The following is a 144,179-nucleotide window of genomic DNA, read 5'->3' as shown; positions in this document are numbered from 1 at the left end:
GTGCATATATTGACAATGAGATTCACGATGTTGCCTTTGGTTGCCAGAGCCCCCCGCACCCCCACCCCATTCCTCTAGCTGTAAGTGGATATTAGGGTGGTCAGCCCTAGGTACGGCATCAGGTGCATCGGAAGATGAGCTGAGATGGTCCACCTTCACAGACATCTTTGGCCTAGGTCTCACCTGAAAGATGTCTCTGATGAGAGGGTTTTGAGCTTCTTGGTATCAGGGGCATCAATGGGGTCAAGTTGTGGCTTGATAGGTGAGGAATATAGGTTTTTGTTATAGCAGTTTCACCCTGAAATTTTTATTTCTTATACTTTTTTTTATTAAAAAAATGACAAACTCCAGTACAAAGCACTTTGGTAAGCTGAATTGTGTCTATAGTGTGCCTATAACCTGCCTGATAAGTTTCACCCCTACATGCTTCAATGCAACATCAAAAACAAATTGCAAAATTCAATCCATAAATAGCCATACTGGGACTATAGCGACTGGGGAATTTTTCTTTAACTTTGTAGTTTGTTTTTCAGTTCTCTACACTAAATTCTTTCATATAGGAAATAAACTATTGAGGTTTAATTATTAATCTGTGACATGTAGTGAATTGAAACATTCATTTTAAATTATAGACAAGCATAATTGATTTGATAAAGTAGTAAAGAATATTTGAGCCTACATTTTGCAAATTGGATTGTAATGCTTTACAATTTGGTGTTTAGTGAATAACATTGTGTATGCATACTCATCTATTTTGTATTTTGTTATTTATTAGGGAAGTTTAATTTATTTGCACAAAATGTTTCAGTTTCACACCAATTGCTATACATCTTCCCACCCCTTACCTACTGCTTCACCCTCATTTCCTACATAAAAAGCAAACTTATGGATTCTAAAAGTTTGCCCATTCATTCTTTGTCCAGACTCATACTTGCACATTGCCCCAACAAACAGTAAATTTAAATCTACTAATATGTGTCAAGACTAATTAACATTTTACTGGGGAGTTGAGACTAGCAACATTCTGCCAAAATTTATAAGGCAGTCGAAATTCTCGATACTGTGAGAAGAGTAGTAGAAACTGACCTCAAATGATAAATACATAAATAACGGCAAGTCATATTTGAAACTAGAAATAAAGGGGGGCGGGGCCCGACCGCCATGCTGACCGGTCGCGGGTTGGAGAGGCTCCTACCAGATTTGGTTTCAAAACCCAAGCAACACAGCAATACCAGCGACCGAAGGTTGTCACGAGTATCCAGGCGGTTGCCGGAGCCACTGCAGTCCCCGAGATCGGGAGTTTCGGAGCCCCTGTGGGCGACATGAGGCTTCGGGGTCTGCGGCCTATGAGGGTGAAGAGCGGGGCGGACAGCCGCCGTCCTGTTTGCAAGCCTGGCTGCTGTGCAACAGGCTTGTGATGTGCCTCGCGGGTCCCGCTCCCCCCCCCCCATGGATCAGCTTGTATAGGCCTTGTATAGGCCTCACTGATGGCCACAAGGAACCAGTGGCGGCATGGTACCGAGCACACACAGCACGGAGGGGCTTCTAATCACTGGTGAGCGGAATGAACGGACCACACAGCGTATCTGTCTGTGGGGACACCCCAGAGATATCAGGCTGCCAGACCAGATGACCCACCTTGCAGGGCACCAGTGGACTTTACCAGAAACCTCGGCTTACCTGGCTGACTGTATGTTGTATGTTATGTTGCAATCCATTTTTGCTTTAACCCTTTTCTGCCATGATAGGCATATGCATCTTCGATTCTTATGTGATGTTGTGCTAAAATCTAAACTCAGTAGATTGTGTTTATAGCATGAACAAACTTATTGTTACATGAATAGTCAGTCTTGGGAGTCTACCAGATTACTCTAATTTCATTTCCTCTAAAACTTGTGTACTACTCAACATGTCCCTCCTGTTTGCAAGCCTGGCTGCTGTGCAACAGGCTTGTGATGCGCCTCGCGGGTCCCGCTCCCCCCCCCCCATGGACCGGGGGGGTTATCCCGGTCCTCACCGGAGGAAAATATCGCCTTACACTGGCCCAACATCTAGCCTACCTGACACTGTGCATCTTGCGCCTGAGCATCAAAATGGTGGCAACGCGGCCAATACCGCGCAACACAACTTCGCCTGCCCGCAGACAGGAACTACAGCCTGCTGAGAATAACTCCTACCTACAACTCACAAGCCTGAACACAAGTGATGGCCCATCTTGGAAGTCTCTGTCTACCTACTCACGGAGGTGGCTTGGCTGCCGCGATTGCCTTCCTGCACCTAAAGATCAGCTTGTATAGGCCTCACTGATGGCCACAAGGAACCAGTGGCGGCATGGTACCGAGCACACACAGCACGGAGGGGCTTCTAATCACTGGTGAGCGGAATGAACGGACCACACAGCGTATCTGTCTGTGGGGACACCCCAGAGATATCAGGCTGCCAGACCAGATGACCCACCTTGCAGGGCACCAGTGGACTTTACCAGAAACCTCGGCTTACCTGGCTGACTGTATGTTGTATGTTATGTTGCAATCCATTTTTGCTTTAACCCTTTTCTGCCATGATAGGCATATGCATCTTCGATTCTTATGTGATGTTGTGCTAAAATCTAAACTCAGTAGATTGTGTTTATAGCATGAACAAACTTATTGTTACATGAATAGTCAGTCTTGGGAGTCTACCAGATTACTCTAATTTCATTTCCTCTAAAACTTGTGTACTACTCAACATGTCTGTCAGAACACACTACGTTCTACACCTTTTCTCCCAGATCAGACCTTTTCTTGCATTTTACAATATAAAAATGTGCTGTCTAACTGAATGCCATGACTATGATTCTTAACCCTGTTATTTACCTGCTTGGAAGTGCTGTCGTGGCCTACAAAGCTTTGTTGTTATCACTTGCACAATATAAATAAAGAATAAAAAAATAAAAAAAATAAAGTTAAAATAAAAAAATAAACCATAATTGCATACAGGAAAGAAATATAAACATTTAAAGACCTGGATGACCTAAAACAAAAAAGGAAAAAATGTATAAAACATGAAAAAAAAGGTTAAAAACAGGTTATCTAGGTTTAAAACGGCGTTGGGTATGGTGAGTTTTAGATGATATCCACCTTAGCGAGTTGTTGCTTGGCCTCTATAGGTGAGTCCTAAGTCCTAGGTGTACATTTTATGTTTATATGTTCCCCTCAGCTTTGTTAGATATTTTAGAATCTTTTATATCCTTATATATTCTTTTCAACTAGTATCTTGCATATCAGTGAAAACACTTGTCACTTGGCTGTAACCAAAAATTAATAGACTTTGAAGAAGGTTTGAGTGACCTTGGTATTTAAGTCACATTGTTTCCTGTAGGCTCAAACAATAGTGATCTTGCCTGCAAAGATTATGCGGAGATAACCTGTTGCGGTTACAATGTGGTAAGTGATGATTTTTCTCAGGCCCCAACCCATGCACCCTTTCAATAATGAGTGGGTTGTCGGTGTGAAAGAGCAAGTGAAGATCCATGGGACATAGAATAGACATAGAAACATAGAATGTGACAGTAGATAAGGACCATTCTAGTCTGCCCAATTTTCTAAATACCTGTATTAGTTTCTGGCCTTATCTTATAGCTAGGATAGCCATGTGCCTATCCCACTCATGCTTAAACTCCTTCACTGTGACATCTAGACGTGGTCGCCCCAGAAGTGCCCAACAGGGGATTTGAAACTGAGGCCTCAAGCCTGATTTCCTGCTTCTAAGCTCCTATTTCAGCTCATGTATCAGCCTGAAGTCTGATCTTGTCTTAACTGCAGCACTTCACCAGTGGCTCTCACCTGACTATCTAAGTCCACCTTCATCAGATCAGTATTAGTTGGGTATTTAAGCACTGCCTCGCCCTGGGAATTTTGTCAGTTCATTGACATGTTAAGACCATAGTTGGCTCAATTTAACTAATTCAGGTAGTCCATTATGGCAGAGGTTATTCCTCCAACTACAGTTCTTCAAATCATCAATATTCACTTGAAGAAGAAATATTTGTGCTGTCTGTCTGTGTTTGGAGTTGGAACTGGACTTCTGAAAAAAGTCTTCGTAAATGCTCTGCCTTTGCTCCAGCCCATTCAGACATTAAATAAATCAGAAATATTTTTGTATTTCTTCTATTTTTGAATTATAATTGTGCCACAATACTGTAATGCTTTCAATATTTAGATTTACTCACCCAGTTGAGAACACTGTATGAATGAGGGGCTATAGGGGGGACTAGTGGCAAACATTGTTCTTCCAGTGGTAGGAAGGAAGAGGTGTTCATGAGTTGGGTCATAACTGTTATTTTAAAAGTAGATTTGAAAGATTTAGATGTCCATGGTGGTTTTGGTTTGCTTGTTAATTTTTCCATGTTTCATAATGATGATAATGTTAAATAACAAAATGGACCAGACTTACCATGCACTCAAGAATTCAGGTCACCCATAGGTATAGTGCGCTATCCCATTAATTAAAAGAAAACACCGAGTCAGTAAAAATGTGTGTTAAATGATGTACAGCACCCCAAAATGTAAATGCCAATCAAACTTGCTTGAGGACAGGGAGGTCAGCAGAAGATGCGGCAGGGAAACATGATGCACAGTTTCTGTGGGAAGAACTGTTGGTTGATGGCCTGCAATGGTGGGTGGGCTAGGCCCATAGTAGAATCAAAGGGAAGGACTATGTCCATTTAAAATCAAACACGAGGACAGGTGCTCCATCAGATTGAGTTCTGTTAAATTTGGAGGCCCCTAATCCCCTACTATTTCCCATAACAACCCACTATTGCCCCTAGCCACCCATCACAGGTCATTACTGACCCTAATCTCCCACCGCAGGTGCTAACCCCCCCACTATGGGTCCTGACCTCTTACTACTGCCCCCGCTCCTACCACTTCCCCTTACCTCCTCCTAATGCCTCTGACCCCCACTGCAGGTCCTAACCTACCACTTTAGCCCCTAAGCCCTCACTTTAGCCCTTAACCCTCCACTACAGATTCTAACTCCTTATTTAATCCTCTTACTGCTCACTACACCCCTTAACTCCCCGCCGACCCTAACATTCACTACTGCCCTATCCATCACTACTGCCTCTAACATTCACTACTGCCCTATCCATCACTACAGTCCCTTACCCTGACTGATGCCTTTAAACCCTCACTACAGCACCTAAACTCCCCCAACCCCAAGCTATATTGGGCTGATGGGGAGCTAACTTGAATCTCTCTTCTCATATTGTACTAAATGGAAATTCAACAACGTCCTACATAAATTTACCACACATTGCCACACATAACACTCACTGCGGCCCAAATGTATCACTCGCAGCTTCTCACACGGCCACACATACCGCTCACAGCTACCCACACGCAGACACTGACAGCTATACAAACAATACAAAGCCCTATACATCACGCACATAAAGCCACAATATACACTTTACACATAGCTACAACACTTTCAGCTACCCTACACAACACACACACCCACACCGCACATCCACTAAAAATTATTAAAAATATTCACATTACATAACAATAAAATTAAAATAGGGGAAGAATTTCCTGGTTTACACCCTAATAAAATGGGCTGTGCATGCCTATGTGCACATGTGGTGGCTTTACTGGAGTCTGGGCAAATGAGCTGCCCAAGCAGACCCAGCAACGAACGTTAATACTGGCCAAATGGTCAGGCTTCTGTAGAAACCGTCCCTCAGGGATTGGGCATATGTGATGTCATGACATGAGCGGATCATATGAGTAGGACATTGTGATGTCACTACATGGGGGGCGGCAAATAATGTTTTTGCCTAGGGCGGTACAAATCCTTGCACTGGTCCTGAATGCACGGTCTGGGTAGTCCAGTGGTAATACGCAGACGTCAGGCAGTTCAGTATATAAAAATAACGGGCAAAATATTATAACTAGAAGATTATATAAACAAACCAAGTAATGTGATCACATACCATGAAAAGCCGCATCTTGATCACACATGTCTGTGATGAATATGTTCATGGTCAAAATAACATTGTAACATAGTAATCTAAGTGGAACAATTAATCAGGATTATCAAGTCTAACCATTAGTGATGTCGCAAACATAAAATTTTCGGTTTGCGAACGGCGAACGCGAACTTCGGCTAATGTTCGCGAACGGGCGAACTGGGCGAACCGCCATAGACTTCAATAGGCAGGCGAATTTTAAAACCCACAGGGACTCTTTCTGGCCACAATAGTGATGGAAAAGTTGTTTCAAGCGGACTAACACCTGGACTGTGGCATGCCGGAGGAGGATCCCTGGCAAAACTCCCCCTGAGCGGTGGGTGGGGGCCCTAAACAAAAATAATGGGGGGACCTAATGTATAATAAAGACAGGTTACTGGCTATGGGAGGATAATAAAGACAGGTTACTGGCTATGGGAGGATAATGTATAATAAACACAGGTTACTGGCTATGGGGGGGATAATGTATAATAAACACAGGTTACTGGCTATGGGAGGGATAATGTATAATAAACACAGGTTACTGGCTATGGGGGGATAATGTATAATAAACACAGGTTACTGGCTATGGGGGGATAATGTATAATAAACACAGGTTACTGGCTATGGGAGGGATAATGTATAATAAACACAGGTTACTGGCTATGGGGGGATAATGTATAATAAACACAGGTTACTGGCTATGGGGAGAATAATGTATAATAAACACAGGTTACTGGCTATGGGGGGATAATGTATAATAAACACAGGTTACTGGCTATGGGAGGATAATGTATAATAAACACAGGGTACTGGCTATTGGAGGATAATGTATAATAAACACAGGTTACTGGCTATGGGCGGAAAATGTATAATAAACACAGGTTACTGGCTATGGGGAGGATAATGTATAATAAACACAGGTTACTGGCTATGGGGGGATAATGTATAATAAACACAGGTTACCGGCTATGGGGGATAATCTATAATAAACACAGGTTACTGGCTATGGAGGATAATGTATAATAAACACAAACACAAAAAAATAAAAATGACGAATAGGGGGCGGACTGAACATCGCATCTGTTCGCCATCCGTGGCGAACGTGAACAAGCTATGTTCGCCAGGAACTATTCGCCAGCGAACCGTTCGGGACATCACTACTAACCATTCATAAATCTGTTTATGTGCTTGATCCAAAAGAAAGGGGAAAAACCCAATTTAATGTGATTTTCCAAAACAAATAGGAACTACTTTCTTTATTCCAATATGGCAATCAGATATCTCCTTTATCTAACAATACGCTTCTATACATATTAACTATTATATTTTTGTATATTCTTTTTAAAAAAATCTTTCAGGCAATATTAAAAAATCTCTAAAGAATCTGGGCAAACAATCTGTTTAGATAGAGAATCCTACATCTTTATCTTTCTTACAGTAAAGAGACATTTACTCTGCTGTAGGCATCTGTTTTCTTCAAGTATCAAAGAATTACCTATTGTCACGTGTATACTCCTATCACCATATTTTAGTTTTATACAGGCTGGTTTTGGAAGAAATAACAGGCGCACACATCACAACACCTCTGACTGCTCTCCTCCCCCACCCCAGATTTACTCTCATAAGAACACATTTCAGGAACAGAGACGTACACTGACAGACACACATAAAAAAAGATGCATTCTAGACATAGTAACAGTTACACATTTACAGATATAATCACTGTTACAAATCGCTATTTGTAACTGGCCCTTTAAATGGAAAATTGCCCTGCCTCCCTGGATTGTGGAGAAGCCTATTTGCCAGCCTCCTTCCTCATGACTATGGCCCCTGGAAGATTGTGCCCCTGAAAACTTATTAACTTTTATTGGGTGTGTATGGCCCTTTAAGAACCGTCTGGGGACATATTGTGACTTTGCTGAACAATACCCCTTTAAGACTATGTCCCCAGACCTGTAAAATAACTTGCCCCTGGCTCTCTTCCACTTGGTTCAGTAAATAGGGCTTACTGAACCAAGTACCACACAGGCGGACCACCCAGAAGTTAAAGTGTGCAGGCAATTTACCTCCCAGGCTGTGAGGTTACTGCAGGCTAATTGCACGTGGCGGCGGCCATCTTTGTTCATTCGAATGCGGTCAGCGGTGTATGCTAAAGATTCTGTGGAACTGAAATCGGCTACACATTTTACCGAACACCGCTGACCCTTACCTTCTTCTACACTTCGTTTTTCAGCTCCAGAGACTAAGTCCCGTTCGAAATGTGACTTAGTCGTTTTTCGGCATGAAATTGACCGGCCGCACAGCCCAAATCTATGGAACTGTTTTGGGCAGGAAATTGTGCTTGCGGTCGGTCATAAAGGGACCTCCAGCTAACTTTTGATCCGCTGGAGGGATTTGGCTGATTTTTGGAAGTGTTTATGTTTGATGTATGCTGAGTCTGAATATGTAATTTGGAGATTGAATGTATAGTTTTAAAGTTACAGTGTATGTGTGAAAACTGTATTTTTACTGTATGCTATAATTAGGTTATATGTTTATCTGAGGGGAGGAGACGTGGGGGTGGTACCATGTATGTGATTGGTTAATTTCAACCTCCCCCTGGGAGTGTCCTGTGTGTAACTTTTTGTAATAAAAAGCAGGCTGGGTGTCCCAGTCCTCAGTTCTTCTTGACCCTTCAAAACGTAGCCTTGTCTCGTTATTGGAGGGAATTGCTGTATCACACTGGGGATTGCTATGCTCTGCATATTCCCCTGACCTTAATCACTTAGCTCTTTTAAGAGCTTGTTCCTGTTACGCTCTCCTGGAGGAGAGGTCTTCCCCACACGGTCCTGGAGGACAGAAGCCGATCCAGGGTGGAAGGAAGACGGCGCGGTTCCAGTTAAGCTACGGCGGTTGTGGAGCCTGCGGTGGTTGTGGTGTCGTCTGCAGTGCTTGGAGTCCTCTGAGAGCGCTAGGAGCATCCGTCAACGGAGGGTACTCGGTCGGAGTACACGGAGCTCCGTTACAATCACACACACGTGCACACTGCCAGAACACACAAGCATACTATTAGCCATACACACTAATACCAATACACACTACCTGACACATTACCATATTTACATCATAGAAGACACACACAGAAATACACTGCAAGACGTAGACATAAAAATGTTGACATATACCTTGTTTTTTTGCCTCCTTTTTCTTTGCATACCGTATGGTGCAGGAAGGTGGTTCAGTGGGGGCCTGACTGTTATCTCAGGCTAAAAGCTACTTGTTCATTCTGTAGCGGAGCTCCCTGTACCACGGCTGGGTACCTCCATCAAGGAGGTTCCTAGCTGGAACCGGGAAAACCTCAGCGCTTCTGCCCTTGTCACTGAGGCCTGACTGGGGTCCTCCTGGAACCCCTCCACCCTGGAACAGAATAGGGGACTAGCTCTCTTCCCTCCCAGGGCCTGTACGACACACAGTCCTGGGACTTTCCCCGCTGAATCCTCCACGAGCTGGAACAAAGTGCTGAGCAATGATTAGCCCTTTCCCTTCCCAGAAACTAGACAACACATAGTTCTGGGAGTACAACTAATTTTCATGAGCCAAACTCTGCCTTTTATGCTAGGACCCCAGCATGGGGTCTCCATTGTATTCAACGCAAGCCCCTCACAGAAATCTCTGGGCCTGGGAGATAATTGAACTAATGACGTGTAAGCTAGTTATATCCAAGGAACAGAGTCCAACACAAAATATAAAAACATAAAAGTACACCAAAACATAATAAAAACATACAATAAACCCACAAATACATCCCTAAATAGCCCTGATCTGAGCAACCAAGTTCTCCAAAATAGCGCTCAGATCCATGCAGTGTAGAGGACCGTGTTGAAGTTCTGACCAGCCACACATGTGATCCTATGCCTAAAATAGTTCCAGGGTGTTTGGTGCTTTTGCTAGTCTACTTTTGGGAGCTCCTGCGTACGAAATACTGGGTGCTCCGTCTGGCTCTCAGGTAGCGTTTGTCACAAACACCGAAACCAAACATGCCGACAGAACACAGAAACAGGAAGTGCAGTACCGGTCCTTAGAGTAGCCGGGCTGTGCACAGTGGTGTATCCTGGTTTTGTGCTGCCCTAGGCAGAACAAAACTCAGGCGCCCCCCCCCCCCCCCGTGCACCACCCCCACCCAACCTTTACCCCGCCCCGCATTCTAAATACACACACACATTCACTGACAGATAAGCATACACTAGCTAACAGAAACACACACTCGCTAACAGAAACACACACACTAACAGACAAACTCACACTCAGTAACAGACAAACTCACACTCAGTAACAGACAAACTCACACTCAGTAACAGACAAACACACTAACAGACACACACTAACAGATACACACTAACAGACACACACTAACAGACACACACTCACTCACTAGCAGACACAAACTATCAGACACACACACTCACAGGCAAACACACACACACACACTAACAGACACACACAGTCAGACACACACTAACAGACACACAGTCAGACACACACTCACAGGCAAACACACTAACAGACACACACACTAACAGACACACACACTAACAGACACACACACTAACAGACACACACTAACAGACACACACTAACAGACACAGACATCCACACTAACAGACTCACTAACAGACACAGACACCCTCACTAACAGACACACACTCACTAACAGACACACACACACTCACACTCACTAACAGACACACACACACTCACTCACTAACAGACACACACACTCACACTCACTAACAGACACACACACACTCACACTCACTAACAGACACACACACACACACACACTCACTAACAGACACACACACACTCACTAACAGACACACACTCACTAACAGACACACACACTCATTAACAGACACACACTCACACTCACTAACAGACACTCACACTCACTCACATAAACATTTTTTTATTTACTTTAACCCCCCAGCCTCCTTACCTTTGGGAATGCTGGGGGGGTCATCTTTCTCCCTGGTGGTCCAGTGGCTTCTGGGCGGTCGGGCGGCGCTGCTTGGCGGGCGGCGAGGGAGCACTTCCTCAGCTCCCTCGCGCGCCGCATAGTGAGGCTGGGAGGCGGAGCCGGAATTTGACGTCATATTCCGGCTCCCAGCCTCACTCTGCGGCGTGCGAGGGAGCTGAGCAGACAGCTCAGAGGAAGTGCTCCCTCGCCCACCGCCCAGCAGCGCCGCTTGACCGCCCAGCAGCCCAGCATGTCTGTTAGCCGCAAGGCTTGGGCATTTGGGGGGCGGCTTTTTTTGCCGCCCCCTGGAAAATGCCGCCCAAGGCAAATGCTTTGTTTGCCTCACGGCTAATACGCCCCTGGCTGTGCACACAGAGAGAAGTCAGAATATAAGCCAAAGTCAGAAGGAACCAGAGAGAGACAAGCCCAGGTCAAGGGTCAGAGAAAGCAGAATAAACGGTGAGACAAGCCGAAATTCAGAAACCAGACAAACTGAGAGAGCATACGCGCTATTGGTCAGATCAGAAGACCACAACAGGGCAAGAACACATGGAAGAGGTAGGTTTAAATATGCTTAGGAGGCTTCTGATTGGCTAACTTTCGATTGGAATTGACACATGGAAGTTATTTGACACTTTGTCCTGTGACATCCACTTTGACCTGTAACATCATATTTGCGCTCCAAGTCATGTGACTGATTTGGGCGCCTATTTAAGCATGCTGCACACAAGCGTGTAGCGTCAGAAACATTGCCGGAGGAACTGGGGACAGCCGTGAGTGGTGGGCAAGTATCAGAAACCGCTGCTCGCGGTGGACGGCAAAGTGAAGTTGACGCGAGCGGCGCACGGTTACCAAAGTTGGTGAGGAGTCAGATGAGTCTGCCATGAGTGGCCAGCAGAAGCCACCGCCCGGGAGGAGGAGGCAGGTGCGTGGGGAGGGAGCCTGACATTCGCTCCAAAAAGCGCTCTCCTGGCAGGTTGCAAAGTGGTTCAAAACCCCGGACCAAGTATTCCGTGAACCCCACACAGTCACCTCATGCTTAAACAGTTCCATAACATTCGTGGTTAAGTCCTGCTGAGGTGACCGGGGACCCACGAACTCCTGATGCCGAAATGAGTTCCATAGCAGTCGCGGCTAAGTTCCGTTGAGGATCATTCATGGGTTTGGTTCATGCGAACAGCCCCCAGGGAGCTAGCGTTTGGTTCCATTAATGAGAAGGTAAAGTGCCGAACCAAAGGCACCCAGGGAATGCTGCTAAAGCTGGCTGTGCCGGATAACTCCCAAACTGTGTCTCAGACCTGGGCCATGGTCGGTGGGCAGGAGGCCAGCTTCCACACTTCTCTAGGAGTCCGTGGCAAAAGTTCGTTGGAAGGAGGGTTTGTCACACATTCTTTGCTGAAGACATATAGCTCTACAATTCAATGCAGCTTTTTTCATTATGGGATTGACGTGACTTTCTCTCAGGAGGATATAGGCAGTCTGTACCAGACTATTTTACAGAGCCCACTATATACAGATCCACTCTGCAGTTCATTTAGTGGAGATATGCATAGTGCATAGTGTTACAGAAGGGCATAAGGCTGGACAGTGACCAGAATACCAACTGTACCAATGTAATGGTGGCCTTAGCAGTTACATACATTATAATATTAATATAATAATAATATAATAGTGTAAGCCATAAGGTGACTACAAGTTGGAGTCTCAGTGTCACACATGATAAATTTGGGGAAACTCACTGTTTATACATGATCTGCTTTTCAAATGTGTTGGAATCATACGAGCCCCTTATACTTGTAAATGTATCTTTATTTCAAAATTAAAACACTTGTTTTTAGCCCTAAAGTACTTTAAATTGCTGAAAAGATTTATGTAGAAGAGTGTGTCCTCTTTTTTTCATTTTGCAAAAAGTGCGGATTTCAATAGAAATTGACAGTCAATAAATCTCACTTAATTGACAGTTTTATAAATTAAGCAGCATACCTTGTTGGCTTTCAAGCACACATGTCCTGTTACTTCCTGATTTGTTAAGATCAGTGTTCCTAATACTATATTTAGTTTCTTTAAAAATGTATTATAAGCGCTAAAACCACTACAACTCAATGAAGTGATTATGGTACAAGTCTCTAGGTGTCAGCCCCCTCCCCCTCCCATTTTTCATACAAAAGCACTCAATCCAGGGCCCTCAGCAATCGATCTGATAATGTGAACGATTGCATCTGCATTGTTTGTCCGAAATGATCCAAATGAACCCTGGATGTCTACGATCAGCAGAACACTGGGATAACTCATCCATAGCTGTTGCAGATACACAGTCTAAGCAAATTAAATCTGCAACATTGTAAATGGAAGTTTCATTTCTGAAAAACAGCGCTTATATGTATATATTTTTTAATTAGAATATTTTAAGCAATGCAAGTTGATTATCAACTCAACACATTTCACAGCTTATTGAATAGATCTCTGCTGTTGTGTTGTGTAATTGTGCTCTCATTTATAATAACACTAAACACATTTTGTGATTACGAAAAGTACTTAATAATGTAATGAAACAAATTAAGAAAATGTATTTTACAATTCCATTTAAAGAAACATTATTTTGACATTACTATAACAAATGATAGCAATCTACGATAAAGCCACATTTATATATCCATTGTACAGCGCTACGCAATCTGATGGCGCTATATAAATAATAAAATTATAAGTAGATGTAATTATGATAAATGGATCTTATGTACTTTATCTAAAGCTCCTTTAAAATTAATGCGGGCACTGAATTATGCAAAGTATGTATATTTAGTACAATGCCTTTTCAGGGAAACAGCATTAACTTTCTGGAGTTAAGCTGGAAAATGTGTTATGTTTAAGTAGAACTCAAAAACATATAGATCCGTTCAATCACTCTTAGCTAATTTAAGTTGGCAATCCTCTCCAACATTGAGTGAACTATTATACTTTTAGTGTGAATAGTCAATCAATGCCTGGTTTAGGATCACTAATACATTATAGAGTTTGAGTGTTTTTTCTCCCATGTTCTAGGAATATGTAGGGAGAAACATGCTTTTTTGCTAATTTTGTTTAGTATTGAGTGATTCTGCATTAGTTGTTAAGAAGGCTAGTAATATCAATTTTATGTCATTAGCAGCGCAGAATGCCGGCCATGCTTTCTCATAGATCAATGGGTGCTGTCATATTTCTCTTTAATGTGGAAGGAATGATGATCATTTTATCTGTGCAATAGAGAGGTGGAGAAATCAAAACGCGCTGTCAGTGCCTTCCCTTCAGTGGTTTAAAATTCCAAGATGTATTTAGATTCCAAGTGACTTACTTTTAAAGAAAAGCGATAACGCAATTATGTCCATAAAAATATACAGCATAGAGATATGTGTCGTGTGTGTTTTCCCTAGATTGACACCTTTTTATTAAGATTCAGAAAAGCATATGGAAATCATGACTCATGCCACACACAAACAAACTCTTACATTGACAGGACCGATTTTACAACTCTATTGCTTTAGATGGAGAATTCGCAATAGTCCCTACTAACCTGAATACCCGAAATCCAGATTAACATAGCTGAAAAGAGACTATCAAGTTGAGAACTATCCAGTTTAACCTTTTTCACATATATTTTTGCTGTTGATTCAAAAAAATAAAACAGTTTGAAGTGCTTTACAATTTTACAACACATTAGAAAAAAAAAAAACCTCCTTCACATGGCAGTCAGATCTCCCCACTGGGTAAATGCGAGCCTTCGTGGGGATTATAGAGGGATTCCCTGTTCTGCTACATTCGTCTATATTCTGGGAAATTTCTCAGAAAAGGCTGTTTACATAAAAAAGCCTGAAGGGACATGCCATAGAAACCAGAACCACTCCATTAAGCTGCAGAGGTTCTGGTGACTACAGTGACTCTTGAAGAATTGTATGTTTTTTTGTTTTTGTTAAAAATACAGCTGCTTTTGTTTAAAAAAAAAAAAAGACTCCTAGCTTTTTTTTAGCTTGCTCCAAGATTCAAAAAAAATCTCTTCTCTTAGTCTCTTCAGGACACAGCTTCAGAAGCTCGTCTTGCCCTTAAGGACACAAGCATTTTTTGCTGTTTGTGTTCAATTGCAATTTGCATCTCTCTCATTTATTGTACCAACACATATAACATACCATTTTTTTGAAAAATTTGATGTGATATATGTGATATATATATATATATAAATCTATACTAATTTATTACAAAAAAAGGGAAAACTAAAAACAAAACAAATGCATTTTTTTCCCAAGTTCTGGCAATATTAACGTGTGCATAATGTGTCCAGCATAGGAAGAGTAATTCAAAATCAATTAATTTATGTTTCTTGATTTACAGAGAACATCATAAGTGTAGGATTTCAGTTTATTTTGAAACTACATGTCACAAATACAATTTTAATGTGAAACAATTTTTGAAGTTGGTATGTTTGTCTTGGAAGTTTAATACCATCGAGTATATATTTATATAAAGTAGGCATCACAGGCCGTTTACCCAAGGTTATTTTGACACTTTTTATGTCGCCATTTCACCTCCAATCTCTGCTAAATATTCTAGTAAATTTGTGTTTTACTCCAAATGGATTACCTTCCATTTGAGAAAGCAGACACTCCAGGGTATCTTATTAGGCATATATTATACCTTAACCTGCCACCATTTTTTCGCCAATTTATTTCAAATTTTGTGGTGAGAAAATACTTTATTTACAAACATGTTGCATTTTTGCTGGGTATTTCGTACATTTGATAAGTGTCACTGTCATAAATTCTCCCTAAGTGTGCTCAGTTACCTCTTCTAAGTAAAACAATATGCACAATGTATGACCTAGACACTATTTTGTGAAGTTACAGTGCTGTAAAAGAGACCTGTCAATTTCAGATTTTTAAGTGTGACTTTTCATAGGTGGTTTTGATGGCTCTGTGTTTTATATTTTGAAATATTTTAGCAGGCTGCTTATTCCAACTGCCTTTTTGACACAGTGCGTTTGTATTGTGTATTTTGCAAACCTTATGTGTGCTATGGCTTTATAATACTTCATATGTTGTTCAGCTATGTTGTCCGAGTACAGCAATATCCCCATATGTATCTTTTCCAGGTATATGTGGATGTTGAAGAGGCACATTTGAGACACAGCCATTGCAGTTTTTTTTTTCAAACTTTGAATTTTTACACTGTGTTCAAGTCCCATTTTGGAGTACTTTAGCAGGCTACATATATCAACTTCCCCATAAAGGCATTCCATTTCCTAAAGAAGACATCCCAGGATAATTCAAAAGGCATATTTTGAACCTTTGCCTGAAATAATTTTATGCTAGCTTGTACCAATTGTAGTGGTAATAAGCATTATTTTCTGCTTTTTGATACCCCCATATTTACCTTTGCCAGATATGAGGTCGAAGAGACACTTTTGAGATACAGCCATTTAAGTTTTTTTTTAACTTTTAATTTTTACACTGGGTCTATACCCCACTTTGGAGTTTTTTTAGAAGGTTTATTTTTCCAACTACCCCACAAAGGCATACCATTTCTTAAAGAAGACACACTAGATTATTTCAAAAGGCATATTTTGAACCTTGGCGTGAAATAATTTTTCCACTAGCTTGTACCAAGTGTAGTGGTAATAAGCATTTTTTTCTGCTTTATGACACACACAATGAGTTTGTAATATGTATTTTGCAATCCTTATGTGTGCTACGGCATTATAATACTTCATATGTTGCTCAGCTATGTCATCTGAGTACAGCAATACCCACGTATATACCTTTACCAGGTTTATGACAACATTGAAGGGGCACATTTGAGACACAGCCATTTAAGTTTGATTTTTTACGCTGGGTCCATGACCCACTTTGGAATTTTCTTAGCAGGTTTTTTTCCCCAATTACTTCTCAAAGGCATACCATTTTCTAAAGAAGACACCCCTGGGTGTTTAACAAGACATATTTTGAATCTTAGAGTGGGATAATTTTTTTTGATAGTCTGTACCAAGTGTAGAGGTAATAAGCATTTATTCCCTTTTTTAAACATTTTTTTTTTTACTTTTTAAAAGTAATCCCTAACTATTCTACACATTTTTAAGTAACTAAATAAATTTATCCCCTCAGGGGTTAAAATAAAAAAATCAGATCACTGCAGACAGTGATCAAAGGGGTTAAATTTTGTTTGAAAGAGGTGAGGCGGTGTGGGATTTTATTACTAACACTTTTTTTCCCTGCACACTGAGAGACAGATCTGCACGATCTGTCTTCCTGCACTGTCTCCCTGCACTAACATCTCACACAGAGCTGCAGGGAGACAGATCGGGTTTCACTGCAGTCCGTGTGATTGCTCTGACTCCCGGTCACAGCGATCACATGGGCAGCATTAGTGAGATTGCCTACAGCAGTGTGCCTCGGACAAGGAGACACACTGCAAGAATATTAACCCCACGATTGCAGCGACGTTGGCAATCTGGGGTTAATTTTAGTATTGGACGGAAATTTTCTGTCCTGTGTCCTAAACCCCTTAAGGACCAAACTTCTGGAATAAAAGGGAATCATGACATGTCACACATGTCATGTGTCCTTAAGGGGTTAAGGGGAGGACTGCAATGACGGAAAATTTCCATCCAGCGTCTTAAAGGGGATAATAACAGAGTCCCCTATCACCACAACCTGTCTAGCTTTTCTTACAGTCTCAACACCAATTGTACTAAGGGCTGGTTCTCTCGGCTGTTAGAAGGAACAGCTTCCTGCGGTGCAGCCACCCCTTGAGCTGATTCTCCTAACATCTTCACAACTTAATCTGTAAGGTTGCACAAAATTAGGACTAGCCAAACCTTTCCTCATCCCCTCCCCTTGCTACCATATGATACTGTTACCCAGCTATGTACCTGTTCTTCAGCTGTCATCTCATCCCACTCCATTAGAGGCCCCCATTCAACTCTGCTCAGTGGGCAGTAGAACCCTTTCAATATTGTCAATCTGTCTCAATGTTTCCATGTGCTTGAGTTAAGATATTGAGAGAGTCAGAAGGAAATTTCTCACTAGCTGTTTTTCATAACTTATGTATTCCATCCACATATTCATTTTTCCTACTCGCATCTGCACTTTTTTCGGTTCTGGAATATCTTTAAACCTGGTGCCGAAAATTATACTGCATGTTTAGGGAAGGCTCTTACCATTGATATATAGTGATGTCGCGAACATAACATTTTCGGTTCGCGAACGGTGAACGCGAACTTCCGCAAACGGGCGAACCCGGCAAACCACCATAGACTTCAATAGGCAGGCGAATTTTAAAACCCACAGGGACTCTTTCTGGCCAATATAGTGATGGGAAAGTTGTTTCAAGGGGACTAACTGGACTGTGGCATGCCGGAGGGGGATCTATGGCAAAACTCCCATGGAAAATTACATAGTTGATGCAGAGTCTGGTTTTAATCCATAAAGGGCATAAATCACCTAACATTCCTAAATTGTTTGGAATAACGTGCTTTAAAACATCAGGTATGATGTTGTATCGATCAGGTAGTGTAAGGGTTACGCCCGCTTCACAGTGACAGACCAAACTCCCCGTTTAACGCACTGCAAACAACCGAAAACAGTCCATTTGCACAACCGCAAATTTGCACAAGGTTGGATACCAAGCTATAATAGAGGACAAAACATAGTGCAAATATTGCTAATAAAATATAGTGAAAGTTGCCAGTGATCAGAATGCACTCACATATTCCAAGATAATAAAGCGTATTATAGGTGCCTCCCCTGATGGAAATGGGGGGTATGTTCCTTTTAAAAATTCCCTCCTCAAGTGATAGCCGATAGGGTATCCAGGTCAGTACGAAGTCTCACAGACAGCAGCCAAAGGAATACTTTAAAGGCAATTTATTCACTTGAAAAAGGTTAAATTGAATAAAATATAGTAAAAACAAATAAGAGATGCTGGTCCAAACTATATTTTATTAGCAATATTTGCACTATGTTTTGTCCTCTATTATAGGTACACTAGCAATATCCCAAAATATCCCATCAACTATATATTCCTGCAATTCGGTTATCAGCTGGGAGATAACCCTGGGAGGCCGTGTACCTATCAGTTAAGTTAAAGTTTTTGTGTTTTATCACTTTTCCACGGGTGATCGTGTTGTTTGTTAATTGGATACCAAGCTAGCCATGTCCCGTTCCTTGTCCTCACTGATGTCATTGAAGGTCTCTTCCTCCACCCAGCCACGTACAACACCAAGGGTCCCCGAAAGGTAACAACAAGCCCCCTGTATTTTTTTTTTTAAATGTACACTACTGTTACACCAGATATGAGTTGCACTGGTGTGACACTGTGCCCTGGCAGGCCCTGAAACGCACACGTGTGAAGGAAACTGACTGCTATTATATTACAGTCAAAAAAGGTTTTTTAAATGCAAGCTATTGTGACACCAGATATGAGTGGTGGCACTGGGCAAGTGGGCACAGTATACGCCGTGAGCCTGACACACACGCTGGCAGGCAGGCATTGGCAAATTAGATTACACAGGAAAAAAAAAGCAGACCGACGTTCTAGCCCTAAAAAGGGCTTTTTGGAGTGATGTCCTTACAGGAGAGATCAGATGAGTCCTTCAGGACTGTAGTGGACACTGAATACACTAGCCTAGCTATCGATTTTCATATTAAACCAGCAGCAGCTACACTGTCCCTCCTCTCACTAAGAATGCAGCTTCCGGGGGGCGGGGCCTAGCTGTCATGGAGGAAAGACGCACGTCGTGTGAGCTCCCTCAATATCTCACTTTAAGCAGCTATCAACAAGTGAATTTCACCCCAGAAGGGGATGACCCAGCAATGTTGCTCCTACCTGACCGACCCGACATGCTTAAGGTAGATGGTAATCAGTCACACGGGCAAACAAGACAGGAAAGGGTTAAAGATAAATTCAGAGTCAAGAACAAAGCCATGGTCAATACCAAAATAAACAAAATAGATCAAGGAACGCACTAAAGGGTACTGACACAGAAACCACGATAGGACAAAGTGGATAGGGCTAGGGAAGTTTAAATATCCTTTCACATTTGATTGGCCCACGTCATGCCTACGCCCCCAAAACATTCGTGTGTGGGGGTGCTGGAATGAAGTGGGCCAATGGGAGCCTGAATCAACTTTTGGCTCCCACTGCCCCTTTAAGAGCGAGCTCGTGACTCGAGCCGTGCTCCTAGTGCAAGGCGGGCCACGTGACCGATCACTGCGGTCAGTGCACGCGGCTAAGTCAGAAGAGGAGATCAAGCCACATGCGGCTCGTGTGGAGGCAGGAGTGATCCAGCCACGTGCGGCTCAAGCTTAGGAGCCAGGTCGGTCCCAGGATAAGGTAAATACAGCCACAACCACTTATCCCAATCACACACCTTTCCTAACATCCTATCCCATTAAAAGCATATTACCGCGTATTTAATAAAACAGATAGACCCCCTACTTCATCCAGGTTACCGATCGATGGTTCGATATTCTGAGCCCTCTCTGATTTACTGTACACGACTATTCGATATTCCCACAAATTTTATATAGCATTTTATGTTTGTTTCAGACCACCTTAAAAATATTGGATATCGCTAAAAATCATGATCACTATATACTTTCTCTACAAACCTCTAAAACTAACCAAACTACTCATCCATCCGCTATACTATTTAGAACTAGAACTAGTGCCCAGTTAAAATACTTGACTCTTACTTACCCACACTCAGTCATGCCACACACATTTCACCACTACTCTCACTGAATCCCTCTGACTACAGCTAAATTCATCTTCTACATCAGAACACTACTCCTAAGATTGGGTTGTATCCATGTCTCGGGTCTTTCATTTAGAATAGGGGCAGCTTCGGTCTCCTTTAACACTGACACTCCAGTGCATATTATTAAAAGATTGGGCAGATGGAAATCCTCAGTCTACAACCGATATATTCCTCATCCCGAGAAAGAAATGAGGAAAGCTTTTAAAAGTTTGGCTTTGTAAATTTGATGCAATAAGTGTGTTTTTCTTTAATACCTTTTCACCCTCTTTGCATGAACCTGATTTACATATATTACTAATATGTTTCTGAACATATATATTATATTATTCACTCACTTACTCACTCACTCTCTGGGCTGGCCTCAGACATCATGCTGCCTATGTCCAACGATAAATAACTATGGGGGATAATGTATAATAAACACAGGTTACTGGCTATGGGGGGATAATGTATAATAAACACAGGTTACTGGCTATGGGACGGATAATGTATAATAAACACAGGTTACTGGCTATGGGGGGGATAATGTATAATAAACACAGGTTACTGGCTATGGGGGGATAATGTATAATAAACACAGGTTACTGGCTATGGGAGGGATAATGTATAATAAACACAGGTTACTGGCTATGGGGGGATAATGTATAATAAACACAGGTTACTGGCTATGGAGGGATAATGTATAATAAACACAGGTTACTGGCTATGGGGGATAATGTATAATAAACACAGGTTACTGGCTATGGGGGGGTAATGTATAATAAACACAGGTTACTGGCTATGGGAGTTATAATGTATAATAAACACATGTTACTGGCTATGGGAGGATAATGTATAAGAAACACAGGTTACTGGCTATGGGGGGGGGGGGTAATGTATAATAAACACATGTTACTGGCTATGGGAGGGATAATGTATAATAACCACAGGTTACTGGCTATGGGAGGGATAATGTATAATAAACACAGGTCACTGGCTATGGGAGGATAATGTATAATAAACACAGGTTACTGGCTATGGGGGGGTAATGTATAATAAACACAGGTTACTGGCTATGGGAGTTATAATGTATAATAAACACATGTTACTGGCTATGGGGGGATAATGTATAATAAACACAGATTACTGGCTATGGGGGGGATAATGTATAATAAACACAGGTTACTGGCTATGGGAGGGAAAATGTATAATAAACACAGGTTACTGGCTATGGATGGATAATGTATAATAAACACAGGTTACTGGCTATGGGGGGATAATGTATAATAAACACAGGTTACTGGCTATGGAGGGATAATGTATAATAAACACAGGTTACTGGCTATGGGAGGATAATGTATAATAAACACAGGTTACTGGCTATGGGGGATAATGTATAATAAACACAGGTTACTGGCTATGGGGGGATAATGTATAATAAACACAGGTTACTGGTTGTGGGGGATAATGTGTAATAAACACAGGTTACTGGCTATGGGAGGTAGAATGTATAATAAACACAGGTTACTGGCTATGGATGGATAATGTATAATAAACACAGGTTACTGGCTATGGGGGGATAATGTATAATAAACACAGGTTACTGGCTATGGAGGGATAATGTATAATAAACACAGGTTACTGGCTATGGATGGATAATGTATAATAAACACAGGTTACTGGCTATGGGGGGATAATGTATAATAAACACAGGTTACTGGCTATGGAGGGATAATGTATAATAAACACAGGTTACTGGCTATGGGAGGATAATGTATAATAAGCACAGGTTACTGGCTATGGGAGGATAATGTATAATAAACACGGGTTACTGGCTATTGGAGGATAATGTATAATACACACAGGTTACTGGCTATGGGAGGATAATGTATAATAAACACAGGTTACTGGCTATGGGGGATAATGTATAATAAACACAGGTTACTGGCTATGGGGGGGATAATGTATAATAAACACAGGTTACTGGCCATGGGGGGATAATGTATAATAAACACAGGTTACTGACTATGGGGGATAATGTATAATAAACACAGGTTGCTGGCTATGGGGGATAATGTATAATAAACACAGGTTACTGGCTATGGAGGATAATGTATAATAAACACTAACACAAAAAAAATAATAATACAAAAAAATAAAATAAAATGAATGCAGCTTCAGAATTAATCTAAATTGTATGCTGTCTAGGAGGTGGGAGGGTCTGTGAGGGAGGGTCTGCTGCTGATTGGCTGGAAGGTGTCTGCTGACTGTGAGGTACAGGGTCAAAGTTTACTCAATGATGATGAATAGGGGGCGGACCGAACATCGCATATGTTCGCCGTCCGTGGCGAACGCGAACAAGCGATGTTCGCCGGGAACTATTCGCCAGCGAACCGTTCGGGACATCACTATTGATATATAAAATTATATTTTATCATGCAAATTAATACCCCTTTTTTGTACATGACAGCACCTAACTAGCCCTTGCTAGCTAACTAGCCATTTTATACTGTTGCCTAGTCTGATATATGTAAGTGTTCTATTTCATTAAATGTTATCCATAACTTTAAACATGTTTAATGTGTAAATGGCTTGTGGGTTCCTTAGTTTTAAAATGCATGACTTTACATTTATCTGTATTGTATCCAATCTGCCGCTTGTCTGCCCAGTTCATCAATTGATCCAAATCCATCTATAGAGAAGTTATATCATGCTCAGACGATTATTTCAAAGCCTAGTATTGTGTCCTCTGCAAATGCTGACAAATGACTTCCAATGCCTTTTTCAAGATCATGCATAAACAGATTGAAGACAAGTGGACCCAGGGCAGAACCCTCTGGCTTATTTAACACTTATTTTGTCCAATATCAACATTTTCCATTAACAGCATAGTTCAAGCATGTCTAAAGATTGTGCTTGTTGGGGATTGTTCCCTGGTGTCCCTATAAGTAGACCTAAAAATTGGGACTGTGCCGCAAAAATCAGGACACTTTGGGGGGCTTTAAGCTGGGGCATATGAGGGGGAATATAGTTCCCATATGTAAATACTTGAATTCTAATCAGTCTGCATGTGTATATTTTAGAAAATAATAGAATAGTATTGTAGCAGCTATACAGTTGCAGTTTATTTTGCACTTTAAATATTTAGGGCTATTCATAAATATTTTTCTAATATATCAGGGGGAACTGTACTTCTTTCTGACACTCTGATTGGCTGCAGACTTCAAGGACACCCCTGATGACATCAGTGGGCCTGCCCTGGTCTTAAGCTCATCTCCCAAAATTACACTGTATGGGCACTGTCTTACCATTGATATATAAGAAGTAAAATTATATTTCCCAAGAACTCAACCACAAAGAGAGGGAAGAGCTGCACAATTAGTTTTATATTTATTACCCAATGGTTCCATGGGAAACATTAATTGGGAACCCCTGGACTAGAGTTAAAGGACTAGGTAGCCATTCCTAATTATTCCAGTGCTGCAATGCGAAGAGACAGCATTGTGCTAGAGCTGGTCGCCAGGTGTCATATTGTTGGGGAGGAGTCCTTACCACTCTGCCACATCTTGAAGGCCGAAATGATCGTCTATGGTTGCTGTATCTCACACACAGAGAGAACTTTATGACATTTCAGTTCTGCACTGCGTGGGATCAGTTTTCTTTGTAATTGTACAAGTGGGCAAAAACATTTTTGAGACCTAACCATAGGGCAAGCTACTGAGCTTCTTTAAGTTTTTGCCCTTTCTCCGATTCTCTTTTTTCATTGACAGGTATAATTTATTTAAGACACCCTTCAGCATTTTCTCATAACAAGTCATAGTGCCTGCTACTGGACCTACACCTATGGTGACACCAACTCACTTCTCCTTAATAGCTGTTGTATTGCCATATAATGTCATGTAGCTCCTTTTCCTGCGTTCTAAAAGCCATTTCTAGCAATCTTTAAATACTTTCCATCAGTGACACAGTGGACCCAGCAAGTTAATTGTCGAAACTGCCAGACAGCACTTTTGTCAAGAACTGTATCAGTAATGTGTCCAGCATAATATTGTGGATCTGGATGAACTGGAACTTGAAAAGTGGTCCCGCCAGCAAGTATACATAGTCTCTATTGGTACTGGACTAATAATGAGAATGTTGTCACAACTTTTAACTAGGGGGGATAAAGGCCATGAGAAGGAAAGATCACTCCAATACTTTACTAGAGAACATGAAGTCTTTGGCCAATGGTTTTGTAAGAAGCCCCAAAATTTCTGATGGCACCTTAACTCTTGTACAGAAAGATCATGTATGCACAAGAGTACAGAACTGATGCGAGTTATTGGTGCATATAACACCAGAACCTGAGAAAGATGAATTTTGAAAAATTAAATCCTATATTGCAAATTGACTTAGCCTTATTGCAAATGGGTAAAAAAAAAAAAAAAACACATAATGTGGCAACTATTTCTTAAGGCATTTTGTTAATTTACCATTTTAAATCTTTCCTCGCATACTTATTTTTTTTACTTACATATTATAGAGTTGCTATATAATATTTCTTGTGACATTGTGTTAGTCACTAGTTTTATAATGTCACACTATTGATCTTTTCCACCTGCTGATGGATGTAATTTTTGCTGAGAATTGATATTAGGCAGAAGTGGTCATGGTGATTGGAGCAACCCTTTAACTGCTAACATAATATCTAAAAACAAAAATAGAGACTTGCCATAGTCAAAAAAATACACATATTCCACATATTTTCAATAAAATACAAAAAAATAAATAAAAAATGGTAGAAGAAAAACAAGATGATTCTCTCTTTTTTTAATCTGAACAAAGATTTATTTTGGCATTATAAAATACAATAGTATCTACCAGTTGTATCTGCTTCAACAAGTCATTTAACTCAGAAGAGTTCCCACCAAAGCAGCATTAAAGCAAGAGTATATGAAAGGGGCATTATAAGAACCATAACAACTACAGTTCACTAGTGATGTTTTTCAGAATTCCTTGGTGCGGAGCCAAACTGTTTTAAAACATTTAGACACTTGTCTGGGTCCATTCAGGCACCTGTAGTTTGCCAGTAGTATAGATACAGCTAGAGATTACGTTCTGATCCAATTTAGCGACCCTTTCAAAGACATTATTGTCCGAAAGCATCAGCGAAATCTGTGATTTTATCAAAAAGACTAGAAAGTTTGTGGTAACCAGGGTGGACCAAGCAAAGTGTAAATTGTACACATATGGTTTGATTCCTTCACGTGGGTTGACACTAGGGAACTCATGGCACAGCAACTTCTACAGTGGGCTATAATGGCAATGGAACTTAGAGTGCCCCTTGAAGAAGGTTTTGTTTTTGTTTTTTTGTTTTTTAATGTCCCACTGATTGGAATTCCTGCCAAACTATACAGTGATCATTTTCTAAATAAAAATATCAGAAGCAGCTAGTCACAACATTATCTATAAAAACAAATCTGTTAGCACCATTAAAATTAAATTTACAACATAAAAAACAGGGCTCATATAACAGTATTGCTACGTTCATTAACACAATTGTCCTCAAGACCTCTAACTTTTGGTGTAGTGACACCATAACATGTAGACCAAGCTTTTCAGATATGAAATTATAATGACAATTATCCTCTTTATGCCATGAAATTGGGAATTTCATCCTCTTCTGAAGGAAGTGAGCATTGGCAAGGTAAAGAGCTCTTCTATTTAATTCTTTGTAACCTTTGGTCCTGAGAATATAGAAGCCTCTTTAAGTTCCGAACTCGTAAGACTTATTTTTGGTTGTCATGGCTTCATAGAAAGCCCCTTAGCAAAACTGAACTGGGGCCCGTTTTAAACTCAGTAGAAACAGGTTTTGTCCATCATGTGTGTCAATCTATTGGGACAACAGCATTTTTGATATTTTCATAAAGTTTCTATTGGCTTCTGGAGTCATGTGATCAAATATTGGTAAACCGTAGAAATATCTTAGAGCTGCACATCTAGTCTTTTCTTTACGGGCTCAAGCAAAACATGGTGACATTAAAGGTCATGAATGTGAATCATAAAAACTATTTGGTGAATGGCCATAGAATACTGGATTCACAATACTGGATACCAGGTGTACAAAAAAAAAAAAAATGGCAGTAGTAAAAAAAATTGAAGGAAAAAATAAATGTGACCCAAATAAAATTCAAAAGTAAGGGAAGACTGGGCGTTAGTCAACTTCTGTTAATCCACAAGGCCTTATAAATTCTTGCCCTCTTTCATGGAACCACTTGTTTGACACTGCAAAGTAAATGGAAACAGTTAAAGATCCAAATTTGTCTATTAAGTAAATGCAATGACTGAAAGAGAATACATACATGCACATTATAAATTTATAGTATATATGAAAAATAGTGTACAAATACAGGATTATTTGCAAATGGCAAACACTCAGCAGAGGTTAATCATGTGGCGGCTGGATAGCGCTTGCTAGGCAGCTGCCATATAAAAGTGTTAAAAAACAAGTCTATGAGGTGAATATGACGCTAATATAACTAGAAGACAGGTTTTAAACCTCCCCTTTGCATCCACACACATGCTGTGGGTGGGGGCATAGCCCTGTGAGAGCTCAGCACAGACTAAACTTTCAAGTCGGTAAAAGCCTGTATAATGGCTTTGTCACTCGGTAAAATCTCAGTACAGCATTCTGATTGGTTGGCTTGTAAACCAGTAAGAGGGTTCTGACAGGCATGTCTAATGTATTACTAGACTTGTCATGGGAATACTCTATATTCAAACTGAAAAACACTAACTTAAAAGAAAAAAAAAAGACCCTAAATGCATGCACCCGATTGTTACATTACCACCAGAATTTTATCACATGACAGGAGGCTTCATATTTTGCATAACTCTTTACTATAAAATCCAGCAGCACAGATCAAACAGAAACAACCAATCAGAAACAAGTTTCCAACTCTATAAAGGAACTTGTCAGCCTGATCACTCCCCTCTTTCTTTGCTGCTCCTGACTGCACAGGTTAGAGTATTTTACCTAGTGTTTCTACTGTATATTTATGTATCTGTTATACCATCTTATTTTGTTTATTTATTTATATGGTATGTGAAGGTATATTGCTTCTTGTTTCTCCCTTTCCTTTCTCCTCACCCCTCTCACTTAGACTACTGATATTCTAACTGTATTCCCTATACTGTAGTCTGGCACTATCCCTCCGAGCTGTGTGCTTGCCTGTTTCCCTTAACACAGGCGCGCCGTGATCGAGCTTGCACTTCCGCGGTCTGCACCTGGTCTCTGTGGGAAATTGTAGGGTTTTGGGGACTCGAGCGTTGCATACTCACGGTCCGTGGCAGGACCGACCAGTGAGCGTGTGTGGCGGGCATCTTGGCTCTCACGAGTTTCACGGCAGCCATCTTGTTTTCATTCCAGATCGATATTATCGCGATCTGGACGATTGGAATACTTACCTGCTGTACTATCTGGCCTTGGAACCTCCTGCAAGTGCTTTACTTACCTTCCAGATACATGTTTATGAATGAGAACTGTCATTTATGCTGCAATGCTTCATACGTTTGTTCTGATTGCTGTGTAACTTACCAGTTACTGGGATACAATCTGATTACACTGCTACTGAACAAAAAGCGTTTTATACAACTGGCAGACGTCACATTAGTGAGCCCCCTCTCATGGTACCCATATAGCCCGATTCTGCAAACGCTCTCTGTGTATACATGGCTTGTTTACCACGGAGGTACAACTGACTTACAACTCAGAGTACATACATGTCACCTGGCAACTCTTGGAGGGTACAACCCTCAGTGGTACCACCTCCCACCCCGGGAGTTCAAGGGGGATACCATATATATATATATATATATATATATATATATTGTGTTATGTGAGAGATGCGGAAGTCTCATAAGGGAGACCCCCCTTCCGTTCATTAGAGGGTGAGCCCCTCTCATATTGGCACTGACACTTTGGATTTGTTTCCGAGTCACACTCAGCATTGACCAATTTCTGGGCGAACCCCGGTTCTACCAGGAGCCTGGCACCCTGTGGTATTGTATGTGTGGGGACCAATCCCTGAATGTCACTATTACCCAACAGGATTAATCGCCCAGGATGAGTGACACACCCCCACCGACGCAAGACCTCCAGACATTGATTAACACTGCAGTAGCGGCATCCGTGCAAAAGGCCCTAATGAGGCTGCTGCCACAGACCCCAGAGTCAGTGGCATTAGACACGGAAGCCCTCACTGGGCCGACGTCGTCAGGGAGATGGCAGGCCACAAATTCCACTGGAATAGGGGCGAGCCCCCCAACGACCAGAGTCAAAGGCAAAGCCCCAGTTAAGCGCTCCAAAATGAATCGAAAGACCAGAACCTCCTCCCCCGGTTCACTCCTGAGACGAGGACTCCTACCCATCACCAACAATGGCAGTGGTGGATGAATGGCACGCAGAGAGATCCGCCTCAGAAGAAGACAACTGTCAGGACCCCAGTCGGATTCCCACTATGTGAAGAAAACAGTGTTGGGTAATGGCTTTCGATGACTCACGGAGAAAGGTCTTCGTGGACGACCTGGTAGAACCCTTGTACGAGCCTCGTACCATCCAACACTCTAGGTCATCGGAGCTGTTCCTACCCGACCATCTGGCACAGTTCGTGTATTTTTTGGCTTCGCAAGCCACTGGAGAAAGACGTAAGGGCCAAACTAAGGGCCGAATGCCCTCGCCCGCTCCTCCCGGATAAAGTCACACTCATTCCCAGATTTGATACAACGGTGGTGGTGTTCATGTCCCGGGAACCTCGTAAAGGCATTGAGAAGGGCCTGAAATCGGCACAGGCTGGTCCTATTTGGCTCATTGGCGAAGATGTTATACTTCGCATATTTGGCGCTATCTCAGGGCACTCAGAACCCGACATGAGGGAGTGGGCCCAACATGCCATATGTATGTTAGGTAATGCCAACACAGTGCTCTGTTCAGAAAGACAAAAGTTGTCACTTCTGCGGATCGACTCCAAGCTCTTAGACCTGGGCTCCAAGGAACTGGGTCCCTTGGCGAATGGACTGCTTTTCAGGGAACCTTTCATTGCGGAGTTGAAGCATGTTAATTTATTCACCACCTTGAAAAAAGCACAAATTTCGTTCAAGCAGGTCTTTCGTTCCACGACCGCAAGAGGAGTTTTTGGAAGGGGTGGTCGGCAACGGGGCCGAACCATCAGATTTTTCTGGTCTACGGACCGCAGGTCCTATCCACAGTCTTCATTCTTCTCGACTTCCTCGGCAAGACCCTTGTTCCATAGAGGCTTGGACAGAGCAAGTGGCACCAGAGGACGAGGCTGGTGTCGCTTCACGACAGGTGAGACTTGCATGGTCTGCTCCTATCACCACTGTTACTGCAGGCAGGTTGTCTCTATTTTTTTTCAGAACTGGATGACCATCACTATGGATGCGTAGGTCCTAGAAACCGTTCAATGTTACACAATAGAATTTCATACGCGTCCCGTTTAGACTTCCCGACCACCTCCTCTACACTGGTCAAGAGAACACAGCTGCCTGGTGGACGAAGAAATACTCTCCCTCTTCGACAAACGGGTTGTCCAACTCGTTCCGGAAAGAGGCGGACTCTTCAGCAACATCTTCCTGGTAAAGAAAAAGAAAGTCATTAACCTTCGTCAACTCAACTCAAGGGCTATGTTATCTACCGACACTTCAAAATAGAGGGCATTCACCTACTTCTGGACCTTCTGCCGGCCAACAACTGGTACACCCGACTCTACCTCAAGGATGCGTACCTCTCAGTGCCGATCGTATGGGAGATTTCAACAATTTCTATTTTTTTTGTTTGGAGAGGACGGGACTGCAAGTTCACGCGTCTGCCGTTCAGCCACAGCTCGGCTCCTGAAGCCGGTCATAGCACACTTTCGAGCAAAGGACATCCGGTGCCTTATATACCTGGCCGAATTGCTGATCTTCTGCGACGCAGTGTCCAGACTACGCTCTAAGACGCACTTGGTCGTTCACTTTCTGGAGTCCTTGGGCTTTGTGGTGAACGGGAAAAAATCAGCACTCGCCCAGTCTTAAACTGTTCAGTTCCTCGGTTTCGAGAGACTCGGTGAAGTGCGTCCTTCGACTACCAACTTCAAAGATCACCTCAATTCAGAAGGAACTTTGCAAGGTGCTCCGCAAGACTTTCGCTCCCCTGCGCCTCCTCGCCTGCATTGTGGGATTTCTCTCCTCCTCAATTCAGGCAATCTTTTTGGGCTCCTACACTACTGGGCCATGCAACGATTGAAGGCAACTTATCAGTTAGGTAGGTAGGTCACTCTTACAATCATTGGATACCCCTATCGGAGGAGATGCAATCGGAACTCCGCTGGTGGTTACTACACATGCAAGGTGATATTTGGCCCCTCTCCGGACTTCGTGGTAGAATTGGATGCCAGGTATGGGGCTGGGGCGCTCACTGCTCAGACCACTCCATGGGCGAAGAAACAGGATTACACAAACTGCCTGGAATTGATTGCCAGTTCCTTCGCCATACGCAGTCTTGCCAAGGGTCTCTCCGACTGCTGCATACTGCTTCGCATGGACAATATCTCGACAGTGCAATACATCAATCGCCTCAGCGGAGCATATCCCGAGCCCTGACGGAGGCGACGAAGGACATATACAAGTTCTGTCTCGACCGCAACATCACACTTTGGGCGGAATACCTGTCAGGGACGTCAAATCTCACGGCGGATTGGTTCTCTCGCCACTGGCGGGACACCAGCGACGGGCAGTTAGACGGCTCAATTTTCCTCGACCTGCAAACCCTCAGAGGTCCGCTAGAGGTGGACTTGGTTTTGTTCTAAACTCTTTTATACTGTATCGTTACAAAGAAAGAGGAAGTGATCAGGCTGACAGGGTCCTTTATAGAGTTGGATACTTGTTTCTGATTGGTTGTTTCGTTTTGATCTGTGATGCTGGATTTTACAGTAAAGACAGTTATGCAAAATATTTGCCTCCTGTCATTACTAAAATTAAGATTATAGGTATACTACGTTAGCATAATCTACAATTTGTTTTGCTAAATGAGAATTGCCAATCCGGTCAGAATTTGGCCATTTTCACCAGTTTTTATCCATCAGGAGAAAATCTAATGCTTAGTGGATGACCGTCATAGTATTTACACCTGGAAAATATGGTTCTATCCAAATGCAGACTGTGAAGGAATCTATATTGTCAAGTAGTAGAATGCTTTTTGTTAAGTGCCTTGCATTGAAATTGACTTATCATTTAGTTACTCTGCACTTTAAGATGGAATAAAACTGAAACAGATGAGTACAATAAAACAAGAAATCGTATTTTTTTCCCCAATGTGAAATATTGCCAATAGGAACTGTCATTTCTTTATTAAAAGCTGGTCTTAACATGTTTTCCATGTGATGTGATTTCTTTTTAAATGTGTAAAATTTCTTAAATTAAATATGTAGCAATTTACATTGCGATATAGTTCAGTGCTACAACAGTCAGACACACAATGCATTGGGGTTGGAGAAACAAACACTAGGGTACAGTTATTAACTCCTTAAGGACAGAGTCAATTGTGCAAGTGCTGATAAAAAAAAAAAAAAAAAACCTGGAATTTGCGCTATATGTCTGTTCAACCATAATTTATTTCTTTCATATTACATATTTATATATGGAACATAATTTAAAATAAATACAATTTAAAAAAAAAAAACTTTGAGAAATTGAGAATTTGAGCATGGAATTTTAAATGTTAATCTCATAATACGGTTATTTTTTATTGCAATAAATTACAAATTACACATGCATAGTGGGTACACAAAAGTACACACAATGTACAGGTTTTATAGAGTTTTGGAGAGTTACAGGGTCAAATATAGGGCTTTTCATTTTTTGCACACTGAAATTTGCCAGATTGGTTTGCTGAGCCTATGCTACCTTTGAGACTGTATTGCAGTCCAGAAATAAGAATTCCTTCCTGGACTGCTATACATAAAAATATATATATAATACACACACACATATATATATATATATATATATATATACATTCTGTTAAGTGTATATGCCATTCAGATGATTCGATTAAATTATAATTTATTATAGATATATAAAAAATATATATATATACATAAAAAAAGTATATATATTATGGTACCACCATTGCCCAGAGGGGACGATAGAGTTTGTTTACTCCTACAGCGAGAAACCTTTTGGATACAGACTATAAACACCATAGCTCCATATGGTTTGAATGAGTACATTTCTTTTCTATCTTTTTTGCTCATACGTTAAGTCATTTTTATAAGTTGTTAGTCAGTCTTATGTTGCTACCAATTTGCAAACTCTGTCACTACAATTGCCGATTCGTTAAGTAATCTTTAAATATCACTTGGCCCACTAAGTTGCTATTATTTCACAACATGTTATTATAGTGCTACAATAGATTACTATCCTGATTTCATTGTAAGACTAGCTATGTTTGTCAATGAGACAGCCACTAGAGGCTGGATTAACCCTCAGTGAAACATAGCAGTTTCTCGGAAACTGCTATGTTTTCAGCTGCAGGGTTAAAACTAGAGGGACCTGGCACCCAGACCACTTCATTGAGCTGATGTGATCTGGGTGTCTGTAGTGGTCCTTTAAGTGTATGTGTATCTGCATGCACTAGCGTACATACCACGGTCGCAGCCCTGCGACTCCTGTGATCAGGTGCCCGCCGCCATGTGTTGCGGCCCCAGCCCGCGCAGAGTAAGCGCGCAGGTGAGGGGCCCACGGATCAGTTTTCGCACCGGGGCCCCGTGGGTTGTGTGTACGCCACTGTTGTTATGAATTTATGTTACTCGCACAGTCACTATTCAATCACACTCGTTCCATGAATACCAAAACATTTACGTCAGGGTATTAACAGTAGGCTTAGTTTGAGAGTCTATCCGCGGGGAATTACTACAGTGGAATCATGATGACTTTTGGGCCTTTCTACCATTTACAAATTAGCACATAACACGTCAACACTTTTCCCAATCATACAGCCTTTCTTTCCTCATATCCATTACATATTCAGGAGCCTATCCAATGTATTAGATACCAAACCATTCAATAGTAAAGATAACGCAGTTATTTAAGCAGCAATTTACATTGCCTTCCATGGTTTCTCGAGGCCCAAAGAAATCATAGTGGTACACCAATATGAAGTCAACTCCGACCTTGTCAAATACATCGCCACCTACATTCTCACACTTAAAGATTTCCAAACTAACCAGACCAACCATCCAACCACAATATCACTATTCCTGACAGACGGCAATTTAACCCCTGTTAATACTAGATACATGCATACCCACACGCAACTGCTTCCACCTAACTGTTGCAGTCACTTCAAGGGCATGCACTCATACAATCCACTTCATTAAATTAAATAGAAGGTAATACCTGTATTCAATACTTAGATTCCGCTTCCTGAATAAGAGCTCTGGGAATCTCTTTGTAAGCATGATAAAAGTGTGTTTTTCACAAATACCTTTCTGGCCCTCTTTATACAGGCCTGTATAACTCTGAAACTGCTATATTTACATCTGAAGGGTTTAAACCTGAGGGACATTGCACCCAGACCACTTCATTGAAGAAGACAGAAATAGCCCTGAGAAACAGGGACTAGAAAAGTGTGTCCTGAATATATCCAATAGAAGGGGATAACCCTATATCTAGACTTGAAAAAGAAAAGACAGAAGAATGGGATCCTGAGACACAATGTTGGATGGGTTGGATATATCAGAGTAAACTATTACTGATAAAAACCATACGTTTATTAAGACATCATAGACATAAACAAAAAAATAATAAATATAAATAAAAAACACACACCCAAATACCCAAAATGAGGAAAAAATAATAGCTCAAATTGCTAGGAAGGGAGAGCCAAAATGTATGGGAGAAGAGGAAAAAGAGAGGTAAGTTACTCCTAAATGGCAACTAAGGCACATAAAACAAAGCCTATAGTATCATCTAGATAAACCTCCCTAATCTATAGTCCATTCTAAAGCTATAAGGAATAATGTCATACACTGTAAATAGTATATATTATATTAAATATATATATATATATATATATCTCAACAAGATACGCATATGACATATTACATATTTTAAAAATCTTTATTTTATGTATATTTTTTTATATATGTATAATGTATTAAAAGTTAATTAAATCATCTGATTAGCATATTATACGTGTATAATACATATATAATTCAATTCTAAGTGTATTTTGGTATTAATATATATATATATATATTATAATATATGTAATATATTATTGTATGGTGTGATCATAACTTTATTTTATTTTTCAGGCAGTCCCCCTGCAGGCAGTACATTTCGTCTGAAGTTGACTAGTTTGAAAATTATCAGCATCACAGATCAGGAACGGATAAGCTGTATGTTAAAACACACACCCATTTATAACCACTTCTATTTGATTTTGAATTCACTTAAATCTCCTATTGCATTAGTTACCATAACCACATATTCATGGACTTAATGGACTTTCCAAAACCATGTTTGCTTTTTGTGTATGATTGTGACCAGTTTATCCTGTTCTTGAAAATACAATCACAGTGTCACCCTTTTCGTAGTAAAACCACACTAAAAAAAGGCCACACTTGTTAAACATGACTAACGTGGGATCCAGTACTGAATGTGGTATTATCGAACACGAACTCTGGAAAGTAATTTTGCATAAAAGTTATGAATAGCTACTTGTGGTTAGGCATTTTCTCAAAAAACTCAAAAAAGCAGAACGACAATCACAACACCTCAAATCAATTTCCCAGATGACCCAATCACATTTTTTTGCCATGAACAGAACTAGTTTCATATTCAAATGTATTAAATTCTGTAAAATTATTTTATTATACCAACATTGAGAGAAACATTTTAATGGTTACTCCAAAAAACCATGACGATTTCAGTGTGTTGAAGTCGTCATGGCACAAGGACCCTGTATGTGCAGCGGTCCAGTATGAAATGCTGCACATACTGAGATATTTAAAAGAACACTCTACTCACTATAACAACATTATCTAAATGAGGTTGTTCTATCTAGTGCTTACAGTTCCTCTCGTTAGTGGCCCCAAATGTTAATATTATATTAATTATTAGACTGTAATTAGAAGGCTTGGAAGAGCATCCAAGTCTTGGTATGTTACTTCCTGGTTTTGGTACCGTGACGTCACACACACACACATCAGACAAGGAGGAGACGCAGCGCTGGAGAGAAGGCAATTAAAAATAGTTTATTTTTTAGCACATGCAGGTAGGTCATTTAGACTGTACTGTTAGGAATACATACATGTATTCCTAACGCTAGTGTCCCTTTAATGTTGCTGCTAGAGTTATAACTCGACCTCTGGCAATCTTCAAAAGCCAGCTGGGAACAGGTCATCTACAGAGATTGTCATTCACTGTATATGAGCGCTCAGCTGATGCTCTCAGGCAATTAATTAATGGCAGGATTAGCATCCGGCTACTGCAGCACAGGAGTATTAGCAAATGATGGATTAAAAATGCACAGACAAACTTGCCACTTAGTAGCTCATTTCTGCAGATGGTGGCCCCTGTTTTGTAGCAGATTTGCTTACCCCACTTGCTGCCTACTAACACAGGACAAGCTGCGTGTCGTGTTCTGTAATCTCCTTCTCCACTTCTGAAAAGATTGTACCAAAACACAGCTGTGCCCTGCAACAAAAGCATGGAGTTATAAACATTACTCTTGGGCTATGTGATAGGGAACATAGAGTTACACTGTCAGGATTTTTTACTAAAGTAAGAATTGTCAGGAATTCAAAGCATAATTCAAATTTAAGGCCAAAATAGCCGATGTGGAAACATTGCTGAATTAGAGATTTTTTTTTTAGTTTAGCTATTTTAACCTTAAAATTTGACTTACTCAATTCTCACTTCAGTGAATAACCCTCTACATAGCATTTCAAAACAAGGAAAGTGGTAAATACAAGCATAAAACCTCTGACCAAATTTGTTGAACTATTTCTTTTTTTCATGTAATGTCTTTCTTGTCTACGATTCCTATTTAAGATGCTATACGCATATCAAATTTGTATTAATATAACATTGAGTAAGAGACGGGATACTATGCCTTGTAATTTGTATTATATAAGACTCAATATAATAGAGAAACAGAAAATTGTGTAGACCACACAAATTAATTGTACAATTGAAAGTCAGACTTTAAAAATGCTTTTAAGATAAAAATACATCCTGAACATTTCATAAACACAATCACAACTAAAGGGTCTAAAGGGTACATGGATCTCGCCTAAATGATTTTTGGTGTTAAATGTGTTAAGTTGACTAATTGGAGAATGCCAATATCGGCCAGATATTAATTCAAATTCAACCCTTACTGCTGATGTATCCCCTCATGTTTAATGTACTATGTACCTTTCAGATCCAATGCCAAAATAAAACATGTGTTCTCCTCAATACATGATGTGTCTTTTCCACGCAGTAGTGTCACATTTGTCGTTGGGGAATTTGCTGGTTTGTATGTACCACATGGCCGCAAATTGCTATTTATTATTCTATAGTGGCATCTTAAGAATGGATGCATAAGATATTATCGCTGATCCAGCTGTACTTCTGGTTTGCAAGACCGCGAAAGTCTGGGATTACCCTGCTGCAAATCTATATGAAAGCGGGCACTAGTGTCACAGGCATCCTTATTAAACGTTCTTAAATGACTTATAGAGTTGGAAACACGAAAACAAACAAAAATTGAATTCTTCAACAAGTGCAATACAGAAACACTAATCAAATACGGATACAAAGAAAGGCCATTTTGGGAGGATGCTGTCACGACAGAAGCAGGATGGGTGGAAATGTGCCTTCTAGTCCTTCCCCCTCCCATAAGCAACGACCCTGTTTCCTCTCTGCCAAGCTAGAAACTTTATGGGCCAACACATTACTACTAGCAAAATATTTAGCTCGATGGAGACTTCGAGGTTCAGGAAGTAAACATGTTAACACAGAATACAGAAAATAAGCCCACATTTATCGCTTTTGTGGTGGAAGGAAATTATATACCACAGAACCACATTAAATAAAGTGTTAACTTTCATATATTAAAAAGTAAAGGGTGAAATCTTAAACTTAAAGAAAAAAAACCAAGTAGATGAAGAATAGAAAAATGATATATTGCATGACTTGAGAGCCAATGAAAAAGCATTACTCAAAGTGATGGTATATCTGAGTGTATGACAGAGCTCCACATATAATAATAATAATTCTCACTGTAATGTATATTTAAACTACAATAAATGTGTTTGGAAATCAGTCTGAAAATAAGATACAATGTTCTTGTTATAAATTACATGTTGGTGTATAAATTGCTATTAGTACCTCATCTAAAATTCCACAGAAAAGACACTCACACTCCTAAAATTAAAGTATCCATCTTTGTCCATTTAGAATGTAGGGAGGTGTGTGAAAAGGACCAAAGGAAGTTCCAATAGCCACCTATTTATTTCTTTATTTATTATTGCTATTTATAAAGCGCACACAGATTCCGCAGCGCTGTACAATTAGTGGAGAAACGTACAATATACACATACAAATACAAGAGGTAAGAGAGCCCTGCCCGTGAGCTGATATCTAGCCATTGGAGCTCTTTTATACAAAGTGCTTGGCTAGATGGCCCCTAAATAGAGAGTGGCTACTTGGAAGAAAATGTGATAGGACGTCAGCCTAGTATCTGGAGACTAAGTAGGGTTACTTCCTTTGTTCATTCCTAGCATCCTGTTTTTACCCTTAATTTTGGTAGAAGCTGGAACTCTGGAACTTACCTGACCAATAATTAGGATAATTGTTTATCCCATTCACAGATATACTCACCATTTTGGTGGAAGTGAGTTCTCTCTCTAGTAGCTTATTTTAATTATATTAATAATAATTTATATAAAAAAAGTAATACATAAAGAAGAGAAAGGACTATTCCTGATTAATGTATACCAGTCAAGTGGACAAAACATGACAATAAACAGAGCTTTAAAAAAAGTTCTGTTTTATTCGCCAATCAAATTTACTCATGGTAAAAGCAACGCCGCAGAATGCAAATAGTAGGCATCATGGGCAGAAGAGAACAAAATAGATTAATCAGGAATTTGATATCCAGAACAAAGAATGAAGAAAAGAATAAATGTAAATTAAGGCAAGGCTAGTAAAATTATTAAGAACTCCTAACTATTCTTAATTTATTGCATAACTGTTTGAATTTAGTGCATAAATGTTTCTCAAATGCAGAATTTTTGACAGATTGAGTCAATTATTTATTTTTCTTCTCTTATTTCGAAGGTTCAGATGGCAGACTTTATGAGAATTTGGGAGAATGCACATTACTTTATCCTAAATGGTAAGCTTGCTTGAGTACGGCCTCCTTCCCTCTATTGTATCGGCCTATTTTATTTGCTTGAAAATTACTTGCTGTAATAATTGTTAAACACTTCAGAAAATGTTGTAAAAACAATACTATAGAAATAATAGTTGATCAAACAAACCTGAAAGCTTCCATTCAATTACATGTGTTTCTCCTATAATTAATATTTATTGTACCAGATGTCTGATAAGTATGCATGTACACCAGCCAGGAGTGAATTCTTAATACACATCAATTAAGCAAGTCATTGTTGGATAGGAACAGCAGGCCTAGCTTGCCACAAAGCCTATCTCAATTAGTTTGAGGATGCGTGCATTATTAGTGACACATAGTGATGCATTTTTGGCATTAACAATTATTGCATTTTTATAACCAGTTATTAAACACTTACCTTTCTGGGATATATTGCTGCACCAAAGTCTGGAAACACGGTTGCTCCACCAGACTGTACATCACTCATCTACGGGACACAAACGTATTACTTAAAACACAAAACATAACTAGAGGATGAATAACTCTGGAATAAAGAAACAGTCTTTAGTATTTAGTTAGGCTAAATGTTATCTACTGAGTGAGCTATGTCCACGTTCGTAGTAGTGCTCACCTATAAAAAAAAAAATCCTGACATATTCCTGTTTTAATGTAACTTCAGTGTCAACTCTAATTGAGGTACTCAGCAGAAACATTGTTGGAAAAATATGGTACTTCTCATATATGTTTCAATTTAATTGGAATCATTCCTGAGGCGGATTCAATCTGTCATTAAATGGACACTATAGTCACCAAAATAACTTTAGCTTAATGAAGCAGCCTTTGTGTATAGACTATGTATACTGCAGTCTTACTGCTTAATTCTGACATTTAGTAGTTAAATCACTTTGTATAGTACTCCTTGCAAGTAATGTGAACAGCCTACCTTAAAAACTTACTGTAAAGTGAGATGTAATAGTTACACTTAAATTATTGCAAATTCTGTTTAATTTAAAATGTCTTATCTCCTGCAGACCTGCTCTGTTAATAGCTTGCTAGACCTCTCAGGACATTCCTGTATGTAATTAAAGTTAAATGTACATAGCAGTAGATAAAAAAAGTTCTAAAGTTTACATATGATTGAAAATTAAACCATTTTTTTTTTCACGCAGGTTGTGTGACTCACAACCTGAGAAAAAGTTCAGTCCACGTTGTGTATGTAGCGTTTGGAGAACATTCATGTAGCCAGCTTAGGAAGAAAGTTTCTGGATAATGCTGAATTTAGAATTACACCTAGCAAAAACAGTAAAAGATCTCTGGTTGTGATAGAACATGCGGCACATGCTGGGTTATTGTGTCCTAACCACTTTAACAATCTGAAGTGGTTACGGTGCTCAGGGGGATCCTTTAACAAAGAATACGACAAATATTATCAGGGAAAATTGGTGTATCAGATAACCAAAGTCTACTCCTACCTTCCAACCTTGGTAGGTCGAATGAGCAAAACTTTACTCCCCATACTAGGAGAATTGGGCTTTCTTTCAGGGACCCCCCTCGCACTCCCCGCCAAAAAATAATAAAATAAAAAATCTCCCCAGGTAGATTAACCCCTTAAGGACCAAACTTCTGGAAAAAAAGGGAATCATGACATGGCACGTGTTCTTAAGGGGTTAAAGAAAATAAAGGCAAGTTAACCATTTGCTAGCTATATATATATATACATAACATTCAGGAACTTTCGTCAGGACATATATATATATATATATATATATATCAGTTCAATATCAATATCTGCATAAATCCCATTTTCTCCAGGATAATTGAAGCTCTACAGTAAGGAGTCTCACATGACCACTAGATCAATTAAGTAAGATATTAGAGCAAATAGCATCTCATGTGAACAATGTATCATGCATCCCACGCAGGCATTTGCATCCCAAAAAACATTATATTCTATATACTGTATACCAAATTCAGCCTGCAAAGCTTGAAAGAGCCCTCCAGACACTAACAGAAATGTGTTGCAAAATCTAGGTTAGGTTACAGTTAATTATGCTGTCTTTTGAGGTTTCTCTATCTTTGTAAATTAGTACTAATTAACATTAAATAGAACTATCTCTGTAAGTCACCCTTAATGCCCCACTCTTCCATTCCGATAAGCATCTTTTGTATGTTAAATTAACCTGGGTATAGAGGTATAAAGCATATGTACGTTTTGATATGCTACATTACAAGTGATGTTTGCATTCTTCATTAGCTAAATAATGTAGCGGACGTATCTGCTGTAACTTATCGCAAATTTGTTATTGAGAAGAAAGTTAACCTCAATCTCAACTCAGTGGTAATTAAAAGTTTACTAAGAACTTTAACAGATTTTAATGGCAATGAAAAGGAAATTGCATTGTCACTGTAAAGATAAAATAAGCATGCTTTACTGCTTGTGAAATACAAAAGCGTTTAAAAGGAAAAGCTGAGTAAAATACATTTTATTATTACAGGGTGGCCTAAATCTATATCCGCAGGAAGAAACTCAGATACACATTTCGATTTCTAATGTAAGAGTGTCTTACTGCAGTTTTAGATTTAGTCCCCGTCCCCCCCTTTTCATTTTCATATATTTCTGTAAGAGAAGTATGAAACTGATAGTGGGGATTGCCGCGCATGTACCATAGGACCCCAATGCTTTTCAAAGAGAACCGTTAGATTGGGCTAGGATAATACGTTTTGTTGATCTCACAGAGGTCATAAAGTATGATGCATAGGAGACAGTCTCAGCAATGGCAGCCATAGATTGGAGTTACATGCAATGGCTTTTTTTCCCCCTTTCTTAAAGAGAGATCATGGGTCTGAATCTAAAAAAGGAAGAAACACATTATTGTCTTAAAATAGTATTTATAATATACTTGTTGTGATGGGCTGTGAATAGCAGAGTTCAGATTGAGACAACGTATGGGAGTCTACCACACATGTTTATTTGTGTTGGTTACCAAAACCAATTTTACAAAATCTTTGTTGGTGTCTATGTAGTCAAAAGGGCACCTATTTTCATATTTGGTAGACCTGTCCTAAAATCATACCTTTTTGGAATTCTATTTCCACTGCATTAACGGAACCTGAAACGTTTGTTTTCCTTTTGTGTTTTGTGAGTTGTAGAGGTTATAGTGGACTGTTCTTTTGAAGGCTTACTCCAAGCACAATGATCACTTCAGGGATTTGAAGTGGTCATAGCGTCTTAAATACCCCAAGTTTCTATCTTCAAGTGGACCTGCTAGGTAGCAGTCTTTCATACTACAAATTAACTTTTTTATTTGATAGTTTAAAAGTTCTCTGTAATTAACGTTTATTTTATGGTGAGAGGACTTTGTAGTGGCAAAATATTCTCTTTCCCATGCTTCTTCAGATTTGCTGACTGGAGCAAAACCCTGATGGCCAACTAATGCATGTTTGAACTATCTCTTAGCAAAGAACTTCCATAGTTTTTTTGTCTATAACAACTCACTCACCACTTTTATTTGCATGAGTAGGATATTCTGGGCATTGTGAACATAATAAAAACAAGGGAATTTGAAAAAAAAAAAATGATGGTAGTGGGTTATACGCTAGCTAGACACTAGGGCGATGCTTTAAGCAAAAAAAAAAAAGGGAAAAAAAGTGGTGGACAGAAAATTTAAGAAAAGATAATTTAAACAATTTGTGACTGCAAATGTTTTAGGACATTGTTATTTTGCTTAATTAGAACCTTTCAAAACAAATTCTATATCAGTGGGTTTTAACCACTTTTTATAAAGTCCCAAACTACATAACGGCATTAGCTTGACAATAGAATCTTTTTTTTAATTTTAAATACACTTTAGAGAGCTAATATTTAACTTTTATCTTATAAATATATATGTGATATAATTTGTCTCTCCAAAGTATCAGAGTTAACTCTATGGCATCAATAAAAAGGGGCGGTGTGGGCACAGGCCCCCTACACACGGCTTGAAACCCCCATGTGTTTCTTCTGCAAAACCAGTATTTACTTTTTTCCAAAAAAAATTGATTTAATATATCGCAGATTCAGCTGTAATTTACTTTGAAACCAGCTTTGAAATATTTTAATTTCCTGCTGCTTTGTTTTCTCTAATGTTTCCACGGAGAACAGGTTGGAGTATTTATTTCTGACTCCCTCTGTACACAGATCATGCCAAATGTTTTGTTTTAACTGTGGTTTTAGTGGGATGTGAAGGGTGTTTGTAGCTTTTTAACTTTCTCTCCAGGTTTTTCAGGAGATGAACAATTAGGTACCTGAATTAATAATACAAAGTCACGTTCTCCAAAATCAAAAACTTTACAAACGACACAATCTCTCACCTTAAAGGCCTCTTCTGGAGAAGCCGGTGAGACACAGAGCACTTATATCAACTTGCATGTTGCGGTCAGATAGGTGTGTATATCCCCCAAAACGATTTAAAATTCCCTGAAAACTATCCAACTGGCCAATAAGCAATAGTGCAGCCAGACTGCCTTAAAACGCATAAGCAGTTAATTTGTGCTGCTTGCAAAGCCTGATTCCGCATTGCCCGTTTATGTCCTATGGATCCCTACTAATGCCAACCAATTTGCAATAAAAAAAAAAAAGAATAATAAAAAAAGAATACCGGCAAGCTAGAATGCGAGTCAAGAGAACACAACCTCCCAGAATGAAGCATGTGGCTATCTTCCACCGAAGAAATGCGAGACCGGCAAAAATTGGGTTTTTAAGGTATGGGAGGAAGCTGTTGCAGGGAGGGATGTAATATGTTAACTAAGTTCAGTCCTTTTCGTAGATTACCTGCCGATGGCACGGTGAAATACCTATTTATGTGTCGTTCTAAAAAACAGGAAACAAAACATCTTAGTGCTGTGAAAACTTTTAAAGTTGCTGGGTACAAAAGTGGTTCTTGATAATAGATGACTCTTCAAAAGGTTGGAACAGGTTTAACAAATTAAACAGGACCCAAGCAGTTGCCCACTATAAATGCTTACTGAAGCAGCCATACCTTCCCAAGTGCAATGGAGGCTGCTGTGACACTAAAGGTCTAGTGGAGTTATTTCGATAATTTATTTCGGCATCTATTATATTACAATTACAAAGCTAATTTTAAAATTGACGAACAGGTCTCCAAGCTAACGTAATGTTCATTGGGCCCCTGTCAAGAAAAGACAGTGCTTGCTTATCTCATCCTTACGGCAGACTGGTAAAATTATGCACAAAAAAAAAGGAATAACCTATCGGTGTTGGGGTGCCAAGTATAAGGATTAAATAAGCGGAGCATCAAACTCATGTACCAAATTTGTTTAGCAACTAAATACTGTCTAATCAAGAAAGTGAAAGAAGAAACTTGTCAGAATTGAATGCAATCATGAAATATGATCTGTATATTCTAGAGCAGTGTTCTCCAACCCAGTCCTCGTGGACCACTAACAATCCAGGATTTATTTATTTCCCTGGTTTATTCCAATGGAGATACTGACAAAACCTGGACTGTTGGTGGTCCATGTGGACTGGGTTGGGAAACACTGTTCTAGAGGATACTATGCATTAGCTAAAAGTTCCTAATCTTGTTAGATGGCACAAACACTCATGTACTCATGTATGCACCAGACTCCAAACATTTTAAAAATATTATATGTTAAAAGAATGATAAATAATTATTTATTTTATTTTTATACCGCGCTGGTGACTGGCCCAAATAATTTTTGCTCTCCCTCTCCATTTAGAATTGTGGCAAATAGGTGGTTTAAACCATTCTAAATCTAACTTGTTGTTTGGGTTGCAAATCTTCCTTATCAATATAAAAATATGATAAGTAAAAACATTACTGTGTAATTCTGGTTTCTACTGCCAGAACTACGCAAAAGGAAATTGCTATCTGCTCTAGCCACAGGGTTGTTCACAAAAATAAATAAGCTGCTGGAAAATATGACTTGAAGATCTTCAGCATACTTTATCTGCATAAATTCCTATCTGCAGTCATTCAACAGCCATCAAAATCTATACCTCAGTGCCCCCTTGCTATCAAGACATAGAAGTTCCTTTATATATAAATGGCCCCAGAGCGCTGGAGGATTCATACACCCAGTTGTAGTAAATATGCAGCTGCAAAAGGTCACTTTTATTCAATCAACTGAAATCCTACTATTTATAGACCTTTGGCATTTGAACATCAGGGATTTGACAAGCAAACCACACAATTTCTGTTTAAACAAAAGTTAAAACATTATCCAGTCAGTATAACTTGCCTTAGGGCAGCATAACATGTCGACACCAGGAGGGGGCTCGGCGGCTTGCTATGTATGCCGCTGGGTGTGTGTCCCCTCCACTCACTCTGCCCATGTGGAGTGCGCACCGTGCCTTCAGTCTGCAGCTCCACCAGCGGTGCAGAGCTTGCGACTGAAGTTAGTGTCTCGCGATCTAAGACAATCAGAGCGTTGTCGCGGGTTACCACGGCAATGCTCAGATGCTTCCAAGGCACGTGAGACACCTATCACAAGTATTGCAGCACTGCACCTGGCGGAGCTGCAGATCAGATAGTTATGCCATCGGACCACCAGGGAAGTTACTGCTGGGAAAAAAAAAAGGTACACTGCACCCTCCACAAAGCCCCCTCTCCACACACTGCCCTTCCACACTGCTCCCTCCCTACAAAGTCCCCTCTCCACACACTACCCACCACACTGCCCTCCCCACACTGACTCTCTACACCCTCTCTACACACTGCCCACCCCACACTGCACCCTCTCCACACACTTCCCCCAACATTGCACCCTCTTCACACAGCCCCCCTCTTTAAATACTGCCCCCTCTCCACACACTGCCCCCTCTCTTTACATTGCCCCAATAATGTCACCCCTCCACACACTGCCCCCAGAAAAATTTCTGCAGATTCCCATATATTGACAGGATAACATCTGAAGAGGCATAGTTTGACATCTGGATTGACTAGATTGTAAGCTTGTTTGAGCAACGCCTTTATCACCTCTCTTTTATTATTTTGGTTTTTTTACTTGTTGTTAGATATACCCTTTCTTTAAATTGTAAAGCGCTGTGGAATATGTTGGCGCTATATAAATGATAAATATAATAATACACCCTAGTGCATTAAGCAGGAAAACAAGCATATTCATTTTAAACATTAGTATATATTACACACGATTAAGATGGCATCCTTTCTTGTTTAGCTACACCTTCTATATGTGTCAATCAGGCAAGTTATTATATCTTTAAAACACAAACAAGTAACATTTGACTCAACCCATTGACTTACCACCTCTGGGAAAACAACACAAGAAAACAAGGTAGAAACTACTGTGAAACCGGATTGCTAGGCCTTCAACATGTGGAACATTACATTTTGCAAAGTAAACATAACACTTAAAACATTTTTACATAAATAAAATGCAGAGAAATGCAAACACTACAAACAAATGTCAAACTCAAAAAGTCATTTTTATCAGCAGCAATGAGCAGACAAATTGCAGGCCACCAAAACATCTTGCGGAGAGGTTGACGACTTGGGACTCACTTATCGGTGCTCATCCATTTCATAGCAGGGTTATTTATTAAAGTGAGAATTTAAGGTGAATTTCAAATTAAAGTTGCATATAGTTGGATTGGAACAATTCTCTACGTTAGCTATGCTTTCTATGCAGCTTCTGTGGCTTTAAATTTGAAACTCTCTAGTAAATAACCCTGTATGTTTCATTTTTGAGAAGCATTGCATCAGCTTTTTGTCTGTAGTATATCATGAATGTGTTTTAGAGAAAGTTAGCATAGCAGTGTTAAAAGGCCGCTCCACGAATAATAATAAAGATTTAACTATGCACATTGATAGGGTTATTCACTAAAGTAAGAATTCTGATTAAATGCAAAGTGAGGTCAGAGTATCCAAACTGCAAGTGACCTTAACCCCTTAAGGACACATGACATGTGTGACATGTCATGATTCCCTTTTATTCCAGAAGTTTGGTCCTTAAGGGGTTAAAGGAACACTATAGTGCAGGAATTACTGTTTATGTCACCGGCCTTTCTCTCTGTTGAGTTTAAAATCTATCTTTTCACCACGGATGGTCCCACCTCCATTGATTATCTCATATAGTCCAATGCTTTCCTATAGTAAAACATTGGGAGGCTATTGCGCATATGCAGGAAAATGCAGCACTCTGCCAATCACATCTCTTCAAAGCAATGCATTAATTCAATGCATCTCTATGTGGAAAGTTCAGCATTTCCACTCTCTGCATGGAGGCGCTGAATGCCACTGAGATAAAAAGCACCTCTAGTGGCCTTCTAAGTAACTGTCACTGGAGGTGTTACTAGGCAGTAATGTAAACACTGCCTTTTCTCTGAAAAGGTAGTGCTTACATTGCTAACACTGCAAGAACATACTTTAAACAACAGAATCACTACATTAAGCTGTAGTGGTTCTAGTGACTATAGTGTCCCTTTAAATTTGAAAATCTCTCTAAATTCACTTTTAATTCTTACTTTAGTGAATATCCCTGTTAGACGTAAATATTTTTTATTGCAACATGATCTCCACATTTGTGCTAAATAACTTTTTCTTCACTAAAATGTGTCCAATTCTGTTGCACTCAATTCCAGACACGTTTCATCACTGGGACTGCAATACTCACGTAGTTTAAAAAGGTTGCCACACGATTCCCAGTGCCTAAACGCTTGAAAGCATCAGGTTCCTCTTTCTATAAAATTAAACGTGAGAATAAACTGCAGATGTGGAGGGATTAGACAAATACAAAGGTACTTACATAGTTAAGAAATGTTGCAAGCCTATTTCCTTCCGATTTGAGATTTGAGTCAAAGGGACGCTGCAACAAATAATAACTTTAAACCAAATTCAAAGAAATATTAAATATAACTTTGTATTTAATACATAACTTCACTATATATTGGCACTTTGTGTGAAAGTTCTATCACCAGATCATAAGCAAAACAAATTTGTGAGATTACACCTCTTAAATAAGCGTTGAAACGCAAAGCCAAAGATCATGCATTGCATTAAATATAAAATTTGAAAAACATAAAATGTAGTGTAATTATACCAGGACTTGTTTGAATTTATACACACACACACACACACACACATATATATATATATATATATATTTTATATTGAACAATTTCAGTGCTACGTGTCTGATAGATTAGAAAAAGATGTGCTTTGCCTTTAAAATACAATATTCATTGTTTGTGACAATCACAATAAAAGGAGTATAGTGTTAAAGAGTGGCATATGCTTCTATTGGCGCTAAGAGGAATATCACAGTCTGTAGCACTTTTAGAATCTTATAATACAATAATACTTTATTTACAAGATTTGAAAATTTATACAATAAAGGGCTTTTTAACAAAAGTGCACTATGACTTTTTTCACAATAAATTGCTTTCCCCGTATACACTTTTGGATAAGGGAAGAGAGGCTGTTTTTTAAAATGATAATAAATATTTTTTGACCAGTGAATATCCACGTATACTAATTTTTTAAACCTTATCAGAAATGCACAAAAGCATAGAATGTCTTCCAAGAAGACCGATAGTATCCAAAATTGGTTAAATTTCAGTTAATCTTTCTAGTACAATCAGTGCCTTCATACTTGAAGGGTACTACGGATATTATTAGAGGTTTTAGGGATGTGTGTAGGGAAGATATATTATTTTGGTTACATGTGATGTATTCCCTCTATGCACATCGATTCTACATAGTCAAGGTCTAGAGAAGTCAAGAAAATTAACATTGGATCAGATAATAGTTTTGATTGAGCGTATCCAATGGTTTTTGAATAACAATTATTTCCTTAATTCCAAGTTTTATTTACAAAGTCTAGGTACGTCTATGGGGGGACAAGTTCGCCCCTAGTTATGTAAATGTATTTATGGCAGGTTAGGAAAATAGGTATGTCTATGACATTCCAGAGTGGGATGCAAATCTACTTTCCTACTGTAGATTCATTGACAATTTATTTTTTTATATGGGGAGAATCTATGGTTAATTTACATTTTTTTCTGCAGAAGCCTAAAGAAAATGATTGAGGTATTTGTTTAACTAGTCAATGTAGTACAAAGAATATATATTTTTGGGACCTTGAAATTTATGTTGAGAATTAAGAGTTGCAAACTTTATTTATTTTTTATTTTTTTTTATACCTGGTGCAAATAATTATGCACTGTACAATAGTGGCAATTATACACCATGGCTCCACAATATTCCCAAAATACAATTCCAAAGGATTAGGAGGAATTGCATGGAAGAGGAAACTTGTAAGGATAGAGCTAATGTTTAATAGAGAGATTTTTTTTTAACAAAAAAGTTCCCCAAACAGCTTGTTGTGAAAGCTTATTATGCAATATAATCAGAGGGATTTAATTACACAGGAAAACGGAAATAAATAAATTGTGAAAAATAATATAGTACCATTAATATTTGATTTTAATAATAACTTTAGTTATATGAAATCTATTATAAACATTGGAGACTTTTAAAAGAAGATAAAGAACGAACAAAAATAATCATAGATAGACCATTTGTTACTTTTAAAACTTTTTTAACGCAGAGTAATCCTAAGAGAAAAGTACCAAAGAACTTTTTAAATGATAAGGGAAAGGTTTAAAAGAGATCAATAAGTTTAAGACAAAGTATAAAGAGGAAGAGTTCTATATCAGGGATTGTATTACGTGTTTTACCAAAAAATGGACTTATCTTTTAATTTGTCAGTGCGTTCAGCAATATGTGGGCTGCACAATTCATCCCTTCATAAAATAAAACAATTAGTGCACATGTGAATAATAAATGAAAGTGTTATGAACAGCGCAGTGTTTTGGCACATTTTAATAAATGCCATAATACGGAAGTGATTAACAAACCCTGGCATGGAGGGAACCACATCTTCAAATTCTTGTAACCAATTTTTTTTTATATTTTTTCTCCCTTCTTAAGCAAGTTTAAACAATATGGTTTTTATATTGTTATGCAGTTTTTAATATAACCAACATGAATAAATTTGCATATTACTTTTTTTTTTATTAATACATTTGTAAAAATGTGTCTAATTATGTAAATTATGTGTCTAATGTATGAGACATTATCTATTATTTGTTCTGATGATTAGGTATTCAATTATTTCCCCCTTATGTCCAAGGTACCTAAAAGAGGGCTGCATTATCAGACTCTTTACAGTTTTATTTGCCCACTTGGTGGACTAAAAGGGGGGGGGGGGGATACGTAGAACTGAAAAAGCAGTGAATTGGCGAAACGAGTCATCACACACGTAGTACTTAAATACCTCGCCTTCAGAAAGTACTGACTGGCTGCTGGATTTGAGGGCCTGGGTATTGTTCACATTAGTAATGAACCACCTGTGTATAGGCAATCAGGAATTTAGCGTTCACTGCTTTTGTGCCAAATAAATTGCCTTACCTTCATTGCTGCCCATTGGCAGTCATCACCTGCTCAATGTTTGTGAGTGAAGCTGTCAACTATTATTTCCTTTGTATGAATATATAACAAGTTTACACTATATATTTTGATTTGTTTTTTTCTTTTTACATATCATCTGAACAGACACCCAAGTGCACAGCACAATTTAGTTTAGAAGCATTTTATTGTATATATTTTTGACATGCTGCAAATTTGTTGAAAAACACTATATAGTAAAAAAAAAAAAATCAATAAAAAAAAAAATCACAGGAAAAAAATCACAGTGCACCTGTGTTAAAAAGCACTTAATAGTATCAATGTCCATATCTTACAAGTATTATTGTATTGTAATGGTCACAAACACTGAATATTGTATGTTAAAGGCACGTCGCACCTTATTCTATGGTATCTGTTTTAAGAGTGTTTCGGAACTATGACACTTTAAAAGGTTGACGCTTATCAGAATTACTGTTTTATATTGGATGTAACAATATTTTAGCACCCTGTCTGGTTATCCTATATTAGACTGATTTGCACTTGATAATGCAGATGTCAAATATTTGCCTTATTAATGCAGCTCGCTATAGGTGACAATAGATCATCAATTTCTGAAATTGCACTGAAGCAATACGAAAAAAATAAACAATTTAACGGGGTTGGAGATGGTGCCTGTGGTGTCAAAGCATCATAACCAATACACTGAGCTGTAGTGTTTATGGTCTTACGGGTGTCTTTGTGAAATAAGATACAGCAAATATAAAATGTTTCTAGATGAATGAGATGGGTTTGAGATGGCTAGCCTTAGCATTACAGGTATTTGTGAATTACATCATCCATGTGTACAAACTGTGTTAGTTAAGCAACAGCTTTAGACATTGTGACGTTATTCCACTTAAATCCACAGTCTCTACAGTCTAGGATGGTAATTCTGCTGTCTCTATGGTGTATCTACATGGTGTTTTATTTCTAAAATGTTGGTCAGTTTGTCTCTTGAAGTTGGCATTGCCACACTGACTCTCCTTCTAAGATACACTTAAGGACTTAAAATGTGATTTGCACAACTGAGGATGGTGCAATATCAGAGTCCATTCCCTATATTTTATAAGACACTCCACTATTAGTTGCTTTCCGGTGTGTATCCTGGCCCTTGGCCAATTGTTCCTATCTGCTTACATTAGATGGTAACCAAATAGCTTTTCTTGAGTATACTACAACCGTGTATCAGATTCCAATCTAAGAGTTGTTGACTTTGCTGTCCCAGCCTTTGGTATGTTACCTCTTTCCTGTGCTACTTCAATCATCTTGTTTCTTAACAAATCCATCTACTTACACTGTTAGCGCCAAGTAAAATTTGTGTTACTTCCAGAATTTTTATGATCTTAGAATTTGTGCTGGAAATATTGTCAATATTAGCATCAAAGTCCCAGTACACCCTGTTAGTTTAATTGCTTATTTTTTGGCTAAAGTGCAGGAATCAAGAAGCAAAACGTGGCCTACAGCACCACCAAGAACTCCACATTCCCTGGACTATAGACTCTAATGTTAACTTAGTGCAAAAGGCCCCATTAACGACTCTATACTGCCCCCAAGCTGTCCTGTCAAGCATTGCAGATATCTGCCACATAAGCCCTGTCCTGCCCAGTGTGTCGTTAATATCAAGGCAGCGCATCAACCTATTGGGAGTTGTTCTTCACAAACCTCTACAATGCTAAGCTGTGCCATCAAAGCTCCTGGCTATGGTATATTGACAATTTTGTAAATTAATTTAAGTTGTAATTCTATTCAACATGATGTATATATGTAAAATATTCAGAGAAATCAGAGGTAATATGCTCACTGTTAATGTTGACAGATATACCAGACTTTTAAAAATGTAGATACATTTAAAAAAATTCAAGCAATAAGAAAAAAAAAAAACCACACAAAACAAGCACACAGACAGCATTAATATCACTTAATCTGTTTGCACAAACCTTGTTTGCTTCATGCCAATGTCATCATAAGATTAGGTTTGTGGTTTATCTAACTTGTGACAGTGGCAGTAAAGCGGTCTTGGATATACTCTCCGATAACATCTGATATTTATGTCAGATTATTTGCAATATGTAACTTCCTTAAAACATGAGACTGCACACATTATAAAGACAGATGGCAGTAGATATGATCTTAATTATAAATTGGGCAATGCAGTAGAGTTTTGCAGTTTCTAAAAATCATGTCCTATTTCTGACCTTTGTTATTCAGAAATGGCCCAGCTTCAAATTCCATAACAAGAGAAGCATCAGGAGAAAACAAACAGATAATTAAAGTTATACAATTTTGAAAAGTGTTGTAATTTAAAGGAACACTATAATGTCAGGAATAAAAACATGTATTCCTGACACTATAGTCCTGACGTGGCTGTTAAGGTGACTGCCCCCATGCACCTCCAATTACAGTATTTTACTTGCCTTTCTCACCTTTCCTCACCTCTGCCTCCCTGACAGAGCATGGAGATGCTGAAAGCACCTCTAGTGGCGTTTGAGTGAATGCCACTAGAGGTGTTACTAGGCACCAATGAAAACACTGTATTTTCTCTGAAAAGGCAGTGTTTACAGTGCTAACACTGCAGGGACAGACTATAGATGTACAAGCATCTAATTTCATATTATGCACAATGAGATCTATTCCAATCAGTTGTCTCTACTGACAGTGTTCTGCCCACAAATATTAGTGGTTACAGTAATAAGCGTCATTTCTTAGCTAGGCTCCCTACATCATCTAATGTACAGCTTTGAATTTCATTGGAATTTTAAAGAAATTTCCACCAAAGTCAACACCAGCCTTTCATAAATAATCTATCTTTAGGAAAAGCTCAAAAACGACATTGCCACTTTAAGAATGTATTTTGTAGCAAGGTATAGATTTAGAAATAAGTTTAGCATTACACCCTTCATGCCCTGCTTGCTATGCCTTTCAAAATCTTAAAAGTATAATTGCTTACATTGTGTTATATAAAGCTCTTTCACATAAGAGAAGCTTGCTTGGTAGCATTAGTTTTCTTATAAATTGTGACTCACTAAAGGAAAACTGAGAAGCAGGCTTGCATGGATTGCTACAATAAGACAGATCACCTTAATTCCTCAAAAGCTCCATCCATCACAGATTCTGTACAAAAGTTAATTATAAATTAGAAACAGTGATATTGTGTTATCACACTGAATATCTAAAAACACCGTCAGTGAAACATTTAGAAAGAAAACAAAAAACAGGCAAATGTTTCATGAAACAATGTCACATATTCGCAAAAACATCAACACTGCATTAATTTGACAATGATGTTCACACAGACTGGCAACAAAAAAAAGAAGGGTAATCTCAGAAATTATGGCAACATCCAGAGCAACAAAAAACACACATTTTGGTACTGATACAGAGTCCCTTTGATTTTTAATTTGTTTCCCTTTTTTACATAAAAATAAAGCTTATTGTTTTTCTAACAAAAAACATTTTTACATTTCAGAATTTCAGATAGAAACAGTTATTTCTATATCTGTGTACAATGAATTCCTAAAGATCTTACTAAAGTATTATACACACACCCTTCTCAGTGGTCACATTATTACATACAACTACCTGGCACCTTTTTTTGTCACCAAAAGGTCTGAAATCCTCAAGTATTCAAAAAGTTGTTCCTTAAAAGGATACTCAGGGAACCAACATAACTTAACCCCTTAAGGACACAACTTCTGGAATAAAAGGGAATCATGACGGAAATATTCCATCATGTATCCTTAAGGGGTTAAAAAGACACACTGAGCACCTAAACAACTTTGGCTTACTAAAGTTGTTTTGGAGTATAGATCATGTGCCTTCAGTTACACTGCTCAATACACATTTGGGAGTTAAATTGCTTTGTTTATGCAGCCCTAGCCACATCTTCCGACACATGTCCTTAAATAAACTCCTCTTATTGCACAGTGTGTTTAATTTGGAAGTTAGTATTTCCTGCCATGTTAACTGCCTGCTAGAACTCACATCAGTCGCATGTGTGCGATTAAAGTTCAATTAACAGATCAGGAGATAAGAATTTCTAAATTACACACACCGTCCTGTAAAATAAAACCTTTTTATTCATGGAGGCTTTGTGGATCACAGCTAGGAGAGATCTGGTTATGGATGCATACACAAAGGTGATTTAACTCCTAAATGGCAGATGATTGAGCAGTGAGACTGTTGAGGCATGACCTGGATACCAAAACCACTTTGTTAAGCTAAAGCGTTGTTTTGGTGCTATCCCTTTAAGTGCATTTGATAGGATTTGGCCTCAAAGTCTCACTGTATTTTCTCTCCATTCAAATATTTTCAGTTTAACGTAGAAACATAGGATGTAACGGCAGATAAGAACCATTCGGACCATCTAGTCTGCCCAATTTTCTAAATACTTTAATTAGTCCCCCCCCCCCCAAAAAAAAAACACACACACACAAAAACAAAAAAAAAACAATCATTGCAGCTTTATGAAGTGTACTTCCACCCCCTTTGGCCACTCCCCATCATTTTACAAAGTATCTTACTTATTAGGTATACTCTGAGTACATACTCAGATAAGTGTTATGACACAATTCTGATCCATGGCCAATCAATGTTCTCTTAATATTTGCCCCCTTTCCTCTTACCACGATTTTAATATACTCTGCAGAGGAGAAGAGGACAATGACTGACTGTAAGGCCAAGTCGAGTCAGTTCATTTGCTGAGCTACACTGTTCACCTTCCAATTAGGAACATAATTTGTGAAAAGGGAAGGGATGGCTAAGCAGGTATAGTTATTTTGCAGAAACCTGCAAACCATTTTTTTTTTATTTTTATTTTTTAAATAAAGCAAAACTAAAGAGCTTTGAACATGGAGAAAAACACAGCAAGAATATGAGGTCACAATCTATCCAAGGCACGTAGGTTGTTATAGTGCACATATTAATAAATAAAGGTGTTTTTGTCTAAAAGTAAAGAGTTGTTTAAGATAATGAAGTTGAATTCTCTGACTGAAGAGGGTATCTGATTCTGTAAATATTTTTAACCCCTTAAGGACCAAACTTCTGGAATAAAAGGGAATCATGACGTGTCAGACATGTCATGTGTCCTTAAGGGGTTAAATAAGGTCAGAATGCTTTTTATTTTGGGCGGAGGGGGAGAATATACAGAAATATAATTATTATAGGCAGGAACAGCTTGTTCATCCTTGGAGAATTCGGACTCCAATTATGGAGTCAAGAAGGATTTTATCCCTTTTTGTGGCAAAGTCGGACATGGCTTCAAGTTGGTCTTTTCTACTTAATTGGGATCAACAACAGAAACTAATATGTGAAAGGCTAAACTTGATGGATTTTAATCTTTTTTTTTTCCCCACCTACATTACTATGCAACTATGTAATTAATATTTAAACTATATATTTGAATTTGAGACAAGTGAGTGTGCGAAACAAGAAGTGTTTGTTTAGGTACAAGCTCCAATATCTATTTTGTAAGCAAGGTTCAGCTTTTCAGATACATATAACCCAGTAACACTGCATAAATTACTTAAAATTTTCATGCAGAAATAGAAAAATAGAAAAAAAGTGTGAAAACAGAAATACAAAAAAGCATTGTGGGTCAAGTGCGGTCCCACTGGACGGGAAGTAACTTGGTGGCAAACGACGGACAGGAAACCACAGAGACATTAGTATGGGAATCAATTTACTGCAGCTACACAATTCAGAACTGATAATGAATTGTCTCTATCTATACTTATTATTATACTAAAAATAGTACTAACTACTAATTACACTGTTCAGCATTAGCTTTTAATTCAATAAATTATTTTTAAATTATTGGGATCCCGATGTACCCCCACCCCGAGGCATTACCAAGACCTGTAGGCAATACAGCCACTTAATCTCATTGGATTGGGTGTAGTGCTTGGAGTCCCCTGGCACTATACCTCCATTCACTGTTAAATCTTTTTGAGAAGTGCATGTCTGTAAGGCAGAGATTACACTGTTGCTTCTAGCCACACCAAATCATGCCAAAAAGGGGTACTGTGATAGGATAAAAGCAATCAACCAACAATCGCAGCCAATCATTGCTGCCCGTTGCTACTCAGGCTAATGCTTCCTCATTAGTCTGAGCAGCATGGGTTTCTGAGGATTCTTGTTTAGCATTTCAAAAACTAAAAACATTTAAGCGCTGAACGAAAGGATGGCTCCAGGGGACTCCAGACAGTAAAACACTTCAATGAGATTAACTAATAACACCCCAGGCATTGTAACTTCTTCATCTTATCTAAGTTGTTATAGTGTCTGGAGAACCCTGTGCTGTCCTTCTGATCAGTGCTAAACCATTTGGTTGGCAGTGATTTGCCAAGAGTGTCGACTAGTGATGTCCCTAAAAGTTCGCCGGGAACCGTTCGCTGGCGAACATAGCGTGTTCGCGGTTCGGTCCGCCCCCTATTCGTCATGGAGGTGGGAGGGTCTGGGAGGGAGGGTCTGCTGCTGATTGGCTGGAATGTGTCTGCTGACTGAGGTACAGGGTCAAAGTTTACTCAATGATGACTAATAGGGGGCGGACCGAACACGCTATGTTCGCCGGCGAACGGTTCCCGGCGAACTGTTCGGGACATCACTAGTGTCAACTAATCTTTCAGCCCACCACAGCTGCCAATTGCATAATGTCTGCCTCAGTCAACTTCTAGTGGGAGCTGGGCCGTGGGCAGCTGTGCACTCTTATTCAGTGTTAAACTGTTCAACAATGGTTTAACACTGAATGGATGGCCCCCTCCAGGGGATTCAAGGCCCTATAATTAATCCAATGAGATAAAATTGTTATAGTGCCTACATGGTGCCATTAAGCAAGATTCTAGTGATTAGAAAGTGAAAATTTACTCAACGCAAGTATAAATTTAACAGAGCGTGGAGACGTTGGATGTTAGTGCTGCACATAGTGCAGGACCAAAATAGGAAGCATCTCTAGTGGACGTTTGAGTGACTGACACTAATGGTGTTCCTTTGCTGTAATTTAAACACTGCCTTTTCATTAAAAAGCCTGCAGGGACAGGCAGTAGACACTAGAACCACTACATTAAGCTGTAGTTGTTCTGATGACTATAGGGTCCCTTTCAGAAATTGGATCACAGAAATGTGTCTTTATCTTCAAAGGTACTGTCCCTAATTAAATTGCTTTTAAATGTTAAACTTAATTAACAAGCTATGCCATTTAATGCCAGCTTATATAATTTCGGCACCTGAATTAAGTGGTGGTGGGAAGGTGCTGCTCAAGGACCTCTTTATCAAGTACATGTAAAAGTAGACATTATTTACAAATGAAACAAAAAGTAATATTAGTCAATCTCATCCCAGTCTGCTTCAAGTTAACTCTGGTCAGTGGTAAAAATAGAACACCCTGCATCTTATAAAGAGCATGCTGTACTTTCATATCAATGGCAGATTCTTTTATTTTTATAACTAATCCTGTATCCCATATTACATCCAAAATGAAAACTATTATAAATGTAAAATACCATGTGGAAGAAAAATGGCACAGGAAAGGTTACACAGTTTTAAAGACAATTAAAGGGACACTAAAGTCAACAGAACCACTAAAGCTCATTGTATTTGTTCTGGTGAGTAGAATCAACCCCTTTAGGCTTTTTGCAATAAACAGAGTGTTTACATTAGAGCCTAGTGATAACTCCACTGGCCACTTCTCACATGGCTACTAGATGTGTTTCCTAGGGCAGTGCTGCACAGTGTGCAGCACTGACATTCAGTGTAATCACCCTCTGCATGGAGACACTGAACTTTCCTCATAGAGATGCATTGATTAAATGACGAGATGCTGTTTGGCCAGGACTGTGTTTGGCTTGTGCTGGCTCTGCCCATGATCTGCCTCCTTGACAGTCTCAGCTAATTCAATCCTTTTATATGGGAAAGCATTGTGATTGGCTGAGATCACAATGTCTGATGATGTCAACAGACTGAAATAAAGGTAAGATTTTATTATATTCAAGGGGCAAGGGGGAGACAGATCGTATTTTAACACTATAGGGTCAGGAATAAATGTTTGTGTTCCTGACCAAATAGTGTTCCTTTAAGCCTTACATTTTAGATGGTGCTATGATAATCTGAATATTTATAATACAAACATCTTAACATTATATATAATGTTTGGGTGGAATAAAAGAAGATAAGATGACAGATATCGTGATAAGATGTTAAACAAAAAAACACATAGTAATAATCCTAAAGTAAAGTATATTAAATAATTAAAATTACAATTGCAAGCAACTGATACAACTATTATATATTTTGTTAAAAATTAGAGTCAGATATATTGACCCCCTCTCTACTGATCAAATAGGTGAAACTGTTAAAAGCTCACTGTAGGATTAGAGTAAAATGGTATGGGGGTGGGGGCATAAGGCAGATCCCAAACAGTTGTAGAATTAAACTCCCATGGCGCTTTGCCAGTGTGTGTTTGTATCTGTATATATAAAAAAGTATGTATAGGCTGGAAGTAAGTTATCCATGTTTATGTTTGGGAATGAGTAGCTAGTTATACGTGCACAGGAGAGTATTTAATTAGTTCTATATGTGTGTGGATTAGAGTGGATGACATCAGAAGATTATGATTGCCGGTAATGAGGTATAGGGGAATCAGAGAAGGTTAAGGTGTGTGAGCATTTGGCAAACAGTGTGTATGTGTTTGTGCCTACATCTAATTTTGCATTGTGTCTGTTTTAGTGTTTCCACTTTATTAACCCCTTAAAGACACATGATGGAAATATTCCGTCATGATTCCCTTTTATTTCTGAAGTTGTGTTTTTAAGGGGTTAAATATAGTGTGAAAAAGCCAGCAAGTTTAAACGTTAGCGTTTACAGTAAAGCATAAATGAATGTGTTCCAAGACACAAGACATCTACGATATGCACCATTTTTCTGTTTCCCGGTACTTGTCAAACTCAATGACCTTTATACACACTTTCGATATGAGAAATTATGGTTTCTGAAATTAAAAATATTCCTCAAAATGTAGGGTTTTCTCAAAATCAGCTGATAAATCGGAAAAACAAATTAATAAAAAAACAAAAGTGAGTCATTTTGGCATCTGATAGTCGTTTTCCAAATGATACATCTGTCCAGATATTACAGCTTTTTGAAGAAAAAAAAAAAATGTTTATCTATACTTACCCTTGAAAAATCAAAATGTGGTTCATATTGACCGCCCATACCATAGTTTGCCACCTGAAAACAACACAGACGAGTATGTGTGAGAACTATGTCGTTGAGCAGTGTAGTCAGTTCTAATTTTTTAAACTAGTTATATACTGCTGTGTTTACGCTACATAACATGCGACCCAGACTGTTACGATATAAATCCTAGATATAGACAGAGCGAACCCGTTTTGACAGTTGAAGATAATCTGGACAAAATGCAGCTGACACTACATTCAGTTAAAGGAAACAACAAGATGAGTAAACATTAAAGATAAACTGTCGTTTCCCCACAATTTTTAATATTATACCTTCTATATTTAACAAATGTGTTTTTGTGAGGTGTAAAGCATGAAATTAAATGTAGAAATCCGCACCTGCCTTGTTTGCACTGGATTACGATGTCAATTGCTAAACCTTTAATATACAATTTTTAAGTTCTGTTTTTGATTTTAGACAGCATTTAATTCACAGATCCATCATAAGAAGGACATAGAACAAATAACAGAAAACAATAGCCAGAAACAATGTCCTACTTCAGAATATACGTAGAAACAAACAGTAACAATGCTATAAATAATGTCTGTTTGAGGAGTAGAGCAAGTATCCAAAAACTTAAGAGACAATAAAGTAGCTTCTTTCTTATAGAACAAGAAGGAAGTATATACCATGCTTGCATGCTGAGATGCTTATCGTCTAAAGCCAAATTAACAATGATCAAATGGTTGACCAAATCAGTAGGTAGGTTTAAGCTAAAAAGAGAGCAAATCTCCCCAAGCAAAATCAGGGAAACCGCATCTGCCCCGAGTGAGTATGATAGCATCCCATGCAAAAATGGTTAAAAAATTAAACACCTAGAACTTGTGTTATTCAGTGGTGCCAGTGAAGTGAAAGGTCCCCTTTAAAGAAACACTCAAAGCACCATAAGCACGAAAGGTTACTGTAGTGATCATGGTGCCAGGAGTGAGCCGCTGTCCATCCAGAGAAAGTAGTGACATCTTACCTGGGTGCACTGGGAGCCTGTCACAGCTTCACTTGCTGGCAGAAGCTCCGGACACGGAGCTAAGACCAGCTATGCAGAGACACTCGGGTAATGAGTGTAGAATTGCACAGTCGGGTTGCTCAAATATTAACTCAATCGAGATAACTGAAAGCTTTTTCCGCCAGCAACGGCCATCTAGCGGGACCTAAGTAAGTTGTAAAATCGTTTTTTTTTTGTTTTGTTTTTTTAAACACCAGGGCACTCCTGCTTGGAGTGTTCCTGGATATGGGACCTTTCACTTCTCTTGAGTTTACACCACTGAATAAAATATTAGAAATCGCCTAAAACTTGTGTTCACCTTTGTTTCAATAGATGCTCTGTTTGCTTCTTAATGTATATGACAGCTTTAGCCAATGACATAACAACCGGGCTCTGACTGGCGCCACTCCCCAACTTTACTACTTCAGACTGAGCGTCCATTAGCTCTCCTGATTGCTCTCAGTGAACGAACTAAGCCCTGCACCGCAACTTCGATCTTTCTGTCTGAAATAGTGGAGGCAGCTCCTGGCGAACTTCAATTAAGAAGTCAAACCATTTTGAAATGGTTTGACTACTTACAAAAGGGATGAGTGTTCCCTTAAGTGATCTTTAATCAGGAGCATGCACTTCTTTGGTGGCAATGAATTACATTGCGATGACACAAGCAGTCATCTCTGGATATAGTAATGTGATCTTTAGTTGGGCAAGTGTGTACTCCCAGCCAAGATTACTTAAAGGCAGCACTCAGGAAGAAAACTCTGGGGGATCTGGCAGTTCTCTTTTAAAGAGGTATCTTTATAAAAGTGTGGCCTTGATAAAGCAGATGAAGTCGGAGGCCCAGATTTGCAGATGTGGTGAGTTATACTTAACCGATGCTGTCCCCTGTGGATGCTGCCATCTGTTTTCTTCAGCTACTGCCACCAGGAACGCATGTCACTGCTGTACTTGTGCGCATTCACAAGAGCACAATACAAAAGTCTATTGAGAATACCTCAAGACCACAGGAGCCTCCATAGAGATTATCTTGTGAAGAGCGAGATAATGTCTTACAAGACTTGATGGGGGTAACTTCGCCTTTTGCCAAAGTGGATTGTAATCCCTACTTTGTCCTATGATCTCTTTTGACTGCTTCAATGACATTGCAATGCAGTCTTTATGAGTATTTCATATAGACTTTTTCTTTTATGGAACTCTCAAATGTTTCTTTTCTGTGACAGAGCCACTTTAAGCATTAAATATAGGCATAAATAGAAGTGAATTTTCATTACCACTTCAAAAAAAAGTAGCAAAATGCATAAAAGTTAAACTTAATTGTCATTTTTACTGCTCAAATAAAGTTACCTGAAGCAACTCTGCTGTGTTTACCGTTAGCCCTGTGATTGCTTGCATGCGTAGGTTTAACCTAGCAACCACTGGGTCATCATATTCTTCTAGCCAGGCGCTAGGGAAAATAAAGGAACAGAGGCACATTAATACTTCCAATGTTGTCTTCAAAGAGTAATACGTGAATACATTTGCACATATGGAATTAATATTTCATATCAAACAGGCTTCCTACTCTAAGAAACTCAACCACCAGCGAGTTGAAGATGAACAGAAGATCCAGGATGTGTTCCGAGTTCACACACCCTGATTACAGCACATGATACTAGCAACTAACTGGCCAATGAAGTGAACTAGGAAGAAACTACCTCTTCTTAATATAGGAAAAATACATCGTTCACGGTTAGGCAGATTATTTATGTGCAATGATAATATGGCCAAAATAAAACACTTACTTTTACACTTAGTTCAAGAGTCATACGATTAAAGGCAAAGGTTATAGTTTACAGGTTTTAAGACTAGTGTGAGATATTTCAGAAGGATTTATCAGATTGTCCACAAAATAACAGGGAGTCACATACAATCACTGCCTTAAAACAGGATGAAGCAGTAAACTTTGAAAAGAGAGTAGATGGTTAAACATAGTTATTGTAGGATATCTTTATAGGACACCTGCACTATTAGATTTACTGTATACTATAAATACATACAGAATATGCATACATGTTTTTTATTCTTATACATAATATTACCATTAAACCTAAAGGACATGGTCTGCTGTGAAACAGGATAGGAATGAACATTTTAGGCCCAAATACATCTCTAACAAGAAAATCAAACAGTAAATTAAGATGCATTGATTAGTCCACTTTTCTATCAAGAGAGACGTTTACCCTTGGACTAAATAAGGATCTATGTATTTAGCTCTAAATGATAAAACTGGTCACAGTCAAACTTATAAGTGTGCCCATAGCGCCATCTAGTGAAATGGAGAATCATCACAATAAATAAAATTAAAGAAATATTCCAAGCAACTCAACCACTAATGTGGAAGAGTTGGGGAATTTCATCAATGCCATGGGTAGCCCAACATTATACAAAACTGTTCTTGATGGGACTGTACCGTGAGACTCTAGAGCAGGGGTAGGCACAGGGCCAGACTGGCCCACCAGGATACCGGAAATTTCCTGGTGGGCCCCGGCACCTTGAGCTGAACAGACAGCCTTAATCATCAGGCTCCTGCAGTGGTTCCCAAACGTTTTAGGTTCAAGGCGCCCTTAATATTTCAAAATTTGTCCAAGGCGCCCCAAGTCAAAACTATTTTCTAAGTTGTAGATATGTACAGCACTGTGGCATATACTGGGCCCCCGTTCAGCACAAATGCTTGTCGTTCAGGTGCAGATCCAGAACCTAATCTTGGGAGGGGCACTGGTAGATTATTTAAAGAAACAATCCAGGAACAATAACCACTACATAATTTTGTAGTGGTTATGGTGCCAGTAGTGCCGTAGTGCCAGTTTGAAAACTTACCTGGGATTTGCCGGGATAGGGGCTGTAATGTGTGTGTGTGTGTGTGTGTGAGGGGTGCAATATGTGTGTGTGTGTGTGTGTGTGTGAGGGGTGCAGTGTGTGTACAGGGGTGCATTCTGTTTGTGAAGGATGTAGCGAGTGTGTGTGAGGGGCAGTTTGTGCGTGTGGAGAATACAGTGTGTTGGGGTACAGTGTGTGAGGGGGCAGTGTGTTTGTATAGGGGTAGTGTGTGTGTATGGGTGGGTAATTGTGTGTGTATGAGTGGGAATTGTGTGTGTGTATGGGGGTAATTGCGTGCATGGGGAAGCAGTGTGTGCGTATGGTGGGAGAGTTATTGTGGGTCTATGGGGTAGGAGGGCAAATTCATAAATATATATATATATATATATACACACATACATACACACACACACACATATATACATACATACATACAATACACACATGATCCAGTGACTTCACTTATCTACTAAACAGCAACTTCAATGTTAACAGATGTAATTAGTTTTTAAAAAACACCTCATATAGGCAAACATAATGGGGGTTTAGTAACATTATATGATCAGACATTGCATAAGTCTGCCATAAGTCTGCCACAACGTCATATGTACCCCATCTTTGGCAGGTCCCACTCTAGCAGCCTAATGTCTGCTCTTATGAGATTAACCCACTTATATGGTGAAAAAAAAATCCCTCTGGGGCTCTCTGCAGTACAAGGCTATATAGGGCCCTGGGATGAGGCACCTGTGACAGGGAGGGGTGCAAAACCATATATATTTATTTATTTATATCTCCAGGGGTTTGTACTCAGATGGATTTTTTCCCCCCAAGTGTGTTAATCTCATAAGAGTAGGCATTATGCTGTTAGAGAAGGACCTGCCAGATATGGGGTACATTGACGTTGTGGCAGGCTTATGCAATGTATGATCATATAATGTAACTAAACCTCTATTATTTTTGCCTAGATTCAGTGTTTTTAAATAAAACTATTACAATCTGTAAGATTTGAAATCATTGTTTAGTGAAAAAGCGAGTGCGTTGGATTGTATATTTTGTATGCATATTATTAAAATTCATACCCCCCTTTTCATACCCTTATAAGTGTGCCCATAGCGCCATCTAGTGAAATGGAGAATCATCACAATAAATAAAATTAAAGAAATATTCCAAGCAACTCAACCACTAATGTGGAAGAGTTGGGGAATTTCATCAATGCCATGGGTAGCCCAACATTATACAAAACTGTTCTTGATGGGACTGTACCGTGAGACTCTAGAGCAGGGGTAGGCACAGGGCCAGACTGGTCCACCAGGATACCGGAAATTTCCTGGTGGGCCCCGGCACCTTGAGCTGAACAGACAGCCCTAATAATCAGGCTCCTGCAGTGGTTCCCAAACGTTTTAGGTTCAAGGCGCCCTTAATATTTCAACATTTGTCCAAGGCGCCCCAAGTCAAAACTATTTTCTAAGTTGTAGATATGTACAGCACTGTGGCATATACTGGGCCCCTGTTCAGCACAAATGCTTGTCGTTCAGGTGCAGTTCCAGAATCTAATCTTGGGAGGGGCACTGGTAGATTATTTAAAGAAACAATCCAGGAACAATAACCACTACATCACTTTGTAGTGGTTATGGTGCCAGTAGTGCCATAGTGCCAGTTTGACAACTTACCTGGGATTTGCCGGGATAGGGGCTGTAATGTGTGTGTGTGTGTGTGTGTGAGGGGTGCAATATGTGTGTGTGTGAGTGTGTGTGAGGGGTGCAGTGTGTGTACAGGGGTGCATTCTGTTTGTGAAGGATGTAGCGTGTCTGTGTGAGGGGTGCAGTGTGTGTGAGGCGCAGTTTGTGCGTGTGGAGAATACAGTGTGTTGGGGGTACAGTGTGTGAGGGGGCAGTGTGTTTGTATAGGGGTAGTGTGTGTCTGTATGGGTGGGTAATTGTGTGTGTATGAGTGGGAATTGTGTGTGTGTATGGGGGTAATTGCGTGCATGGGGAAGCAGTGTGTGCGTATGGGGGGAGAGTTATTGTGGGTCTATGGGGTAGGAGGGCAAATTCATAAATATATATATATATATATATATATATATATATATATATATATATATATATATATATATATAAAAGTAGAAATCAGGAGCACTCGCTTGGATTTTTCAAACGTGAATAAACTTATTTAATCACAACTTCAACATCAACGTTTCGACCCTTCAGGGTCTTTATCAAGATAGTGATAATGTACAAAAAATGCAAATATATACATAATAATAATTGATTAACTTACCCCACCTGTGTGAAGTGATTCCGGAAGTAAAACTAACCGGACGGAGTGTGTGTGCAGAAATGAGAACGTCCGCATCATGACGTACGTACGTACGTGCGTGCGTGATGACGTGCGTGCGTGCGGCAAAACGTGCCCCCCACGTGATGACGTCATCACGAGTAATGTATACCGAAACCATGGTAACCACACGATCCCCGTGTAGCTAGCCATTCAAGGAGGAACAAATTCTTATAATCCTATAAACAATTAGTGAGAGAGATATATAAACATGCAAGAGCCACATTGTGAAGTGAAGCCAGGAGTTGTACCCAAGGCATGCCAACAGAAATAAGAGTGGACATGAAGTGAATGTGTACGATGTATTGATAATAAGCACAACATATGAAGAATAAATCCAGAGAAAATGAGCAATAAACTAAAGTAAAACCATACAATCCACAGAATAACAAGATCAAATGGGATATATGTAAAAATATGAGTGTCAGATGAATGCGAATAAGATGTATGTGTAAGTATGAGAGTGAAATCCGATGTATGTGAAAAAGAGTGAATGAGGTAAACACTAAATAGATCAAATGGGATATATGTATAAATGTGAGTGTCAGATGAATGTGAATAAGATATATGTGTAAGTGTGAGAATAAAATCCGATGTATGTAAAGCAGAGTGAATAAGGTAAACACTATATTGAAAGTGAAAAGATATGTACAGAGACAAAAAAAAACAAAAAGAGAAAAAGAACACAGAAAACAGAAAAAAAGAAAACAAGAGAAGAAAAAATGAAAATACACCAATACCCACAAAAAATCAGTGAATGCAGAATGACAACCTAGGACAACGTAAGAATATTAACATCCCCAGAATGAACAATCCGTAGCGATAGACACTTCATGTCCACTCTTATTTCTGTTGGCATGCCTTGGGTACAACTCCTGGCTTCACTTCACAATGTGGCTCTTGCATGTTTATATATCTCTCTCACTAATTGTTTATAGGATTATAATAATTTGTTCCTCCTTGAATGGCTAGCTACACGGGGATCGTGTGGTTACCATGGTTTCGGTATACATTACTCGTGATGACGTCATCACGTGGGGGGCACGTTTTGCCGCACGCACGTCATCACGCACGCACGTACGTACGTCATGATGCGGACGTTCTCATTTCTGCACACACACTCCGTCCGGTTAGTTTTACTTCCGGAATCACTTCACACAGGTGGGGTAAGTTAATCAATTATTATTATGTATATATTTGCATTTTTTGTACATTATCACTATCTTGATAAAGACCCTGAAGGGTCGAAACGTTGATGTTGAAGTTGTGATTAAATACCGTATATACTCGAGTATAAGCCGAGTTTTTCAGCCCATTTTTTGGGCTGAAAAACCCCAACTCGGCTTATACTCGAGTCAGAGTCTGTATTATGGCAATTTGCATTGCCATAATACAGACTGGGGGGAGAGGGGTGCTGGCAGAGCTGTAACTTACCTTTCCTGCAGCTCCTGTCAGCTCTCTCCTCCTCCGCGCCGTCCGTTCAGCACCTCGGTCAGCTCCCAGTGTAAGTCTCGCGAGAGACTTACAGTGGGAGCTGAAAGAGGGAGCTGCACAGACCGCGCGGAGGAGGAGAGAGCTGACAGGAGCTGCAGAACAGGTAAGTTACAGCTCTGCCAGCACCCCTCTCCCCCCACTGAACTGCCACTGGACCACCAGGGAAGGAGAGCCCCCCTCCCTGCCATATATCAAGCAGGGAGGGGGGACGAAAAATAAATAAAAATATAAATAAAATAAGAATAATAAGAAATAATAATAATAAAAAAAAAATTACAAAAAAAAGGGGGTATAAGGACCACTGTGGGAGGGGGGGGGGGGTATAAGGAGCACTATGGGAGGGAGGGGGTGGGATAAGGACCACTATGGGAGGGAGGGGGGGGGATAAGGACCACTATGGGAGGGAGGAGGGGGATAAGGACCACTATACCACTATGGAAGGGAGGGGGGGATAAGGACCACTATCGGAGGGAGGGGGGGAGAAAAGGAACACTATGGGAGGGAGGGGGGGATAAGGACCACTATGGGAGGGAGGGAGGGGGGGGATAAGGACCACTAGGGGAGGGAGGGGGATAAGGACCACTATGGGAGGGAGGGGGATAAGGACCACTATGGGAGGGAGGGGGGGATAAGGACCACTATGGGAGGGAGGGGGATAAGGACCACTATGGGAGGGAGGGGGGATAAGGACCACTATGGGAGGGAGGGGGGGATAAGGACCACTATGGGAGGGAGGGGGGGATAAGGACCACTAGGGGAGGGGAGGGGGAATTAAGGACCACTAGGGGAGGGGAGGGGGAAGTAAGGACCACTAGGGGAGGGGTGAGTCAGGACCACTGGGGGAGGGGGGTGAAGGAACACGGGGGTGGGGAGGTAAGGACCACTGAGGGAGGAGGAGGGGAGGTCAGGACATATGGGGGGGCAAATATCCTTGCACCGGCCCTGCACACACTGCATTCATACACTGCATTCATACACACACTGCATTCATACACACACTGCATTCATACACACACTGCATTCATACACACACTGCACTCATACACACAAAAAAACAAAAATAAAGTGCGCTGTGCCTTTAAGACCAATATTAGTGAATAATTCACACAAATATTAATTATCAATAATAATAATAACTCTTCAAATGTATTATAATGTGCACTGTGCTTAAATACTATAGATCAATTTAAGTGATATAAATATCACATACATATGTGATATTTTAAAAGTGCATTAGTGTCAGACCACATAAGTGCTAATTGAAAAATAAACTCACTTTTAAAAGTTGCTTCTGTTGACAATTCAGTGATATACTCAAAGAAAACAGAAAAAAACTCATAGGGCAATATGCATAAGATTTAAAATATAGAAATTATAAATCAAAACACTCACAAGAGTAGAGCAATTTAGTCTGCTCTGAACTGTATGGGCATCTCGGTATATAGAGGCTTGAGGCTGTGATGGCAGTAAAAAATCCTTTATTTAGACACTTCAATCATTTTTTTTTTTTACCAAAGGTACACAAGGACATTCACAACCCGCCAGGTAGGCCCATAGTCTCTGGCATAGACTCTATCTCTGCTAATTTGTCTAAATTTGTGGATATTTATTTACAAGAATTTGTTAATATTATGCCCTCTTACATCAAAGATACCACAGACATCATTAGGATACTAAGAAATACCAAATGGGATAATGACTGTATACTTGTAACTAGTGATGTATCATCATTATATACTTCAATACCACATAACCTAGGAAGTCAGGTTATAAGGAGATGTTTGGAAGATTCCAAAAAAATGTCATAACAAAGTATTGATTTTATTATAGAATGTATAACCTGGATTTTAAATAATAATTATTTTCTTTTTAATAATAAATATTACTTACAGTTACAAGGTACTGCGATGGGGGCCAAATTTGCCCCTAGCTACGCCAACCTATACATGGCAGGTTGGGAGAATGAATTTATATATGGTAATGCAGAATGGGGGGCAAATTTGGTCCTATACCGCAGATATATAGATGATTTAATTTTTATATGGAAGGGAAATAGTGAGGATTTAGATATATTTTTAAATAGTCTTAATAATAATGAGTGGGGCATAAAACTAACTAGCACTTACAGTACTGAGAATATAGAGTTTTTAGACTTAGCTATATATATTGAGAATATGGAGGTCAAAACCAAAAATTTTTTTTAAAAAGTTGATGCCAATAATTACGTACTATATAATAGTGGGCACTATACCCCATGGCTAAACAATATCCCTAAGGGCCAGTTTAGACGAATAAGAAGAAATTGCACTGATACAGAGATTTTTAAGCAACAGGCACATGTTTTAAAAAGGCGGTTTTTGGATAAAAATTACCCTGAGCAACTGGTATCTGATGCTTATGAAGATACAGTTCAACTTACACAGAATGAACTCATTGAAAGAAAAGAATCCCTGAACATTGAAAATAAAACTTTTAACAATGTACCACTAGTGCTTGATTTTAACGTAGCACATAAAAATATAAGAAAAATAGTTAACAAACATTGGTATCTATTAAAAGAGGATCCAGATTTAGTTAAAATTTTACCTTCAAAACCCTTTATAACTTTCAGGGGTGCACCCAATTTTAACCTTATTCTAACACATAAAAATCCAGAAAGAAATATACAAAAACATTTTATGAATGATAGAAAAGGTTTTTATTCCTGTGGTCAATGCACAGGATGTAAATACAGTAAAAATAGGACCATCAAAGGTGTAAACAAGTTCAAAAGTAGACATAACCATAATGAATTTGATATTAAAGATTTTATTACCTGTTTTACAAAGAATGTAATTTATTTGCTAATCTGCCCATGTGGACTACAATACGTGGGACGTACTATACGACCACTCCACAAAAGAATAGGAGAGCATGTAAATAATATCCTGAGGGGAGTTAGTCATCATAGTGTTTCGGCCCATTTTAAGGCAAAGCATAATATGGATCCGAAGGGTCTGATCTTTTTAGGAATTCAAGTAGTAAAGAAACCATACAGAGGTGGAGATTTTATTTCAAAAGTTGGAAGAGAAGAAATGATGTGGGTACACAAATTAAAAACGTTAGAACCAAGGGGCCTCAATATAGAATTTGACCTTTTTATTTTTTTATAATTTTTAAAAAAAAATTTTTTTTTTTTTTTTTTTTTTTTTTAATTTTTATAATCTCATATCTAAATTCTGGCAATTTTTTTAAAATAACTTTTTTATAATAACTACTTATATTTATATACATATTAGTCCAAGCATTAAGATTATTGCACTGTTTGCATGTTGCATGCCGCATATCTCACTTTAAGACATGTAATTCAGCACTTTAAATGTGATTCAGAATATGGTATTGTATAATAATGTAATTTTATTCCTCTCTTCCTCTATTAAAAAGTAGGTACTGTGGAAATAGATAGTATAATATAGAGTGTATATATATATATTGTTTTTGTAATCCATAAGGTATATATGTGAAAAAATGTTTTTAGACATTTAGTGAATAATCCCCTTGCTATACTGAGTATGTACGATAATGTTTGACTATTAGAAATGCTAATGAGTTGGTCAGAGTAACCAACCAAAGGACAGCATTTTCGGACTGTTTTGGGTAAACACGCCCTGTGTAAAAGCTTTAAAAGAGACTGTGATGGATTAGTGGGCAGATCTGATGAAGCCGAGCACGTCGGCGAAACGCGTCATCACGCCCTGACGTCATTACGTCCAACGGCCGTAAGCCCCGCCTCCCGGAACTAGTGTGAGAGACAGTAGCCCTGAGAGCCTGGAAAGGACCCACAAAATTGTTTTGGACTATATCACACCGGTGAGGAGAAGGACATACAGCCAGACAACTGCTTTTAAATGATTGAAGTGTCTAAATAAAGGATTTTTTACTGCCATCACAGCCTCAAGCCTCTATATACCGAGATGCCCATACAGTTCAGAGCAGACTAAATTGCTCTACTCTTGTGAGTGTTTTGATTTATAATTTCTATATTTTAAATCTTATGCATATTGCCCTATGAGTTTTTTTCTGTTTTCTTTGAGTATATCACTGAATTGTCAACAGAAGCAACTTTTAAAAGTGAGTTTATTTTTCAATTAGCACTTATGTGGTCTGACACTAATGCACTTTTAAGATATCACATATGTATGTGATATTTATATCACTTAAATTGATCTATAGTATTTAAGCACAGTGCACATTATAATACATTTGAAGAGTTATTATTATTATTGATAATTAATATTTGTGTGAATTATTCACTAATATTGGTCTTAAAGGCACAGCGCACTTTATTTTTGGTTTTTTGTATGTTATGTGAGAGGAGCTTTTTCACGATATATAGTGCTGCTTTTATCTTATATTGTACTGTACACATAAATTTTAGCGCCATTTTTACTTGTCTTTTGGTACCTTTGGATTTTTAACTCATACACACACACACTGCACTCATACACACACACTGCACTCACACACACTGCATTCATACACACACACTGCACTCATACACACGCTGTACTCATACACACGCTGTACTCATACACACGCTGCACTCATACACACGCTGCACTCATACACACGCTGCACTCATACACACGCTGCACTCATACACACACACGCTGCACTCATACACACACACGCTGCACTCATACACACGCTGCACTCATACACACGCTGCACTCATACACACACGCTGCACTCATACACACACGCTGCACTCATACACACACACGCTGCACTCATACGCACACACTGCATTCATTATACACACACTGTAAATAAATATTCAATTAATATATTTTTTTTAGGATCTAATTTTATTTAGAAATTTACCAGTAGCTGCTGCATTTCCCACCCTAGTCTTATACTCGAGTCAATAAGTTTTCCCAGTTTTTTGGGGAAAAATTAGGGGCCTCGGCTTATATTCGGGTCGGCTTATACTCGAGTATAAACGGTAAGTTTATTCACGTTTGAAAAATCCAAGCGAGTGCTCCTGATTTCTACTTTTTTATCTATTGGCCTGGAGGCCAATGGTAATATACATTTAATATACTTTTTTTCGTTGAGGTTGAGTGCCAGAGTCTGGTCTGATCATATAATGTAACTAAACCTCTATTATTTTTGCCTAGATTCAGTGTTTTTAAATAAAACTATTACAATCTGTAAGATTTGAAATCATTGTTTAGTGAAAAAGCGAGTGCGTTGGATTGTATATTTTGTATGCATATTATTAAAACAATAATTTTTCATACCCCCCTCCCTGCTTACCGTTGCCTGGGAGGGGGGACAGTATTAAACCCTGGTGGTCGGGTGTGGAAGCCCTGGTGGTCTATGTGGTGAGAGTGAACTCTAGCAGCTCCTCATGCTGGAGTTCACTCTCGCGAGATTCAGGGTGTTGCCATAGTAACTGCGGCAATACTCAGAGCTTGCGAGAGGAGAAGCTGGCAGAGCTGCAGGTTAGAGCTCCCTGGGTACTCTCTCCCTCCTTCCCCTGCCGACTGCCAGCATTACAGTGCTAGCGGGCCAAGGAGGGAGATCTCTGATCTTCCCTCCGGTCCTGCACAGCCGGCAGGGGAGAGGGAGGCACGGACGGTTCCCGGTGCTATGTTCATATCACCGGGGAAATATTTTGCACGCCCCTGTGTGCACGTTGCGGCAGCACACAGTTTGGGAACCGCTGGGCTACTGTGATTTAAGTATTTTCCCAATCGGACTGTGCCAGCCTATGTTAGTCTGATGGTAGTAAAGAGGAAGGAGCTGGGGGCTGGTGCAGCTGGTCAGTCTCCCTTCCAAGTTTACCTCAATTTAGGCTGCATGCCCCACCCCAGCATGGAAGCCCTGCCCCCTGGCTGGAAATTCTGCCTCCCGCATGTAAGTTCCGCCCCCACACACGTTGCTGACCTTGCTGGAAGGAAGAGGAAAATGGCAACTTCACCTACCAGCGCCAGGTAAGCTTCAGCCATGACAGTGATTGTGTTTGTGTGCCTGCTAGTAAGAGAGCCTATGTGTGTGTGTGTGCTAGTGAGAGAGCTTGTGTGTGTGTGTGCATGCCTGCTAATGAGAGAGCTTGTGTGATTGTGTGTGTGTGTGTGTGTGTGCGCCTGCTAGTAAAAGAGCTTGTGTGTGTATGTTTGCCTGCTAGTGAATAAGCTTGTGTGTGTGTGCGTGCTAGTGAGAGAACTTGTGTGTGTGTGTGTGCATGCTAGTGAGTGAGCTTGTGTGTGTGTGTGCCTGCTAGTGAGAGAGCTTGTGTCTGTCTGCTAGTGAGAGAGCTTGTGTGTGTGCGCGTGTGTGTGTGTGTGTGTGTGTGTGTGCCTGCTAGTGAGTGAGCTTGTGTGTGGGTGCCTGCTAGTAAGAGAGCTTGTGTGTGGGTGCCTGCTAGTAAGAGAGCTTGTGTGTGTGTGTGTGTGCCTGCTAGTCAATGAGCTTGTGTGTGCCTGCTAGTGAGAGAGCTTGTGTGTGCATGTGCCTGCTAGTGAGAGAGCGTGTGTGTGCATGTGCCTGCTAGTGAGATAGCTTGTGTGTGGGTGTGCCTGCTAGTGAGAGAGCTTGTTTGTGTGCCTGCTAGTGAGAGCTTGTGTGTGTCTGCTAGTGAGAGAGCTTGTGGGTGTGCGCGTGGGTGTGTGCCTGCTAGTGAGTGAGCTTGTGTGTGTGTGTGTCTGCTACTGAGAGAGCTTGTGTGTGTGTGCGCCTGCTAGTGAGTTAGCTTGTGTGTGTGTGTGTGTGTGTGCCAGATAGCATGTGTGTGAAAGTGAGCTTGTCTGTAGTAAGCATATGTGTGTCAACAAGCTTTTCTGTAGGGAACATGTGTGTGCCAGTGAGATTGTCTGTCAGTGAGCCTATGCGTGTGCATCTGTGAGCTTGTGTTTTATGTCAATGAGCTTATGTATATCAGTGAGATTGTTTGTGTCTACATGTGAGTATGCTAACTGTATAATGAAATGTTTTACTCTGAAAGGACCAATATTTTATATTGGAAAAATAAATATATATATTTATGATATTGGAAAAATAAATATATCATAAATATATATATATTTATTTTTCCAATATCATAAATATATATATTTATATCTATCATAAATATATATATTTATTTTTCCAATATAAAATATTGGTCCTTTCAGAGTAAAACATTTCATTATACAGTTAGCATACTGTATATATATATATATATATATATATATATATATATATATATATATATGTGTGTGTGTGTGTGTGTGTGTGTGATGCTTTCACCATCTACTTTTTTCCACTGCATGTGTGGGTGTGTGTGTGTGTCTATATATTACTCAATCATCTGGAGTGACAAGACATAGCCTTACATATTAGATGTGACAATTAAAGGTTGCAATGACTTATGAGCTGGCATAGATTTTTTTCCAGGACTGCTTTGTATCCCAAGTCTGGCCCTGGGTAGGCAACCACCGGCTCTCCAGATGTGAACGAGATCTCTTCCCTGTTGCTTTTCTGAAAACAACCATAAGATAGGCCGCAGAATAAGCAGGTAACTAAATTTCAAAACTAAATCTAATCTTTAGGCCCAATGCCTATTTTTTAAAAAAAAAAAAAGATTGCATTTAAATGATATATCAATACCTTTGAACTGCAGACAGTGCCCAGCAGGTGGAGACATAACTGCTTATTTCAGAAAAAGACCTATACTTTTTTTTTTTACAGAGCACTGGTGAAAAGTTTTGAGAGGGGTCATAAAAAACAAAAACAACAAATTATAGAAAAAAATATATCAAAGAATACCAAAGATAATAAGTTTTTGGATCATAAAATGGCACACATAAGTAACACAAAAGAAAAAGGTTACAGAAAAGTAAAAAAAAAACAATAGTGGGAAAGACGGCCAAAACGTATCATTAAAGGGCACCGGTCATGCCAAAAACTACTTTTGGTTAATTTTAATCTATACTTTATGCTAGAAATTTTGCTAGCAAATGTATAGACTGGGACAAAAAACTATTTATAAAAATAGTTTTTTTTCTCTCATCTGTCAATCAAGTCTTAAGCATCACCAAAGAATTAATTGACAGGGAGAGTAGAAGAGACCTCCCACAGGCAGTCATTCTGCTCTCCACCCATAGCCAGAGCAGCTTGTGCTGGCTAGGAAGTAAAGTAATGGACTGACTGTCACTCCATTCAAACACGGACATGCTGGAATCGAAGCCAGGGTCAAGGAGGAGGTTTGCCCTGCTTGTGGAAACATCCCAAAGCAGGGAAAATCAATGACGATCACAGGAAGGCAGTCCGGAGGTAGTAACCCACACCTCTGTAATGTGATTGCAGCAGCGGAGAGTCAGGAAGTGGTGGCAGATTCTCTTTAAGATATAGAAAATTCCAATAATAAGGTGTAGATTACTCACCAATGCTTTTATAAATCTCTCGCATAGATCACTGTATAGGTTACAGACAGCTGCATTTACTACTTAAGCCTTGGCTAAATGCATAGACACATCATTCGATGTTCAGGTGCATGTGGGAGGTCATTACCCATTTTCACAAAAATAGATTTTATTTTTCTCTATCAGAGATCAGAGATTATTTGTATAGATTTCACAGCCAGTCACTCCAGTAAACAAAACAAATAAGCTATAGTTAACACAGCTTCGTGTTTTCTTTCCTGAATTCTACAATTCACTTTCCAATTCACTACAATTTGCTGGTTTCAGAGTAATCTCCAATCTTTATGACCTCCAAGAGAACCTGGTAAGAGATGCAATTATCAGAAAAACTAAATGATTTACCCTCTTTATCCTTTTTGGCATCGATATCATGGTGTGCGATGTCACCAGTCTTGAGCCCAACCCAGATAAGTCAAAATGGATGGCCGTATTTATCAAGAAATACCATACAAAGTGCTGCATTAGAAGACGTTGCCAAAGAAACCAATAGACTGTCTTTCGACAGTTAGCATTTTGATATATGGAGCCGAATGTTACGCAATTCAGAAAGAGTTAAAATAGACAAAGTAGTGGGTCCCTTTTAAACCACATAAACATAAAAGTAAATAAACCACATAAATGGTTTTACCATACCGGTAAACTGTAATGTTCATATGGAGCCAGAATACAATCAGGAAGGGGATCAGTTTACCTTCACATTATTATGAAAGTGTAGCTTACCTTTTAGAAACTCTGTAATTGGCAAACGTCAAGACACCAGTTTTAGGGTCACGCACAGTGGCTCTTGCCAACTAAGGAGGGAAAGAAAACAAAAATGTTGTTTATAAAACTGCAATATGGTCATTGGCTCATTCTTTAACAGATGTATTTAACAGCATTCACCATCAAAGCTATCAAACTGTCACATATGCTTGACTTTGTAAAAGGGAAACTCCAGTGCCAGGAAAACTATCCGTTTTCCTGGCACTGCAGGTCCCCTCTCCCTCCTATCACCCATCCCCCGGTAGCTGAAGGGGTGAAAACCCCCTTCAGGTCACTTAGCTGAGACCCCGCCGATGTCCCTCGGCGGTGGTTTCTGCTCGCCGCCGCTCCACCCAGTGATTACGTCAGCCGGTGGGCGAGACTGATCCCGCCCGCCGGCTGAAGAAACCTAATGCGCATGCGCGGCAATGCCGTGCATACGCATTTGAGCACTCCATAGAAAAGCATTGAAAATGCTTTTCAGTGCTTTCCTATGGGGAATTGAGCGACGCTGGAGGTCCTCACCCAGCGACGCTCTAGCACAGGTTTCCTGTGCTATGGACACGGAAGTGCCTTCTAGTGGCTGTATAGTAGACAGCCACTAGAGGAGGAGATAACCCTGCAAGGTAATTATTGCAGTTTATAAAAAACTGCAATAATTACACTTGCAGGGTTAAGAGTAGTGGGAGTTGGCACCCAGACCACTCCAATGGGCAGAAGTGGTCTGGGTGCCTGGAGTGTCCCTTTAACTATAGGCATTTACTGTGCAAGAATGTCTTCGCAGGAAACAGGACTTGACATAAGCCTCCTCTTAATCAGTGTTAGTGAGTAGTAAATGAATTTACCCCTAAAAAATGTAGTAATAAGTCCCTTACTATACAGGCTGATCAACAGATGCACAGCTGTAAAAAAAAAATTTTTAAAAAATGGACAAATGACTTCTCCCTACCCTTCTTCTTCACTTTTGTCCACGACACATAAATCAAGTATGCTATTCTTCTTGCCAAATTTCAGCTGGCCAGTCCAATGCTGTCAATCAGTTTCCATATGGTTTATATTGTGTTCTCTAGTTGTTATGGTGACTAAAACCACACAAAAGAGTTTGGCGCATTCAGAATTGCGTGGGCCAGGAAAACTGAATACAGATCATTAAAAAACATTTAAAAAAATTAAAAATAAAATATTTATTTCAAAACGCCCTCCCTTGGCACGTAACAATTCTTTCAAATTCAGATCACTTCTGTGATCCATAACTGCAAAATGAAAATTTTGCAGTTACACTATAAAGCAGGAGTGACGTTTGCAAGGATTAAAAACAAGCAATAGTGTTGCGTTTTTGAGTCTTGCGCATATTGCAAACAGAAGTGTACCCTTAGAAAACATATTATTATGGAACTCTGACTCACGTCAACAAGGTTTCTAAACAGGTCATTATTTCACATTACTCAGGGTGAAGAAATTAAAGTAGTAAGAAATCCATAACGGTTCTTTTTTTGAGAATGATGTAAATGCTACTAACCTACGTAATTCTAAACCTGGGATTTCTACAACATTAAGAATAAGTTTAAGCTAGCAGTTGAGGATGAATTACACAGTTTAGGCTAAAACAGTCAAACTTGAAAAGCCGTTCGGTTTAGGATTTACACTTAGGATGTATCCATTCGTATGTTTCAATACTCTATCTAGTTCTTTCGGGGATTACATACAACTCACGAAATAAGCACAAATTTCAAACGGTACTCCAAGGGATTTTGCCCCTACTGGTTACAAACGTTATTACAGTCCCTTATAAAATTCTACTAATATAAATGGTTAAACATGGATGATGTGTCCTGATTTTCCTGACCTTTTTTCACAGGTTCATACCAGGGGTTCGTACTAGGAATTGTGATTTCTGACACCTGTGTTAATTGTATTTACCTTATAGGTTGGTTGGAATTTATTATGTTTCAATTTCAAAGGCCAACAATACACATAAAAAATAGGTAAATGTGTAAATTTACTCTTTGAGGTTATTATACGCGGGACGGCAGCTTTTACAAGCACGGAATCCGTCATCTTCTTTTCGTTTAAAACTACCCTTTGCAGAGTGTCGGGTAGGTTCTTGTTTTAGGGCCCACGATCTGGCCAAACAACTACATTACGGTCAGATGTTTATATATCAAATCTCATGTCCACAGGTAAACATCCCGATACTTTTTCAGTCGCTGGTTACCTCTACTTGGACAACTCAGCCTGACTCACATATCAGGTACTACGCCAGAACCCATTACTTTCTATGTTCTGAGGGGTACTGGTCCTATGTTACGTAACCCAATTAGGTATTGAATTTTCTGGTCTTAATCCATAGGCTAGTGGTCCCGCAAGGCCAACACCCCCATCCTCATACTCATACTCTGAGGAATACGTCCCTTGGGCCAAATCATAGCTAGCCGTCTCGCAAAGTTGCATAGAGAGGGCCTCACCTATCACTCCTATTCTATCTTATGCTTTAAACTATCACCGAGAGGCCAACACCCCGCCACAACGTTCGGTGGCCTCATACTCTCCCCTCGGGCCCACGCATAGGTAGTGCCTCTCAAGCCGCTTGGCAATTAGTAAGGACTCATCGGTCACTATCACAAAGTATAATTGTTTCACCGATTGGTATTTAGCTAGCCTTACCAGTACCCACCCATTCATTACAGAGTGATTGATTAAAGCTACCTTATATTTTTCAGTTATGTCAAATACTCCTGATATCCCTGAGGAACTCTCGCTACCCTGCACACCCGCTAGGCCTGATACCCGTGTTCCTGAAACAGAAGTTAATAGTCCTTCTTCACTCAGATCATTGACCATCCCACGTCTCACTGCAGAACTTAGAAGACGCTGCATCCCTTTCCCTGCTACTGCTAGGAAGGCAGAGTTGTTCAGGCTCTTAAACACTAACACTGACAACTCTGATGCAGGGGAAGGCCCTAGTGGCACACAATTGCCAGCATTTTACACCATGATGACCTCTCTTATGTCATCCATCAGCACAATTAGCGATAGACTGGATACATTGGAAGAAAGTGGTGCTAAACAGACCACTACAAATCCAATTGTCGCCAGTCAACCTCTTGCTGATATTATGCCTGGTAATTAATTGGAATCCTTTTCAATTATTGAAGCTATTAATCCTTCGCACATGGTCCCATCTCATCTCAAAAAGGACATTCTGGAAGGCAAGGATGTAAACCTGGTTTCATTGCTCATAACCTCCCAGGATGTCCTAGAGAATAGGACATTTGCATATGGGGATATATCAGTTGTACTAAGAGCAAGAGACCTGAGGCTGAACAAAAAAATTGAACATCCCTGAATTTGTACTAGGTTTTGGGATCTATAGGGATGTTTACTGCTCAGTATACCCAAGGAAAAGAGCAGAGCTGGATGCATACATGCACAAGATGGTGGACCTGGGGCACAAATACGGTGGTACTGCTTTTTATGATTACCTTTTCTGCAAAGGTGGCTGCAGCTCTGGCTCAGTTCAATTTGAGCATTAATTGGAGTAAATTGGACACTGAGGTTTTCTGCAGGCATTTTGCAGGCCTCAGGCCTCCAGCTTGTGCAGTTTGTGCAATTTGTGCATCGACAGCACACCATACTCATTTCTGCCCAAACACAGCAGAAATAGAACAAAATCAATCTACCTCTAACTTTCCTAAATCTGCTAGAGGATTAAAAGACAAACTTGGTAAGGATATTGTATTTCTTGGTAAATCTAAGGTTTGTAATAACTTTAATGCAGGGAATTGTGGTTTCAGTTCTTGCAGACTGATGCATGTATGTTCCCACTGTTTCAGGGCCCATGCCAAGACTATGTGCCCGAATAAAGCGTTCCCCAAACCGTATCACACGTGTGTGAACATCACATTATTAACCTCGCTATTACAACTACATCCATCACGTCATTTCATTGACAATATTATTACTGGAATGACTGAAGGGTTTCACACAGGGTTGGTCCATCTACCCTCCGGTACACTAAAATGCAGCAATCTACAATCCACGTTAGACGATCCACAGTTGGTAACCACTCTTATATCCACTGAGGTGAAACAAGGGTTTCTGTTAGGGCCATTCTTTTCCCCACCCTTCGCATCTTGGAGAACCAATCCCATAGGGGTGGTCACAGGGAAGACCTCACTTAAACCCAGACTGATAATTGATTTATCTGCACCACATTCCTCCACTGTCCCCAGCCTTAACTCTCTAATACCCTCCGAAGAATTTTCACTTTACTACGCCACTATCGACCATGCCATAGGGGCTATTCTTCAAGCTGGCAAAGGGGCATGGCTAAGTAAAACCAGCATGGTAAACGCTTTTAAATTACTACCCATGCATCCTTCCCTATGGCATCTACACGGCATTAAGTGGCAGGGGATGTATTATTTCTTCACTCGTGTAACTTTTGGCTCCAAAAGTAGCCCACGTATTTTTGACACGTTTGCAGAAGCTTTATGTTGGTTGTTACTTAATGTGTGTAAATGTCCTTCGGTTATTCACTATCTGGACGATTTCCTCATGATTGAGAATAACACACTCCCACCCAGTTGTTTGAAACACATTTTGTTTTTGTTTGAATCCCTCACAAAACTATGGGTCCAGATACCAACATGCAATTTTTGGGGATCCAACTAGACACGATACACATGCAAGCTAGTCTCCCTCAGGACAAGATTGAGCGTACCCTGACAAGTATTGAACATTACCTGCTACAAGGTCATTGCAATCGCAAAGAACTTCAATCACTGCTAGGGTCTCTCAATTTTGCCATGAGGATCATACCCTAAGGCTATCTTTATTCCCACTATTCACCTCAGACACGCAACCTCGGACTTATGCATGTGGGGGCATTTTCTCACCTCTTGGAACGGGCGAACCATGTTTATACCACCCCCCTCCGACACTTCTCCTACACTTTGGTCAGATGCCGCAGCTAACACAGGCTTTGCGGCCATCTGGGGTGATCAATGGCTTTGGGGCCCTTGGCCGACTGAAGTCAAATCACTACCCAAATTATCTGATACCTCGGCTTTATTCGAGTTATACCCCATCGTGGCGGCATCCATTGCTTGGGGACCATATTGGTCTGGCCACATGGTCAGGTGCTTCTCAGATAATATGGCCACATGCCATATTGTCAATAAAGGCCGATCTGCATCACTGGTCATCATGAGACTACTAAGACGACTCACATGGGTAGCGGCCACTAGCCAATTCTTCATAACATGTATACACATCCCGGGGTACACAAACACCTCGGCTGATCACTTGTCTCGGTTTCGTTTCCAGGCTTTCTTCTCAACACTACCCAACACTTCCAGACAAGCGACACCTGCACCTCTATTCCAAGACATGATCATGGATTAAAGACTTTGTTAAATCACGCACGTCACATTTCTCATCTAGCACTCTCAGTAAACACTAGGAACACTTATGATAGGGCTTTTCACGTTTTCACGAAATTTATCACCGAGTTCCACATCCACGACATGTTTGCGCTAGAAACGATATTAGGTTTTACCTCTTTTTGCCACATCAACCTCAAACTGTACCTTACCGGAATTCAGCACCATATGCTTATCCAACAACCTAACACTACAGGTTTCTTGACATCATATCAAATTAAAACATTACTTAAAGGCATTACAAAATTAGATACACATGTCCCCTCACAACGACTACCCATAGACAACATATTCCACTCTCTATCCAACTTATTAGATTCGTCTCCTTTTGAACCCTATATCTCGCTTTTTACGGGTTCCTACGTCCCAGTGAATTTACAACGATGACCATCACAGCCCACGACTACCTAAGAACTAATGATTTACAAAAATATACCGACCGTTACATTCTCTCCCTAAGACAATCTAAAACCAGCACAGAAGGACATACTATTCAAATTCATCTGTACCCTACTCACAATAAATGGTGTCCAGTTAAAGTTTTGGATACGTATTCCCTTTCAGTCCAAAAACAACCCCAACAGCCTTTGTTTGAACTACATGGACACACTCTGACCACAGCTAAATTCATGTTATACATACGACTACTGTTAACCAGGCTCGGCCTAAACCCCAATCAATTTTCAGGTCACTCTTTCCGTATAGGGGCAGCATCTTCGGCTTCCGCTAACCACATACCTGCTCATATTATTAAGGCTATGGGACGCTGGAAATCCTCCGCCTACACACTTTACATACCTAATCCCGTTAAAGAATTAAGACAAGCTTTATGTGACTTATCTCAATAAATGAAGTTTTGCACGATTTATGTTTCCTGGTAATTTCCTTTGCCCACTTTTATTACAGGCCTACTGCTTTGTCATTTCCGGCATAACCACAACCGATTGGTGCTAACTTATGGTTTTATGTTTATATTATGCTAAGATTTCTCTGTTCGGCTATATTGCCCCGACTACAAATTTGAAGGCTTGGCCTGTAGTTGTGGGAGGGGTTTGGTTCCCCTTTAAAAGGGCTGCCAATCCACTCCCACCTTACCGTTGCTGGTCTGGCGAGTCAACCCTCCCACCACTCCCCCTATTCATAACACCATCTAAGGTGGGCCCACTTTTATTACAGGCCTACTGCTTTGTCGGTTCCGGCACACCACAACCGACTGGTGCTAACTTATGGTTTTATGTTTATATTATGCTAAAATGTCTCTGTTTGGCTATATTGCCCCGACTACAAATATATATATATATATATATACACCGTATATAATTGAGTATAAGCCGACCCGAATATAAGCCGAGGCCCCTAATTTTACCCCAAAAAACTGGGAAAACTTATTGACTCGGGTATAAGACTAGGGTGGGAAATGCAGCAGCTACTGGTAAATTTCTAAATAAAATTAGATCCTAAAAAAATTATATTAATTGAATATTTATTTACAGTGTGTGTATATAATGAATGCAGTGTGTGTGTATGAATGCAGTGTGTGTGTGTATGTATGAGTGCAGTGTGTGTGTATGTATGAGTGCAGTGTGTGTGTATGAATGAATGCAGTGTGTGTGTATGAGTGCAGTGTGTGTGTGTATGAGTGCAGTGTGTGTGTATGTATGAATGCAGTGTGTGTGTATGTATGAATGCAGTGTGTGTGTATGTATGAATGCAGTGTGTGTGTATGTATGAGTGCAGTGTGTGTATGTATGAATGCAGTGTGTGTGTGTATGAGTGCAGTGTGTGTGTGTATGAGTGCAGTGTGTGTGTGTATATGAGTGCAGTGTGTGTGTATGAATGCAGTGTGTGTTTGTGTATGTGTTGCAGAGCTTTGGTGGGGGGTGGGCATTTTTATTATTTTTTTAATTATTATTTTATGTTATATTATTTTTTATTTTATTGTTTTTTTCATTTTATTATTATTTTTAAAATATTATTTTATTATTATTTATATTTTTTTTTTCGTCCCCCCTCCCTGCTTGATACATGGCAGGGAGGGGGGCTCTCACTCCCTGGTGGTCCAGTGGCATTGGCAGTTCAGTGGAGGGGGCTGGCAGAGAGCGTTTACTTACCTCTCCTGCAGCTCCTGTCTCCTCCGCGCCGGTCCGGTCAGCTCCCTCTGCAACTCCCAGTGTAAGTCTCGCGGCCGCGCTATGACCCCGCGGCTCTCGCAAGACTTACACTGGGAAATGCAGAGGGAGCTGACCGGACCGGCGCGGAGGAGAAGGGAGCTGACAGGAGCTGCAGGAGAGGTAAGTAAACACTTTCTGCCAGCCCCCCTCCTACACAGCCCCTTGTCTGTATTATGGCAATGTAAATTGCCATAATACAGACATTGACTCGAGTATAAGTCGAGTTGGGGTTTTTCAGCACAAAAAAATTATATACGCGTATATACGGTGTATATATATATATATATATATATATATATATACACATACACACATACATACATACACACATACATACAAACATACACACACACATATATCAGGAAGATGGAAATTGATTTTTCTATCATAATTATATATAAGAACTAGGAAGTCTAAATTGAATGCGTAAAACAGCTGATGGACAACAACACCAAGCTTCCATCAAAAGGGCAAATGAAACAGGCTGGACCAAAATTCACAGTAGGATTTGACAGGTAAATAAACTTATTTGTTAGTAGTTCCGTTTTTTTGTTGCAGGTTCATATTAGAACTGAGTCTTTGAAGATTCACCATTGGTAATTTCATTAAGGAACAATAAATTAGCCAGAGAAAACAATTAATTTATTCAACAACTCATCATGTCTGACAAAGCTCATTTAAATGGCTAAAAAAGCTAAATTGTTGCTTCTTTCTTACAGAAAAACCCCATCTGTTGCGGGGTGACCTTGCAGGAAGATATTAGGCAGAAATTCAAGTGCTAGAGCCTTAAAACATTAACTAAAGTTACAGAAAAGGAGACCCTTGAAACAAGGGGATCCTGAGAAGCAACTTTGGACACGGAAAAGGCACTTGAATGCCCGGTAACAGGAAAGAGAGAGAGAGTAATAGGAGAATGAACAGGTGAGAGATAATGAATCATAACCTGTACCCCCAACTTGCTTGATATATCATACTAGTACAAAATAATAGTAAAACTAGATGAATAGCCCCGCACGAGGGCTATAGAGGAGTAACAAACAAGAGAACCCCCAAAAATATCTCTCCAATAGCTGCCTAGTATAATATGTGGATACAACCACCTTAACTAGGGCAAACACACTAAATGCCTGCTACCGTTGGCAAACCGAAAAGTCACCTAATAAAAACTATAAAGTGCTACCTAAAAGTGTAAGACAAACATAAGAAAAATAAAGTAAAGGAAACGCTCGACGCGCGTTTCAGCGTGTATGCACGCCGTCGTCAGGAGCTAGTCAAACACTGTGTGCTCCCAGGCTTCTTAAATATCCGACGTATCATGACCAGATGGCTTGCAGCTGATCGAGGCAAATTAAAGGTGTCATTCTGTCCCACCTCCTATGCCGCATCATAGCCGAGTAGTGCCTATGCATTGGTGGAAGTGTGGGTCAATCATAAGGTGATCCCACAACGGATCCGCCTATCCTCATTGCTGCACACACTCGGCGGCGGTCATAGGTTCAACAGCATGTCCGTCAAATGTGGGCGGACAAGGGGGAGGGGATGCAGTAACTAGCAATCCAATCGCCCTGAATCCTTCAATGCTGGGCTGTCCAGCTAAGTGGGAGTGTGAAGCTCCGTCAAAGAGGCGGGGTTTCATGTCAATCACTCAAATCTGGTAAAAGGGGATTATTCACTAAACTAGCACATCGCACATACACCGATTATGGTGCTTAACGAGGGCTAATAGATAAATAAACAAACCACTTATGAGTGCCCACGATGGAAGATCATATTACGACATCTAACCCAAGCTTAAAGGTGGAATGAATGCTGCAAGACCAACTTTATAACTCCACTATCTTAGAGGGTTATGCTAATGCATAACATGGGTTAATACATCAAACCCATATGCTGCAAAGAGCTACAAAGAAAGACAGAGAGAGGGGCCATTAGTTAAACTGCGTTAAATGACAGTCCCTCAATTAAAGGGATAGTACTATTAAGTCAGATAAAGAGCTAGTGATTACACACAATGTTGTTCCAAAGAACAGATGACAAAAAACAAAAAAACTTTATTATTTACATATATACACCATTGCGCAGTCAGCAATTTAAGGATTTAAAAATAGTTCTAAGAGGGTGACTAGCCTATTAATCGTGGATGTTATAGTACCCTTTAAACTATAAAAATGGAGTAAATGAGAACCCCTCATTGAGTCCTTTAGGGGAGAGTGTTTTTAATTTGTAAATCCAATAGGACTCCCTTTGTCTCAATTTGCGGTCCCAGTCACCTTTTCGTTGGGGCTGGGGTATAAGTTCTATGCCCATAAAACGTAATCTGCTGGATGAATTAGCATGATATATCTTCAAATGTCTGGAGATAGGGGTTTCCAGTCTCCTTCTGACAGAGTTCACATGTTCCCTAATGCGGAATTTAAAGGGGCGGAAGGTCTTCCCCACGTACTTAATTCCACATGAACACGTCAGAAGGTAGATGACCCCCTCCGTACGACAGTTGAAGAAAGATTGTACATGATGGACTTCGTGATTGGAACTATCTGAAAACATCTTAGTGTCTTTGGGTATAAATTGGCAGGCACTACAGTGTCCGCAACCATACGTGCCTTTAGGAAGATATGGTTTGGCTAAATTGCCAATTGGTCCAAAATGGCTAGGTACCAATAAATCCCTAAGGTTTTTCCCCCTCCGAGCTGTAACTGACGGAAAGGGGGAGATCACTGATTTTAGTTGTTCGTCTGCCGTCAGGATTGGCCAATATCTGCCAAGGATCGACAGCATGGTATGCCAACCTGCATCAAAAGTTCCGATGCAACGGATTTGGTGACTAATAATTGGATTGTTGTCTTTAAGAAGGTCACGTCTTTCGGACTTTAAGGCCCTTGAGTAAGCCCTTTTTAATACCCTGTTGGGGTACCCTTTATCTTTGAATGATTTTCTTAAGTTGGCTGCTTTGATTTTAAAATCATCCACCGTAGAACAGTTCCTGCGTAAACGCAGGTACTGTCCAGTCGGTATGCCAGCCTTTGAAGGGTAGGGGTGATGACTCTGCCAGTTCAAAAAACTGTTTGTGGCAGTCTTTTTACGGAACAGGGTAGTGGATATGTATTCATCCTGCAAGGACAATGTAATGTCCAGAAAATTTAAATGTTTACCCCCAATTTCACTAGTGAAATGTAGATTTAAGTCATTATCGTTAAGCAGTTGTACGAACTTGTTAAAGTCTTCTGTAGACCCCAGCCACACTACCAGCACGTCGTCAATGTAGCGTTTCCAACAATATACCAGAGTCATATATTGGGTCAGACGAACATCTATTGACAGTCTGTGCTCCCAGGTGCCCAGGTATAAATTGGCATAAGATGGAGCACAAGATGTGCCCATAGCTGTGCCAACGATTTGATGGTAGATGGTCCCATTGAACAAAAATATGTTTTTGGTAAGTACAAAATTCAAAATAGCACATACAAAATCGATATATTCTTGAGCAAATTTGGACTGTTGTTGTAAAATAAGTCTCAAGTTCTTAATACCCAAGTTATGTGGGATGGAGCTGTAGAGAGCCTCCACGTCCAGACTGCATAGTACTGCATCTTTGGGTACTACTAGACTTTCCACAGTTTGAAGCATCTGTTTGGTGTCCCTTACGTACGAAGGAAGTGCTAAAACAAAGGGACTCATTACTTTATCAAGATAGATACTCATATTTTGAGTTAAGTTTCCTGTACCAGAGACTATTGGTCGTCCCGTAGGGTTTGTCATGGATTTATGGATTTTTGGCAAACTATAAAAAGTTGATATCGTAGGGTGCCTAGTAAACATAAAATCAAGCTCATCTTTAGTGATAAGTTTATTGTCAAATGCCAGGGACAAAAGGCCCTTCGCCTCAAGGATATATTCCCCCGTGGGGTCCGTCTGTAAAGTGCGATAAGTTTTAGTATCGCTCAATAGTCGGTTAACCATAGTTATATAATAAGGGCGGTCCATTATTACAATGTTACCGCCCTTATCCGAGGGTTTAATGATAATATGCGGATTATCACGAAGAGATTTAAGGGCATTCATTTCGGCATATGTTAAATTACCGTTTGTTTTAAAGTCCAAATCGTTAGGGTTAATACATTCAATGTCCCTGCATACCATTTCCAGAAAAACCTCTATACTTTTATAATCCTTAAAATGGGGAGTAAAAGTGCTCCTGGGTTTCAAACCAGTCTGGGGTACGTCAGGCTGTCCACCTTCCTCGTTGCATTGCAACAAATCGACCAGAGTGTCTAGGCATTCTAAGTCTTTCACCGTTAGCCCTAAATTCTGTGCCTTATGCTCTCTCCTAGTGGTGTGATATTTAAATAAGGCTAATTTACGGGCAAACAAATTCAAATCTTTAGTCCAAATAAATTTATTGAACGAAGGGGTAGGTACAAACGTGAGGCCTTTCTGTAAGACAAAAAGTTCTATTGCTTACTCAAGGGCCTTAAAGTCCGAAAGACGTGACCTTCTTAAAGACAACAATCCAATTATTAGTCACCAAATCCGTTGCATCGGAACTTTTGATGCAGGTTGGCATACCATGCTGTCGATCCTTGGCAGATATTGGCCAATCCTGACGGCAGACGAACAACTAAAATCAGTGATCTCCCCCTTTCCGTCAGTTACAGCTCGGAGGGGGAAAAACCTTAGGGATTTATTGGTACCTAGCCATTTTGGACCAATTGGCAATTTAGCCAAACCATATCTTCCTAAAGGCACGTATGGTTGCGGACACTTTAGTGCCTGCCAATTTATACCCAAAGACACTAAGATGTTTTCAGATAGTTCCAATCACGAAGTCCATCATGTACAATCTTTCTTCAACTGTCGTACGGAGGGGGTCATCTACCTTCTGACGTGTTCATGTGGAATTAAGTACGTGGGGAAGACCTTCCGCCCCTTTAAATTCCGCATTAGGGAACATGTGAACTCTGTCAGAAGGAGACTGGAAACCCCTATCTCCAGACATTTGAAGATATATCATGCTAATTCATCCAGCAGATTACGTTTTATGGGCATAGAACTTATACCCCAGCCCCAACGAAAAGGTGACTGGGACCGCAAATTGAGACAAAGGGAGTCCTATTGGATTTACAAATTAAAAACACTCTCCCCTAAAGGACTCAATGAGGGGTTCTCATTTACTCAATTTTTATAGTTTAAAGGGTACTATAACATCCACGATTAATAGGCTAGTCACCCTCTTAGAACTATTTTTAAATCCTTAAATTGCTGACTGCGCAATGGTGTATATATGTAAATAATAAAGTTTTTTTGTTTTTTGTCATCTGTTCTTTGGAACAACATTGTGTGTAATCACTAGCTCTTTATCTGACTTAATAGTACTATCCCTTTAATTGAGGGACTGTCATTTAACGCAGTTTAACTAATGGCCCCTCTCTCTGTCTTTCTTTGTAGCTCTTTGCAGCATATGGGTTTGATGTATTAACCCATGTTATGCATTAGCATAACCCTCTAAGATAGTGGAGTTATAAAGTTGGTCTTGCAGCATTCATTCCACCTTTAAGCTTGGGTTAGATGTCGTAATATGATCTTCCATCGTGGGCACTCATAAGTGGTTTGTTTATTTATCTATTAGCCCTCGTTAAGCACCATAATCGGTGTATGTGCGATGTGCTAGTTTAGTGAATAATCCCCTTTTACCAGATTTGAGTGATTGACATGAAACCCCGCCTCTTTGACGGAGCTTCACACTCCCACTTAGCTGGACAGCCCAGCATTGAAGGATTCAGGGCGATTGGATTGCTAGTTACTGCATCCCCTCCCCCTTGTCCGCCCACATTTGACGGACATGCTGTTGAACCTATGACCGCCGCCGAGTGTGTGCAGCAATGAGGATAGGCGGATCCGTTGTGGGATCACCTTATGATTGACCCACACTTCCACCAATGCATAGGCACTACTCGGCTATGATGCGGCATAGGAGGTGGGACAGAATGACACCTTCAATTTGCCTCGATCAGCTGCAAGCCATCTGGTCATGATACGTCGGATATTTAAGAAGCCTGGGAGCACACAGTGTTTGACTAGCTCCTGACGACGGCGTGCATACACGCTGAAACGCGCGTCGAGCGTTTCCTTTACTTTATTTTTCTTATGTTTGTCTTACACTTTTAGGTAGCACTTTATAGTTTTTATTAGGTGACTTTTCGGTTTGCCAACGGTAGCAGGCATTTAGTGTGTTTGCCCTAGTTAAGGTGGTTGTATCCACATATTATACTAGGCAGCTATTGGAGAGATATTTTTGGGGGTTCTCTTGTTTGTTACTCCTCTATAGCCCTCGTGCGGGGCTATTCATCTAGTTTTACTATTATTTTGTACTAGTATGATATATCAAGCAAGTTGGGGGTACAGGTTATGATTCATTATCTCTCACCTGTTCATTCTCCTATTACTCTCTCTCTCTCTTTCCTGTTACCGGGCATTCAAGTGCCTTTTCCGTGTCCAAAGTTGCTTCTCAGGATCCCCTTGTTTCAAGGGTCTCCTTTTCTGTGTATTTTCTCTGGGTTACCCCCTACTTTGCAGCTTTGAGGTAGGCAATGAATGTGGTCTTTTTCAATGGTTTGCATATAGCTATGTGAATTATTGGATCTACCCTATTCATCATTCGTTTCTTCGTATATTAACTAAAGTTAGCAATCGAAAAAGCCTGACTATGCGAAGCGACAAATAGAGCACATTTGAAAGATTTCATATTCCATACCTAGTCAAATAAATCTCCGATTTTTAATATTGTTAAAATTGGTTCATTAATAAAATAAGTTTTTGATTCCTCGAACCCTATGAACTTGTCCCACCCTCTATTTTACAAATGTATTGTTCTTGTCCAGAGAAATGAAATGACCTTCGTCGTACACAGTTTTAAGTTTCAGCATGCATACTCACTTTTGGTTTTGCCAGCTCCTTAATTTTCTCTATTTCCTCATCAGACATAATATCATGGTATCTGACAATATGAGGGCTGTCCCATTCATCTTCTTCCTTAACAGGGCTGATTACTAGACTGGGGTTTTTATTTCCATCATGATATCTACAGTGTAGTCTCTTCCGTCTTTTTGGAGTCTGTAAAGCAGTGAAAAGATAATTAAATCTTAGCTTCTTTGTTTCAAGCTATTTATTTATTGTGCTTTCCAAAATGTGTTTGATACTTTTTGGTGCCCAGAGTATTAAACTTAAAGGAATACTATAGCAGTTACAAATACAAATCTGTATTCAAAACGCTATAATGCAGAATGCCCCTGTCCCTATTTCGATTAGTGCTCCCCCACCGCATGTGTAATAAAAATTAGTAAAATACGTTTTTTTTCCTTTCCTTCAAGGCCAAGACTACTTTGCTAATGCTGACGCTCTGCCTCAAGTGACATATTCCTGCAGGCGTCACATCCCATCCTCCTAGAGAAGCACTGGGAACATTATGCACATGCGCAAGCGCCATGTGCACATCCAATCTAATGCTTGAATTGAATGCTTTACTATGAGTCACATTTGATTATTTTCGACATCCTCATGGACATCGAACGTCACATGACTGAGTTTTACTCCATTGTTGAAGAGGAAGCACCTCTAGTTGCTTTCAGGAAAACAGCCACTAGAGGCATGTTTAACTCTTCAATGTAAACTTTACTGTTTCTATGAAAATGGCAATGTTTTACCGTAAGAGATTAAAATTACAGGGCCATAGTACCCAGCATACGTCATTGAGATTAAGAGGCCTGGGTGACATTAGTGGTGGTGGTATCCACAGACGTTTTTGATTAGTCTTTAACATGGCTCACATTTCTATTTTCAACATGGGCGATTAATTTATGCGCAACATTTTAATTTGTGTTTCTGTTGTGCATCATATTTTTATACTAAACCTTTTTCTACATTGGAGACCAAATTAAGCTCTTAACAGGATTTGATATAGGTGCTATGTGAATAACGTACATATAGTTATTTAATTTTCTTTCAAATAATTTTTTTGAATTTTGAAAATTTACAAATAATGAAGGCCTACTCACATGACCTACAGGGTTATTCACCAAACACTATATTTTGTCCAAATGTCATTTTTTTTTATTTTCATGTTTAATTTTTCTTTTATTTTGGAAAAAATAACATACTATATACATACGTAAAATATTACAATATTTCACAACATATTGACAAGCATGAGCACAAATCCCACCTATATAACTAGATACCGTGTCTGATACATCTCAATAAATTACTTATCAACCATTTGGCTTGTCCAATTTAACATGACATACCCACAATACAACACAAAAACATAGATTCCTGTGATAGAGGTTAGAAAGTGGAAGGAGTTTCTCATACCATTTTAGATCTATATGGGTCTATTCATGACCCTTTTTTTTTTATAAATAATGTAAGAAGGGTAACTACCTGCCTTCAATATATATATTAATATGTTCTTTAAATCTGTTGTATCTTACTAAGCCATTCTTTCAATGTAGTTATTTCTCTACCAATACCCATTTCCATTTTTATCTGATATATCACTTGTTCTTTTACTGCCTCCCATACTGGGACTTTAGTAGATTTCCAATTTCTAGCGACCACTATTTTAGCCGCTAGCAAAATGTGTATAATCATTATGGAATATTGCCCGAAGTTTTGGGCTATATGTAATTGCAACAAATACATACCCGGGTTTGGATCAATCTTAATATTAATCAACACATTTATCTTACAAGCGATCATTTTCCAAAAAAGAAAGATTGGTCCACATTTCCACCATATATGCAGCATTCCAGCTGCTTGAGCCTCGCATCGCCAACATTTGTCTGAGTCACATATATACATTTTAGCTATTTTATTTGGTGTTAAGTACCACCTGTTCATTATTTTATACTGTAATTCTACTAGGTTGAGGCAGTGTACATTCTTTGAAACAATGTTCAGTGTTTTTTACCCATTCCTCATAGCTTATATTAATGCCAATATCCTTTTTCCAATTCATTTATTACAAGACAAATGATATTTTCTGCTTCTTTTTCAATTAGATCAAAACATTTTGAAACAAGTTTAACAGTATTTCGATTTTTTATTATTTGTTCAAGTATTACTTGTTTGTTGGAGTAATCATTGAGTAAATGCTCTTTCAGATAACCCTTTACTCTAATATACATAAAGATCTCTTTACTCTCCAAGTTATATTCCTCCTTTAATTTGTTAAAATCTTTAATTTTACCGTTCTCTACTATATTGTTGGTCTTCTTTATCCCTAGATTAATCCAACTCTGTGTGATTAAATCTATCATATTACTGTTAAATTGTCTTAAATCAAGACTAGTGATAACCTTGTCTTGTAAATCTAGATCTTTCCTAAGTTTATTCCATATGGGTATGATATTATTTAGGAATAGGCTATTGGATTCGAATCTCTGTCTATGTTTATATTTATTATTCGTGTTCCAAAAAAGAGAACATAGCTCTTCCCTTTTATCCTTGCTGTATAAGCTTTGCTCCGCTTTGTACCATATCTGATTTTTTGCCAGGTCCGATTGGGTTATAATTGCTTGTGCTATATTACATACTCTCCACGTTTGTTGCATCTGTGGGATTCCCAAGCACCCTAGTCTTTTTTTTAACGTTGAGTGATTAAGACTTAACCTTGGACGTTTCCCATCCCGTATACATTTTTTTTAAAAAAGCCAACTTTCCGGGCAGTACAAAGGCACCATGCGAAAAAGATAGACACTAAAGCCATATTTACAAGACCGGAATCGGAGAGTTGTCGATAACCGCGTGGCGGCCGGAGATAAACCAAATGCAGGATGCATGCTCACAAATTATAATTCACTTACTTTTGGCAAGTAAATTGGGAATTTGAAAAGTAGTTGCCTGCTGTCAGTGCTAGAAGCCAGCGGGCACATAGTTAATAATGTGTCAGCTGGCCAGCACTTGCTAAAAGTAAAGAAATGTCAATAAGATGCCCATATTACTACAGTGGAGGTTGTAAACTACCAAATGCCCACACCTGCCATGCAGCAGGTGAGGGTGTGCCTCCTACAAATTTTAAAATGAGTGTGACCTCCATGAACGACAGTTGGAGGCCCTAATGTCTTCTCCCCTGGCCCACGCCTTGGGTTTATTAACCCCAAAGGAGATTTAAATGTGGCAGCAGGATAGCAAGTGCTGGTCAGCCACCACATAATTAACCCTTGTGCTGACAAGTGTTTTTAACCATTTACTGGCTCTCAGTGGGCTAATAGTTTCGAGTTTTTAATCTGGACTCTGCTGTCCTACCCCATTTGGCCTGATTTCTGCTGTCCTACGCCATTTGGCCTGGCTGAAACCCAGATCCAAATTGAAATCCAATTTACAAATTCCAGACATTGATGAATTACATTAACGATGTCCCGATTTCGCAGTCCAAATGGCCCCATATAGCAGCGAACGATTTTGTCCGATTTGATAGGCGGCCATTCAGAGTTTAGTGAATAACTGTGCTAGAGTTTATACATGTTCCATAAAATGGCTCGTCTGCAAATTTATCAAATAAATAAAAATAATTTTTTTTACCATTCTCACACCCTCTCCACGGCAAAGAGCTTCGTATGTTTCACGCTCTGGTAAGTAGTCCTGTGGCCTTTCATAGACCCCAGAATGTGGTACGGGAGGCTCTGTGACTGAGGTGTTATTCTTTTTTTTTTCTGCGCGCTCTTTTTCTAATAACTTCTCGAAATATCTTAGGTTACCCCCAGCACGATCGTGAGTTGAATCTATTAACGAGAAGAAAATAAAAATTAAAAACGAATTGGAAAATCTGTGTCAGACAGTTATTATGATAGTAAAGGAAGACATATTATATAAAATATTACATAAATAATGATGAACTAGATAGAATTACTAAACAGCCAGGCATCGTCAATAACCGTTTTTTCCCTTTCTTATGTACCATTTAAACACATAAGTGTCACAATTAAATTTTGAACATCAAGAATCCGAGTATTACATCCCATTCACTAGAAATGAAATGCCAAGTTTGAACTAAATACATACTATTACATAAAATTAAAATAAGTCAAAGAAAATGGTTTCTTTGGCATAGGCGAAGCTGAGCGTTAAACCTGAACCTGACATTTTATACAAAGGTAAGTATGTTTTATTAATTTTGGCTAAAGCAAGCTATATTAGTTTATAAGCTTTATTCAAATGGTTGCGCTATATATAAAAAAATAAAATAAAATAAAAATATTTTGGGTCCACTCACACATAATGCTTGTGCTAACCATAAACAAATGTTGTCATTAAAAAACAAACAATGTGTTTTTTTTGCACACACAAATATAACTACACGAATATATGCTCTACGTATTTTCTTTTTGTGCAGCCGTACCTCAAAACCCTCCAGTTTTGTATATAAATCACATTTCTAAATTAATAGAGTCCATTACTCTACCCACTGGTGTTTTGGGTGACCTTAGGGGGAAATGAATGAATAAATAAAAAGTTGACAGCGAGCATGCGTTGCAGGTTCTTCTCCTTACCGAGTGATAGTAGTCTTCTAGTGAGCTCCACTGCCCGGTGTATATCACCCAGCTGGAAGACCGTGTAACTGAGGTAATCTAGAACCTCCACTTTGCTAACAGCAGCCTCTTCCCCTTCATCCAATAATTTCAGGGCCTGCTGCATCCACAGCACAGTATGGTAATAATCAGCATCGCCATATGCAATTTTGCCCATACCGAAGCAGTCGTCCGCTGACAAGGATGAAACGTATTTGGATCCTAAGCATAAAATCAAAATCAGAAGAATAAGAAAAAAAAAAGCAAACCTCCCACAAAAGTTTCAAGAATAAAAATATAAAAAATAAACAATGCAAATCAGTTGTTGTGAATTATTTGATGATGTCGATTGGGTTACAAGGAATATATAGTCCAGAACAGGTGGAGTGCCACATGAAATCCATTACTGACATATGTGGAGATCTACTAATTGAGAAAAAACAAAGCAAGCAGTGGTAAAAGTACAATATATATTTAACAGACGCTCATTGGAGAGAGAATCCAGCTGTCTGATATTCAGGTTTGTAAGAGTACTAACGCCAGGAATAATGCTGATGTCATCCATGCAATCATTCCTCATAATGAATGAGAAAAAATGTACGGCTCACCTTCATGCAGTATGGGAGCCCTAATCTTGGGTAAAATGGGACATACATGTGCTACAATTTAGGGCAGTACCGGTTTCCATTTTAATGACAGCAGCTTATACGACTCCCACTAGTCTCAAACATTATGTTACAGTGCTGCTCTTATAGTAGAGTCCTTCTTTTAAAGGAACACTATAGAGTCAGGTATACAAACGTGTATTTCTGACATTATCGTGTTAAAAACCCATCTTGGGTTGCCGACCTCCCCTTACAAAGAATGCAAACTCATCTGAATTCCAGCGCTGGTGGGTCTGCCATGGCTGCCCTCACCTCCGTGGATGAGATCATCAAAATTGATGATCTCAGCCAATCCAATGCTTTCCCATAGAAAAGCATTGGGAGGCTAATGTGCCGCTGTGTACCAACAGAATCTCCTTAGACAGATGCATTGAATCAATGGATCTCCATGTGGAGCGCTCAGCATCACCATGTAAAGGGAGGAGACACTGAATGTCAGTGCTGCACACTGTGCAGCACTGACCCAGTAAGCACCTCTAGTGGACACCTGACTGACTGCCACTAGAGGTGTTCCTAGACAGTAATATAAACACTGACTTTTCTCTGATAAGGTAGTCTTTACATTAAAAAGCCTTTAGGGACAGACCATGGACACCAAAACAACTACATTAAGCTGTAGCTGTTCTGGTGAACATGGTGTCCTTTTAACCCCTACACGCTAAAAACATTTACCCCTACATTTACGTAACTCACTACATTCTCTAAGCATTAGCCCCTTTCACTACACATTATCACCTAAACATTAACCTCTATCCTACACCAAACTAAACATTAACCACTACCCTACCATAGCATTTACAGTAACACAAAACATAAAATACAAACATTGCATATTATAAAATATACATAAACAGTTCAGCATGTATTAAGGGAAAATAATGCCAGACTTCTGGAGACCCCTCAATGGCAAATATTTTCCCATAAACATTTCACAGTTATATATCATTCCTCTACTACAAGTAGTTTTTTTTTTTTTGGAAAGTACATTACAAGAGATTGCAAAAAAAATAAAAAATAGCCTTGAAATCGGTTAATTTAACATTACAGTAGCAGAACTGGAAAAATGTTTTAACTGGCACACAAATAATGTATAAGGAAGACTTTAAACAGACAGATTTTCTTTTTATTTGACAAGATGTTATGACAGCAGATTTTTGACAACAATGCAAATATATGAAACCTTACCAGGCAGCTTTCCTTTTGCTATTGTATCTGGATCAAGTTTGTATGTGTCCTGCAGACGCATTAAAGCTTTTGCTGCACCAGTTTCATCTTCTTCACCTGGAAAGAATTCTCTTTGAATTGTGAGATTTGCTATAAATCCTGCAATATAAAAAAAAGTTTGTAAATATAATTTTAAGCCAAACACTAAGCACAAAATACATACCGTCATGGTAATACACAGCTATATGTGAAGTTTTTTTGGTTTTTTTTGGGTAGAACCCTATGCAATCAGTTTGCCAAAATAACAAAGGCAACATAAAACAACACAATCTGCCTTCTTGAAAATCTAGTTGCAGCCATTGATGGTTTCCTTTTTCTGCCCCGTCCAGGTAGTGTAACCACTGTTTCTTCAACTTTGAACTTGTGACCGATCAACTATCACTGTGCTTGAGACAACAGCGGTTTTGCATATCTGTGCTGTTGTGAGGGATTCTATTCAGGGGGTTGAATACATTTGAGACTGGAAAAGTTATTAGAAGGTGCAATTTCAGTTGAATTTGGGGAAACCACTTGATGCATTCGTTGTGTTGAGCTATTTTAATTGCTTTTGTTTGATTTGTTAATTGAAAACAGGTAAAAAAAAGTCTAAATTGTGACAGTAAAAATAATTTTCAAGGTGGGTTGAATAGTTTTTTTGGATTACAATTGTATATTGGCACACACCCTGTTCTGCCAGATGTCCCTATGGGTGCCACCATCACCCTTGCAGCCTCTATGTATCTTGAACGGAAAGAAAAATTAACATATCTCTCGAGTCGAGTCTCAGACTCTATCTATGGGCAGATCTAATGTGTGCCTTTAACATGGAGCCTATATATGTATACCGTAGGCCTCACATTCATCTTTAATTAAAGCCATAAAAATAAGATTTACTGTGGAAATAATATGTACTCAAAGGTTTTCTATGTAGGACCTTTATTTGACACTTTACAATAAACTTGATGCTTTGATATATTTTCAGAATTAGCAAATTAACTTGTACATGTATTTTATTCATTCTTTGGATAACAAAATAGATAATATTAAAGTTTGAGATAAACTAAGCCTAGGAAAATTACACAAGGTTACTCACGAAAACGGGAATTGTTATAGATTATTCTGACCCAAAGTATGAAATCCCTGCAAATTCCAGACAATTCCCATCTAAGCGAATAACCCGAATTCTTCACAAATGACGATTGCACCCATGTAAAAGAGTTTAACATGACTAAAGTATTTGGACATAATTTATTCTAATGTGGCAATGATATTTATGTGTGTAATTAGTATTGCCATCCGGGGATGCCAAGAGAAAAGAAAACTATATCCAGCCAAGTCTGAGCAGAACACCAACCACCTGTTCAATTAATACTATGCTCGAGAGAGAAATGGGTTTTGGGAAAAGAAGAAAGAACACAGGCAACTCACTACATAAGGAAAAGTAATTACTGACTCCCTTCCTAAACTTAGTTTTCCTATGCATAGAAGTCATGCCAAGAAAATCTAAAACATGCATTTTTTCGGTCAAAACAAGGCAAAAAGAAGCAGCATGAGGTCTTACAATATTAACTTGAAATTCGTAAGAAAGGGAGGTCATTATTACATGACCCAGGAATAGGTCACTCAGGGGTTTAAATGCAGTGGAATGAGACAGTGGGTGTAATACTGTATCTAGGGTAATTTAAAGGAGCACTATAGTGCCAGGAAAACAAACTTGTTTTCCTGGCACTATAGGGTTATTAGGTCCCCCCCACCCTAATGCACCCCCTCCCGCTGGGCTGAAGGGGTTAAAACCCCTTCAACCACTTACCTTAATCCAGTGCCGGGCTCCTTCGGCGCTGGTGATCTCTCCTACCCTTGCCGGCGTCAGCTACGAATGCTTTCCTATGGACGTCAGCGTGTCCTCAGTGCGGCCTCTAGTGGCTGTCAGGGAGACAGCCACTAGAGGCTGGATTAACCCTCAATGTAAACATAGCAGTTTACAGCTGCAGGGTTAAAACTAGGGGGACCTGGCACCCAGACCACTTCATTGAGCTGAAGTGGTCTGGCTGCCTATAGTGGTCCTTTAAGCAGAACTCTCTATCCATCTGTCTATGGATTTGAGAATGCATATACTGTACTGGGAAAGCCAGGAAAGTCATTTTTATAGGATAGCAAAGTCTTGCAATAGGGTGCTTGGTAGAATAGAGTCGACCATATTTGAGGCACAGAACAATCACACACACACACATTAGAAAAAAAAGTAGATACACTGCTCATGAAACATATAATGACGATTAAAGGATTTTGTGAATTAAGCGCAGACGCACAGAGCTTTACCCAAACATTTCCACGATTTCCCTGTGCATATGTACCTAGCTCCTAGAAATGTTTTAGAGGGGCTGTCACCGGCTGGGGTCTCTGCATATTTTGCAAATACCTCTAACAGTTACTGCTCCGCTTGAGGTCTGCTGATCGCGGGGTTGCAGTGGAAGGTGAGTTTTACCTACAATTATTAAGAATACTTGGAATACCTGATATGCATTAGTTTCCTCCAGGATCTATATTAAACTAAATAGCTTAACAGAAATACCTGGTCTCTGTAATAACAAAGGTTTATAGGAACACTCCAGGCCTCTACAGCACTTCAGCTCGCTCAGAGCATCACCTCTTTCACACTTTATAAAAATGCGGATTTCAAGCAATGATGTCCCGCAGGCAAAGTGGAGCTTCAGCTGGATTATAGGTAAATTAACCCTTATTTTTACAGGTATGGGGAAAGGAGAGAAAAGGTCCAGAAGATTCTCCAGCAATATTTTATATATTTATAATGACAAACAAACACTTACTATACATACACACACACATTATATATATATATATATATATATATATATATATATATATATATATATATATATATATATATATATATATATATATATATATATATTTATTTATTTATTTTACCCATGGAGTGTTCCTTTAATACTTTGAATTTTTCATGGTTATAAAATTTTACATGCATCCCTTCCCCAAGTAAGCAACATTATTATATCTAAAAAGCAAGATGAAAAGTGAGAATATGATTAACTTTTCTACATTAAAAAAAAATAAACCCACATAATAAAAATTATTAGATCAGCAGTATAATGACAAACGTAAACTGAAAAATATGGGTGAGAAAACTGTCACTGAACAGGTTAAATTAGGTTTATATTGTATTTACTAGTTCAACGCTAGTTGTTTCATTAACTACATTTGATGCAGTCTCTGTCACTTTCTGTAGGAGATAGAAAATATTTAACATGCTTAAGTGAATCAATGACAAACGTTGGTTACAGTAGTACTAATTAATTCAATTTTTTGTTTGTTTGGTTTGTTTTTTTTAGGTGATTAATTCCTAAACCGAATTTGTGAAATTGAGAAAAGAATTGCAAATTACAGACCAAAGTGAGTGATGAAAAGGAACGTGAATCAGCGCTCATAGACTATATAAACATGTGCTAAACTCTATCCACCATGTTTTTTTCTGGACAATATATATATATATATATATAAAAATACACATATACATACATACATACATACATATACATATATATATATCCAGCAGATAAAGTTAGTTATACTTTTCAGTGCAAGGGCAAATAGACTTAACGATACGGAAGTGTATGATAAACGACCCTCTGATCCCACACGAACTATACAAGACAGTTACAATATATGATCATACATTGTATAAGCCTGCCACAACGTCAATGTACCCCATTCTTGGCAGGTCCTACTCTAGTGTCCTAATGCTTGTTCTTATGAGATTAATCCACTTACTTGGAAAATATTTCCTCCTGAGACTCTGCAGGTCAAGGTTAACTAGGGCCCTTGAATGAGGGACATGTGACAGGGAGGGGTGCAAAACCAGGCCATTTTAAGCCTTGACCTGCTGAGAGTCCCTGGAGGAAATCCCAAGTAAGTGGATTAATGTCATAAGAGCAGGCATTAGGACGCTAGGATATGACCTCCCAAGAATGGGGTACATTGACATTGTGGCAGGCTCATTCAATGTATTATCAGATACTGTAACTAAACCCCCATTATGTTTTGCCTAGGTGAGGTGTTTTTAAATAAAACTACTACATTCTGTAAAACTTAAAATTGCTGTTTAGTGAATGAGCAAGTGAACTGGATCTTGTATGAGATTATATATATATATATATATATATATATATATGTCCATCCAACATGGGCTTGGAACTCACATTCCTGTCCTGTTCTTGCCTCGGTGCTATTTCGTGCCCCAATACAACATCCCAGAGAAATGCACTCAGAGGGCTTGTAGTCTTGTACAATATATCCTTTATTTGTGCAAAGGTGCAGTCAACGTTTCAGTCTGACTTGCACTTTTTTCAAATATATATATATATATATATATATGTACACATATACACACACACACACACACACACACACATACATATATACACACACATACATCATTATTCAGCATTCCTCAATTATTATTATTCCTCATTCTCAGATCCTCTACCAGAGGAGTATGAGGGTTCCTGCATAGTAATTTGCTGTCCAAAAGAGTGCAGTTCTAGAAACAGCAATCTCAGATGTCGCATCTGTAATCTGTTGAAGTCACAGCCCCGAATGCTCCTATACCGACAGGGACTATTACTACCTTCACTTTCCACATGCTTTCTAGCTCTTCTTTCAGTCCTTGGTATTTGTCCATCTGCGCACACACACACACACACACACACACCACTCAATTTACCTTTAGTAGAATCCTGAAGCACTAGGTTCTCCAATAACACCCAATCAGTGTTGAGTCTCTTCACTAGTTTATATGCATTGACGGGGTGGCCAAGATAGCCTTCTGGATCTGCAGTTGACTTGCTAGTTAGTTCATCTACCCGAGCTGCCCAGCTGAAAATCAAAGCAAATTAAAATGTATATATACACACACACACTATATTCTTGCAATTTCAACATGCTGATCATATTTTTAACCCTATATTTTTTAATGCCAATACATTTTATGAGCAGATTGGTAAATAGCATTATTTAAAAAAGTAATTTTTGCATGATAGGTACGTAGAGGATTTTTTTTTGTCTGTGTGGTTTAGTCATATCAAATGAATTCTTATGATGATGTGCCGACGCTCCTCATGCAATAATTATTAATGTTAGGTGAAAGGCAAGTTTTATAAATCAACGTTTATGAAATGTCACTTCCTAGGATTTTCAATATTACGTTACTTTTCCTTTAAAAATAAAGCTATATGGATAAATCCATTTGAAAAAATGTACCGCTATCCTGGAACTTTCTTTCTTCCTACTGACTCACTCTTAATTACGGCTATAAAAAAAAAAAAAATTTGCATTTGTACTTGAGCAAACACTGATCAATGTGAGAGTAGGAGAATCCGAAACAAATGGGATAATTTCTTCTGTTTTAAAATATGAACCATGGTATATGCTTGCTGGTTCCAATGGTTTCCATGGCGACTGCCACATTTTTAGCAGTTTGGAACACTTTTAAGAACAGAGCATTTTGAGAAAAAAAAAAAAGAATGTTTCCCCTCCTCCTCCAATGCACTGTGTGCCCTGACTGAACTGGATTGTGAAGTCAATTGCTAAATATTTAATATATGTTTTAAAGATAAATGGTAAAACAAGATACAGGTGACTTTTCAGTTTTCTAGTGAGATGGTTCCCGTTTAAATGTAGGTCAAGGATGCACAGAAGCCACACACAATGTTAGCACAGTGAGAGGCTAGATACTCAGTGTATTAGTCAAGGTACCCTTTTATGTATGACAAGTGATTCTACATTTTAAGGGATTTTCATAGTAGTCATTTAACTCACCTTTTGATTTTAGAGAGTCGCTCCTCCTCTTCCCGAATATATTCTTTTAAAGATTGTACCAAATCCCTTTCTTTGTATATTAAGTCCGTCATCTGACCTGAAGCCAAAGTAAAATATTTAGACATTCCTGTCTAAAGAGCATTCCAGTCCTGTTACAGACTCCTGATAGGAAGGTGTGTCAATTTGTAGGGGAAAGCTTGTTATAGGATATTTTGTTACTTTCCGATTAAACCTCTTATCAGCATAGACAGTCAATCACAGCTATTTATCTTATTATACATTAACCACGAAAATAAAAATAAAAACATTCTAAAGCAATCAGCAGTTATAATTAACTGTATGCAAAGATACAGTGACAAGGGAGTAAGTACCATGCATCATAATCGCAAAGCATAGGTTTATATTATGTTTTGAGTCTCCATTTATTTATTTATTTATTATTGCCATTTATATAGCGCCAACAGATTCCGTAGCGCTTTACAATATTTAAATCTAGTATTTAAATCTAGTATGAATTAATATTAGTTGATGAGAATCATTAAAAACAAGCAAATGGCTTATTTGCATTCACATGAGAATTTTCATCCCATTTCCAGTGAATGAAATACAAATCCCAACAGAGCCACAAATGCACCATAAGTAAGCATGCTCATGTGACTCTACATATGCATGCATGTTCATTAATGTAAGAAATTAAGAGGTCAGGGATTAGCAAGAAAACTCTAGACATAACTTGAAAGACATCAAGTAGAAAAAAAACGTATTTTTATGTGTATTACGTATATAATCAATTTACTCTTCATGACATGGTCAGTGGTGTATCCTGGTTTTGTGCTGCCCTAGGCAGGACAAAACTCAGGCGCCCCTCTCCCCCCCTCTCCCCCCCGCGACACCCCCACCCAACCCTTCCCCCCCCGTCCCGCCTTCTAAATACACACACACACAAATTCACTGACAGATACGCATACACTAGCTAACAGACACACACACTCACTAACAGACACACACACTCTCTGTCAGACACACACTCTCTGATATATATAATATAATATAATATAATGTAATATATAATATATATCATATAATATAATATAATAATATATAATATAATAATATATAATATATATAATAAATATATATAATTTAATAATATATAATGTAATATATATAATATAATATATGTAATATAATATATAATAATATATAATATAATAATATAATATATATAATAATATATAATATATATAATATAGTATATTATATATATTATATATTATATTATTATATATTAATATATATAATATAATATAATATATAATTAATTTAACCTACCCCCCAGCCTCCTTACCTTTGGGAATGCTGGAAGGGGGGGGTTTCTTTATCTCCCTGGGGTCTAGTGGGGCTGCTGGTCGGGCTGCTGGGCGGGCGGCTGGCGAGAGAGCTCTTCCTCTGAGCTCTCTGCTCAGCTCCCTCGCGCGCCGCAGAGTGAGGCTTGGAGCCGGAAGATGACGTCATATTCCGGCTCCCAGCCTCACTCTGCGGCGCGTGAGGGAGCTGAGCAGATCGCTCAGAGGAAGAGCTCCCTCGCCAGCCGCCCGCCCAGCCCATCAGCCCGACCGGCAGCCCAGTTAGCCGCAAGGCTAACAAGGCATTTGCCCTGGGCATTTGGGGGCAGCGTTTTTTGCCGCCCCCTGGAAAATGCCGCCCAAGGCAAATGCCTTGTTTGCCTTGCGGCTAAAACGCCCCTGGACATGGTATATTTTAATATATGTAATGTATTTTTTCAGGGCTCAAGAAATCACAGGTGCCAGGTTGCCATGGCGCCTAGGAATTTTGTCCTGGCGTCTGAGAATTGTGAATCCATTACCTCTGAGGCAGACGGCCGGCTGTGCATATTGTGAGCGGGCGGTGAGGGATTTCCCTACGACTGGCCCAAAGCTTAATAATATCAGCCAATCCAATGCTTTCACATAGGAAAGTATTGGGAGGCTGTTGCACATGTGTTGCAAAACGCTGCACCAATCAGCATTTCCTCATAGAAATGGATTGAATCCATGCATCTCTATGGTGAACATTTAGCATCTCCATGCAGAGCGTGGTGGCACTGACGCAGGATGCACCTCTAATGGAGGTCTGAGTGGCTGTCACTAGAGGTGTCAATAGGCAGCAATGTAAACACTACCTTTTCTGCAGAGACAGGCTATTGACACCAGGACAACAACATTAAGCTGTAGTGGTTCTGATGACTATAGTGTCCCCTTAAAGATTGTATTTTTGTCATTGAAAATAAAGCTTTGAAAGTTTAAAAAAACCTGGCTCCTAGATTTAAAGCAAATTTGTCAAGCCCTGTATTATCTGGATATATTTAAAGCAAGAGCTAGTGTCTTGCATATCTGAATTACTTAACACCTTAAGGACCAAACTTCTGGAATAAAAGGGAATCGTGACATGTCACACATGTCATGTGTCCTTAAGGGGTTAAAGAAACCTCAATATAGTCGTTCTGGTGCAAAGAGACTGCCCTTTACACTTTTTTGAGAAAAGGTAGTATTTACATTGAGTGACTGCCACTAAATTAGGGCAGGTGAAGCAGAGAGCTACTAGAGGCCCTTCCTGGTAAGGTCCTGCAATCTCTGCAGGTCCAACGTGTGGAATACAGATACAGTAAGTAAATGCCACTCTAAAAGGAGATATGCGCATTAGCGCCTTAAAGCTTCCCTGTGGGAAGAAGAGGTGGCTGCAGCGAGACCGGTGTACATAAATCGAAATAGTTAACACCAACATTGTGAAAACATGTTTAAGAAAACTGTACAGTCATCGTTCTGGGACATTAACATGTTCCTAGTTTCATTATTGAATTAGCTGCATTTATTTGCTTATTTTTACACATTTCTAATGATAAAATTCCTTGAGTTTTATTGTGCAATTATCACATACCAATTGAAGTGAAAAACTCTGCATGTACATGCCATAGGTAACAAAGATCGATAAAAATCAACGAAAAGCTCCACAGCTTCATCTTCTCCAAAAGCAAAAGTCCAAATTGTTCTAGAAGAAAAAGGAAACATTGCAGAATATGGTTGTATTGTAGTTATACGAACACAAATGTCTATATCCTTTACATACATAGCTAACCAAATTATGGATAACAGTTGAAAAATGGTTAATGGATTGGAATACACTTCTAAGAAGTACTTTTTTTAAGAAACAGATATACAGACAGACAAACAGGCAGAGCCATAGTAAGGAAAGACCATCCATGACAACACCTCTATGAAGTACAAGTCATGGCATGTCAAGACAAATTTCCCTAAAAACTAGAATTTAGGTAGCACATGTACACACATTATCGATCACACCCACAAACATCCCTACATTACTAAACACTCACACACAACACATACATATTAGCCATAATCTCCATTCACACATATATAAGCAGTCGTTGTGTGATCTTTTACATATATGTTTTCCAGGGCCTGCTAACATAAACAGATATAAAGCATACTGATAGATCCTTTAGGGCATGGTTTCCCAATTGGCGTTCCGCCAAAATGTTTAAAAATGAAATGGCCGCGGGCAGGGAGGGAGCAGTGAGCAGTGATCTCCCTGCTCAGCTCCCTCGCGCGCACAGCAGTGATGCTGGAGCCAGAATATGACGGCACTCTGGCTCCGTCATCACTAAGAGGCGCGCGATGGAGCTGAGCAGGGAGATCACTGCTCACTGCTCCCTCCCTGCCCGCGGCCATTTCATTTTTAAACATTTTGGCGGAACGCCAATTGGGGAACGCCAATTGGGGAACCGGCCTGCCCAGCAGCCCCACTGGACCCCAGGGACTCCATGCCGGCCGCCCAGCAGCCCCACTGGACCCCAGGGACTCCATGCCAGCACTCCTAAAGGTAGTGGGGCTGGGTGGAGTAAAATATTAAAAAAAAAAAAAAAAATGTATGTGTGTCTGTTAGGGAGTTTGTATGTGTTTCTGTGTCTTTCAAAGAGTATATGTGTGTTTGTCAGTGAGAATGTATCTGTTCTTGTATGTGTGTCTGTAAAAGAGTATGTGGGTTTGTCAGTGAGAGTGTATGTGTGTGTCAAAGAGTATGTGTGTCTCAGTGTGTCAGTGTGTGTATCTGTGTGTCAAGGTTTGTGTATGTGCCAGTGTGTAGCAGTGTGTTTGTGTGTGTGTGTGTGTGTGTGCCAGTGTGTATCTGTGGGTGCAAGTGTGTGTGTGTATATATCCCTGTGTGTATCTGAGTGGGTGTGTGTATTTGTGAGTCAAGATGTGTATCTGTGTGCCACTATGTGCCAGTGTGTGTGTGTGTGTGTGTGTGTGTATATATATATGTGTGTTAGATACATATACACACACACACACACACACAGATACACACTGACACAGAGATACACACCGGCACATACAAACACTTTGAAACATAGATACACACACCTTGATAAACAGATACACAGTGTGTGTCAAGGTGTGTGTATCTGTGTTAGTGCGTGTATCTGTGTGCCACTATCCGTGTGTGTGTGTGTATGTATCTGTGTGTCAGATTCATACACACTGGCACATATAAAAAAAAAACACAGATACACACACCTTGACACACAGATACATACATACACACACATATACACACTGTCAAGGTGTGTGTATCTGTGTGTATCAGATATACACACACACTAAGATACACACACTGGCATATACAAGCACAGATATACAGACCTTGACACACACCGGCACATACAAAAACCGGCACAATGTTTTGCGGAGGGGGGAGCGTTCCACAATGTTGATACACTATGTCAAAGGGTTCCACGGGAAAATTTAATTGGGAAACTCTGCTTTAGGGAGATCATGTCAAAGCAAACAAGAATTGCAAATATCAACCAGAAGAATTAAATCAATGCTAAATACGTTATTGTGTACTACAGTAAGGGAAGGTAAACTATAGAACAGCAATATCTAAAGTATTACAGTATCTAAAGTGAGGGAGGAAAATCCTCAAAGTCACCCAGATAAAAATCAAAATTAAAAAAATTCTTACCTCAAATCACCAACTTACACTAGTGATGTAATATGTGTAAACTATATTCCTCATTATATACATACATTATATTTTATATACAGTATATAAATATATATATATATATATCTTTCTAGGTCTTAGAGAGATCAATGCGGTACTGCAGCAGAAGCTCATTCATTAGTTTGCCCACCTCTCTTCTCCTGAGTACATACATAAGTCTTAACAGACAAAGATGATCTTATACACACACAATAGATAGCGATGGCTTCACCATTGCATTGTTATTCAAATTTAAAGATGAAAAAATGCACACAAACACACACACACACACCGCACACACAATATTTAAAAGAAATAATACTTTTGTGAAACTATCGGAAAAAAAATAATTTTAAATTGTTTAGCTACATCTGGAATAAAAAAAAATAGAAAATAAAAAAATACCATGCCAGGCAGAACAAAGCTTTGGTTTGGGTAGCTGGTAGAAACCTGACTCATCTCTTTGCAGTCATACAGAAGATATATGATTTTTATGACTGCAACATCCCTACCCCCAGGCAAGCCACATTCTCCTCCTGAACCTGGATTCACACCAACTTGTCAGAACAAATATATTCTACAACAGAGAAGATGACTCAGAGAACAGCTGAACTTTATATAAATCACCAAAGCCCTGAACATTTGCAAGACACACATTGTGTATAATTCTTTCTAGCATTTTCAACACATGAATTAAATTCTGATAAACCTAAAATGGAGAGCTGACGAACATGGTGCACAAATTAGAAGTGGACTGGATTTTAAGAAGGAGTGCAAACAACGAAATCGTAATTTTTTTTAGCTTAATCGTAAAAAAATAAAATGTAAAAAAAAAAAAAAAAAAAAGTGGAATGTGAATAAAGTAATTTCTTCATTAAAAGGACACTATAGTCACCAGAACAACTAAAGCTTATTGAATTTGTTCTAATGCGTAGAATTATCCCCTTCAGGCTTTTTGCTGTAAACAGTGTATTTTCAGAGAAAAGGCAGTGTTTACATTACAGCCTAGTGATAACTTCACTAGCCACTCCTCAGTTAGAGATCCTTCCTGGGTCATGGCTGCCTAAAATGCATCCCTCTGCATGCAGACACTGAACTTTCCTCATAGAGATGCATTGATTCAATTCATCTCTATGAGGAGATGCTGATTGGCCAGGGCTGTGTTTGAATTGCGCTGGCTCTGCCCCTGATCTGCCTCTTTGTCAGTCTCAGCCAATCCTATGGGGAAGCATTGTGATTGGATCAGGCTACCACTTCTGCTGATGTCAGCAGGCAGTGGGCAGGTCTAAAGGAAACAGGGACAAAGTAAGCAGCTCCAGACTTTAAAACAAGTAAGATTTTACTATATTTAGGGAGGCATGAGGGGATCAGGGGGGTTAGATGGTGGTTTTAACCCTATAGGGTCAGGAATGCTGCATCATACGCCTGCCTCTATAATCACACCACCTCATGCCAGAAAAAAACCTCATCAAATGTATGCAAAAAGTCTCAGCCCTAACATCACAGAGTGAGCTGCTTTTAATTCACAACCTGGCTGCAGACAGTCAGAGAGAATCTAGTGATATTCTAACTATGCGTCTCCCTGAGTGTCCTCTCCTTCTAATGCAGGTAGTTTCATTCAGTGCAAACATTTGATACAGAAGGCTTTTTCTGGAGTAAGGAGGCATAATAATTTAAGAATCACTATAGTGTTAGGAAAACAAACCCATTTTCCTGACACTATATAATCTTAGGGGACCCTCACCCTCAGGGTTCCCCCTCCCGTGGCGCTGAAGGGGTTAAAACCCCTTCAGCAGCTTAATACCCCTTCAGCAGCTTACCTTAATCCAGCGCCAGGCTCCCTCGGCGCTGGTGACCTCTCTTCCCCCGCCGACGTCAGCTCCCGAGTAGAGTGGAATGTGCACGCGTGGCTTTCCTATGGACGTTCTGCACACTGGATGCGAATTTCGCATCCAGCGTTGCAGAAGCGCCTCTAGCGGCTGTCAGGAAGACAGCCACTAGAGGGTGGATTAACCCTGATATGTAAACATAGCAATTTCTCTGAAGGGTTAAAACCTGAGGGACCTGGCACCCAGACCACTTCATTGAGCTGAAGTGGTCTGGATGACTATAGTGTCCATTTAATGAGTTAAATGGATCCTATAGTGCCAGGAAAACAAAGCCATTTTCCTGGCACTATAGGGTTAATAGGTCCCCCCTCTTACGCGCCCCCCCCCCCCCGCCTCCTGCACGGCTGAAGGGGTTAAAACCTCTTCAACTCCTTACCTGAATCCATCGCTGATGTCCCTTGGCTCCCCCCTCGCTCTTCCCCCGCCAACATCAGCTGGCAATGGCTGCCTGCGCACGTACTTTAGACCTGCTTTCCTATGGGGAAAATCTGACACTGAAGGTCCTCATGTAGAGCGTGCGAATGTCCTGCGTCAGATGACGGACCAAAAATCTGTTTGGATTCCAGAAGCTCCCCCAGTGGCTGTCTGCTAGACAGCCACTGAGGGCAGACTTAATGCTGCAGTGTAAACATTGCAGTTCTCTGGAACTGCAATGTTTTACATTGCAGCACTAGGTGCAAAAGGGACACAGCACCCAGACCACTTCAATCAGCTGTCCCTTTAAGGATCAATGTGATATTTTATATTTGATATTTTTGCAATGGTGTCAAAAATATTTTATTGTCATTATGCGGTATTGAGTGCAAATTGATGTGAAAAAAAAAGTTTTAAAAGAAATTTGGCACAAGGCTTTAACACAAATCTAAAAATAATGAACAGGTCTGAATACTTTCTGATAGTACACTGTACATATTTTATATACTAGGAGAGTGCCTGACAACTTTTTTTTTTTTTTTTTAGAAAGACCGTAAAATACTTCCACCTTAGGGGTTGGAAAGGTATTTGTAGTCCATGCAAATGCACATCTCCAGTTCTACAACTCATATATTGTATAAATAAAATAAGCATTGAAATAAAATCAGGATAAGTATTCCATTGGTATATTAAATCTCAAAGAAACATTTAAAACGGTTAATAAGTTTCATTCCTTCATGTCCTTCAAGGGTGCACAATTGAATGTTGTTTGAGGATGTTGTGTAAAAGGGACGTTGTTTTTAATGCATTTCATAGATAATCATTTCAAAAAAGTGATAACATTGAATTCATGTGGACAGTGAAAGCTGTTGAATGTTAAATAAATCTCCAGTCTCAGATTTCAGCAACAAATACAGACAAAGAAGATGTCAGTTAGAAAGTGCAAATCATTTTGTTCATGGCCTTTCCCTCGGTCCATGCTTCCTGGACATTAAAGTGTAATTCCAATTACCATAAGCACTACTGTCCACTGCGGTAGTTATGGTCACTGTTTCCCCTGTAATAGGCAAACCACTTTGCAACGTTTTGCCCCCTTACCTAGGTCTTCGTCGCGCTCCACCAGGTGGTCCGGTGACACGATACAGGCTTATGCTAAGGCTGACAGCTTTCTGCCACACTTGCGGTGCCGTCAGTGGTAGAAAGAGGATCCAGGCACTCCAAGTATCTTTAATTGTATTTATTAGGATAAGTGAGAAACTGCTACGTTTCGACCCCTGAAAGGGTCTCTATCAAGCTTGACAAAGACCCTTTCAGGGGTCGAAAAGTTGCAGTGCCTATACTTGGAGTGCCTGGATCCTCTCTCTACCACTGATATCTACTCCCTGTGGCTGGGGCTGGCCCTTGGTCCAGTTTAGCACCCGGATCTTCACATGATTTGAGAGTGGTTAGTTTTTTTTCTCTTTTTGCAAACACTTGTGGTGCCTTGTCACATAAAATAACCTTCATTGCCAGTCCGTGCTACTCAGCCTTCTTTGTATTTTATTTTAGTGTTTGGGGACCGACTGTAAATTACTGGCTTGGCACTCCGTTTGATTGGACAGGGCTGTATTTGGGATCCCCTGAGTGCTCTGTGTATTCTTTGTTTCTATTGCTCTTTGACAATGACGGACATCGTTGCACAACATTTACGTTAGGTGGTCTGGAACGCTAGTTCCGGGCTGGATAATGACACCTCGATCACACTGTCAGAGGTGTATTTACACCTTCATCTAGAGATGGATAAAGCACTGTATGTGTAGTGTTTCAAATTGACACACTGCATATACAGACTCCAGGTACCATAACCACTTTAAATCACCAAAGTCCTTGAAGTAACCCTTAACAATTTGAGAAACAATGCTGCTTGGGAGGGAAGGAGGCAGGTAAAAAAAAACAACAAAAAAATAAAGAAATTCCAGAATGAATAACGAGGGGCAAATTGCACAGGGTTAAGAGTACTGCAAAACTAGTGACTGCAAGAGTAACAGCCAATCATTTAGCCCCAAAACTATAAAATGCATAAAAGTTATCCTGGAATGTCCCTTTACCAAACCATTCTATTAGCACAAAAGCCTGAGATACAGTCAGAATATACAGGGTTGTGATGAATGTATAAAATTGGCAAGATATTAAAGAATTTATTAGAATTTAAGATTACTCGGGTCTTTCTGTACAATAAACTGTAAGGTTTATTAAAGGGTTATTTAATAACCCTATAACCACTTCAGTTTGCTGAAGTGGTTCAGGTGCAAAGATCTGGTCTGTGCAGAGTTTCACTGTGGAAAACATCCAATATAATTTACCTTGCTGTAGGTTCTACCTCTAGTTGCTGTTAATCAGCCAGCGGCAATTTTCTTCTTTTTTTTTTTTTTTTTTTTTTTTTTTAAGTGTGTAAAGAGAAATACATACAAGCTTGCAATGCCCCAATAGCCATAGCAAGCATGTCAACATACATAGTATTAGAGATGTGTGGCATTTCAAGTTCTGGCTAGACAAACATATAATATGCTATGTTAAAGTAGGTTAGAATGCACAAAAATAATGTTTAAAATAATAGAACAATAAAACATGCTTAATTAAATTATTGAAGGTGAAAAGCCTTCACCTGCCAAAGATCACTGTAACGAACGCTGGTATAGCAGCTACCCGTTCGTCTATTTTCTCCCGAACTGCATGAGCCTGACTGATTATAGCTCGCAGTTCGGGTGCTGAGTCGAACGATTCTCCATACGAATAGCAGTCTCCCAAGTGTATTTTCCCAGTAAAGTAGACAGGTACCTAAACATCAGTCGAAACTAGATGATGGGTGTAACAGGAATGATTTTAATGGGTGCACACTGGCTTTTATGCAAGTCCCCATGCAAGGGGCACTCCCACATAGACCTTGTGGGGGACAGGGACACCAAGGTTACAACCAATAATAACTACAGTGACAAAGTGTGACACTCCCAATACAAACAGATAATTCCCTCCTCTCTGCCTGTGAGATAATGGAGTCAGATACTGTAATAACTCAATTATCTCCAGGCAGAAAAAAACTAATTTTTCATAAAATGTGAAAAGTACCTCAAAACACATACAACCCCCATAAATGTTATATCCCCCTGATAGCCCTGATCTGGGTGACCAACATATCCAAAAATCACCCAGATCAGTTTAGGGGTTTTGGAATTCCATGGAAGTCCAATTTTGACCGACCGCACACGAGGCTCCTGCCCAGAAACAGTTCCATGAGTTTAGGTTGTGCGGCCAGTCTATTTCGACAAGTCTTAAAAACAAATAAATGCACAAACAGCACCCCCTAGCTCATAGTAGCGATTGTTCCCCTGGTTCGTGGGAACACAATTACCGAACAGTGCTCTCCTGGCTGTTCAGGAAAAGGAAGCAGGCGTTCGTATAGTTTGACCGATGTTCGGGAAGTGGAGTGCCCGATTTTAGTTCCAGACACTCGACAACCAAGTCCCGCTGCCTCCTTTCGTGCGAACAAGATGGCCGCCGTTTTCTCCTGCACGTAGCGTTAGACTATGCAAGAAGAGCACTTAGTTGACTGTTCTCTTTGACGATAATGAGCCCGTGGGGTGGTTGGTGTTTGGCAGGTACAGCTACAGAAAAGAAAAAAGTCAAATAACTGAAATAACACTGTAATTTCTTCACAATTACTATTAATGTTAGGGCGTCCTAATATGCCTTCAGCTCTCAGATAACAATGCCTGATGCTTTAATGCAGAATTTGGAAATAAGGACTAAAGTAAACGAAGCAAAATTAAGGGGCAGCAATGTAACCAGCTTGCAAGAGATCACGGAAAGCTAGTAGGCGTTATGATCAGCCCCAGAGTCAATCAAACAATGCCTGTGCTGTAGAAGACCTTTACACTCATATCCAATGAACATGCACCCCCAACTTCTTCAAAGACTGTCCCCATCTCTGGACCAGGATGAGAACTGCGGCACAATGTCTTCTGACCCATGGAACCAGGGCAAAATCCCGGGTAAGACCCTGATGAGTGGAATTCTCCCAGGTTATATGGTCCGCGTTCAGGGCATAGCCCCTTCTGGGTTCCTGGCTCAGAATGTGTGGACTGAGGCACGGCGTTATCAGCAAGCACCGATGAGTAGGCTTGTATTGCTCTTGTCTGGAGTCGAAGCCAAAATTGCGCACACAGATGATCAAAGCATAAGCAGAAGACCTCCTTCCATCTCTCCAGCAGATCCAACACTTGTAGGAGCACAAGTGTCTAACGTCATCTTAAAGGTTGGATGGTCAGCGCACCACTGCCAGAATAAAGTGAGCCAGATAGGTGAGTATTTTCTGCTGTAGAGGTGGAGATTGGGATAACCCCCACCGGTCCAAGAGGGAGGCTGGGGGGGGAGGGGGGAACAGGACAAATTTAGCTTCTGGGATTCCACTGAGGAGGTCGACCGTGATCACATAGTGCTGGAGCTCTGTTGCCACAAGTCGCAGAGATGCACCAATTGATGCTGAGGATTTCCCAGACACAGCTGTGTAATGTCAGGTAAGTTCAGGAGTCACTTTCACCCTGTTATAGTTGGTTCTGACAAGATTAGGGCGATTTGGGGGAGGAGCCCTCTGTCCATGCAACCGCTCATCATGTGCAAACTTTATATCCTGGCAGGTTATATTAATTTTACCAAAGGTTTGCAAGTTCCGCTAACACAACTTGGACTGAGCTCTCTCTCCTCACAGGTACCTAGTCCATGGAGTACAAACATCTATATCTAACATTAAATGTAATTCCTAACTATTTAGATTTAGCGTCCCCTCAAAAAACAAAACATTTATTTTTTTAAAGTTTACTTACCGGTTAAAACAACAACTGCTAGCCATGCCATGGTGGCTGCTCCTTCCCTGGCTGAGATCATCATCATTTGTCTCAGCCACTCTAATGCTTCTCCATAACATATCTTGACCACGGTCCATGTCAAGAAGTGTCAGGCATTGGAAAAATACTGAGAGAAAGTATTCCCAACTTTTTCTCAGTATATATTTTGACTTTGGTTGAATTTCAGTAAAATTCCAACACAGTCAATATGAACATTCATAAGGATGCCATCTTTATGAAATACTCATTTTGATGAGAAGTGGGGTTGAGGGGTGTCACTGCCGCTTTGAAAGTTTTAACCCCTTAAGGACCAAACTTCTGGAATAAAAGGGAATCATGACATGTCACACATGTCATGTGTCCTTAAGGGGTTAAAGGAGGTGACGTCGTTGCTTGGTGTGGCCCAGGTGAGTAGGGGAAGCCAAGTTTAAACAGGGGTCCTCTTCTGCTCTTGGCACTGCATCTACCAGGAGCCCACATCAGTGCTGTACTCTCTTGTATGCGCAAGAGTACAACATAGAGGCTTATGGAGGATCCTGCAATATAACGATAGCTTCCACAGACAATGCCTTTTTCCTCACAGGCATTACTAGTGAAGGCTGGGGGAATTGTCAAATCTTGAATGCAGTCTTTAGTCCCAATTATTATTTCAGGGGAGGGGGGGATGATCATCTAGGATGCTGCTATCTATAAAGTTACATTTTCTCCAATCCCCTGTTTGGCTCCATATGATTTCCATAATGTCTTCTTCTGGAATAAACATGAAAGCAATAGCAATAAAACAAAAATCCCACAGGAAAAAAAAGAAAAAAATCTTCTACATTCAATTTCCCTCTAAACAGGAATCAAAAGAAAATTGGCAGTGATTTCACATACAAAGAATGCATTTCTAAGAACAGCCAGCTTACTAATTCAGGCCAGAACTATAAAAGTCTAATAAGATATGGAAAATAAAATAAATAAATAAAACTACAGCTTACATGTGTCACAGTTTAATAATAGCTTTACTGATATTCTGATCACAAGCAGTGGTCATAGTCAGTAAAACTTTAATTAGCATTTAACAGTCAGGACTGATATATGAATCTATTTTGAGTTCTTTTTTAACCCCTTAAGGACCAAACTTCTGGGATAAAAGGGAATCATGACATGTCACACATGTCATGTGTCCTTAAGGGGTTAGGACCACTATAGTGCCAGGAAAACATACTCGGTTTCCTGGCACTATAGTGCCCTGAGGGTGCCCCCACCCTCAGGGTCCCCCTCCTGCCAGGCTGGATGGAGAGGAAAGGGTTAAACTTACCTCTTTCTCCAGCGCCGGCTTCGGCTGAATTTGCATGCGCGGCAAGATTTACAATGCTTTCCTATGGACGCTGGCGTCTTCTCACTGTGATTTTCACAGTGAGAAGCACTCAAGCGCCTCTAGCGGCTGTCAATGAGACAGCCACTAGAGGCTGGATTAAACCCAAATATAAACATAGCAGTTTCTCTGAAACTGCTATGGTTGCTGGACCAGGCACCCAGACCACTTCATTAAGCTGAATTGGTCTGGGTGCCTACAGTGGTCCTTTAATTTAGTTTAGTAAAAATGATTATTAGCAAAAATGTGTTCCACCCCATTTTTAACATTTTATACACATGTAATGCTGAATTAAGATTACAGAGGATGTTAATGGAACATTCGGATTACTATAACAACTTAATTTTGCTTAAGATGTAATGGCAACCAGAGTGTTCTTTTAAATGAATGTCTTTCTCTCCTTTTATATTATATAATATGATGGGCGGACTTCTTAAAGGAACACTATAGGGTCAGGAACGCAAACATGTATTCCTAGTGTTAAGACAACCATCTAGCTCACCCCCCCCCCCCCCCCAACCTTTCCTTGCCTCCCTAAATATAGAAAAACCTTACTTGTATTCAAGTCTGCCTTCATGACATCATCAGAAGTGGTCATCTGAGCCAATAACAAGGCTTCAAGGATGAGACTATCAAGGAGGCAGATCAGGGGCAGATCCAGCACTTGTCAAACATAGCCCTGGCCAATCACCATCTCCTCATAGAGATGAATTAATTCAATGCATATCTATGAAAATGTTCAGTGTTGGCTTGCAGAGGTGGAGACACTGAATGGCAGTGCTGCACACTAGACAGCACTGCCCCAGAAACCACCTCTTAGCAGCCATCTAAGGAGTGGTCAGTGGAGTTATCACTAGTCTGTAATGTAAACACTGCCTTTTCTCTGAAAAAACCTGTGTTTACAGCAAAAAGCCTGAATGGGATGATTCTACTCACTAGAACAAATACAACAAACTGTAGTTGTTCTGGTGACTATAGTGTCCCTTTAATTACGGTGCTAAATTACGGTGGTACAAACACATAGCAAATTGTAAGTTTTGTTTTGGTTCAAATATTGGGCATTTACCTTCGTCCTTAAGGGGTTAACTAGATTTCTGATAGAAAATGTATTGTTGCAACAATACATCACAAGCTTTCCTAAGAGGAATCATCCCATCAGCATGATGTCACTGGAAGACGAGACCAATCCAGCAACAAGGAACCTTGATGCTGGAAAGAGGCAAGTGAAAAAAAAAAAAGGGATTTTATCCCATTAACTATGAGGTGGGAGCAGCGGAAATTCGTATTCCTAACGCTAGTTTTTCACCAATGTATATTTTTTGTTTATAGGCACTCTCCAGATAACCTGCATGTCCGCCTTATCCCAATTCAATAAAATGCAGATTTAAAGAGATATCAGCACTTTATGAATTAACTTAGGAACACCCCTTGAAAGTCAAGCTGACAGATAAAAGTACTTCCTGGTCCACTCAGCTTGAACAATTTTTCAAACCCGAGTTGCAGCTTTCATATGGAGGGATCAGCCTACGGTTTCTTTATGAGAAGCATTCTATTGGCCAATCACCATATTTGATTAGCACAGGAGCCAAGAACAGGAAAAACAGACTGTAACCCAGATAGTCTCCCGGGGCTATTTTTTTCCCCCAGTGTGTGAGGGGGAGGAGGGTAGAAGCTGTGACATTTACAGGATTAAAAGAATATTCTAAAGTTGGGCGTTCCTTTAACCCCTTAAGGACACATGACGTGCCTGACACGTCATGATTCCCTTTTATTCCAGAAGTTTGGTCCTTAAGGGGTTAAAGAGCATGTCTGCTTTAACTAACTAAATTAAAACTGTCAAAAATTGTACTCATATAAACATTTTCTTTGTAGAAATGCAAATGCAAACCACTCATCCAAAGGGGAGGCATACAAAAGTCATATCTGGCACCTGTTTTTTATTTATTTTTTTACTGGTTTTACTTTATAATTTATGCTCTACACTAATTGTACTTTTGTATCCACATGCTGTTCACACACAGGAATGGGAAAAAATAAATAATAAATAACTAGGCAGTGCTATTACTGGGAAATGAATTTTCTTTCAGTAGTAACGTTACAAAATATATATTATTCCTTTTTTTCCTTGGGGTATAGCTAAAAACGGCTTCCAAAAATTGCTGCCTTTGCAAACCCTTCCCTTCTACCCCCGCCTAGACTTTCTTTGACTGTATAATCACAGGGTTCCCAATGCAGCTCAATAAGAAGTCTTAGCAATGCAGGCGATCTGGGCAATTGCTGCCTCATGTTCAGTGCCACTAAGCTAACCAAACCAGGAAATAATAGAGCCTGTTGTCTGCTGAAAGCCAAATGGGTGTATCCAGGTTAATTTATAAACGTGTAAATTTATGTTGAAATCTGCACTTTTTACAAATGAGGGAGTGGGGGAAGCAGGTGGGGGGGAGAACACACTCTTCACACATGGTCTGCAGTGTCCCTTTAAGATGATGTAAATGTATGAATGGTTTATTTATAAAGCTTTCCAAATGATTTCATATTTATGGATATTTTTGTCCCTGGGCAGCACAGCACACTCATACTGTGTAGCCGGTACTAGGATCATGTAGAGAGTTCTTTACCAGCACTATGTGCATGGTCCTGTAGGCTGGGGGCCGGCTCTCTGTGACACCAGGCTGTCAAACCCTTCAATGGGTGAGCTCGCCTCCATCCACTGCCTGTGCAGGCATGCCCATTACGTTACTCTACTCTATGCCCATTAGGGTACATTATAGCAAGCTGCGTCACTCTCAAGGCCCTCTTGTAGTCCTGCCTGTTCCAATTTCATACCTCCCGATGTTGGGAAGTATGCCAGAAAACCTCTAAAACCTGTGTTTTTCTTTGTTTTACCATGTTTAACAATGCAAACTTTGAAAGTCACAGATTGCTGAGATCTAAATTCTAGAACAGTTACATCACCACTTTGTATCTGCCAATCCATAATTTAATTCCAGTTATTTCCAGTTTCAGTAAACCTGCAGCCAACATCTCTACATCACAAACAGAAACTTCATGTGGATTTTTATTAGATTGAAAAAGGGCACTCCTTAGTCAACAAAAATATTTTCCCTATAAAACGTGTTTCACAGTTCATACAAGAGTATTTCCATTCTAAAAAATATATATATTTTATACCGCTTTACGTTCAGGAACTTTGTTCCTTATCTTCCTTCTTTCCCTTCATTAAATGTGCAAGAAAAATTGCAGAGCCAATATGTGCATTATTTACTTTCAGCCAACGAAGAAAAAAACAACAACAAAAAACCACACCTACCAAGTCACATGATGTTCTCATGGAACACCCAATTTTCCTTCAGACCTTCTGATTACCCAACAGGGTATTTCTGACACCCAGTATCGAGAAGACTGAGAAAACATGCAACGCTAGATTACATTCCAAGCACCATACCGAACGGATGACTACATACAAATGGTCGGGCGCCAGGGAACTCCTGATACCATAACCACTACAGCACACTCTCATGGGATGTCATCAAGTGGCTAAGAGATCCTGGTTTATTTGATAACTAGAGGAGATCAAGAAACACATCATTCTTTTTGAAAGAATATTCCACAACTCCTGGAAGAAGGAATGGCAATCGGAATAGAAGTTATATTGAATTGATAGTGATGGAAGTGCGGAATCTGATGCCTATATTCACCTTGATAGAAAGGATATCATTGATTTTAAAACTTTGCGTTTAAGAAATGTGGATACTTTACTATAAATCACTTCTTCCATCTCCACTGCATGTGGCCTGGAGCGTGGACTTGTGACAGCTTGATAGCATCTGAAATGCATGGATTTCTGAACCCTTGTAGCAAAACAAACACTTAACCTGTTCCTTTATTGTGAGTGGAATTAACGCCTTAAGAACCACATGACAGTCCATGACATCATGCAACGAAGGGCTTTAACACTCAGTGATTTCATCAATAGTCATGGATTTAAAGTACCTGCTAAATCCTTGTTGGTACCAGTGAGCCCCAGATATAATTTGACATGTGATAGCCACAATTAGTTGCCCCTAGATTGACAGATCAGATGTGAGCGCTGCACACAGTCCTTTAAATCACTGTAACTGAGCAATCGCTCTCTCCCACAGAGTATTCTAAGCTTGCAGGGGACAGAATGAGACTAATGGGGTCTGCAAACACCCCAGTCAGGTATCCATGAATTAACAAAATAAACAAAAACAAAGAAATATTTTTTTTTTTAAATGGGTATGAATGGAGTGTAAATAATTAGGAATCTTTCTCATCTGTATACATTTGTTGGCCATTTAAATTGGTCTCCAGTACCAGCATCCCAATAAAACCTGGATGCAGTTTTGTGATGAGCCATGTACATCACATAGAGTTCATATTTTTTCACAAAACTTGCCAGAACTTGGAAAAGAACTATAAATAAAAAGCAAAACTGCCGGTTTCTGTGTTACTCAGGCTGTTTGCTGTCTTAAACTATTATTACAGCTGCACACTGCTACTTTGGTCTGGAATGGCGAAGGCGCTATGTAATCTCACCTCCAGTGGAGGCTGGGCTGCAAAGGTACCCTAAATCTTTATTACGAGCATTTATAAAGCGCCAATATATTCTGCAACACTACAATTAGGGGACAACGTACAATATACACAGATCAATACAAAAGGTAAAGAGGGCCCTGCATGTGAGCTGAGATCTAGCCATTGAAGCTCTTTTATACAGAATGCTTAGTTAGATAGCCCATGAGCTTACAATATAAAGGATACAATGGGGATTTGAAGTAGCATGGGGATCAGTATCAAACCATTTTTGAAAGGTTTAATGTTGAACAAAGTGACGCAATAAAAGGACTGCACACTATAACCACTTCCATGAATTTAAGTAGTTATAGTGCCAGAGGTGTCCCTTTAAATTAACTATTATGGATAAAACAATAATTTGAGGATTATGAATATAACCTCACCAACTGGTCACAGTTAAATTACAGCATGTCATGGATATGCTAGAACTGTCGTGAAAAAGATCATAGTTGAACTGTGGTTTAACAGTAACATTCAGATATTTACCCTGTAAATTTACATTACACGATGAGTATCATTAACAAAACTCATAATGTTTGCAAATGAATCTGAATGAAAAAGAAATGAGGCACAAATAGTTGATTTCTCCAATTCAGCCATAGACACAGCTTGGCTATTTTTCCATCAGTATTCCCATTCATATTTAATTCATGAAAATTCTGATTTTAGTAATCATGATTCTGTTCCACCCTTCACTCTTTTACAATTCAAGTGTCTTCTTATGACAACTTCTATAGCTAAACGGTTTCTAGACATGTATCCAGTCTATTTATTTAATACTGTTGAAATGTAAGCATACAAAATTACCATCTGTACAAAACATGAACTGCCTGCATCACCCACGTCCCAGCCAATGCTGCCTATACGCCTTTCTGTTATTAATTACCGAAAACTAGAATGAATTAAGTGGAAAGAAAGTGCTTTAAAGTCGTACTGTATTAGGGAAAACTGAGGTTAACCATGTAACCACTGTTAATTTTCTCTGTACATTTTAATTAGGGAGTAGTGGGTTAGTGGCATATATTGCAATTTTTAAGAGGTTTAAAAAAAAGGTGGTGTCGAGTCATCAGATGTGGAAATCCAGATGACAATCTGAAAAATCAAGTGAATTCTTATACTACAATGTATTGCTGTATTTATGGCTCAAGACAGTAATGCACTTATGTTAGTTAGAAGGGACATTAAATACTGCAGCAGAACCCTCTTAAAGGAAAACTATAGTCACTACAGGAAAGAAACATACCTTTTCCAAGTCAAGTTTTTGAATGGGCGAATCAGTTGAGAGCTCTCAGCCAATCAGCGGCACCCCTGTCCGGTGGCACTCCACGCTTCCTGAAACTGAAATTTCAGAAGCCAGATTTTGCATAGGCGAGGAGTTAAGTTTGGCACAGTATAACCCATGAAGGTGAATCTGCGCCCGGGGGCCTCCTGGCAAGATAACAACTTTATATTGATTAAGTTGTTATGGTGCCTTAAAAGGACAGTATAGGGATGCAGACCACTTTCTCTTGCTCATTGAAGTGGTCTGGGTGCATATTCCCAGGTCACTTAACCATCAAAGGGTAATTATTGGAGTTTTTAATTAAAGGAACACTATAGTCACCTAAATTACTTTAGCTGAATAAAGCAGTTTTAGTGTATAGATCCGTCCCCTGCAATTTCACTGCTCAATTCACTGTTATTTAGGAGTTAAATCACTTTGTTTCTGTTTGTGCAGCCCTAGCCACACCTCTCCTGGCTATGAATGACAGAGCCTGCATGAAAAAAAAAAAACTGGTTTCACTTTCAAACAGATGTAATTTACCTTAAATAATTGTAATCTCTATATTGTAAATAATTGTAATCTCTAAATTGAACTTTAATCACATACAGGAGGCTCTTGCAGGGTCTAGCAAGCTATTAACATAGCAGGGGATAAGAAAATCTTAATTAAACAGAACTTGTAATAAAGAAAGCCTAAATAGGGCTCTCTTTACAGGAAGTGTTTCTGGAAGGCTCTGCAAGTCACATGCAGGGAGGTGTGACTAGGGTTCATAAACAAAGGGATTTAACTCCTAAATGGCAGAGGATTGAGCAGTGAGGCTGCAGGGGCATGTTTTATACACCAAAACTGCTTCATTAAGCTAAAGTTGTTCAGGTGACTAGTGTCCCTTTAAAAACTACCTTTAGGGGTTAACTCCACCACTACTGGTCGTCTACCAGCCAGCCACTGGAGTGATTTCCGGGTCGGTGCTGGACGTCTTCACGCTATGCATGAGGACATTCATCCTCACCCAAAACCATACGAAAGCATTAGGCTATTCTAATGTGAATGTGGCCATTGCCATTGGCCAATGTCGGCGAGGGAGGAGTGAAGGGAGACTCCGCACCAGCGCAGAGGGACATCGGCGAATAACTTCGGTAAGTGACAGAAGGGGTGCCAGGAAAACAACTTGTTTCCTGGCAGTATAGGGTTCCTTTAAGTATCATAAACTGTAGCTTTTAAGCTACACTAGTCTAGGCACCATAACCATTTTAGCTCCTTAAATTAGTTTTGATGCCTGGAGTCCCCTAGAGCTGTTTCTATACTAAATTTTAACACTGCATGAGGTTCCGTGGCGACCCACAGCCCGCCCCCCACTAGAGTTATGGCTAGGGCAGAGGTTACACATTCCTTCTAGCTATATCAATCTATATCAGTAAAGGGAACTGGCTGAAAGCGGTTAAATGGCACTCTGAGCCAGTCACACCTGCCCACTGATGCTCAGGCTAATAGTTCTTCATTAGCCTAAGCAGTAACGTTTGTATCGGCTGCTGGGGACTCACATTTAGTCTTATAGACACCCAGACCACTTCATCTCATTGAAGTGGTCCGGGTGCAGTGTCCCTGTCTCCCTTAGTCCTGAAAGATTGCAGTTTTATCAGACAGCCACAAGAGGCGCTTCCTGGATTCTAACAGAGTTTGACTCAGTTAAAACGACGCTGGACGTCCTCATGCTCTGAATGAAGACATCCTGCATTATTAAAACCCCAATAGGAAAGCATTGAAGCAATGCTTTACTATGGGGAAGGCCTAATGCGATTCCCTCCGTCAGATGACGTCAGAGGAGGAGGAGCACGACCCAGCACTGAGGGACGTCGCGCTAATATCGGGTGATCAAATAAAAGGTTTTTTATCCCTTTATGTGCTGGAGAGGGGGGCAAAGGGCACAATAGTGTTAGAAATACAAATTTGTGTTACACTAGAGAATCCCTTTAAACCATTAAAATCAGGAGAATAGAGGGACAGCGACATTGAGCTCTATGGAATATATCCACTTCAACGAGATTAAGCAGTTACAGTGTCTCTTTAACTAACAGTTCGCTACAGGTTGCGGTGTCGTTATATCGATATATTATAAATGTACATGGCCTGCACATGCCACCCTTCTCCTCTATTTTAAAGAGAGAAACGTTCTGTTTGACTTCTTACCTGGGTTCTGCGGGGCACCACAGCTTGCCTCCACTACTTCAGACAGGGAGCTGAAAACTTACAGTCTGAGACGGGCCCAGAATTACAGGGTTTAGACCATTGGCTGAGAGTGATCACCTGACACACTAATTCGGGCTGCTCAGGCACAGCAAGGGCATTGTATGCTAATTAAACTAACCGCTGCAGTGCCATGCACACATACATCACTACTGAGGAAACATTGAGTGCATAAGCACTTAGTACAACAACCTTTCTCTGTAGATGTGCATGAATATGTCTGCGGCCTGAACACAGAGTGCAACAGAGGTAAGTGTGTTATTTTACTTACACTAGTAACTTCAATTGTTTACTGTAGTGAAGAAATGACGAAGTGACGTGTCCAGAAAAACAGTGACCGTTCTGCTTTCACAGTATTATTTAGTAAGACACTGTCCAGTGTTGTATAATATATAAACACAAAATACAGACCAATAATAAAAAAAGAAAATGCATTTATGGATATCCCAAGTGGCTGGAAACTCTCAGCTTATCCTGTTCCTCCCACTGATGACAATGGTAGCGCTGTAAATTCATATAGTTCTGTCCAGCACAGCAGAATAGAATACATACAGTAGTCATAGTAAAGGCTAATATTACTACATGAATCTGAACAGCATGAGGTGCACATGAACACCCACGGGCTGGTACTCATCCTTGCTAAAATATGACTCAGAACTGAAAGCCAACAGCTTGTGTGTCAACATAAACTTGTTTAGAATAAGATGTAAATAAATCTGAGAAATTATAGAGTTTATCCAGCAAAGTAGTAAATACCATATCCTTAAATAAAAAGCATTTTCACTATTTGAATGATAAACACCCCAACATTAAGTGCACGTTACTTTTTTTACATCATCGCTGCATTGGTTAATTTTTCCAGTTCTGGGTTTTGTTTTTTTTTATCTTAAATTTGAAATTCCCTTTGAAATTTTAAATTAGTAAAGATCTCTGTTTCAAACATTGCAATGCAGGATCAATATTCTGACAAATACTGGATCGATTAAAGAAATGGGCAACGCTAACAATAATTTTTTCTTCTCAAAAAGAGGATCTTGTTTTTCAGAATTTATCCACAAAATAGTGAGTTATAGTTAGCTGAAAATTTAATTGTGCTAGTATCAGAGGTTGCTTATAAAGTCTGAGTTTTGAGTAAAATATCCATATAAAACGTGGGCGAGAAGGATAATAAAATATATGTTTTTTTAAATGTCTAAAATGGCCTAAAAAAAATAAGTGGCACGTTGGAATGTACGCATAGTCTACAGTTTTCCAGAAGAAATGCACACAAAAAGATGTATTCATTAAACGACAGTAGAACAGAAAACCAAATGGTGAAATTTAAGCTAAAATAGTGAAGCTGGGACTACATAAAGGTTTGAAATGTATTTTTCAATCCACCACCGTTTTCCCTAAATGTTATAATTTTATTTTTTAAATTTCCTACTATTCTGTGTTTGGTGAATAAACGTATCATGTGCATATTTTAGGAATACCTAGTGTGCAAAGAAAACCAGACATAATAGTTCCTTTGTGTTCATATATGTATGGGCAAAAAAAAAGTAAATTTCGTTCCTGCTGCAAAAACAAAAATACCTCTTATAATTTCCTATGAATATACACTGACTACTGAGCAGCAGTGTCCTTTACCATTAGACTGGTTTTAATCTTTTTTCCTAAATAACCATGGAGCCATGTGCAAATATAGAAGGGGCAATATCCTGTAGTTTCTGAGGAAAGACCCCCATGCACAGTTTGCACTAGATCAATTAAGCAAAGGAAGTAATCAATAGAGGGTTACTCACTAAAGTAGAATTGTTGGAATTTCAAATAGTGACATGATGGGGGTTTGGGGGGTGTGGGGGTGGGCTATTGACTCTGAATAGTAGGCAATTGAAATCTGAAAAGCAAAAATGTAGGCAAAAGTTGTTACTATAACATTGTTGGAGAATTTCTCAAACCAGCAATTTTAACCTAAATACTACTTTTCCAATTGAAATGCCCCAACATTTGGAGTTTAGTAAATAAACCCTAGGTGTGATTTCAGTTCAGCTATTTTAGCCTACAATTTACTTTGAATTCCCCCCAAAATATCCACTTCAGTGAACAACCCTGTGTATTTATTTTAGTTATTAAAATAAAATCCAAAAATATATAAATATTATCTTCAATAATTCACACCAGTTCTCCCTTGGGATCCAAAAATAATAGAAACACCTTAGGATAATTAACCCAAATGGCAAGACTATTAAATCCAAAAATTCTCTCTCGCTCTTTTCAGTACCCCAAGAACTAGCCTAAACTCTGCAGCAAATGAATAAGTTCCATCACCAACATATACCGCAGCGCAGTACAGCAAGATTCTGTTCCCACGCGTGCCTGTGACAGCCTGAGGAGTATCAGATTGCACGCTGTGTTCCATGCCAGAATCTTGTTCTCTGGCGATGGAATTTGGACAATATGTTTATGGTGGTGCTCTATTTCAGAGTGCACGCCAACCACACTGGCCACCCCTGCTTGTTTACAAAGACATCACTTCATTTACACTGGAACCCTGACCTCACTTACCTGCTACCCACCAAACACCCATACCTACACCCTAACATGGGGATTCCCTGTAACTCAGTGGAAGTTGAGTGGAAGTTTAAGTATCCTGTATGCAAGCAGTCCTGTGCACGGGTTGGCATGGAACTCACCCTTGATGAATAAAGGAGGGGTGGGCAGATGTCCCAGAGAGAGGTGATGATGGTGGCTCAGTCTATCCCAGCAGTGTCAGATAGGGTCTGTATACAAGTTCACCTCCTATGTGCTCTCAGGATGACTCAATGACATGGCTGACAGTCTGCATAGATAGGGTCTGCAGCTGGGATCAGGTGGTCCCTCCCATCCAGACAGTACAGCCCATGGCTTGACGTCCTATCCGGTACCCCTCCTGCGAGTCGTGCAGAGGATCACGCTGCTAATGAGCTGACTTTTTAAAGACGTGTCGCTTTCTGTTATGATCCAGATGTTCAGGAGGAGAGTAATTGGGTGGGGGAGGAGGAGAGCACATGTGGCCAGGGGTCCCGATGCTATGTTCTGTTGCCAAGCTGTGGAGATAGATGCAGTGTGACACGCCCACCCTCCACTACAAGCCAGAGCCAGAGGCAAGCCAAATCTGGGCTTGACCCCATCCACCAGGGCTTACTCATACTTGTAGAGTTCATTAGTCAGACCTAGTCAGCCTTGTAACTATCGTACAGTAAATGGTTTTGATGTAAATGCATTTGGCATGTTGAGAAGGTCCTTTGGACATGTGCTTAGTGTGTACAAGACTTGTACATGCTTGCTTGTGCGGTCAATAATGCATAAATTAACATTGTAAACATGACTTGTACATGCTTGCACATCAGGCGTCTTGCTGATGTCTTGTTCATGTGAAATGCTAAAATATTTACTTTTTTTTTTATCTATCTATATATAGATTATTATATATTATTAGACACATACACAGGTAGATAATACCAGACTCCGCAAAATACACTCTGTCAACGCACATTGTGACTGTATGTCTGCATTTGATAATGTGTGTGTCTCTGTGCATCAATGTGTATGTGCTTGCATGCATCAGTGTGTGTATGTGGATGTTTATCAGTGTATATATGTGTGTCTGTTTGTGACACTGAGAAAACAGAAGCATACAGTGTCCAGAGCAGTGTGTGTGTTGCTTAATATACAGAGGGATTCACTGTGCAGAACATTGTGTGTGCCACTCAGTATACAGAGTGCTTCACTGTGCAGAGCAATGTGTGTCACACACAATGCTCTGCACTGTGAATCCCTCTATATACTGAGTGGCACACACTGCTCTGCAGAGTGAATCTCTCCATGTATTGTTTATAAACTATCATAGGGGGGCTGAATAAACTTACCTAGCTGAGAGGCATGCCAGAGAAAGCAAGCTTAACAAGTTTATCGTAAGCTTATAAGCATTATTACAAACTGTTTGCATGCTGGTTTAAATAAATTGTCAAGTATGTGTAAGTGATACTCTGTTGCACAAAAAGAAAAAAAAATATCACTATTTTGTAGTTATATCCCCATTGAAAACATCTATGCATTTATCTATATGTTTTGCTTTGTTTTTTCCTTGGGGCTATATCTGAAAACAGCTTTGAAAAGTTGCAGTTTTCTTATCTGCAGGTCTGTGTGCGCATAGGTGGTACAGTGTGTTTACAAGAGATGTGGTGTCTAAAGTGGATCAAGTGTGTGTAAGGGTCAGGGCCGGCGCGTCCTATAGGCTGATTAGGCGGCCGCCTAGGGCTCCTCTCAAGGGGGGGCACCGGCAGCAGTTTTACTGCTGATTTGGACCGCCCCTCCATGTGGGACAAAGCCTGTAGTTCATGCCGCAGGTGATGGCACCGGGCACTGGGGAGCACATACATAGCTGCAGAGTAGTGCTCGGTGCCATCAACCTCAGACCGCAAAGTTCACAGAGCCCCCCTCCCGCCCCCCATACACACCTCTCATGACAGCAGCGCACGGGGGCATCGTACGATCATGGGCGGGAGGATAGTGAGGACGGGACTGAGAGAGAGTGGAGGCAGCCAGGCGCAGTCCAGAAGCCTGGGACACACGGAGAGACTGAGTCAATGTGAAATGCAGGCAAGAGTGGGACTTAATAGTTTGTGTGTGTTTAAAAGAATGTGTGTCAGTCTGCTTGAGTCAGTGTGTGTGTGTGTGTGTGCTTGGTTTAGTGTGAGTCTGCTTGAGTTAGTGTGTGTCTATTTGAGTCAGTGTGTGTGTCTGCTTGGTTTAGTGTGAGTCTGCTTGAGTTAGTGTGTGTCTATTTTACATAGTTACATAGTTACATAGCTGAAAAGAGACTTGCGTCCATCAAGTTCAGCCTTCCTCACATATGTTTTTTGCTGTTGATCCAAAAGAAGGCAAAAAAAACCCAGTTTGAAGAACTTCCAATTTTGCAACAAGCTAGGAAAAAAATTCCTTCTTGACCCCAGAATGGCAGTCAGATTTATCCTTGGATCAAGCAGTTATTACCCTACATTGAAATATTATATCCTTGAATATTCTGTTTTTGCAAGTATGCATCTAGTAGCTGTTTGAACATCTGTATGGACTCTGATAAAACCACTTCTTCAGGCAGAGAATTCCACATCCTGATTGTTCTTACAGTAAAAAAAACCTTTCCTTTGCCTTAGACGAAATCTTCTTTCTTCTAGTCTAAACGCATGACCTCGTGTCCTATGTAAAGTCCGGTTTGTGAATAGATTTCCACACAATGGTTTGTATTGGCCTCGAATATATTTGTATAATGTTATCATATCCCCTCTCAGGCAACGTTTTTCCAAACTAAATAGGTTTAAATTTGTTAACCTTTCTTCATAGCTGATATGTTCCATTCCTTTTATTAATTTTGTAGCCCGCCTCTGCACTTTTTCTAGTGCCGTAATATCCTTCTTTAGAACAGGTGCCCAAAATTGCACAGCATATTCAATGTGTGGTCTTACCAGTCTTAACACTTTCAGTGTTTGATTGTTTTTGTCTATTTGGTCGCTCACACGTTACACTGATTGCTATTGGACTATCAGTTGCATACAGCTACCATATCTTCTGTGTATATTTGTACAGCACTTCATTTAATTATGATTTATCACTAGAAAGATTAATCCTCATCTTGACTGTGATCGTTTAACAGGCCTGTCAAATACGCTGGACATTTTATCAGCGATTGAAGATCTCTCTTTACATAGGTCACAGGGCTGATTCATGCTCAGAAACTCGGCAGCAGCTGCCCATTAGACCCCAATTCAGTGTTCTCCGAATTGCACACTACTTGAAGTATCGAATGTCACCCACATTGCAATTTGGGGCAGATGTGCCGCGATACTATGTGCACAAATATACCATTATAATATAGGTATACGTGTATTCACCATCTAGCTTACAGATTTTGATTAGCACTTATTTTTGGTTCTTTTCTTTTGTTTTGCTGTACATACATTTACACTTACTGTAAATTCACTAAAAGTTATTTTCAAAATTTTTTATTTTTTCCTCCAATTGTTTTATATTTTTCGTACTATTAAAAGTTAAATTTTAATGATATTTTGATCCACTAAGGGCACTCATAGCTTGTCTCCTCTTTCCTGTTACTACCCTGGTAGTCCATTGTGGGTTAACCCCATCTTTTGAGTGTCTTTCCTGTAGCTTCCACCTTTTTTTCTTTTCTTCAGTGGTCTTACCAGTGATTTATAAAGAGGCAAAATGATATTCTCGTCCCGAGAATGAATGCCCTTTTTCATGCATGACAATACCCTACTGGCCTTGGCCACTGCTGATTGACATTGCACATTGTTGCATAGTTTGTTGTCTATAACAATTCCCAAGTCCTTTCCGTGTGTTGTTATCCCTAATTCGCTTCCATTAAGGGTATACGTTGCTTGTGTATTCTTTACGCCGAAGTGCATAACTTTGCATTTATTTGAGTCAGTGTGTGTCTGTCTGCTTTGATCACTGTGTGTGCTTGAGTCAGTGTGTGAGTGTTTGCTTGGGTCTGTGTCTTTGTGTCTCCTTGGATTAGTATGTATGTGCTTGGGTCAGTGTGTGTGTATCTGCTAGGGTTAGTGTGTGTTTGCTAGCGTTAGCGTGTGTCTGCTTGGGTCAATGTGTGTGTGTATCTGCTTAGGTATCCTTGTGTGTATGTCTGCTTGGGTCAGTGTGTGTGTCTGTTTGAGTCAGTGTGTGTGTGTGTCTGCCTGGGCTAGTGTGTGTGTCAGTCTACATGAGTCAGTGTATGTCTGCTTGGACCAGTGTTTGTCTGTCACTCTGCATGAGTCAGTGAATTTGTGTGTGCATTGATCACCGATTGTGATTGTGTGGAACATTGAGTGTAAGTAAGTGAATGAGTGTATGTGTGAGTGTGTGTATGTGTGTATCAGTTACTGCATTTGGACACAAAGGACCATTTAAATTTTTTCAAAAATCAATACTTTTAGAGCAAGCATGTCAAACTCAAAGGTTTATGGTTATGTGGGCTGCAAAAAAACACACATACAGTTTCACCCCCTCTACTAAATCCATGCCCCCATCTACTAAACTCCAGCCCCCCTTTGTCTACTAAATCCTAGTCCCCCCCCCCCCCCCCCCCATCATCTACTAAATCCTAGCCCCCCCTCGTCTCGCCCCTGTTTAAAAAAAACAAAAAAAAAAAAACAGCAAACAGTGTCCAGCCTCTGGCATACCCCCAGTGGCCCCATCCGCACCTTAAAAAGTGGATCCTCCCGTTACTCCTTGAAACCCTCACACACACTCACTGAGACACACTCACTGACAGACATACACAAACACTGACAGACACACAGAATCACTCCGACACACACACACTCACTCACAGACACACAGACTCCTTCACAGACACACACACACAGACTCACTGACAGACACACACACATACAGACACACACACACACACTGACAGACAGCCATGCACACAGACAGCCATACACACACACAGCCATACACACAGACTGTCATACACTTATACACACAGACAGCCAGACACATACACAGCCATACATACAGACAGCCATACACCTATACACACAGACAGCCATACACATACACAGCCATACACAGATTGGGTTGGTTTCTTACCTGGGGTCTAGTGGGGCTGCTGGGCAGGCAGGCAGGGGAGCGGACAGGCAGTGAGGGAGCGCTGAGTGTAAGCTCTCCCTGCTCAGCTCCCTCGCACGCCGCAGTGATGCCGGGAGCTGGAGTGACATAATATTCTGGCTCCCGGCATCACTGAGGGGAACTGAGCAGGGAGAGCTTACACTCAGCGCTCCCTCGCCGTGGCCCACGGGCCACAAACATATTAGTTGTGGGCTGCGAGTTTGACATGGTTGTTTTAGAGGAACACTATAGTGTTAGGAATATAAACCTGTATTCCCGAATACTATAGTGTCTCTATCCATACATAGATTCAAGCCAAAAGTGAAAGGGGTGGCAACATTTTTTTGCCTAGGGCGGAAAAAATCCTGGCACCCGCCCTGGTAAGGGTACAGTGTGTGTGAGGGGCACAATGTGTGAATTTGTTGGGTCGTATAGGGATTATATTGTGTGTACAGGGGTGAGATGGGAGAAAACATATATTTTTTATTGAAAATAAAAGAGGAATTCAGCACTATACAGGGAGTGCAGAATTATTAGGCAAATGAGTATTTTGACCACATCATCCTCTTTATGCATGTTGTCTTACTCCAAGCTGTATAGGCTCGAAAGCCTACTACCAATTAAGCATATTAGGTGATGTGCATCTCTGTAATGAGAAGGGGTGTGGTCTAATGACATCAACACCCTATATCAGGTGTGCATAATTATTAGGCAACTTCCTTTCCTTTGGCAAAATGGGTCAAAAGAAGGACTTGACAGGCTCAGAAAAGTCAAAAATAGTGAGATATCTTGCAGAGGGATGCAGAACTCTTAAAATTGCAAAGCTTCTGAAGCGTGGTCATCGAGCAATCAAGCGTTTCATTCAAAATAGTCAACAGGGTCGCAAGAAGCGTGTGGAAACACCAAGGCGCAAAATAACTGCCCATGAACTGAGAAAAGTCAAGCGTGCAGCTGCCAAGATGCCACTTGCCACCAGTTTGGCCATATTTCAGAGCTGCAACATCACTGGAGTGCCCAAAAGCACAAGGTGTGCAATACTCAGAGACATGGCCAAGGTAAGAAAGGCTGAAAGACGACCACCACTGAACAAGACACACAAGCTGAAACGTCAAGACTGGGCCAAGAAATATCTCAAGACTGATTTTTCTAAGGTTTTATGGACTGATGAAATGAGAGTGAGTCTTGATGGGCCAGATGGATGGATTGGTAAAGGGCAGAGAGCTCCAGTCCGACTCAGACGCCAGCAAGGTGGAGGTGGAGTACTGGTTTGGGCTGGTATCATCAAAGATGAGCTTGTGGGGCCTTTTCGGGTTGAGGATGGAGTCAAGCTCAACTCCCAGTCCTACTGCCAGTTTCTGGAAGACACCTTCTTCAAGCAGTGGTACAGGAAGAAGTCTGCATCCTTCAAGAAAAACATGATTTTCATGCAGGACAATGCTCCATCACACGCGTCCAAGTACTCCACAGCGTGGCTGGCAAGAAAGGGTATAAAAGAAGAACATCTAATGACATGGCCTCCTTGTTCACCTGATCTGAACCCCATTGAGAACCTGTGGTCCATCATCAAATGTGAGATTTACAAGGAGGGAAAACAGTACACCTCTCTGAACAGTGTCTGGGAGGCTGTGGTTGCTGCTGCACGCAATGTTGATGGTGAACAGATCAAAACACTGACAGAATCCATGGATGGCAGGCTTTTGAGTGTCCTTGCAAAGAAAGGCTATATTACCAATACCAATATACCAATATATAAGAAATGGCTATATTGGTCACTGATTTGTTTTTGTTTTGCTTTTGAATGTCAGAAATGTATATTTGTGAATATTGAGATGTTATATTGGTTTCACTGGTAAAAATAAATAATTGAAATGGGTATATATTTGTTTTTTGTTAAGTTGCCTAATAATTATGCACAGTAATAGTCACCTGCACACACAGATATCCCCCTAAAATAGCTAAAACTAAAAACAAACTAAAAACTACTTCCAAAAATATTCAGCTTTGATATTAATGAGTTTTTTGGGTTCATTGAGAACATGGTTGTTGTTCAATAATAAAATGAATCCTCAAAAATACAACTTGCCTAATAATTCTGCACTCCCTGTAGTTACTGATAAAGTACAATTCGGCAGCTCAACAACCAAGTCTGGTGTCTCTTTTCTTCCAGTTGGATAGAAAACAGATACAATGGGAAGGTGGGTGCAGCACCTTGTGAATCCTTAGGAGCTTATATAACGATACAAAAAGAGAGAACGAAAATGTATTGTGTAGTACTTTTGATGGTGAGGAATTAATTCCAATCAAAAGATCAAATGCACGTTCAGTTTTTGTTATCTCTGTTTGTATCATTATATAAGCTTCTAAGGACTCCCAAGGCATTGCACCCACCTTCCTGTTTTGTCTATTTTTACATTTTTGTTTAAAAAAAAAAAACCAAAAAACTTTGTATCCTTCCTCTCCCTTCTTCTCACCTTTGGCCATGCATCTGACATCACCAGAGCGACATCAAATTTGAGACACAGAAATTAAGCCAAACATGCATCGTTTTTGGCTACACATTTATCCAGGATAGACGCAGGATCAATGGAAGTTTGAGATATGGGATTGGAGTAAAATGTTACATTTGCATTGGAATGACACTGGGAGCAACCAGAAAATATGATGCCATCCTCGGTTACTCAACTTTCTGGGGCAGTTGTATAGCTTCTTCTCAAATGTTGCTTTAAATTTTGTTAAGGAAAACATAGTGGATCAATCAATTTTCCTGACATGTGTATCTGTCTATCTGAAGTCACTCTCTCCATGATAAGTATCTGTCTGCCTCAAGTCACCCTCTCTTTGACATGTATCTGTCTGACTCAGATTACGGTCTACCTGTATGTCTCTTAACACAAAAGAAAGAATGAGAAGGTAAAATTCCTTTAGAAGATTGCAAAAGAAAAGGTTAAATAAGCATCAAACATATAATAGGACACTTGTGAAAAAGCCCCTGTTGGTGGAACATGTTAAGTGTATTTTACTGCTTTATACTGCTTTTATTATTGTATTTACCAGAGCCGGCACGTCCATTGGTCCCAGTGGGATCATGGCTCCAGGCAGCACCTGTACAGTGGTGGCATTTCGCTGTCCCCATACACTTTAACCTGCTGCTAGTGCCCTGGCCGCCTTATTGCATACATATATAGCGATTACTGGGAGTCTGCAGCATCACGTCCTCTCTTCTTGCGAACCTTTAGAGAGTGAGCGCGGGTTGCCATGGCAACGCTCTTGTATGCATTGTGTACCGTGCAGAGCGTTGCCATAGCAACCTGTGGCCATGCTCTCGCGGCTTGCAAGTAGAGAAGAGGTGATGCTGCTCGAGGTTGAAACAGGCTCCCTATCAGATATCCAACACCGGGTCAACCTTTAACTGTACAACAGGGTGTGTCACCGGACCACCAGGGAATCCAGTGCCCCCCCTCCATGACCAAAAGTAGGAAGCAGGGAGATTGGAATAAACTTAATTAAACAAAAAAATTCAATACCACAAACAGACACTACATACACACTGCCTCCTCTACACAATGCATCCACTTTACAAATAATGCATCCATCACACAAACACACACTGCATCCACTACACACTCTACATCCACTACACAAACACACATTACATACACTATATACACACACATACTGCATACACACACAAACACAGACACGGTATTCACTATACACACTGCATAACATAATGGATGTTGGCGTGTTTTGGTGGTCTTTGTTTTGGTGAGGGGGAGGGAGGATTTCATTTTTGGACCCAGGAAGAGCAATGTCTAGGGCCAGCCCTTTATTTACCTTATATACTAGTTTATCTAATAAATTATGAGAGTTAGTCCAACCTCACACACACACACACCGGAACAGGGGGGCTAAGTCTCAAAAAGATACCACCTTAAGTAATCTCATTTGTTCATAGTGCTAGAATTAAAATTATAAATTGTCTTTATTGATATTAAGTAAGTCATAAAATAACAAAAAAAAAGTGATTACAAAAATTGTGAAGATAGTGATAATAAAAAGGGTAAAATAGACTGAAAGCCTCAGAATGCTTGTTCTCCTCACTGGTTACAAATTTGAGAATGTTAGCATTTGATACTGATACTAAAAAGTAAACATGTATGTCGTTAGAAGTTAGAAGTTACAACAACATATAGACAAAAGTTCACAGTGTATTAAGTCAGGAATGAGGGAATTATGTGTATAATAAACACTTCCCCTAGATTGGAGACCCAACAAATGTCCTGCTAATTTCCAATAGATATAGTATTTCTATATTAGAAGTCAGAGTAGGATTTTGAGTAAAAAAGAAGAAAAAGTTATTATATAATATAAGTACACAGGGCAAACATTCTACAGTGTAATCCAAATCAGTGCTAAGCCCAATACATCCTCATACTATGAATGGAGTACTAGCGGTGACAAAATGCCACAACTAAGGTATATAGAGAAACTCTTTTTACTCGAAATATTTAGGCCTGAACAAAGGAGAGGGCCTCCATACATGTAAACCGGCCAACCCTAAAGCCTGATGTGTGGAGAAACAAAAGCTGGTGATCTTAGAGACAAATAGATCGCTGAGAAGCAGTATACATTGTATCAATCATGATGAGAGAGTAGTGCACATCCCTAAACAGTAAGGTATACTACCTAAGCTAATGGTAAAGTTTCCTCCCACCAAACTGCTTCAAGGCAGTCCTGCTAACACTACATATAAGTAGATCTAATCGATATGGAGATATTAAATAGCGGTTAGGTGCAATCCCCAAACTTAGAAACACACAAGCATCAATCGTAACTCGGCGCGCGTTTCTACGCTAGATTACGCCTTTTTCAAGAGCAATTTTCTTTTTGTTAATCGTTAAACTTATTTAGGGTTAAGCCCATTACCCACTTAGCCCTATTTCGGCAGCAAGTCTAGCATTTTTGTCCTACTCCTGTAGCCCTTCTTTTTTGTTATTATTATTAGTAGTAGTTAACTTTATTACACACTTAGACTTCATCGTGATATTTCCATTGGAGCCTGGACACAATTCCTTTGGTGGGGAAATACCACTTGAGCACTGTTGATTGAGCAAAATCTCACTTATGAGTACCTCATCTATTGTTTTATTAGTGTACAGTAATATCAGTGAGCACTATATTTTTTATTTTTGTTCTTTTATACATACTACCAATTTATCTACAGGACTGTGAGACTTGTTGTGTTGTGTAACTCATCTTGATACACAATACCTGGTCGGAGGCCCCCAGCACAGAAGCATTATAAATATCCCTAGGCGGGGATTGTACCACTGGTGTACATTTAAATAGTGCTTTTTCACTTCTTATTTCACCACTGTATGCGGGACATACTACTACACTATATTCTGCTGTATATTTCTGTCTTCACATATCATACTACTTCTGAGAACGCATCTACCTCAGAAATATGTCAAGGCGCTACTCCCTCTTCTTCTTCTTCTATGTACCCTTTATTGGATCGAAAAGGAGAGACTTTGCTTTGGGTGTTTGAGCTGCCTATCCTTTTTCAACGGAATGCACTAGAAACCTAATTTTTTTTTTTTTTTTTTGCATTTTATAATGTCAACAGTACATACATAATATCACAAAGTATGAGTGAATAACATTACAGTATAATGCTTCGCAACATTCCTTTTGCGATTCGTACGTCACATTTATATGTTGACACGATTTTATATTACAACATTAACAATAACTAAAAGGGGATGGGGTAAGGGGGGGTAAGGGGGGTAGGAGGTCAGAGGAAAAATGGGTAATGAGGGAAGGATATGATGATCGTGGTTATTGCGGATCTAGAGCAGTTATATAACTTGTACAGAGGATTACAGGACTTATCCTTTCCCCTATAGGTGGGTGTTTACATTACGATGTCCCTTAACTTCCCTGTAGAGGCAACTGCCCTTCCAGTACCTCCTATTTTGGTCTTATTAGGTAGCACAAATCTCCTTTTTTGCGCTTATTGTGTACTCTTCCCATGTTTCCCAGGCGTTCTCTATTGCTTGCTTTGGTGGTGCATTTTTCCGCGCCATTGTTTCATATTGTTTTGTCATTTGTAATGCTGCAAGGGTTTGAGTCGCAGATGGTGACTTCGTGCCTGCTAATTGTTTGTAGGGCTGCCACTATAATGTGATATATGAGGTATACTTGGGATTTTGTGATGTCTGTGGGGAAAAGCTGTAATAGATATACCTCAGGTGTTAGGGGTAGGCAGATGCCTGTACTGTCTTGTATGATTTTATGTATGTCTTTCCAATACGTATCTAATTTTGGACATGACCACCATATATGTAGCATGGATCCTTTGTGCTGCATGCATCGCCAGCATGTGTCTGGTATACTTGGATTCCCCTTGTTGAGTCTGGTTGGAACCATGTACCATCTATACATAAGTTTGCGTGTTATTTCTGCATGGGAGGCACACAAGGAGAGATTTCTATGTCCCCTGAGTATTCGGGCCCATTGATCTCGAGTGATAGGGGTTTTTAGTTCCCGGTCCCATGCTTTTATGAATGTATGTTCATGAGAGTCACTCATGGAGTTATAGATTGTGTATATTAAGGATATTAGTTTTTTCTTTGGTTTTAGGTTGAGACAGATGGATTCTATCTCTGTTAGTTGCAGGCCTGATTGTGGATGGTATGAACAGATTGTTTGTGCCTTGTACCAGGACGTTAATTGCATGTAAGAAAAAAGAGCTATGGAGGGTATCCCGAAGTTTTTTTGGAGCTCTAGAAATGGTTTCAGTGCTGAACCTTGGCTTATTTGGTAGAGAGTGGTGATGCCATGGTTGTGCCACATCCGAACCGGGAATCCCGGTATTGCTATGGATAGTATCGCTAGTGGTGTCGCTAGGGATGTGTTCCCTTTTAATATATATGCCTCCCCGAATTTATCCCAAATTTGTAGTGTGAGTTTGGTGGATGGGAGCATAGTCTTATACTTAGGTCTGAGCTTTCTAGACATCCAAGCTAACGTAGATACTTTGAAGTTATTGGTGTAATATGCTTCTATATGGACCCATTGCGGGGGACTTGGCGTACCAGTGGCCGCCACAAGCGAACTTAATATTGCCGCTTTGTAGTAATTAGTTACATTCGGTAACCCCATGCCCCCTTTCCCCAATGGCTGATGTAGGGTGGTCTTCGCTATCCTAGGTTTAGCCTTATTCCATATGAACAAGGATATCATTCTTTGTACTTCATCTAGATAATGTTTTGGTAGTGCCAGCGGGATGTTTCGAAAGAGGTATTGCAGTCGTGGGAGAAGAAGCATCTTTACAGTGGCTATTCTGCCCATCCACGAGATAAACTTCCCCCTCCAACTGTGTATCTGATTTTTCAGTTCCGTCAAAAGTGGCACATAGTTGGCCCTATAGATTCCCGCTATTGTTTTAGTTAGAGCTATCCCTAAGAATTTAATCTTATCTTTGCACCAGTCGAATTTCAATTTCCCTTTGAGATCCTTCAACTGAGGTGGGGGTATATCAATGCTCATCGCCTGTGTTTTATTAATGTTCAATTTATAGTACGAGCATTGACCATATTGATGTATCAAATTTTGTAAAGCCGTTAGGGAAGCTTGTGGGCTTTGTAGGGTTAGGAGGATGTCATCCGCAAATAGTGTTATCTTATATTCTTCATTGTTTACTTTAATTCCTTGTATCAGGGGGTCATCCCTGATTAGGTTAGTGAGCGGTTCTAGGGCGAGTATATATAATATTGGTGACAGGGGGCAACCCTGCCTAGACCCATTTGAAATTTCAAAATTTTCCGAGAAAAAGCCCCCATTTACTACTTTTGCAGAGGGGCAGGAATACAATGCTTCCACCAATGATTTGAACCGTGGGGGGAATCCAAATCTCCCTAGGACCGCGCGGAGGAAGGGCCAGTGAAGCCGGTCGAAAGCCTTTTCTGCGTCTAACGACACAACCACACTCGGCTCACCCCCTCCCCGCAGTCCACCCAACAGGTCCAGCACCTTTCGTACCCCATCCGCCCCCTGTCTACCTCTCACAAATCCCACCTGGTCTGCATGTACCAGGGTGGGAACTATCGGCGCCAGTCTGTTAGCAAAAATTTTGGCCAAGATTTTTGTGTCTGTATCTAGGAGCGAGATTGGGCGTAAGTTTTGACACTTATTTGGGGGTTTCCCTGGTTTGGGAAGTGTAGCCACATGCGCCACCAGCATCTCCCTTGGCATGACCCCTGTAGTGGTGATGTTATTGTATAATGTCGTCAGGTGTGGTGCCAATATAGTAGCGAATGTCTTATAATAACAATTCGTAAAGCCGTCCGGGCCTGGAGATTTGCCAGACGGTAGTGATTTGATAGTGTTTAGTATTTCTTGGGTCGTTATGGGTGTTTGTAGTTGTTCTATTTGTATCTGAGTGAGTTCTGGTAATCGTGCACGATCCAGAAGTGTTTGGATTTCTTTGTCTGTGGGCTGATGGGTCTGATCGTCCCGTTTGAGGTTGTACAGCCTATAGTAAAATTTTGCCATCTCATTGTTAATGTCTTGGGGATTGTATATTTTTGTTCCTTTATTTGTTTGTATATATGGTATTTTAGATTGGGATTGTTTTTTCCTTAATAATGTCGCTAAAAGTTTCCCTGCTTTATTGCCCTGGGAGTATTGCCTCATTTTTAAACGTTGCATAGCGTAAGAAGATTTGGCTATGTGTATGTCATTTAACCTCTTAGTAGCTGACTCGATCAGAGAGAGATGGGCGGGGTCAGGGTGTACTGTGTGTGCTGCTGTGGCATCCCTGATTGTTCTTAATAGCTTTATATATTCCTCAGTGGATTTCCGTTTTAAATGTGCTGCCCTGCCAATCAGTAGACCCCGTATGGTTGCCTTGTGTGCCTGCCATAAAGTGCTAGGGGATAAGTCTGGCGTATCATTGGTATGAAAGTAGTTTTCTAACTCCTGTGAGATGTGCTTCTGGAATGTGGAGTCATTCAGTAGAGAGTCATTTAGGCGCCACGGCGCCCGTCCTCTATGTGGGAAGGAGCTTTGTATCTCGATTGTGACTGGAGCGTGGTCAGACCACACAATGTCCCCGATTCGGCATTTGTTTGTCCTCGTCATCAATGTTCCTGAGACTAGAATATTGTCTATTCTTGAGAATGATTTATGTACTTGTGAATAGTACGTAAACTCTCTGTCCTTAGGGTGTAGTGTGCGCCAAGCATCATACAGATTGTGTTCTATCAATAAACTATTGAGGGCTTTACTCTGTGTCTTAGTCGCTAAATGTCGCGGGGAGATGCCAGGGAGCGACGTGTCCACCTGCGAGTTTAATACATGATTGAGGTCACCACATACAATGACATCGCCCGTGGTCGTGGTGGGTAATTTATTCAAGACTTTCTGTAAAAATTGTTTTTGATTTGTATTTGGGCAGTACACCCCCACCAGGATATACTCAGTGTTGTTAATTATACAGTGAAGCGCTATGTATCTCCCCTGCGTATCCTTTCGTATGCACAATAAATGTTAGTGAGTGATGGATTAGGAAAGTCACCCCCTTAGATTTGGAAGTATTTGTTGTGTGGAACTGAGTCGGGAAATCTCTACGACCAAAGTTGGGGACTCTGTTTGTTACAAAATGAGTCTCTTGGACACATAGGATATCAATCTTATCTTTCTTCGCTTCCTCTATTAGTATGCGTCTTTTATGCGGGTGGTTCAGCCCTCTTGCATTATGAGAGCGTATTGTTATAGACATGGGTGCGGGCTAAATTTCTTAATTGGAATCCTTGTTTCTTATAATGGGAGTTGAGCTGTAGCATAATGTACTGGTAAGTTATATAGAAGGCAAACAGATTTTTGTCTAGACCTCTGTGTTGTGAGTAAGGAGGGGGGAGGGAAAAACATAACCGGGGAATTTGAACTTGGGGATAGTGATCATTAACACAATTCCCTCCTTTGAGGGCGTGGTGTGAATAGTCCACACCTCGGGGTCGGAGAATCCTCAGTTCTCCCGTGTTGTGGCTGTCGAACTCTATGAGATACGAATAATTTCAAATAAAGGCTAAGAATAAAAAATAACCTAAACGTTCATATGCGAGGCTCAAGTTCCAAATTTCACGCAATCTTTTTTAGTGTACTGGCATATGTTACCCGGGGTCAAAGTAACTATGCTGTGGAGTTTCATTCCCTCAATCCCATGCGGTCACCGTCTCCCGCACTCGTATTATTCCCACCTATTGAAGGCGCTCGACCTCTGCCCGGCCCACGACCAGTATGCACGGCACGATCACCGTGCATAGGGGTGGTGCTAGCCTGCTTCGTCAGCCGCGCACCTCTCAATCCGCCATTTCGTGGCTAGAAACCTAATTTTTAATGATTTTAACAAGCATTCATATAAACATAAAACAGGAGTGAGCTATAATAGCAAACTCTTTTTTTATCACATCTAGCAACAGCATTAGGAAAAAAAAGTGTTAAAAACTGAATGAAGTACGGAAAATGGATACGAGAACAATTTCTAAATAGGGCTGAGAAACATCAACTAATAAAATACTGTATTAGAAACTTAACATAACTCTTGGTTTTCTTCAGCAAAAAAGAATGTGAGATACAGTTTCTATTTTGTTTGGATGATCACAAATTATTATGTGCAACAATGTAGCTGCATAGTGGCCAAAATTATTTATGAGGAAATCTGCCATTAATCTATCCAGAACAATGGGTCTAAATATGTTTTTCATTAAAGGCATTAAAACACATACCGTTGTGCTCAAAAGTGTGCATACCCTTGGAGAATTGGTAATATATCTACCATTTTTAAAGAAAACATGAGTGAGCAGGCAAAACACATTTCTTTTATTTCTTATGGGATTCATATTCAACTGTAGGTTATCACAGAATGACGCAATCATAAAACAAAACATGGCAACAAAGAAAAAAAATGAAATGACCCTTAGTTGTTAAAACTGTGTATTGCCCCTTTTAGCATTAATGACAGCATGCAATTTTTTTGTAATAGTTGTCTATGAGGCCTCTAATTCTTGCAGGTGGTATAGCTGCCCATTCATCTTGTCAAAATGCCTCCAGGTCATGCAAAGTCCTTGGTCGTCTTGCACGAACCGCACA

General features: G+C 39.8%; 1 protein-coding gene across 3 annotated transcripts; it reads right to left on the bottom strand.

Moving 5' to 3' along the window:
• Nucleotides 1–25,908: 25,908 nt before the first annotated feature.
• P4HA2 (prolyl 4-hydroxylase subunit alpha 2) lies at nucleotides 25,909–128,285 on the bottom strand. 3 transcript variants are annotated; one of them, XM_063447419.1, is made up of 16 exons: nucleotides 128,048–128,285; nucleotides 106,593–106,703; nucleotides 103,656–103,752; nucleotides 102,562–102,713; nucleotides 97,782–97,919; nucleotides 95,914–96,153; nucleotides 94,946–95,145; nucleotides 91,301–91,477; nucleotides 76,732–76,802; nucleotides 62,222–62,321; nucleotides 59,836–59,889; nucleotides 47,969–48,028; nucleotides 47,837–47,902; nucleotides 39,600–39,668; nucleotides 36,399–36,495; nucleotides 25,909–27,021 (listed from the first exon to the last, which is right to left on the bottom strand). In XM_063447419.1, the coding sequence occupies exons 2-16, from the start codon at nucleotides 106,672–106,674 to the stop codon at nucleotides 26,951–26,953; spliced, it is 1,674 nt and encodes a 557-aa protein (XP_063303489.1). In that variant the 5' UTR covers nucleotides 106,675–106,703; nucleotides 128,048–128,285; the 3' UTR covers nucleotides 25,909–26,950. The 3 variants fall into 3 exon arrangements, with proteins under 3 accessions (XP_063303489.1, XP_063303488.1, XP_063303487.1); XM_063447418.1 differs by lacking the exon at nucleotides 47,837–47,902; XM_063447417.1 differs by lacking the exon at nucleotides 47,969–48,028 and having other exon boundaries at nucleotides 128,048–128,284.
• Between the last annotated feature and the right edge of the window lie 15,894 nt (nucleotides 128,286–144,179).

Source organism: Pelobates fuscus, chromosome 3, assembly GCF_036172605.1.
Source record: "Pelobates fuscus isolate aPelFus1 chromosome 3, aPelFus1.pri, whole genome shotgun sequence".
Lineage (NCBI taxonomy): Eukaryota > Metazoa > Chordata > Amphibia > Anura > Pelobatidae > Pelobates > Pelobates fuscus.
Note: the sequence above shows the minus strand (reverse complement) of the source record. Positions and strands in the feature narration are given on the sequence as shown.

What these genes read in the sequence shown, in the direction of transcription:
- P4HA2 (XM_063447419.1), bottom strand. Translation starts at nt 106,674, where the DNA reads ATGAAGCTGTGGAGCTTTTCGTTGATTTTTATCGATCTTTGTTACCTA. An exon ending in GCTTCAGGATTCTACTAAAG is followed by an intron (nt 97,920 to 102,561) that starts GTAAATTGAGTG and finishes TTTATATTGCAG; the next exon opens with GATTTATAGCAAATCTCACA. An exon ending in TAGAAGACTACTATCACTCG is followed by an intron (nt 95,146 to 95,913) that starts GTAAGGAGAAGA and finishes TCTCGTTAATAG; the next exon opens with ATTCAACTCACGATCGTGCT.